Genomic DNA, 140,632 nt, shown 5'->3' on the forward strand with positions numbered 1-140,632 from the left:
ATTAAATGTTAATTCTTGGAAAAGTCGGACAGACATTTTTTGCTGCTTACTTTGCAAATTATATCTAGAAGTGGCTTAGCTAAATATAGTGATTGCCTCCATTAATTAAGATGAGTGTGGTTTTTAAAGTAACATGTACTGCTATATATTCTGATTTTATTGCTACATTTGAGCGCACTTCATCTTGTATAATGTGTGGTTTCTCAATCCAGAAGTGATAAATGGAGATGTTGAAAATAACAGCAATATGTTTGTTTCCCAGGCAAGTGCAATGAGTGTGTGTGAAATGCAGGTCAGATGAGTCATCTCCTCTTTTTTGACGGGGCTGCATGCTTCTTTTTCCTCACAAATGGAAAAATACACCAGTGTGTGTATGGGGGGAGAGAGTGAGATGGTACAAAACCTTCTTGCAAGGCCCAAGGACATGCATGAGTGCACATGCAAGAAAGCATACCCTGTATGACTAGGCACATGCACAAGCACATACTGTACATGTCTGTCTTTCATTCACAAAGTTGCCCAAAATCACACACTTCAAACACACAAATCGCATACCCTGCAGCAGAATTACTTGCGCAAGAAAATGACAGCAGCGTTTAACCTGTCCTTGAAAATGTTTGAAACTCAAATGGTGGCCAAAGACACAGACATACGCAAACACGGTGTCACTACTCAGTTCCTAGTCTATATTACAGCCTTCACATGGGTCAGAGATAAGTTTAGAAATTGAAACATTCTCGGATCCATCCCTTGTTCGGTTATGTGCCAGGATGGCGACTATAAATCATAGTGTGTAAATGTCGGTAGGTAGACGTGCGTGTTGGTGTTGCTGTATGACAGACAGACAGAAAGACAGAAATGACGCAGGCAAAAATGGACACATGGACTGATAGTATGAAAGTTATTTAAACCCCATCCATTTATATATGGACATGATCTTTTACTCTAATGTCCTTATATCCAAAGCCTTTCCTTGTTAATGCATAAATGTATAAATAAATGAAGTAGCTTGGCCTAGATGTGCTCTACATTAAGTGGTAATTGGACCTAAGTTATTATCAGGCCATGCATAAATAGAAATGACTTCACACCATCATTGCTAAAAGTTGCATTCACGTGTGTGTGTCCATACTATCTTATACTATCTGGGCTAAAGTTAAACCTTCTTAAATGTCCATCCGCAGATCATTCACCAAGTCTCAACCTACCGTGGCTCTCTGCTGTGTGTGTGTGTGTGTGTGTGTGTGTGTGTGTGTGTGTGTGTGTGTGTGTGTGTATGTGTGTGTGTGTGCGTGCGTGTGTGCGTGCGTGTGTGCGTGCGTGTGTTGTGTTGGTGCACCTGGGTTTGGTTCTTTTAGGACTACTATTTTTAGGGCAAAGTTTCATTTTTACTCACGTTTTTCCTCTCACTGCCATTCAGTCAGATGTGTCCTTATCCGTCAATGTTCATCATTTTCCATTGCGAGCACTGTATCTTTCCTTTTTTTTCATTCACTCCTTCAGCATCACCCTCTTTTCTTCCTAAGAAATGAATATGAATAAATGGATATACACACACTGTATGCACTACACCAGGGTTGGGCAAACTTTTCGGCCCGGGGGGGGCACATTGACTTTTAAAATTTGACAGGCGGGCCGGGTCATCACGAGATACGATACATATAAAAACTGCATCCGTTAACAGTACATATGAAACATAAACAGAAAAAAGGACTAAAATATGAACATACTCATCTGGGATTTATGGTGTATTTTGACCGCATAAAAAAAAATATATATATAATAATTTGGACAACGTCGGCGGGCCGGATTAAAAGGCCTAACGGGCCGTATATGGCCCGCGGGCCGTAGTTTGCCCATGTCTGCACTACACACAAAAAGAACAATGGCTGAAATCCTAACAAATGACAACAAATTCCGTCAAGTTTTCCCCTTCAAGTGAGACACGGAAATGAAAGTGCATTTTTTCTTGTGTTGATCTATTTTCTTAACTCTACCTGTTATTCTCATCTTCCTTCTCTATGGTTCAACTCTTACCCCTTTCCATTGCTTTTATAACCCTTGACCTGCTACTGAACCAAACTCGTTTTACTGGTAAAATTCCTGCTGGAGAGACTGGTATCTAATGTGTAGATGGCCAATATTGAAGCAAGATTGCTAACCTTATTGTAGTTGGTTCAGAATGTCCCTGAAGAGTTTTTTTCAAGAGAAAATAATACCCAGGATTACTTGCATTTCCAAAAACTATTTTTCTTCTCAAGTAGTTTGTTGTTATTATTGTTAATAAATTAATAAAAATAAATTAATTCTTATTGTTAGCATAAGTAATCATTTTGAATCTCACTCCATTGTATAGAGTTTTGTTTGTATTTTTTTTATTACCTGCACAACTCAATTTAATTGAAAACTTGGACATTATTATCAAACATGGTTACAGTAAAAAAAAAAATTAAAAAGACAAAAATGTCTTAGTGTGGCCTTTGTTTACCTGAAAGGAGGAATCACACATTAAACTTTCTGTAAATGATCAAACAGTGTCCTTGAGATTAAACAGTCTGCCCATTGTGCATCTCTTTTCATTGCCTAGGCACTCAACTGTAAATGATATCCTACATAATTGCGTTCCGTCAGGGAGTGTCTGAGTATGTTTGCCACCAGGGACAGTTGACATAGACCAACGTGTTGCTGCAATGGACTGTATGTTCTCATTTATGCAAACTTTAACAGCATCTTAAAAGTGTTTGTTACTTGAGATGATTTACTTCTTGTGGCCGTGCAGTTTATGTTGTATTAAAAGCAATTGTAAGACTATACAAAGAAACCGATTGCTCCTTTTCCTTCAGTGTTTTTCTGATGCTGATTCTGTCCATTTGGTGGTACGTATTTGTTTTTTCTACTCAAATTCAAGTCTCCCAAATAAAAAAAAAGTCAGAGGAATCCTCCTGTTAGAAAAAAATACATTCTTGATTCTAGTGAGTAAGCGAATGTTAGCCAAAACAACACTTTTTCCTTTTTAGTCACATGCTTTTTTCTTTTTAACATTCTGTTGAGGTATTATGGCAGAAATAGAGTGAGGTCATCTCAGGAGACAGATTGCACAAAGAAATCTCATCTTCCTGTGTGTTTGAATATGATATTGTTAGGAATGTGAGTAATAGATTCTTTTGGGTCGTAGATCATTTGCAAATATTGCAGTCAATCTTCAATCCAGATGGCTGCATAAATTAAAGTTCTAAACATAGGAAAAACATGTGCATTTGTTTGAGTTACTATTTTACAGCCAGGTGAAGCCTCATTTATTGTTAACAATTTGGGCTTCTTTTTCTTAAAGCAATAATTTTGCAGGCTTGTAGGAACTTTGCTGATAGAAGCTCTCTTGCAATATTGATATTTTGTCACACCCCTAATTCAAGCATACATATTTTTTCCTCATACGCCTGTGTTAATCCCCCTAGAAAGCTAAACGTAAAATATGACTCATTTGAAGATGTTGATGATGGTTGTATATTTGACTGACATCTGCCAAAATGAAGACCAGGTGGGTGCAGGTGGGAGTGTTTCCCCACCTTTAGCCCCCTTCGGCAAGACCATGAAACAACACAAGACTGTCAACGCATTCAACTCTCCACACAACACCGAGGACAGGGCTGTCAGCATGATGTTGTACTTTTTGCACTTACACCCATATTCACATGGCTCTTCCAAAAGCACACACACTCAGGTAGATAACTGAGGCTAGAATTGACTTGTCACACATACATACACACCAGCTCTCCAGTGTTTACTTAGTCTGTTTGTACTTGTCACTCAGCTCCTTTGCACCGTCTTATACGACACTGGAAATCACCATGTCTTGGAAAGGAAAAGGCCAGGAAAATATTTCCAATGTGTCAATGTGCGTCACAAACCCTTCAGGTTAGACTCGTTATATAAATTTATCTTTTTTTCCGAGTAGAGTTGAAGTCATCCTTGTTTGAAAATAATAATAATGCCATTCTTAAATTATAAATGTTCAATCATGTGGCTCTTTCCTTCCTCCTGCTGTATATTTAAATGAGTTTATCAGTAGTAGCCGTCCAATCTGTATGAACTGCAGGGCGGCAGTGATTGAATAGAAATGAGCTGAGCAATGGTAGCTGTCTAATCCATTTGAAGTAGGAACGTGGCAATCAATGAGCGAATCTTCATTCACTGCCAGCCCTCCCACTTTAAATTGGACATCTTTGACGACATTGGGAGCCAATAAGATGAACAAAAACAAAACCTATCCCTGGTTTAAACCCAAATATTGGCCACCTGTCCTTGGAGCTCACATGGCCAGTAGTCATCTCACCCATATGTACTACTGTGTGCTCTGACTACAGCGGAAGACCACAGATGGCAATGAATGCTGTATGTGCTTTTGGTGCATCATGGAGAGCTGCTGGCTGGGATTTTATCAGTCTGATCTTGTTGACCCTACTCAGAAGTCCTGTCCCTGTTTGTCACCATGTTTGGGATTTAAAAGAGCAAGGCCTCTCTTAGTCTGATTGTTGATTGTGGTCATTTAAAGCAGGAATGCTTCAGTTCATATACAGTATGACAGAACTTGTGAGTGGTTTTACAACCCGGTAATGATGGGTTTTGCACACACAAACAGGTTCAAACAAGAAAAACTTCACACCAGTTGTGCACTTTAACTTAGTTTTACAGGTCTGTACCTGTGTTTACATGGCTACACATAAACATCAGGTCCACCATGACCCTGGCTCTTTGTCTCGCTCCCAATTCATCATGAGTACGGACTTGCAAGGGGCTTTGGATGGGAAGGTGCTCAAATTTAAAGAGTAGCATATAGCAGAAGGCTGAAAGGCCTGAAGGCTTATGTTCGGTACTGCAGGCTTTGTCATACACTTCCGAGACTTCATTTTGTAAGATGGAAGGTTGAGCCTCAGTGACTGACAATGTTAAATTCGAAGTAAAAAGATGAAAAGAGACACATGATTGCATGTGTATTATCATCAATGTCACTGGGAGATTTTTATTGCTTTGGTCTCATCTCAACTTACACATACGATGTGTTGAATGTGAGCTGTAGCATTCAGTAGCTCATTAAAACCAACATTCATACTTTGAAAAAAGTGTTAACTGAATAATTAGCTTAAATAAATAAAATATGGAAAGCACATCTAAGTGCTGTGAACATTTGGATCAGCTGACCAGTTGTCAGACTTTAGTTAGAATTAGACAGATGTAGAGCCAAATTCATAACTTGCCAGACAAGAGTTTATTGTTGTTGTTTTTTTCTTCCATACATGGCCCCATTAGACATTAAAAAATAGTTATTTGGAGCCTTGAAGTCTTCATAATATAACAGAAAATATTATTTCCAGTCACATTAGAAACATACGGTATTCACTTGGTGTACACAAAAACAACACCATAAAAAACATTTACTGCAGTTACTCGATCTTAGCACGTTGCAAAATTAGATTTAAAAAAAAAATCACATCTTTTCAATACCTCTTTGATCTCTTTAAAATCTATCATATTATATAGATAACAGAGAACAGGTGATCAATAGACCAATGTCCTCTCAATGTTCCCTAGAGCAACATGGCTTCATTCCAGGGTTGAGTGCCCTGGTTTGTGTGACTCCACCTCTGCTTTCTACACATGTGAAGACAAATACGACACTTTGCAAACACTCACTGACCCACTTCCGCACTGCAATAATGTGTGACAAAGTCCTATGTCATTTGACTGCACTGCTACTTTCCCCACCGACAGCCCGACGCAGTTTGTGTGTGTGTGTGTGTGCGTGTGTTCACTGAGGTAAACTAATTACCATGTGCTATGATCAGCTGTGGGTCTTGAGGCTTGCAAGGAGAATTGCTCCGTGGTCAGACAACCCGGGTTGTCCCGTCAATCTCTACCTCCTCACTTCCCTGCTTTTTTTGGTCTCTCTTTTCTTCTGGTTCACTCACTTACATGCATACGCAAGCACACAATGTGAACTCAATCACCCAGTCCCACTGACGAGGCTTGTCATGTGGCGTCCAAGCAACAGAGAGCCTGTGGGGAGAGAAACAAGCTGTAATTAAGGTTTTGTGCTGAACATGCACAAAAAAGGACATCAAATTAAGTACTTCACAGCGGTGTGGAGGAAAAAAAAATCAATCTACGACCAGCTTGGCGATGAATTTGAATGACGATCAGTTTAATTCAGATATTAAGACTTATGTATCACTAGAGGCGTTTAGTCTAGACTGAATGTTGATGTTAAGATTGGATGAATATTACTTCAAGTTTGCTGAAACAAATACAGAACACTCAAAAACCTTTTATAGAGAAATTGACTATTTTTTTCAACCTAATTAAAAATCTGGTGGACACCCCAGATGTCATGACCACCAGGTCTCAACTATAATTATACAGTGTCAGGACTGAAGTCAAGGCAAGACTTAGATGCATTGAATTTGTTGTGGGGTAAAAAAGAAAAAAAGCCCATTATTTTCAAGCACCTCATTCTAAAGAGGGGAAGCCTGAATGATCCAATAAAGAAAAAAAAACAATCAAACAATAACTTACTCCTATCAGGGAGGACAAAAACTACAATGAAATTAAATTAGGAAACAAGTTTCTTACAATAAAGGCTCGTAGACCAGTAGTTTCCTTCAGCAGATGAAGACACACTGACAAATTGTATGCAAAGGGTAATAGGATCCAGGTGGAAAACATGGGTAATCAGGGCTGACATGTGGAGAGGCAAGTGCTCTGAATGGAAAGTCATGATTTCAAAATAAAACAGGTAGTGAAGAAACAACAATCTCACCATGATGTGACACTCACTTGACGAGTTTTACACGAACCGATCAACGTCACAAGAGAAAACTAATGAATGAAAAATGACAGAAATGCAGTAGTTCTGCTCCCCAATTAGAATGACTCGTGTGTGTTTATTATTATTATTATTAATAAGCGGCTCAGAAAATGAATGCATGAATAGTAACTAACATCTTTCACTGCCATCGACGGCAATAGGCGCCCAATCCATTTTGACCAGGAGGCATGGCAGTGATTATTTGCTTTCCTATTCAAAATGCATTAGATGTCTAGTGCTGTCAATGGAAGGCTATAAGTTAAATGAGTACCCTATCGAGGGCTAAAAGGTTGATGGGTTTCATCAACCTTTGCCCTAAAAGCTCACCCCACTCCAGGCTAAAGCCTATATGCGTACTGGAGAAGACTTTGTTGCACCATGTTACACAGTTAAAGCTAAAGAATGTTGGTTAGAAGTAGTAAATTTCACATGTGCACACATGCAATTGCGCAAACACCTCTATTTCCAGCCAGACAGCTCGTCAGAAGACCAAGAGATTAGCAGCTGTCATGGTTAAGAACACAGGCTCTGCAGCAGCAAGGCTAAATACCAGTAAAGAGGAATCCCAGCAACCGACCACTGATCCCTGCACACCCACATGGGCACGCGGTACATATGTGAAAACACACACACTTTGCCACCTGCCGAGAGTGACTCTGTGTCACCTCAGTAACCCTAAACCCGTTCAGGCCTTCCTCTCACTCTCCTTCTTGTTATTTCACCTGACACTGAAGGCGTATTCACACCTGCCCTGTTTGGTCCGGATCTAACCTAAAAAGTCTGTGGTGCGTACTTTGTAAACTGGCATGAATACAAACCAGCAAACTCTGGTGCAGACCTTTAACGATGGGGTCGAAGGGTGAGAGATGTCCGAGACAGTCCGTGGAAAACCACACAAAGCAAACACATCATAACCAACAATAACGGTCATTTGAATGTCTTGCGATATGAAAAGAATAGAAGCACACACACATACTCACACCCGAATGCATACACATAAAAAATAATAGAAGGCTCTCAAATAGCAAGCTCTCAACTATAGTTAAGTTATACTGGAAATATCCATGTATTCTTTAGGCTTTGCCTGATCAGATTTGACAGTGACCAGCTGTAAACTGAAAAAAATGTTAAATCATAAACTAAAAAAAGAGTTTTACTTAAATTTTAGTCATACCTCTTGACAAGTATAAACCTTTGAGGGTTATTACCACGAGGCCAGAAAATAATACAACACAGTCTACAAAAAAAACAGTACAACCATGTGTGCTCTTGTTGTTGATGAGCTGATAAGGATGAATGGACATGGACACAGTGTTATTTTAAAATAAATAGACGACTAACAATAATGATGGTTTAAAAGGGGTTATTTGTCATTAAAATAATTCTATCACATGAAGACTGATTTGTGGTAAGAGAAAATTAACTCTGAAGAATGCTAAAAAAAATGGGTGGAAAAGTACAAAGATATGAGAACATTAGCGGAGCTGTTGTAACAGGTTCCCGACTGTGTGTCGCCTCTAGTCAACCTACAACTAATTGATGATTGAAAGACCTCTGTTGTATCAATTTACTGATCTGTAAGGTAAAAGGTCAAAGTTTAGGTTCAATGGGTGCACTTATATGAGGAATAAGTCGTTTCTTTGGAGAAAAAAAACGATTTGAAATTCTCACAGTCAAGATAAGAGACTCAATTAAATGTGCAACTGATTCCTTCACTAGCTTAATCCTGCCCCTGCAGGCGTGGAGCTTTTCATTTAAAGAAATATCCCATTACTAGTAAAAACAAGTGTTTCAGTGATACTCCTTAAATACCGTTTTTTTTTCTTTTTTAATATATATTTAAAAAAATAATACTAAATTACTGTATGCTCACTTGACAGTAAAGTAATAACTATCAGGGCTTGGTCAGACACTGCTTTACTCATTGTTTGCCATTGACTGTGTTAAATGTCCAATCCATTTGAAATGGGAAGGTAGCAGCGACTAAATGTTGTCTGTCCTTTTCAGTGGGTGTCAGATGACTTGCTATAGTAATAGAGAACGATATAACCAGTTCCATATAAATATCATGTATAGAGGATTCACCTTAAATCCATGTGCAACTGCACCAAATGAGGTAATTTTTCGTAGCAATAACTGTTTCCTTTCCTGGTTGATATTCTTCTGATGTAAACCTTCAACAGACTGGTGTATGGACTTATTCCCTGGAGAAGTCAATCACTCGGGCAGATAACAGTATCACAGACTGAGAGCAGATATAGTTTTAACCCCAAGACCTCAGCTGCTCTTGCACTTGTGAGGAATGACTAGGTTGGGGGATGGAAGCACTGTCTGAGATTAACACTCAGGTCATACTGATGGGTGTGTAAACAGTCATGCACCTCCTCTGGGCACACACACATGCACATGACACTGCCCCATTTTACCCTCAGGGCAAAGTTGGAGCAATAGTAGGTCCAGAAGTATATAAGTAGACTGAGCTGAAGTGTTTTGGGCATTTTTAGAAATTATTTGCGTTCAAATTTCCTTTTAGTATGCATGTTTTACATCTGTTGTCAAAACAATGTAAAGATCTGTGTGTCTATTCACATGTGCATGCAATATAAACATGTCGGCATGCACATAAAATATAAACATTTGTCTGTCTGTTAATGGAAAGCAATAATATAAACAGCAGTCTTGTGTATTTGCATGCAAAAAAAAATGTAAATGTTTGTCTGTGAAAATACATGGAAATCAGAAACATGCCTGTTTGCGTACATACACGAACTATGTACGTACATCTGTCTGACATATCAAGATATAAATGTTTATTGCTTCATCACCTATCCATCCATTTTAAATGATTTAGTCTATTTGTGGTCATAGGTAGCAGCAAGAACCTATCCAATCTAACATTGAGCAGAGGGCAGACCCTTGATTGGTCACCAGTCAATCACATTGAACTTTCATAGACAGACAACCATTCAGATTCACAATCTGTCCCGAAATGATCATCAAGAAACACACAAAGACAACAAACGTGTGAACGTACAAGCAAGCAAGGCGACATGATAGTGGCTTCTCTTCTCCACAGATGATGAGCAAAGTTTTTCTATTGCAGGTGTGATGTGACAAACCAGCTGCTACCTTCCTGACAGCATAGATCAACTGGGCGGGTTAATTTCACACACACACAATCATTAGAACAGAAAAAACACAGTTATCCCTTCAACCGTGACACAACAGGTTGTGTGCCTTGCGCCTGCAGTTGCATACATAGCAGCCTTTACTGCAGGGACCTGTTTACCATTTGGAGGAATGTACAGTATTTGGTAATGTGAAAAGCAGTCCTCAGTGGTCAGCATTCATACAATCGCACTGTGTTTTATTAGATGGGCCTGAGATTGCTCTGCATACACCCTGGAGTGGGAGCAAGTAAGTCAAACATTTTGACTCCCCTGATCTAATACTATGCCGTGTGTATGTATGCATTTATCCTTGACTGCACAGTATTTCATTTTTCACCCAATGGGTACAAAGTTTAAATTAAAGCCAAGACACCATGACAACACAATAAGCTATAAACAGGAACAGTTCGTTTCAGACAAATTCAAAAGTTGATAGTGTAGTATGTGTAATATTAACAAATCTTGACTTATGAATAACATCATCACTGAAGTAAACATCAGGATCCATTTAGAACATGATGTTTTTACAAGTCTGCTTACAATTTTAAACATTAACATTGTTAGCGTTAACAGAAAGAGGGCTCCACCAATATAGACCACAGAAGTAGGTCAACCTGGGTCACTATGAATGTTGTAAATGAGAACCTGAAAAGGGGCCTAAATGTCATGTTTTCTTTGATTTCATTTGATTGTTTGTCCATCAGGCCTTTAGTAGGGTTTTATGACTCACGCACACGTGAAGTAAAGCTGCTGTCTAATTCTTGACAACCGTTAGAGCCTTGGTTTTGATATGTTCCATATGTACTAGAGGTAGATTTCAAACACGCATCTCTGTTTGTTGAAGACAATCTCATGGTATTAGCGAGTCCTGAAGATTGTGCCATTGAGTTTGTGAGGCCCGTTGTAGAGAAGATAAAGTGATTGCTTAGCCTGTGGTTTTATTGAACCTGAGTACCAAAGATAAGCACCTCTTATCATGTTACATATGTGCTACACGCTAGCAGGTAATGTTTAAGGGAGAATGTAGGTCAATGCTGTATGCGGAAATACAAATAGGGAGCCACAGCTTCATATGAACAAATAAAACATATTCAGTTGATTCTCCAATTACAGTCCCACGCTATTCGTGATTTTCTTTTTCATATTTATACATTTGTCTTGACATTTACGATTGAACTCTTGATAATCTACTCATATTTTGCTTAAGATGTATTAAATTTCACTTATTTTCTCTAAATTAATGAATGTGAATATCAGAGGTAGCATGTATAAATATGTTACAAGGGTTTGTATTTAATTAGAGAGGCCTCGAAGCTGAAGACATATGCCCTATTTTGAATGAAAGAATCTCTTTATGTAGTTTGTGTGTCTTTATCACACACTTAGAGAGGGAAAACAGTCATTGTTCCTCTCTTGTGTAGTTGCTTTGATGAGACACTTGTGACTTGGGATGACCTCTTTTTAACTGAGCGAATATACACAAAAAGCAGTCTCTTTCGGTAATGAAAGTTACATAAAGTCTGAGTGAATTGGAGTAGAATGTGTTACGGTTGTGACTCGTATAAATGGGACAATTCGCTTGAGGTTTATTGACTCACCCTTTTTCTGGATATTTATCAGCGTTTCAACATGGAGGATTAGTTGTTGTCCCTGCTGCCAGGGACTTCACTATTATACAGTTTGAAGCATATTCAAGATAAAAACAAATATTTGCTCTTCGTATATAGGCATCTACAATTTTAACTTTTCTTTAAACCAAATCTTAACATGATTGATTGCAAACATTTTGGAAAATGGGAGCAACAAAAAACAAAAAACATTGCAGGCAAGGAGTCTACATTAGGGCCAGTGCCAATGTTCAACCCAAGGACATCTCAAGTAACCACTACTCCATCATGCTACCTAAGATTATAATATCTTGCCGTGTTTACTAGAAACACTGCAATTGGTGAGCGTGTATACTGTAATAGAGGATGCAAAACTTACTCAAGACACAGATGCACACAGTGTGCAAATGAGTGCTGGAGGTGTATTTTCTCACTCCTCGGTAGTATTTGAGTAAGTGTACATGCACACATAGGCACACACATACTGCAGTTCGCCTTCCCTAGAGCATGAATGAGTGTCCTGAGTTCAGGATAAAGGTAGTCTGTACTGTGCTTTTACTCAACCATCCCTTAAAGGGGTCATTGATGGATGACTATACCTGTATTGGTTGAAGAGAGTCTGAGCAGGCCTTGGTTCTGTATTGTAAAAAAGGGAAAAGATATTAAGATTAGATTAGTTAGGTGAGAAGCAACCTGAGAGCTAAGACCTCCACCAATCAAACAACTAGAGGATAAATGGAAGTGACCATGGCTTTTTGAGGATTCTTACCTCTTTCAGTGCCATTATTGATGATAGATGCCCAATCGTGGCCTTTTTCATCTTTCTCTCTGTGTGAATGTAAATTAATTTGCCATCCGCTGTCCAATTCATTTGTACTGAGAGCGCAGGCAGCAAACAAATGAATGTTCATTCTCTATTTGTTCATTCGCTGCCACAAATCCCTGTTCCAATGGATTGGGCATCGGTCACCGTCAATGGCGGCCAACGAATGAAAAGAATTAACAAGTTAATTTTCGTTGGCAACAGGTGACAGTATTGTGATTTACCCATATAGTAGACCCCCACATTTTTCCGAGGGTTAGGGATGTTAAGCAGAAACAAATGGAACCCTCCTGTTGAATGGCAGGTCATGAATCAAATTCTTCTTGAACAAATAGATGTGTGGATATGTTAAGAAATGAAGCAGGACACTTTAATGAGCTTAATGGAAAAACAGGATCACACCAAAAGAAAAACAGAAACACCGTTTGTGAGCATACAAACACTCATTTCCTCCGACTGGCCGGCAGATTATATCAACATAGCCTTTTGTTTGAAAGCTGTAGATATGAAATATGGACGTGAGTAAGAACACTGCAACTAGACCTAGCAGAACTAACAACAGCCCTCTTCCTCTGTTGGAGCACCCACACTCACACACATACAATACATCCGGGAATAGGACCTTAAACCCTCTACCAGATGCAGGTCAAACCTCAAAGGTGACCTGAACTTTTTACCTCTTGGAGAGAGAGGGGTCTCCATAAATCTTTGTCTTTATTTTATATGTGGCGCTGGAATCAGACTAACATTTTTCTTTCTGACCCCACGAGGGCAGCTGTTCCCAACCTTTATGCAGCATGGACCAGTTTCTAATTAAACAATAAATGGCCTCATGTGGAAACAAATAACAGATCGACAATACATTGAATGTACGTGTATGAATGTACAAATTATCCGCCTTGTCTGAGTCTATGTTTACCTCACAAACCATGATGCTCTTCTCAATTTTTTTGTTGAGGTAGTCGCATGACAAAATCACATGCGACTCAAAAGTTAACACAATGACATGCATGCACACAAAACAAAACAGTTACACACCACTAGCCATTAAGTGTGGTGAATAGCATCAGAGATCTTTCAGTTTTGCTGCATGACAATCAGATCTCGCCTTCTGGCCCAGTGAATCACAAAACATCTGGCCTCGTTCACAGTTGCAGCAACACGCAGCCTCTCAACATAGTTACGAAGTTTTATACAACATAAACATTTGGATGATTATATGTAATTATTCTGCCTTGCTCTGGTGCTTGGGCATCCTCTCACGAAAATCTGCACACTCTAATCTCACGGGTTGTCTTGTTACAAAAACACCCAAATGAGAGAAATCAATAGTGATATATTTACCAAATAAACACCACAAAACGATGCCATACTCCTCATTCTTAGTTCTCTGTCTGCTCAGCAGTACTGACCATAAAGCTTCATTCACCACAGCCTTCTTTGTCTCGCGTGAGGCTATTGACCTTCTGAGTGCGTTTAGGTAAAAGAAATCGAAGTAAGCCAGAGACTTCTCTTTTTAGATTTGATTTGAATATTTTGTGTGCAGAAATTAAGGTACGTAAGTACAATGAAAAATCAAAAAAGATTGTAACACTGCCACGCACAAACATCCATACACTCTCATTACATTCACTACTCTCTCTCACCGATAGTTCCTTATCACCTTCTGAGCTGGGTTGCCAATCACATGTTTGGAAGCCACGCCTGGACTAAGTAAAGCTCCTTTAGTCAACTAGATGGGACATGTTACATTTTACAGCTGCATCTCTCAAACGACACAGCCCGAGGCATGCTTGCGTTTTGACAGACTTCCATGTGCTTGCTCGGTCTCTTCACCCTCTCACCTGAAGAAATTTCCCAACCTTCATGTTATCCCGATCGACTCCTGCTGACAAATAACTGATTCCCATTTTAGTGGTGATATGACACTGACCAGCTCTACGTTTCCCTCTGCTTATTCAGGGTCGGTCTTTGTGAGGAATAACAGACCGAGTCACGTCAATTGCCGTTAAAATGTTGTGTTTGAAAAATGAGCGTTGACATAACATTGCTAAATTTTGATTTACCCCAGTGTTAATTAAGAGGCTTTGCTCCGTGAAGTTTATCACGATCTCTAAAACTTCAATCAAGCTTATCATGACCTTGAAAAATATGAAAACCGGCCCACGTACGCAGTAATTAACTACAGCAGAGTGAAACGATTGCCCACGCACCACAGCCTAAAGTCCAAGAATTTAATCAAATCTGGGGCGGGTTTTTTGCATGAACCCAATATATTTGCCAAAGAACACAGAAAATTGTCTCTCCTAAAATGTTCTGCCTGCAAAAACATGATGTCAGTGCTTTTATATAGAGTGTGGCAACTCAAACAAGCACTTCCTGCATGCCTCTGTTATTTGAGGGGGTCACAGGAGGTAGCCAGCCAAGGCCCTGTGTTAGTAAACAGTAGAGACCAAGGGAAGTACCTCATCTGACACATTTATTTAAGGTTTACACAGTGCAGCAAGCAAAACGCATCCCTTTTGCACAGGATTCATACACACGCGCGCACACAGAGACACTTGCTGAGGAGCCACAAACATCAGCAGTAAACACTCATGCCCCTCACAAGATACTTGGTAAATATTTACAAACTGGCAGGCATCAAGGGGAGAAAACAAGCAGCAACGGTTGAACTGGGTCGGCATCGGCCAACTCCCAACATGGCTGCAAACAACATGACCTTTCTCGGTATCCATTCGCCGCTGCTCACCTTGGCTCACCTTGAAGCGTTTATTTGCGGATGGAGTTTTACCACAAATCACAGTGGAGGTTAGAAGGGAGGACACCATTTTGAGGAAATATAAGTTCAGGCCCCGCCTGCTACCTGTGGTTGGCTGGGCTCCAGCACTTCCTGCAACCCTGTGTGGATAAGCGGTACAGAAGACGAATGAATGAATATACATTCACACACAGTAGTCAGTAGCCCTATTAGGGGGTTTAAGATCTTAAAGTGAGAAACATTCCCTGAGAAGTTTAATTTATACGTAGTTGGCAATCCTCCACGCATCTGGGGTACAAGGAGACCAAAACAACGTCGGGAAAGTAGGCGCAATTATTGTCTGACCTCAGGTCAGACCTGTGCATGACCAAAACAATACCAGGACGAGCTGAATTTCCTAACACGGCAGTCGAACACAAATAGTAACTTCTCCAAGCTGCTGGCTACCACTACAGAGAAAAAGGAAACTGATGAAGGAAAAACAGCAAGACAGAGAAGAGGTGGAAATGGGTGGTGGCCAGGAACCAGGGTTCTTCCTGCCCTAATCACAAGTCAGAGAATTTCCTCTCATTGTCGCAACTCTAGACTCATTAACCAGTAAGACCCCAGCGTGCATACAAACATTGCTACATGTGGAGCAATAGATTATCTTTTACAGAGCTCACACACATGAAACAATCATATATAACTTGTCGGTTTAGTGATTGACATCCTGGTCCCATTGGTACAATTTATCACACTTATATGCACACACATTAAAGCCGCAGGTCTCCTACTTGGCACAGCCTAAAACATTGTGCAGCCCCCTAGCTCTGCTCTGATAAACACACATCATTATGAAATACTGAGGACACGGTAAATATTTGCAAGGGCCTTTATCAGGCCCCTTATCTTGGCGTGAACTCCGGGCACTGCATGACTGCTGGGCTTCTTATTTTCTTAATGCCTATGCTACCACTGATAACTTTACAGTTTGAAGAAAACACTTGCAGTATTCTTTTAGAAGTTCCTGATAAACTAGCACAGGCATTGTAATCCTACTCATAGTAGGCCAGGAATTAGAATGTGGTCTAGACATTAGAATAGTCCATTTCGAGCTGGTGAACAAATAGTTAAGTATTTATCTAATGCTAGTAGAGTACAATACAGCTTTCCAGTTTGTGGGATATTGTTGGCAAGCCTTGCTTGAGTTTGCAGGCCACCTCCAGATTCGGGTCCTTTGGTTTGTGAACAAAGTTGTGTCTCATAATGACAAGTGCATGCTTGTTGAACTTAATGTGTTCTCAGAAGAAGGAGGAAGAGCAATGAGGACCTCAGGCTAGAAGTGACGCAGGCCATACAAGGCTCTATCGTGACCTGGATTTGGAATTCTCAAGGCTGTTTTTCTTTTTTAACTGAGGTGTCATTGTTATAATACTCCGTATGTCTTTAAGGAAACAACAGATTAAGTCAAAATGACCTGAATTGTCAAATGACTAGAAGAACAAGATGTTTCCAAAAGATGTTTTTTCTTTTATTGGGAGAACTAAAAAAAATGTACAGTACAAAGTCAACAGTCTCACACTCAATTTGTAGTGAACTGACTCCCCGAAAACAACTCTAGTTGTCTTTTTGTCCATTTTGTTACATTCAAAAAGCTTTACTTCTGATAAAGTAGTCAAAAGTACATAGTGCGCATCCCCCCTGTACCTACTATGTACAAACCAGGCATGTTCAACCACTTCCCTCTGCAGCAAACTCAACACTCAGACTAGATTTTGATATCAACAGAAAGCAGGGCAAACGAGAGAATTAAATGAAGAGGAATGGGGACTAAGAGAGATTACGGTTGTTGGTGTCGTCAGAGTCTCCAAGTGGTAACAACCTTTAGTAAAAATATAATCCAAAACTACATTCATTTCAACCTGCGTATAAAAGATGCAATGTAAGAAAATACTTTATTTGGTTAATTTTAAAGGCATGTCATGCTGGTGAGCCCCATAGGCACTACACAATAATACTGGGGCACATGGGATTGCTACATTCTTAAGCACGTGGCTAGAATCACAGTGTGACCTCGTACAACCAGAAGAGAGGGAGGGAAAAAAATACTTTTTTGGTTAATTTATTGACTTGGATTCTTTGTCGCTGATCTCAAAAATAACAAAAAAAAAAACCTAAAGATTTGGACGGTCTATAAAACCACATTGTGTTGACATTCTACAGAATCATCTAAATCTCAGAAGAAAAAAAGCCTTCTACAGCATTGACACAAGCTCAGAAGCAAACAGCAATTATGCAAACTTTAATAAACGTAAACAAGGAAACAAAATTAATGAAATAAATATCACATAGGTTTTCTTAAATTAAGATTTTTTTTGTACTCATTTACAATAAAAAATAACCAAGTGAAGTTACAAAAAAAGGAGAAAACAATATATATTACTGTGAAAAGAACATACACTCCACTTTATGTAGATTAATAATGGCGATCATAATTTAAACATAAAAGAATATAGATCTATTGCTTCATCATACTTGATAAATATAGTATGGTCACAAATTACCAATGTAGCCTATACTTGTTTCACAAGATAATAAATAAGTTAAATAGTCCATAGCCAGTTATGCACCGCTATGCAAATCACTCAAAACAGCTAAAAAAATATATATTCAACCATCAGCAGTGATTTCCCCAAACAAACCCAACTCAAGAGTGCTTTCAACCAAGCAACAACCTACACTAACCAACCTAACCACTGGGTGGCGCTGTGTGAAGACAGACATGGAATGGAAGTTGAAGTGTTCAGAGGAAGAAAAAAAAAACAAGATGCAGTTTGGGAGAAAAAAAGTTACTTTGAGTCGAGGCATATTCTTGGCAGGATGGGAGGAAATCGACTGGCTTCTATAGTCTATTTTTGTCAAGTCATCTAATCCCAGGAAAAGTGTGACTCGCCTGATAGAGCAAAAAAAACAATAGGGAACATGGGCTGCCATGAGCCCTTGGGCAAGGCACTGATGGAATGCCTTCTGTTTGCTATCTAAACTTTTAATACAGCTATATTACAGAAAATGAAAAAAAAAGATCATAGTAATCTAATGCCAGTTCAAGGACAATTATTGATCCCCGTGGGTGAAACTTTCCTCACTTTCCCCCCACCAGGGAGGTCGGGAACAGGACCACCACCCCTTCAGGCTGGTAGAGATTCAAATGTCCGGCTGCTCAAAGGCAGGCTTGGAAGCTGCTGACATAATCCTCCTCTACATTAAACAAACAAACAAAAAAACCCACTCAGTCATCTGAAATCGACAGCCTGCTGAAGATTGGCAAACGTCTCCCAGCGTCCAGACTGGGGGACTCGGAGCCACTGAGGCTCCCGGAGGAGCTGATGGACCCACTGGCGTAGCTCTCCCGGTCTGAGAGCGAGTCTGGCGGGCTTGGGGGAGGCTCGAACACCGGCGACTCACTCAGGCGGCGGAGCGCCTGCAAGTGGCTCATGTTGTAGGTGGGCGTGGGCGGGGATGGGGGGCAAATGCCGCCCTGCACGCCTCCGTAGTGGGCGCCGCCGGCCAAGTGGTTGTTGGAGTAGCCGCCGGAGGTGTGCACGGCTAGCGGGGCCAGTAAAGTCTTTAAATCTTGCCCGGGGAAGTTGAAGGCACCGTGGATGCAAGACATCGAGTTAGGCGACAACACGTCGTCGTAAAAGCTGGAGGAGGACGACATGCAGGACGAAGCGGGCGGGGGCGGGGTCCGCGACGTGGGGCTTTCCAGCAACGGGGACTCCAGACCGTGGTGGCTGGAGAAGCCGGAGAAGCTAAGGCTGTGGTGAAGCTTTGGTCTGTCTCTCTGGGTGTAGCAGAGCTGCTGGTGCTGGTTCTGGTGCTGGTGCTGCTGATGATGCTGGTGCTGCTGCGGGGGGAGGAGGATGTCCCTTTGGCCGTAGCCGCGGGGCCCTTCCCCCGCCTGCACGTTGGCGTTGGAAGCCGGAGCGGGCCGGCGCTCGTCGGCGTTGTGGATAAAGTGACACCGGGGACCGTAGGGGCAGAAGCCGATGGTGTGGAACGTGCGACAAGGCTCCGTCTTGTACTTGGGGTGGCGGGACAAGCTCCGGAGCTCGTGGTAACCGTGGGCGAACTGGCATTTCTCGCCGTATTTGCACGAGCCGTTCTCCTCGAAGGGCCGACACAGCTCAGTCTTGTAGCGGGTCGAGTTGATCTGAGAGCCGGCCTTCTGCTGCAGAACGGAGCGGTCTCCGCTCTCGCTACTGTACGCGCGATCGCGGAACTTGTTTTCCTTGTTCATGAGCGTGGTCGTCCCGCTCGGCGTGTTCTCCTTCAGGCTGCTGTAACACGAGCTCATGGGGTACTTGTTGCCGTTGGTTGTCGCCTCCATGTTGCTGCTGGAGTTTCGGCGGAAAAATCCCGGCGTGAAGGGTCCACCGGAGCCCGCGGAAGTGACCGGGGCTCCGACAGCCTTCTTGTCCAGCATGCTGTTGATGTGGAGGGCGTTCATGTTCGTGCTTTTATCCTGCTGAGGGGGTAAAAAATAATAATTTAAACAAAATTAAAGATTTTTTTTTGAGCGGACATGTTAGCAAATGCGCCTCGGTCACATGGCATCGATCGCGATCAGAGTACAAGTTGAAGCAGGAAAACAGACGTACCTTGTAAAGCATGTCCATGTCGTAGAAAGCGGATAAGACGCTTGCAGACATGTCGTTTCCCCAAATTTGCTGGTGCACTCCTTCTTTCATGGAGGAACGAGTTGGCTGCACTGCGACGAGCGCTGCTTTGTGCCACGACTGCTATTTTAAGTTGGAGGGGAACTCTTTAAAAGTCGCTTGCAAAAGAGCAGGCGAACTTTGGGACCGACGAAGGAAGGCAAAAGACAGGGGAGAGTTTGGGATGTTGAGGAGTAGTAGATGAGTGGGATTCCTCCCCCGGAGAAGCGATGAGCCAAAAGTGCTTCACTACGGGCTCGAGTCCTTTTTTGCGGGCTATAAATGCCTGTCGGTGGCCGGGGAGGGGCGAAGTGAACTAAGTCGTAGAAAACTTTTGCTACAGCCAACTCCTCCTCCCCCTTTTTTTTCCTCATTTAAAAAAAACATCCATTCACCGGTTGGTCGCCTATTCTTTAACACCACGCCTTGAAATTCAAGCCCAAAGTCCTCCCCCCTCATCGTTCATCACATCCCAAAGTTTTTTTTTCCTTTTTGTTTTTAAATCACACATAAACATGAGTGGAACTTTGTCAGGGAAAAAACGGACTGTCATTTTGAAGCCACTGCAAAATTGCTCGGTAATTCTGGCAATGGTGTCAAATCGGCGGCCCGGGGGCCAGATCTGGCCCATCACTTCATTTTGTATGGCCCACCAAAGTGCATCATGTGCATTTACTGCTTGGCTCAAATATAATTCATGCAAAAATTATAGAATATGCATCTCCATTTTAACAAAAAAATTAAAGGGGAATAGAATATTTCCTGTTTTCTTTTGGTTTATTAAATTAAATAGAAAAAAAGAAAACAATTCTTACTAATTCTCCTCTTTGAAAATTGTAAATAAATAACAGATAAACAAATCATAAAAAGATCATTTAAATGTTCCTATATTGTTTAAATTTACAAATAAAGCGGAGAATATTTACTGTTTCCCCACTTATTTTTTTAATAACGTGAAACATGTCCAATCCCTCAAAGTCCAAATGGATAGACGTCTCGCCCCTTCAATGACAGCCAAATAAATGAAATATTTCTATAGGTGAGCGACATAATGGCCCCCTGAAGGAAAGCATTGTGTCCCGCAGCAAAAATGAGTTTGACACCCCTGTTCTAAGGGCTCCGAATGTGTAATAGGAAATGGGTCCTCACACTGTGACTTCCTACAAACCTGTGGGGTTTGAAAAAGCACAAATGTACCCCTCCCAATTTGTCTCACTTGGAAGCATGTGCATGTATTTGTAATGGAAGGAAACTGCCTCACCCTCGCTCACTCTCCCTGTGGATCGGGTGAGACCACAAGTATGAGCAAAGAGGAGTCCAGGCAGAGTGCAGGACAATTTTTAGCATTTACCAGTTGCATAATGTACCAAGCAGGGTAACAACAGCCTAGTGAGCAACAGGGAAATCAAAACTGCCCAACTACTGATCCGACATTTTGATTTTCCAGAAAATGTGTTAGAATAGTTAAGGCAAGTGATGCCTGTGATTCTTACAGCTCAATAATCAAACAAAACCTCAATATGCCAAGAACTTTTTTTAAGAGGACTTCTTCACAAGTATCCCCTCCTACTTGTTTTTCACTTTGAGCCCAAGAGTGAAGGAATGTGGTTTCTATATTAAATAACAGAGTAATGCTGACCCCTGGAGATCACATTAGTAACTGACACAAAACAGGAGAGCACGCCCCCTGGTGTAAGATAAAAATATCCTGCCACATTGGCAGAGTTCCTACTTTTAACACTTTAAGGAACAGTGGTCACTACAGTGGACAGTCATTTTAATATATTTTCTAATATAATTAATAGTAGTTAAAAGAAAAACATTATTTTTGATAATTCAGTGCTTCAACTTAAATATTAGCAAAGTGTATATATATATATATATATATATATATATATATATATATATATATATATATATATATATATATATATATATATATATATATAGTGCTACAGAGTATTCTCATGAGACTGTTTTGCAAAGCGCAGTCAATGGATGGGATTGGGAGTAAAATGCAGTGTGCTAGTAGAAATTACCAGTTTCTCCCACACCAGAAACCATTACAGCCTTTTAATTTAGAATCATAATTGCAAAAGAGAATCTAAAAATATATCAAGTTGATTTTTCAGTTCTTGACATGATTTAATATTCTCTCAAGAGTTGCTGAAGGGTGAGAAGTAAAGGAAACAGAATGTGTGTGTGTGGTGGGGGGTGCATTAAGAGTTTGGAATCTACTACTACCACCCTAAAAATAGGCTCAAAGCTGCTCAACAACAATTTGCCCCATTTGTTCTGAGTAGTTGGGATAAACACTATGATGAGAAGGGTAGACATGGCCACTCCACTTTTATTGTTACAAGGAACATGAGCACAACGGAGGGATGAAGTTAAAAAAAATCAATTTCTCAAAATGTTCAATCTAAAACATCAACAGACGATGGTAAAAAAAAAATCCAATCACAGAGTACAATTATGATAATAAAAAATCCTTTCTTTAGGTGTCACATTCATGAGCACTCAAGAAAAAAGTATCTAAGTGTTTTTCCAACATTCCAATATTACTCAAGTTCTCCTCTCATGTTGTCCAGCACATCCAGAGCTAACGTCGCCCTCTGCTCCTGCAGTACTCGTCGGGCATATGCCATCGGGCACGAGAATTGGGGCAGGGCTGGGAGGGTGTCTAAGGCTTGTTTGGATCTCAACAGTTTGGCTTTGGCACTAGACGCCAGTGCATTAATTTGCCGAGCCTGCTCCAGATCAATACATCCTGATTCTTTGGTCTGTTTGTAGATAAGAATGAGGGAAATGAGGTGCCTGTGAAGCATCTTCACCCACTGGACAGGCTCAGCCCACAGGTTAAGGTCACCTTTTTCAAACAATGAATCCTCTTCATCCTAAATAACCAAATTTATTTATTAATAGTATTATGTAAGCAACCCCCACTTAAAAAAAACTCATGCAGAGCGTAGGGACAAACATTTGCACGCACATTTGGACCCCTGGCCACAAGGACAAATGTGTAGAAGTAGTGAAAAGGCAGGAAAGGGGCAAACGAGGTAGCCATTAAAAATCAAAGGCGGGGGGACAGGAAGCTGCTGACTTATTTATTCATTGGCCTTTTTATAAAGATCATTGGACTAGTCGTCAGCAGTAACTTCTTTTCCATTATAACTATTCAGTGGACATTAGTGAGTCTACTAATAAATAGTTACAAGACTAAAAGGCAAGAAAAGCTTCTAAATAGTAAGCCTTACGTCTAATATATATGTGTGAATTTTGTAGTGAACAAGTCGGACCAGTAAAGCACATGGTAGCATGATACAGTGCAATACTTTACCAGAATGGAGACATCATTTGCGCCTTTCTCATCATTGCCTTCTTCCTCTCCTAGCAACCACTCTGTCACAGCAATGACACCCGCTGGTACCAGCTTCCAATGTACGAAAAGGTGGCACAAGAGCTTCACACCGACATCGAGGGCTACAGGAGGACATACCGTCACACCTTCCACATCTGTTGAACCATAATTCAAGAAGTTAAAAAAAAAAGAGTCAGATAAGGTTCCAGGTACATACTACATCCATAATTCTCTTGGTCAGGAAACAAACAAACAAATGTGCTTGGTCAAGTTTGACATTTGACCTTTACCTTTGTGTCAAGGAGATTCTACTTAATAAGAAAGCTGAAAAGACTAACGTTGCACATAAGCTCATTGTATGGTAAATAGACTCAAAGACACAACAAGAGTATGAAAAGTAAGCAAAAGGGCCAAAAGCAAGGTGAATATATCATAGACAATAGTCACATTAAGTCTTGGCCTCTCTATTAATATTAGCTTTGTCAGTTATCACTTGATAATAAAGACAATAAATATGAAGTTAAATCTGAATACATTTTTCCTTACCTTGAATTGGATAATTACATGATACAACATGGAGTGCATCTGGATAATATTCCAAATGTTTCCCTTTTTACAGCTTCCTTCCAAAATGGAATAATATAATCTCTTCTCTTTTATTGCAATTTATTTTAAAAGAAAAACTAAAAAGGGTTTTCACAGCCTTTGTCCCAGACTCACAAACCTCACCACAGTAACACACCAAACAAAAATATCATAAAAGTATGCATACCGAAACAAGGATCTGGTTTAGTGTGTGTATTCTTATTCCATGTGAAATGTACTGCATTGTTAAGGCCTAACCGTGTTAGCGCATGCTGTTGTTTTTGTTTTCCCACCTTGACCATTGTCACTGCAGCTTACACTCAGATAACACTACTGGCATCAAAGGGTTTGCAGAGTCACAAATCCAAACACCACCACCACTATAGTAAAAAGAAGACGGGGTGGGGTGTAGAGTTTTATAGCACCCCATCAGCACACATACAGTAGAACACACCCACATAGTGATGGGAACCCATATTGATTTTCCTCTAGAGAACAGAGGCGTAAAATCGGAGTCTGAAGTCTGAGCAGGCAGTCTCTGAACATTACATGCTGCTAAATGTACAGTATTAAAGGAGATTTAGCAGTTTAAGAGCTTGAGTGACAAATTCTTTTCTTTACCAAGAAGCCACCTCTTCTCAGCCTTGATGTAAAGGTCCATTAACTGCACCGCCTCTAAACAAAGGGTCAGAAGAGCTGCATGCATTTTTTTCCACATCTTGTAATGTGATTTCCTTCCTTAAGCTTTTGGTATTAAATCCTTGTTTCTCAAGGAGATTGTCTTTCCATGGCCAGCATGAGTGTTAGGTGACTGTACCAGTGTGTCGTTGTGCGCATATGGCCGTGTGCATGCAAGTATATGAGCTGGTTAATTTGCACTGAGACATTTTTTTGACTTTATTTTGCAATTACATATATAGTCTTTGGTTTCCTTGTAGGAAACTTTTGTCTGTTGTTATTTAAATGGTTTGTGGACTTTATACACCGAACAAGGTCAGTGAGCGTATAAGAGGTAGTAGGAGTACCGACTTGGTGGAAGACAACAAAAACTGCTGGTGTTAGACAACAATTTTCTTCCAATATTAAATCTTTTTTTCCCCAACACTATGGTAATCTTGTAATGTGAGGACATACTTATTTCTGCATTTTTCTCTTTGGTGTGATTCGTTTGGGAATGGCTGCTGAAGATCGGAAGTGACATACCAGAGATCTCACCAGTACAACAAAGACAATACCAACAGACAAACCAACAACAATGATCTTCACACGAGAAACTTGTTTTATCTCACACAAGGCACTTTGGAACCGAGAGACCAGGAAGCTTAAGTGTGAGATACAGTGAGGTGTGAAACAAAAACAGTCTTTACAGCTCTGACTTCCTTCGCTTATTGTTGGTCAATAGTAAGCAGACCAAATGCAACAATCTTGACACCGACAGGAAACATTAGCTGAAGAGGAGTGAAAATCAACATGACAATAAGGGTTTCGGGTTACGGTGATCGTCTAAGCTCGCTGTAGCGGATTCATAAGTCACTACCAAAAGTGAAAACAGATTTATGCATAATCCATAAGAGGAACCCCACAAAGACTCTTGAAAAAACATTTTTTTTAAATGCATGTACTCCTCTAAGAGTTCATCCTCAAATATATTACCCAAACATGCTATAAAGGTTGCTGGTATATTTTCTTAAACATAAATAAATGAATGGTCAAAGCAGTTACTAAATATAGCAAAGTTAGCACTTTAAATTCATGGTTCGGCTCTTTTTCTGTGTAACTGCTGATGCGTTTGTATCTAAAAGTTGCCCGTACTTTGAGTTTTATTTTTTCCTTTATATTCTGATGTAGTTCCAGAGATGTAACAGCGACCAAACAATACCAGCTGTCTATAACAATGTTAAAGTTTAAAGCCCCAGCCACACTAATTGAAATTCCGTCTCGTACAAGTAAACACACTGCCAGCAATCTCTTTGGTGGATGTCTGAATGTTTTGTGCATTGTATTTACAAAAACCATTGCAAATAACTCAATTAAAACGGTCCTGTATTTTAAAAATGTTGAGGATGAGAACTGTGTTATGCAAATGTTAAGAAAGATATTTTCAAACATCATGAATGAATAAAGATGAATGTTTTGCACAAAAAGACACTGGAAGAACATGTCTAATAAATGTTAAGAGCAGTTACTGGTCTTCGTGTACGTAATCATTTCTGTTGGATTTACCCTACTAGTGTACTGGTTGGGTGAGCAAGGTCTGTTTAATGAATGTCTTGATTCTTTGGTTCTTTCACTATCATTCAGCTGCATCACCTGCTGTTAATGAATTAGCTAAGGGAAAGGACATGTGAAAGTCAGATGACACAAAACCACTTGTGCCTTTACAGTCAGCAAAGTGGGTTATGTTATGACCTGTCTTATAATTCACTGGGTCAGAATGGCCTGGTAAATGTGCGCTTGCCAGCAGTGTGTCCTCAAAACATTGGGTGAGAAATTCCCAGACTGTTCATATAGGTATTCCTGTGCAATTAAGTATAATTACTTTGTATTTAATTTGTGCTTTTTATTTGTTATTCTGTCACAGCAACATCTCAATGTTGTGACAGTAAACAAACGGGAATTTATTTTTTTTATTAAGTGGAAGCTCTAAAATAAGGTCCAGTCTATTGTCACTTTGCCATCTTGTGTTTCTAATCGCTTTTCAATGTAATGGCATCTCAGTTGGTGCCAATTTGTAATTCCTTTGTAATATATATGAACAAGGTTGTCCCTTTGTTTCCACCCTCATACTGGTACTGCTGGAGGTTCAGTGAGGCTGAGCAGTGTTTGATTTCAGGCCTTGTTAGCCTAAAGGTATTTGGCCAGCAGTGGTTACACGGGTATTTGTGTTGGTGTAGGAATATGTTCAAATGGAGATTAATAAGTGTTCAAGTCATTGACAATAGATCCTTTGTTGTCCCTTTTAATAAGTGTGTGAATTTGTCTCTGTAGTACATATCAAAGAAGTCGAAGCATTGTATCCTACTGAAACAACTCACACCTCAGACTTGATGAGGTAATAAAATACAAATGCCTAAACACCAAACAAACACGCATCATCACGGTAAACTGACAGAACATGAGAAGGACGTGCAAACAAGTAACAAATATTTAGCACGCAAGCACAGAATCAATAAATTGGGCTTTGCACTAAACTAAATCTCACCATTGAACAAACGTATCCATTCAAACAAGAATAGTGACTCAATTTGTAACCTAAGACACACCATTATTCTTGAATGGTATTTTGTTGTTTTTAAAAATATGATATCTCGACATCTGTTGAGATAGAAATGATTGCAATCTAAAACCTTACCAATATATACAGCTTTGTCACACCCCTACCTGTATTTAGCACGCTTAACCTATTGAGCTACATAGAGTCCGTATAAATATGTATTCTGTTTTATAACTGAGGAAAAGGTTAGCTCCATTGCACAAATATACTGTAATAACCTTTGGATGGAGTGCCATGCTATATTATGGAATTTATATGAGAGCCTTATCTTCTGTTGAATAAAAAATATTCTTCAAAGGATATGCACAGGCTTGAGAGTATGTTTAGAGGCTGTAGTAAAGATACCAGTCGGCTAATACATTTAAAGGAACAGCGCAATAGTTGACTGAGTCATCTGACGATATTTATTTTAAAAAAAAAATCATACTCCCCAGACTAGACCAGAGAACATAAACTAACCTAGAACTTTTAGATCCAGTATGGCGTATTTTTATTTTTAAGTCTTATTTGTACACATCTAATTTCAGAATGTCAAACAAGTTTAGGCTTTGAAAGTGGAGAGACAATATATATATTTTAATCCAATTCAAGGTTTCTGTGGGTTTTCATTTTAGAGAGAGCGGAATGGGATTTCTTTTGGGTTTTTTTGTGCTTTCTCATTTACTGGAAGAATGTGTCTTTCCTGGCCTGGTCATACATTCAATTAAGAAGACCGCATTACAGTGCTACATTCCTTTTGTTTGTATCACAAAGGGTTGGAATGTGATTCAGAATTTCTGGAGAAATTGAAGTAATGTAGCACTTCATCATGCTGTTTCTTTTTTCATCTGTCATGCGACATCATAAATAAATCTAAGTGAACCTGTTCCAACGGATATAAATACAATAAAAGTTAAATATGGGCAAGTTCATATAAAACCCCTCTCAAAAAAACCACTGCTAAGTCACGCTTACTTAAGTTACTAGTTAGCTTTCATTAATCATTTTAAGTGGTTTTGCTATTTCAACAGTGAATACGTACCTGCACTAATCAGATGGGTTGGGACATTAGCAATGAAGTCAGAGGCACAACTGCGAACTTCCTGGTCATCGTCCTGCAATAGCATAAACAGACTCCTCCACAGAGACAATGTGCTGACCAGCCCTGAACAAGAAAATACGTACACAAACAAATACACAACAGGAAGTTTATTTTTCTTGGCCAATGTTTTACACCCCTCAAGTTAGTTTACGGTTCAGAACTCACCAAGTTGTAGCTCAGAGCTGGTCAATAGTGTGCCTGTTGCATTGACCAAAACCTTTGCAATGGTGAGTTTTACATCCACAGGCTGATCCTCACTGCAGGATGAGCACACTAGTTCACTCCACTGACGTAAGCAAGCTATTAGACTTGCACCCTGCAAGATAGGGATAGCAGTGATTTAAAACATTTAAAATGTATTGTCATTCAACAGACTGAAGACAGGTGAAACAAAATGTTACTACTTGGTTAATAGTTCTTTGGCTGTCATTGACGGTGATAAACATCACTCTATTTTGTCTGGGAGGGCTGGCGGTGATCGCTCAATCCCTGCCACATCCCCAGTCAAAGAGAAGTAGACGTCTATCATCGTCAATGGCAGTGAAACATGATCTTTCAATGTCGGCCATCGGAGTTGAAATTGATTTGATATGTATCACTGTCAATGCACTGAATGAGTAGTTCAATGAATTTATTCTTTTTAAATGAGATGTTTTACCTTTGGATCAGAGTTCACAACCTGGGTTACCAGTTGGGATAACAATGTCATAGCTGCACAATACAGCTTCACACTAAAACACACAAATACATGGCAGTCGGTTGATATCAACTTACATGAGGTTACTCAACAAACAGCAGCGTTTTCTCCTTTAAATGTAGGAAAACTCAATCTTTTTTTTCCATGATATTATTTTCGGTGGGAACATTTAAAGGGGTTTCCACACTCTTTTGTTTAAGGAGGTAAAAACTACATGAATTGCATAGAGTACGTACTTTTTAGTACTTCATAAAAATGATAACGAGATTCAATGCAGAAGCAAATCCCAGAGACATCAATTAGGCGAACAACAAGACCGTATTAGCTTACTTTCTACAAAAGACGTGTGCTGGTACTCACCGACACATGAAGCACAAAAGCCAGACACACATTCAATTGCATGGAAGATGAGGGCAACTAGCAACCCAATATCATCCTGCCTTGCATCTAATCATAACCTTGAGGCAACTAGAAGGGAAAGTGGATCCCAGGGTCTGGGATTGTGGTCAGAAAAAGGCTTTATAGGTCTTATATTCTTTGTAACCTGATCTGAGCTCAGGCCTGTACTTTCTTGAAATGGTGAGAAAAGTGCAGCAGTGGCTTGTCATGGAGGTGTTTGTCTGTCAACGGATGTCAAAGGGATTACACTCTCTGCATTTGCGCAAATACTACCAATGCCACATCTGCTTGTAAGGAGAGGCTGTCTGACTCGTGAACTTATAAAAACAAATTGTCAATGACAGTTGGAAAAACCTCAAACAGAAAAATCAAGTGTCAAAGAGCTTTTTGAACATATGTATACACAAGCAAGGGGCCCCGGCTTCGCCGGTCCTCCCTGCTTGTTTAGAACCAAAAGACAGTTGTTGGGTATGGGTGTGAGTGTATGGTTGTCCGTCTCCCTGTGCCCTGTTATCGGCTGGCCACCGATTCAGGGTGTCCCCCGCCTTTGGCCCGGAGTCAGCTTGTGTGTCAACTTATGTTTGCTACTGGCACTTCAATTAAATATACACCAACGCTCCAAACTAACCCATTTCACTGGGAGAAGTGCAGCCTTTCATGTAAAATTTCAGGGGGAAGGAGTTAAGAGGGGAAAACTGTAAATTGATTTGGAAAATATTCATATTTTGTCTTACCACTCCTGTTCATAAAGTCTTCTTACCTGCGAGCAGTTCTCTGAGCCAGAGCAAGTAGATACAGTAGAAAATTATTCTGACACAAATGCTGCACACCATTTGTCCAATGGAGATCACCATCACAGCTCAACACACTCAATACTTGGAGCACCTGAGGGGAAGCAGAAGATAAATTAGGAGATATTAATGTTGTCTCTTTTTTGTTGCTTGTCTCAAACAACCACTCAAAGCTATGTAAGGCACAGTTATTTTTCACTCTTCTACATTCATAGACTGTGAAATCTTTGCTTCTATTTAGTTCCACTTGCAATTTTATTTGTATTTTTTGAATCCGCCGCTTTTACCCCTCCCTCAGCCTCTATTTCTTTATGCAGTGTTTTCTTTGTTCAGTGGAGGAAAGACTGCTTTCCTTTCCTCCACATGAGCCCCCCACTACAAAACAAAAAAACCTGCAAAAACTATTGTTGACATTTCTCCAGCATAGATCAGGGGTTATTTTCTTTTAGAGGCCCCTATGTGCAATTTGGGCTTTAAAATAAATATTACTTTGTAGGGTTTGCATGGGTGGAGCTTAGGGTGAGAGGGTGAACGCAACATGTGTAAACATTTGTGTATGAGCTCGAGTATGCACTCGCACAGTTGCACATGTCTAAGAAGGAACCGTTAAAAAAACAACGGACATTTTCTGGTATTCTGAAATGAGATGGTTTATGCCCAACGCAATTTATGTAATAGACATGGATGAATGAGTCTAAATCCAGATCTTATCATTCATTAAGTTTTAGTCCCATCCAGCAAAACAATTGGCAAATGACCCTGAGGTGTGTTACAACACTGGCCCAAGTAAGAGTCCAATAAACACAACTGACACTTGAAAAATTAAGTGTTGGGCAGGAAAAAAGTACCAAAAAACGTAGATTCGCGGACAAAATACACACTAAAAGGCTTTAACAAAATAGGAGGGGGAAAACTAATCCCGGCAGTGGTGTGCTGTGTCGTTGACAGACAGAAGCCACCTAGCAGGACACAGCAGATCTGCTGGCAAGCCGTCCCATGTTTATGAACACATTGCAATATGACCTAGTCGTGAAATAGTAAAAAGGCCACAGTTTCCTTTCTAAAAGCTGTTAGAGTGGAAGCCTGGCAAACCTTTCTTGAGTATGTGAGTGAGGTAAAGACCAAATGAGTCAATTCCCTGCCAGTGCGCTTGACGCATGCTCCTGTGGCCGATTAGTGTTGCACGCAAGGCCCGGGGGGATGGATTTGAAAATCAATGAATTTGCAAATAATGTCATTGTGTTTTTCACTCATTTGTCTGTGTGTCCTCACCTTGGCCAGACACTGGGTGTGTCTCTCATGGAGAGCTAGGCTTGTCAGGTTCAATTGAATGGTCTCATTTAACCACACTGGTGTCCTCTTCTGATCTTTCGCCTTTTTCAGTCTCATCAAGACTTTCTCCAGAACCAACTCCCTCACCTCATACTGTGAGCACTTGAACAGACACGGTAGGAGCTGAGTTGTGAGGTGAGGCCTCCCCCACAGCTCAGGAATCTCCACGCTGGCACTGACTGCTACCCTGGTCAAGCTGAGCATGTACTGGATGTTGCCAGGTTTCAGATTCTCAGTGGGGTTATTGTTGGTCACCAAGGTTGAGGTCATCAGGATGGACAATGTCTCTTGACGGAGTTTGCTGACCTCCAAATCTGAAATATACAAGCGCTGACATGACTCTACTACTCAAGTCCATACAATCAATCAACAAAATACATGTTTTAGTTTTGCGAACTGCTTCCTAATTCTTTGCTGTTCCTTTCCTTTTCAGTCACCTCAAAATGCTCCAAAATAAACAGGAAGTGATCCACCGTCACCGCAAAGCTACTACTGCAATTTCCACAAGTTGAGATTCAGATTCAAGTCTGTATTTTGACTAAACTAAGGAACTTAAAGTTGCACCATAATCATTACTTTACTGAATTCCATAGATTGGACTCTGCTACGCCACACAACCCATAGTCCTTTTCTTTGTAAACTACACCAAAAAGGCACAAACAAACAATTTTATCCCATTTTGCTGGTATCCAGAAAGCCAGAATTGCTACAGAGTAACGTCACCGGCCTTTTTGTGCACTGTGTCCTCCATTGCCAGCGTTTTAGTTTTTATTTATTTAGAAATTATATAGTTTTATCGAAAAATTGTTAATACGCGCTATATTGGAAAATGATAGAACATGAACAGATGAGGTCTCAAATTGATTGCCAACATTCCCCTTCAGGAATTTTAGCTAAAAATCATTTGAGAAGCATCCAAACATTTTTTACAGCACTGTCCATAACTAGATCAGTTATGAAGACATTTATATGATGAATATTCTTAGAATGTACTGCAATAACTTTAATAGCAAAAGAAACTCATACATCACTTTATGAAGCCGACACCAGACAAGCCGCATTGATGGGTATCTGGCTATTTCACTTTTAACTTTTATATGAAACAGTGTTTCGAAATGGACATGTTTATGCCAAATCAGCCATCTGTGAATGTACAAACCTTTTGGGATTGATGCACACACAAAGAAACATATACATTAACACACACAAACCCTTTGCAATTAAATAGAAGTTGAATTTTGAGGCACTGCAGCATTATAGTAACTTGACTCTATTCAAAAGGTGAACTCCTGCTTACAGTAATGCTCCACACTCCACACAGATCCTGCTTTGGCAGCATAGTTTGTCTCATGTCGACACACACACTCAACCCAATGCAACTCAATCCAACTCGGCAGTACAAGTCAAAATGCAACCTGACAAAAGAGCGGGAAATACAGCATTCCTGCAAAGATGGGCTACTTTACCAAGGAGACGGGCCAAGTTACTATGGAACCTGATCCTCAAAGGGAGGTCCATGGCCAAACAGGCATAGTCTAATGGATATAATGGTGGGCAGAAACACAGTAATGACACCAATGATTATTGGAGGTGAGAGGGCAGGGTGACTGAGATAGGCCAGGTCATATGTACCATAAATGCTTACTTGCCTGTCATGCAGTGCGGGGAAAAAAACTCTCATATCATGACTTTAAACAAAATTCAAAAGTCATGACAAGTTTGTAAAAGATTTCACGGTTGAGGGAAGTAAAAATAGAAAAATGCTCATTTTACAAATAAGGTGGAGTAAATTTCATTTGACAGTTCATTTTTATTTTATGACGAATTACATACAATTATACCCCTAAATCACACCAAGATAATGTGTTGTATTCTTTTTGTGTGTGTGTACTGTTAACTACATGCCCATTCTGCATAACTCTAATTTATTATAGTTGCTGGTTGTGTATAAATACTATCATTGTAACTTATTTGGTAATGGTTAAAAAAAGAGGGGGGAAAGTGTTAAATTACCTGTACAACATGACTTTTAATCATGTCATTTTTGAGTTGCAAGTAGACATTAGTGCCAAATGTAATGAAATTCTTTCGTAGAATTCGTGAGATATCATGATCATACGAATAGACCCAATGGATAGGCAACCTGAGAATGTATTGGCTCCCAATACATTCTCAGGTAGAAATATTTTACAAGCTTTAGTGTTTTTTAACAGTGTATCAGCGTGAGTGCCAACATCGTATAGCATGAGTGTGGATATGTGTGACCCATATAAAGATGAATAATATGGTCTGTAAAAGGGTCATTTAAAAAATAGGAAAATGTTGAGTGTGTGTATGTTGTAGTTTTGCATGTGTGCCAGTGTTAGTAACGTTTTTGGCTATCTATAATAGAGGCCACAGCGCTGTAAAAACTGGCATGTGGTCGAAAAATGCTGGCAAACAGCTGGAATTCACATCAAACTCTACCATCATTAGTCAAACTGTGAAAAACAAAACCCAGCCACTATATTTTGTATACATTTGCATATGCTTAGTGACTGACAAAAGAGTTTGCTAGGTTGTTAAAATAATAAAAACCAGTGGAACAAAAAATACGGAAATGCGGAGGTACTGTTTTGTAAATTCAGATTTTCTTTGTCTTTTTAATGAATGAGAGGGCAAATTTCTCATCTCATAAACTTAGATAAGAGAGAATGTTTGCACCAAGTAAATTACTTACTCATCACACAGGCTGGCGGCATTTGTTTTTAAAACAGAGAGTGGTGATTTACGTAAGATGGCAAGATTGAGGGCAATAAAAATGCATCTCAAAGTACAACGATGAGGGGAAAGTAGTCAGTTATAGGGTAAAATAGGATTAAGAAACCCATCAACAATGATTATCAATCAAGTGTGCTGTGGTTGATAAAGATCTAATTATGGGAAGATGTTTTATGGGTGTTTTGCAACTGTCAAACGGGTGTCCAGTAAGGATATCTCTCAAATAACAAAATATCTACTGATTCCATTACACATAATTAGTTTAGAATACTATTCTGCACTATTTTCTTCATAAAAACCAAGAAGAAAATTGAGATTCCAATGCAATCTAAGGAATACATTGAGTGGTAGTTTGCTTTACCTTTCAACATTAACAATTGTTACCAGTATTCAGAAAGTGAACATATTACACTTGGCTACTTTGTGTGCTTGAGCACCTTTTTAAAACAGCAACATTTTTAAAAACTCCAATCTAGCAGAAGAAGGAATATACGAGGAAATGAGCAAAAAAAGAAAAAAAAACACTAATAATAGAGGTATTTAAAAGCTGTGTACTTAAGAAGAAAAGGCGCTTATTTTGTTATGTAAGGGGGCACAACGGAATAAGCCTGAATCTACTAGCTTGTTTTGAGAAATCCTCGGTATTTCCACTGTCAAATGCAAACATGTGTTCAGCACATGGCCAACCAAAAACACAAGTTCCTCACTCTCCTCTCTTTTTCCATCGCACTCAATAAACTGGGTCAAAGGCACAAACCCACCATCTGTCAAAGATTGCGTGCCTTTGGTTTCACATTCCTCCTGAGGAGCCCCCCACTGAGATGGATCGCCACACGTCCACACAGATACACACAATTACAAATCGACAAAGACACAGCAGGGCGCTTGACTGAATGGTTTTTAGGTATGACTTCTGTTAACAGTGTGTCGAGAGGGAGAGTGCTGTGCACAGCCTTGCCAGCAAACTTTCCAGGGTCATCTGTTTTGAGTCCCAGCAAATGGATGGGAACACAGTCGTTGCTTATTGAGCTCATATATATCCCTATGACAAGATGACATCAGCAAAACTAGTCTAGTCCACCAAGTATGAGGTATGGGAGTTAATGTGTAGACTTTTTATCTTTTCCATGCGTGGGTTCTCTAAGAGGGCTTCCCCCTACATTGCATAAATATGTTCCTTAGCATTTCTGGTCGGTGACGTTTGTCCAACCCAAACCCCGAATTGACAATCTTGTCGCTGAGATCACAGTGTATACATTTATTTAAATTGATTTTCTTGCTTGTTTTTATGTTTCTGTATACCAGTGTCTGTGGGTGACTATTGTTTCTGTGAAAATGCAATTTCCCTCACGTAATGAATTAATGGCACAGCTCAATCCCGTGCAAAAACTTATGTTTTTGCATCAAACTATGACTGAATCTATAATTGGTATAATGTCTGACTTAAAAGTAAACATATTTCTATTTTAAAGATGTTGAAAATATAAGCATGCAAGACCATTATAGAAACATCTAGGCCTGGATTAAGCAAGACCACTTTAGTTTGTTGTAACCTGTTACTCTACTTCCATACAAACCAAACCCCCCAAAACCAATAACCAAAATCAAATAATTGGGGCAAAAGCATGATTTTAAAAAAGTTCTGCGCTAACACTATTATACACAATATAGCAATATGTAACTGTAACTGTTTGGAAACAACAGTATTTGCTGAAAAAAATAATAGTGGATAGATCATGCATCTTGTCTAGATTTACTCACCACAAAGAAGACTAATCTTTGGCCCACATAGACAGACCAAAACATCCAGAAAGGCTCCTCTAGTGACCACACAACCGTTTTCTCTAAAATAAAAGGACAAAAAAAGGAAAATCAGTCGTTTAAAAAACATAGTCCTTGTGATTTGTATGACTACACTATGAGTACAAATTAATACATTTAAAGTTCAGGCATTTGTTTGAATTGAGCATACAATTAAAGTTCATGTCAGGATCTGACAGAAATTAGAACATAAAGTTAAATCCTATTACGTCTTTTTGTACAGAAAACAGAGTGCATCTCCTCAAATACAAAACATAAAAGCTAAAACATAACTAAAGATAAACAAAGCATCACTGCTGTTAATGGGTCATAAGGCAGTAGCTTGTTAGTCACATGAGATGTGCCTGGGCGGCACAATCTCATATTTGAGAATTGAGTGACATATAATAATACAGAAATATTACAGCTGCTTCATATCAGTGCTTAGGACTTGTAGCGTATGTGGGAAGTGCACAGTTTGTTCAGTTTATACTATGCAGCTTCAATTAAGACTATGCCCAAGGTGCTATGAAAGCCCACAATTGTGCATGAACAAGGGAGACAGTGTCTGAGCTTAACATCATTTTTTCATCAAATAGTTATTAAAGACACACGCATGCATGTACAGACAATAGATAGTGCTGGAGAATGGAAAGACTACTATGTACAGTTGTGGCGGAAAAAAAAAGATTAGGAACAGATTTTAAGGTCAATTAAAACAAACTGGTCTTCTGGCTGGAGTCAAAATAAAATGTAGAAATTGATTGATGCTTCAGAGAATTCAGAGGGTTTAAAGACAAAAAAAGACTACTCTATGGTTGACATGTGCTCCACCACACTTTACTGGCAGTGTCGTTTCTGTTTAATCCTACTAACTTGATAACTAACTCAAACTAATTAATCATCAACCAGCAAAAACAAATCCAAACATAACCCGACTCACTTGGTAGAGGTAAAGGAGTGAGGTCAAAATATGCTGGAGACACAAAAACAATAAGCCATTCACAGACTTATTTTTAGTTAAAGAAGACATGCGCCTTTACTGGCTTTCCAAAAACATACTAGTATATGTCTTCAGGATTTAAGATAGTAGTGAATATAAAAAGCTAAGCTGAAATGTGGCAGAGGGTTCCCTTCTTTGTTTGTGTTTGCCTTCAAATCAGTGGTGTACTAGTGAAGACTGCATGAACACATAAAAAGAAGCCAGCAGCTCTGCTAAGCAAGAATTCACTTTGTCATCCTAATTAAGACTCATCAGTGTAACCATGCGAAGCTAGCAGGGCTACAGTTGCTAAACTAACAACCTTGTGTTCTCTGAACAGACAAGAATCGAGACCCTGGACTGACCCCAGCTAGGAAATAAAAAGAGAAGGGGAGGGCTTGTGGCCCAGCAGTAATCTGTGCCCCATCTCAAGACTTTAATTTTGGGTAAGAGGTCCAGAGGTAGAGCGGTGTCCAAGTAGGACAGAAGGCAGTCTCTTTGAAATTGAAGCCTCAGCAGGACATGAAGCGGACATGGCCAGGGAGGGGATGACTGGAGGGACAACGAACTATTCTTCTGCTGGGGCAGTTGGGAGGGTCTGAGGGATGCTTATCTGTACGTGCATGTGTCTAAGATTACCGAGAGGCAAGCCACATGCGCTGAAGGACAGCTTCAGCGATTCCATTTCCTGCTGGCAGGGGTCTGTTAGACTCACTCTGGTAAGACTGAAGCAGAAACAACACCTGAAAAAAATGACATGTAAACAAACTTCATTATGTAACACTCATTTTGCCCATCCTCAACAAGTGATGGTATGGTGCTAAACACGTGAATTGATTTTTTTTTAGGTTTTAAATTTTGTGTAGGCCAGCACCTCACCAAGAAAGTACTGCTACACACACAGAAGTGTGATTTTTTTTAGCTGTCAATCAGATCAGTGTATAAAAAAACAAACCAATGAGCACAGTGTTGCGCCACAGTTGCTGACAAGACCTATAAATAATTCAAACTTTTTTCCTGGGCATTTGCTCATTTAAAATTACTACTAAAAGTTCTATTTTCCAAAACACTGCACATTTTATCAATTTTAAATATTGATGAGGATTTATTTTTACCAATGCATGCATTTCTAACAATTTATGTTCCCGATAAAACACCCATTGGCACAGCTTGGACGAAAGGTTCGTCATATGTCATCATCTATCTATAAGTTTCTAACAATATTCATTTATGAATATACCAATATTTATCCTATGACAAAACATTGTAATTGTGCTTGAATATATTTAAAACTAAATAGAATGCTCAAGTTACGTGACAGTGTAATGCCCTGATGGTTGGGAATGTTCAAAGGCCAGAAGACTGGCTAACTAGCTGACTGACTGGGTGGCTGGCTGGCTGGGGTGTATATTCTGGGCTTGGTAAGTATACTCTTTAGGTCTGGGCCATGGCCACAGACCAATAGGAAGCCATTCATTACACTATGCAAGGAAGGCAACGTGGGGAAAAACCAGGCTGACCACGTAGCACTCAGCCTGTCCTGCCTCTTCTGTTCCCCTGCAGTCTCCACACCCAGGCAACACCCACTGGCTCACAAAAACAGTCTGCATAGTCCTTGGACCCTCATTTTATAGGGCTTTTCCATTACAAGAAGTCAGTGACAAACGGAATCCCAAACCAAATATGGAACCATTCAAATGCTTTTCAATTGTGAAACTGGAGTACAATAAAATGGCTAATCTTGCAACTATAATGGATCTGATAAAATCAGCAACATCCATGTTTATAATTCAGAGGAATTTAGGTCAACATTGCTGATTTAAGATCATTAATAGCAATGATGATGCTTTCTTTGCATGTTGAAAAAGTATTGCATGTCATCAGACATCATGGGAAGCCATGTCATTGTCTTCCAGATTATTCAATTAGCCAAGCTCAATTACTTGACCACACTGGAAAGTCCCTGTATGGAGTTTTAACCAGCTTAATCCAGCCCAGAAAAAAGAAAGAATGGAATATTTATAGAAAATGAAGCCTCCCGGTTCCTCCTTACAAATAAAATACAGAACATGACTGCAACCAAAGGGAGGAGACAGACAGGATATTAAATTTATTCACTCCAAGACACAGTTCATTGAAAAACATGTGTCTTTTTTTTCCTCTAACAGAAAAGAAAGACACTGTTTTCAGTTAAAACACTACATAATACTCCATTGAAAATGGTGTAGCAAACTGAGGGTCCAAAAAAGGGAAAATTGCAGTTGATACAACTGGGTTAATCTAATAAAAGTACTAATACGTTGTGTGTTTCACAAATTCTGTGAAACCTATGTGTCTTGCAAAACAAAGACAAGCCTATCCAGTTACTTTTTTCTCTCCATGAAGTTTAGTACCCACGTGTGTGTATTTTTGTATGAGAATCTGTGTTGCAAAGAGCCTTAATCCCTATTTTGGCCCAGTAAAAATAGTGGTGGATGTGAGCTCCATTAAGACTCTGTTATCAACCTGCACTGTTGCTGTTTTCTCTTCATGAAGTTTAGTACTCATATATGTGTGTGTATTTCTGTATGAGAATCTGTGTTGCAAGGAGCCTTAATCCGTATTTTGGCCCGGTAAAAATAGTGGTGGTGGATGTGAGCTCCATTCAGACTCTGTTATCAGCCTGCCCTGCTGTCCCTCCTACTGCCGCAACCACAGACTGACCACATGATGCAGCGAGCGTGGATGCACATGCACACACACAAGCATATTTGTGCTAGAGCAAATAATTGTATGTCCATGCATGGCTTGGTCCAGTAAAATACAAGACACATGAATTGGCATTCCCATAAAACTTAAGAAATATTTGGGAAAATGTGGACGTTGCCAATTAAGAAAAAAAAACTAAAAAATTAAAGTATAAAATATAAAAAGCCTAAATGTGAATTTTTTTTTTTGTAAATCAAATTATAACAAGGCCCCAAAAAATAAAATGTGATTTTCATGGAGAATAGTAATGTAAAAGATGAATTATAGCCATGTTTTTAGTCTCTCAAGTTGTCAATTAGATTCATTTGAAGAAAAGTTTTGTGGGACTTGCTAAGAAAAAAAAACAAAGGATAGCATGAAAAATATTGAAATAAGATAAGTCTGCTGTCTACTGCTTGTTTTATGACTCGCAACCATTCTTCCTTTAAGCTTTAAAATCTGACGCCATATTAAATTTACTCGATGACAGGTCTACAGCATGGATTTGCTCTTATAAAGTTGCAGTGTAATAATATTCTAACTTGGTAGTCCGAAAACAGTGCAAGAATCTTGTCTTTTTTATGTGTATGTAAGCCAGAAGTGTGGTATATAGCTTGCTTCGGTAGCCGTGATGGTTCCCAGCTCAACACTTGCTCCACTAACAGTTGACAATAACAGAGGAAGTCATTGCTCCCTTAAGCAAAAACATCTGCTGTCCGTTATACACACACCAAAACATGCGCACATCCATCAGCCACTCGCAAAGGCTACACTGTAAATGGTAAATGGCTAATCTATGGAAATGCAGGGTTCCTTGTGTCTTGCCCTACACTTAGTAAAAGTGAAAGGTTTACTTAGACGCCTGGGAATATAAACAAAGGTGACGGAGAAATGTGTAGCTAAAGGTCATGCTGCAAATCGCAAGACAGAAGACAGGACAAAGAGGATGACTTATGCAGTAACAATTAACACATAAATCCCTTAATTACAAGGGAATAAATATGCTCTCATTCACCTGTAAGAAATTAAAAAGTGGTGTATGGATAATGTTGGACCTGATCCCAACAGAAATATTCTAAAATTGAGATTAAAAATAAAAACAACTGCAGAGAAACAATCCAAGCCACATGGGTGAAATGAAAGGTGATGTAACTAAACACCACAATGTTTCTCCCTTTCATGAACAAATTTCCAACTATCATTGTGAAAGCTTTAGTGGAATAATTGCACCATCAAGGACGTTAGAAAGTTGTCATTCTTTGTGCAGACTGTTAACGCATTGGCTTGCTCGCAAACGCCTTACATTCACAGTTCCCTCGTCAACCATATCAGTGGTGTTTAATTAAAGGCTTGGGGAAATCCCATGAACCTTATCATCTGCATGTGTTGATATTACTAGTAGGGTTGGGTTGGGTATGCCAGAAGTGATGATGGCACTATTTATACAGCGACAACGGTCCTTTTTTAAGAGGCAAGCTAAATACAATGCTCAAAACGGGAAGTTGACTCATCACATTTGGAGAAATATTAATGATTTAACTAAGAACTTAAGAAATGTACCTAAGAATTTCTTTCAGTTAAATAATATACTAAAGAAAAATGATAGAACACACTAAATACATGTATGTTTGTTTGTGTGTTTAAGTAAGCAGACCTGTAGTAGGGTCCCATGAATGTAGTTGTGCTGGATTTTGGGTCCTGGGTCCACTGGAAGTGCTTGAAGTAAAGAGTGTACAGTGGATGGAACACGGGTGACGAGTACGAAAGGAACTAAGGCTAGTGCTGCCATTTCTCTGGTCCGATACACTGCAGAACGGCCACATCTGTAGGACACACAAAGATAGCAGTTAGGGGTATTACAATTTGGAAAAATGGGCATGAACACGTGGAAGTTTTTTGTGTTGAATACTAGCCTGCTTTCGCAAGGTTAGGTTGGCTTCACAGGGTTGTTCAGTTATATTTATATACTAACTAACCATCAACTACTCAGAGAAGGTTAAGTTTTAGTGCCCTCAGTTTGTTATTCTGTATCTTTGCCTCAATGAAGGGTAACACAAATTGTCTTAGGTCAGTTATGATATTTAGCAGAGGGAGGTTGAATGGTGTCTGGAAGATGTTGGGACTAATCTAATGAAAACACACAACATGTTTAATGTCAGGCTGGCGTTGGTGGGTTTTTTGTTTCAAAAAGTACTGCTATCCATTTGAACTCCAGTATTTACTGTCAGACATACATTTTCCAGTTTGGAAACATAAGTTACACTTTATTTCATTAGGGTATATGGCCACAATTTCTTCAAGAAATGTATATAACATATTTTTATGTTCCAACTTTCTAACTCACTTTTTTCACCCTTCATAAAGTAAATATCAAGAGCAAAAGAAACTCCAGTGTGGGGAAATAAACCCCCAGAAAAATGTCAAAACCCTGCAGTTCTTGAGATTCGCACTAAAACTGTACTTTTAAGTCAGTGAAAAAAAGATTTGATTTCACAATTAGATTAAACTGTTTAAAGCCAGAAACAAAATTTGAATTTGACACCAAAGCTTCATAACAATTTTATGATTTTTGTAGTCCCAACTAGAAATGATGTGGTTGGAACGTTCTTTGACTTGTATGTGAAAATAATTTAGATTTGAATTGTTTAAAATGTTGTGCAAAATTAGTTTTTCTTAAAAAAAATCATGGCTTATACCAACACATTAATATAAAAATAATAGAGGTTAAAATGTTTTTGAAGGTTTGACAGAGGTTTCAGTTACTCAGGCAGTCCCTTTAAAAAAATTACCTTTCCCCGTACATATATAAAAGAGCACAAAACAATGGACAGACATAACAATGTTGATCATTCCTTATTGTGCCTCCGACTCATTGCCATGTGAGGCTCACGTGTTAACTATCTTTTGTAAGTTTTCCTGATGCAACACTTGTGAAAGGAAATGACCGTTTGGAACTGTGTAATTTTCGCAACGGAGCTGTGCCCACTGGGGTCAGTAAGTAGGTTGTTGACTGGCATGGGTAAGTCTCTTCTAGGGCTTCATTTGAAAAAAAAAACTAGTCAAAGGGTTTCCTGTGCTAAAACTTCAGCATGTTGTTGGATAAACAAGCTCAAGCACCCAAATGTGTCACTGGGGAATGAACACAAGTTAGGAAGTGGAGTGGTGACTCATTTCAAATTAAAGGGCTCCATTTGGCCATACGGACAAAATGTAGATCCCTGAAAATGATACTATTACACAAAAACAAAAACAGCCTGCGTGTTTACTTAGAAACAAATTCTTTAGTGTTCACAAACTAATATAGTATATAACTAATACGTGTCTTATAAAAATAGCTACTTAGCAGGATAACAGAAAAATAAAGATTAGATTTTTTTGTCATATCAATTAAGGATTGCAACATTAATCCATAGTAAGTGGAAACATTAACGGGAACAAAATAGAAAATACTAACTAACAAACATAAATATTAGTTTGTTTTTCTTCAACCTTGCTAAAGGCAAATAAAAGTTTTTGTAAAATGATGTGCCATTATTTACTATCAGATGGCATGCAAACAGTTCAAGCTCCAAGAATTGTGAAAGGCTGGGGGCATTATATTTGCTTAGAATATGTTTAGATTGCTCAACATTGTTTGAACTTCGAGGTTGCACTTTAATTTCAGTTCAACTAGCAATGAGTTTTGACACAAACCAGGATTTCATTAAAATGTGTGCGACAAAGAAAAATTGATGATTTTCATCTTTTACAACAGGAAATTGTAAGGGCACTACAGAGACATCTGAACAGAAATGAGAAATGGCAGGGGAGTATAGTAAAAGCAAGAAAGGAGGTGAGATGTCTGGACTGGTAATATAAATTTTGGAACTCTATGGCTTCACTATTAAAATGAGGGAGATAGAAAAACAAATAGTTGAAGATAAAACATTTGTCATCAGTCTTTCAGTATTGAAAAAAAAGAGACCTTCAGGTTAAAAAGTACCCAAAACTGCGTGTTATACGTTTCTATGTAACCATTATGATTCAACATGTAGACATGTTACGTAGGGATGTCCCAATTCCAACCAAGTGATCTGAAATCGGCAGCAAAAACACAAAACAATCTGAAACAGATTTGCCAAAGTTAGCAAAAAGTTATTTTGGTAATATTATAGGTATGTCTTATGAGCAAGGCTCATAATTATGTTTATTCTAACAGATACACACAGGAAGAAACACTACGATGTAGTGAAGCAGTCAATTAATTTAAAAAAAATGAACTGAAAGTTGCATTTGGGATGACGCGGTAGCACTTGCTCACCAGAATGGTTTAGAAATCTGGTGACATTTCTATATACAGTATTGCCAAACAGATGGAGGGGGGTGAGTTCCAGGTCAAATCTGATTTGCAGGTGCAGTAGATGAACATGTCTGAATAATATTTGCAGACCTCTCCATCTCAGGAATGTCAAAAATGAAGGTTACAACCACAGTTTCCCATTCGCCTGAAAGCTTGACTCCCCGGTAAACAAAGTGCAGTTCAGATAAAACCAGTCCCAATCTAATCGCCAGGTCTGACATTAGACAGCACAAACAACAAAACCTTTAAAAAACAAAAAACTTACAAGTACAGCCAAGTCCACACGTACAAGGATAGTTTAAAACATAAACAGTCGCAAAATCTACTCCAACAGTATTGGGACTGCAAGTTCCTTTGGTTTTTTTTTCTACAGACTGACAAATATCGGGTTTGACGTCAAGGTGAGACAATAAAAGCCTTTAAACACCTATATTTAATATAAAACTTAAAGAATGTTATTTGCAATGCCACGCTTATCACAATAAAACGCATTTCCTAAAAATGTTTGTGTCAATTATGAAATAGCCTTTGACTGTCACAATATTTATATAATGAAAAATAAATGTTTAACTTTTAGCATCATCAGTATTTTGTGGGGGAATACAAACAAGTGATATCTCATGGGAATAAAACTTTGTGTATAATTTGCAGAAGACCCAGAGCAAAGCAAAGGAAAGTAAATAATCTGACATTGAGCGTTTAGACTACGTGTGTTTTGTCTTTATGATTGTATGTTTCCATACTTAGAAAGGCAGTGCAACTCCGAAAAAACTTTGTTTGAGAAGTTTATCGTGATCGGCTGAGCAGGTGTGTGACCCTCTTGATGTGATAGAGCATTCCAGTTGCCATGTAAGCTACATTCTCATTGATAGCGATGGCAATAGGGACACGCGGCAGATGGAACATAATGCTGCCCACACAAATCTCAGGCTTGCTCTAGGGCACTCCAACACAGACAGAGAATCCACATACAGACAATAACAACAGTTCAGAGATTTCAGCTTTGTCCTTAAATGAAATATATGAAACACTTTTGCAAGAAAACTGGCATTTGCCAGTGATTTGTTTTTATTTAATTTATTCTTAGTAGGCATTGGCTGCAAAATGTTGCAACATTTTCCTGATGCGCAAAACTTAATAAAAATTTGAATACTAAATCCTAACGAAATGTACTTATAGAGGGGAGTAGAATTGTTTTGCCATTGTGATTTATTTCCTTTATGCCCTTCTGTTTTACACATTAAACATCCACCCTGGCATCCAAAATGTGCTTATGTGTCATTCACTTGTTGCCTACGCAGTAAAGTGCCATGCTTGACGCTTAAACTGGAAAACGTAAGACTGTGGCCACTGGGCAAACAATAATTTTGGCTTTAAAAAAATGTGTATTTTGTTGGAATTTTCTAAAAGATTTAAATGACATGTGATATGCTGTCCAAGCGGAAACAACAAAAGAAAGGGAGTCACTCAACTCAGCTACTTTGCAAAAAAAGAAATAAAACATATATATTATAATGCTTACATTTCAGTCACAGATTTTACAATGAGAATTTTGGACTAGGCACCGCGTCAATATGATCAAGGACTCTATCTAAGAATCTTCAACAGGAGTAAATTTGTGGAAAGCATTTCAAATATTATGGGGGGGAAATGTTCTTCTATTCTTCTAGTTTGTTGGAGGTAACATTTTTGATTTTGTTATCTCTGATATAGTAGGCCTTATAATACTTGTTTTTTTTTGAATGTCCAAGAAAACCATCTTCTAAAATAGAATTATTGCTTGGCTACTTCTTACCTGATGATAAACGGCATGAATGGTGCAAGTCCCAGAGGAGAAGGGGAGCCATCCATTGGCGATGGGTAAAGTCGGCTGAGAACCAGCAGCAGCAAAAAGAGGCTGGGATGCAGCTTCACTTGACCACTGTCACTATACGTACATACATTACATACATAGTTAACTACTGTGGATCACGTCTCGTCATGCAGTAGAATTTTAGTCAACATGGCCCATTAAAGAGGGATGACAAAAATAAGATAACATTTTGGATGTTTGAAAAAAAATAATGTGATTTCTTTTAGAATGAAGACATTTTATTTATTTTATTTTTTTTAAATCACAGAGCTGTGAATTGGTGAGTGTGCTTAAAAAATGTACTAAGCTAATGCTCCCTCCCAAGAAAAAACAATCTCTACACAGTAACCAGTGTTGCTCATGTAAATTTGCAAGCAGAAATAGGCAATGGCTAAAATTGGAAGACTCCTATTCTATAATTAAGTAGACATAAACATGACATAAACCTGGTATTCAGAAAAATAACAAGAAAATGTCAAGTTGTCAACAAAAGACATCCATCCATTATCTCTACTGCTTATATTAACCTATATATATATATACCCTACAGACACTTGTCAAAATAGACATGATAAAACGCTTGAACTTAGAAATGACAATAAATGTGACTAAGAGCAGTTACTTATGTCTTGTTTGTTTCTTCTTAGTGAAGTCTAGGATTTCTTCATATAGATGTAGTAAAGTCAAAAAGTTGAGATTTGGTTCCGTGGGAAATCCATGAATGTTTAAACAAGCAGCCAAGGGAGTGGGGGGATTGTGAAAGGGTCCTCAATTAATTGGATCCATAGTCAGATAAGGCTGTCTAGAAAGCCGTTATATGATTCAGATGCTTTTAAAAGGAGAGTTTTGTGAGAGGAGGCAAAGATAAGGCAGATAAATCTCAGTGGACTCAACTTTGCACTGCAGAAAACACCAGCAAATTTGTAAGCACATTTGGTGGAATACAAATTCTTCAATCTTAAATTAGCTGAACTTTTTATCTCACCACAATGATTTTAAGGTGTTGACTTTTTTCCAAACACGTTTGTTTTAAAGATAATTTTAAAGTGTGGAGTGTCTTCAGGTGCCAACAGAACTGGTGCATTAACTAGATGGAAAAATACCTTCCGGTACAAAATCATAAATGAAAATGTCAATATGGATTTTGCAATCCACTCACCTTTCCACTGAGACAGCTGCCTCTTTGAGTTGATTCAAAAGGAATGGATACAAGGCTGGGAAACGAGTGAAAAATTCACGACCAGTCATTCTAAAGCGAGAAACAGATGCACAAAAGGGAAAAATGGCTGCATTAATACATACAATATACTACATTTTGCCATTTTGGGCTAAACTTTAATTCAACATTTCCCTTTAGACATTTTTTTTTCATCACAAAATTCTGGCATTTGAGCAGGGGGTGTATAGACTTTTCATATCTACAAGCAGGGAAGATGGCCAGTTTCCCCAAATTGTGATAAGGCTAGATGTTTGAGATGGAACTCAGTAAGCAATCTTTCTGTGTCAGCTGGTTGTATTTATGTTAAAGATGATATCAGAGCGCTATCAATGCAAGGTCACGTAGCAGAGAGGCCTTAGTCTGGGCTCAGTTAATGGAGCAACGATCCACATGCATTACATCTGGAGTCAAGTAAAACACATGGGTGGAAATTCCTGTAAACAGAAGAAGCAAAGTCTTATAAAAACCCCGACATGGGTAAGAAATAATGTGAGGTCCGATTAAAGCTGTAGGAAAATTCACTCCATTATCTACCCAAACAAAACAATGAGAAACTGTCATCATGGAGCATTTCATCACTGGTATTGAACTGAGAATTGATGAATCGTCTCTTGAAGCAGTTTTAAAAAATTGAGTGCACAATTTGGTAGCCAGAAAATGCAATTTGATTGACAACTTTGTGGTAGAGTAAAAAAAGAGGTGACAGGCCTGACCTTAACAAAACCGTCTACTATATGGATAGTCCAAATGGCACAATTAATTGGCTCAGCTTTTAACACAATGACCCTTAAAAGGGAGTTCACAGGTGTTTACAGTTCTTTTTTTTATTTTGCTCTAATTTATATTAAATACTATTCTCATAGCATGTAACTTCCTTTAAAATTTGGCTGAAAAAAGGATTGCTAGTTGGCCAAAAGAATTACGCAATATAGTATTACAATACTGTCCCCTGGTGGTGTTTGACAACCATTGCGGAATCAATGTTTAGATTGCCTTACTGCAAATGTTTTTCTTGTCTCTAAATGGTTCGAAGTTGAAACAAAAATAAAAAAGATTCTGTTATTTTTAATCATGTGATGACATTTACACAATTTGTTTGTAAACAACTGCTGCTTTACACAAAGTGCCAGTCAAAATGAACGTCTCATTTTATGCCGGGAAGAGAAAAAAAGCAGACCTGTTTTTTTTCGAATGTTCATCCCTCCCTTTCTTCACTCCAAAGATTCTTGTAATCAGTGTGCTGAAGAGAAGAGTTGAGGAATTCCTTACCTGAAATAAAACAGGAGTAAGAAATGGAAGGAATATATGGCATGGGAAACAAAGCAATATTTTTAATTATTTTACAATTAAATTTGTAGAAAAAAAATCATGAAGGGACAATGAATATCTGTTTCTGAAAAATGTAAAAGGTAGAAAATTAAACCCATACTATAAAAGGTGAGAGTCATTTCCTTCTAAGAATTATGCATTAAAAAAATCACAGCAGTGAAGTTACAATATTTCACCAGTTTTCAGATTTGATGCCAAATTCGCTGGTTTAATCAAGATCTACATTTGCAAGTCAAAACCTTTTAGTTCTGTTTTGTTTTATGGGGCCTTCTTTTTAGCTAAAATTAAAGTGGCCATGATATATTTCAGCTGTCGAGGAGGGGCGAAATTCATGGAACTCACTGCCCAGACAGGAGAGGTGAAGCCAAGTACAGCAGCCTGCATTCCATCGGACACAAAACAAATAATGTTTTCTCCCAGACGAGTGTCCCTGTAAAGAGCTCTCAGGATGTTCAGAGCATGGACCTGTAATGAAAGCATTTAAGCATTAAGCTGAGCCAACCAAGCACATGGCTGGGTATTAGGTCACAAATTTGTTAATGCAACCATACACCAGTTCAGTAAAATGTGACTAATGGCTTGGGCCCTTGTGTGGCTAACAAGCTTATTCGCTTTAATCAAAATTCAGCTCCATGAAAAAGAAATACTAATGCGAGCAACACAAATCAACAGTATGGAAAGCAGTCAATCGATGTAATGACAAGATCGAAAAGCCTTTCAAACCTGAGGAACAGTGGAACTATCTGTATTTATGTCAGGAGTAGGCATGGCGAGGGTAATCAGCTCTCTCATTGTCATTTTCAACAGACTACATGTTGAAGATTTTGGCTCAGATGAGAGAAGAGCCTGCAGAAAAGAAAATACAAGAGCTCTTAATAATAATTTACCACTGTATTTTCAACAATGCACTGCATATGAAAAAATTTGAAGTCATACAAAATGTCTATCAAAAACTTACTCAAGTGAATAAATTATGGGAATAATTTAGTACCGTTCAGGTCCCTGATTGGGGTACCAGTTACATTCAGGACTGTTCTTCACACCAAGATGGACTGTGCAAACAGTATACAAATACAAGATGGATGACGACATACCAAAAGCTTTACTGGAGGACATAATTTGTAAGTGTGGAGAGGAGGTAATGTTGGGGCAAGGTTGGTGTGTGTTAGTTATCTTGAGAAGGGAGTTGATGGGAAACATCTGGCCTCAGTTGTGGTTAAGAATTAGGCCTGAGAAGTATGGAGAGTTGGAGATAGGGGGGGAGAAGAAGGAAACAAGGTTTGGCCCTAACAAATCCTATGGGATTGAGAGGAGGTGGAAGGAAAACATAGTCTGGTTCCTGTGAAGTGTTTGTTGGGTTGGTCCAGGCCAGTGAGAAGAGAGCGCAAGAGGCAGCCTTCCCGGATCTGACTCTGTCATTCCGAGACTACAGCGTGAAGGCCAAACCTCTGCCAAGGTGCCGGTTTCATCTTCTCCTCAGACTATTTCCATTGCGCTTGTATATTCTTCAGCTGACATCTTCAACCCTAACCCCTTTTCCCATCCTTTTGCTATGGTGACCACTACTATTAACCATATGCTGTCTGTGTCATTTAAGGATTTCTACGAGCTGTGATGATTTTAAAAATACATCTGAAGTTAGGCATAGTCTATCTATATTTTGAATGTTGCAGCTGTTGTTTTGATGCCAGAGTTGGATATAAAAACTGCCATTAAAATAGTCAAACTAGATGGAATATTTAAATATACTTGTGATTTCAAAATCGAGTTGTGTTTACCAAATGAAACAAAAATCCTAAAATAGCAGGAACAAACTTCATGTGGAGTATTTCAAAGGTACGATTTTCTATTTATACAAGAATAAATAGGGCAGTATCTGGCATGCAAGTCGTAAGTATTTAGAAGGTACTGTACTGTCGCTGAATGCCAAGAACATCTGATTGCATGCAACAACATTTAAGAGTAAACATGACCATGCACAAGGTGACAAAGACCACTAAAAATTAAACTATCATGTGCATTTGTTCTTGCATCTACGCGTCCCACTTGAACTATCTGTCAACTAATAATATTAATTTCAAGCAAATTGAGCATTCAACACAATTACCTGTATATAGAAGGGTATTCCAGCACTGCGTCTTGTGGCACACAGTTTTGACGATGGGTCACTTGCTTTGACCTCTTCCAAAACTTCGGACAGCCAGCAAGCAGGAAGCTGTTGCAGGACTTTACTGCTGCTCCTTACACATACAAAAACATACTGTGTATAATCGTGAGCCTGTGGACTTTTTGCATGATAGTAATTAAAGAGAGGTATCAACTCCTCAGTATATATACTGTAGTCAGTCCACATGGTGTACTGTATGCTTTATAGATTACAATATTAACGAAAAGTGAGAATGACTGTCGTTTCATATCGCTCAAGCACCAGTTTGAAATAAATCGTTCGTGACAGGGTCTTTTGGAACATATCTTAGATGAGAGTAAAAGTAATGGAAAAAATAACTACATAGAAAATCTATGATAAGATGGGGGAGCGAAAGAAAAAGGAAAGATCACATCAGAGATACCGTCTAAGATTGAAAACATAATGGAGCACACCAATGCCAGATCCCATGACAGATCATCAAAAGGCAGTGGCTAAGCACCCTGCAATCAACACTCCATAACCCAGCACACAGCCTGCATACCATCCACATACTGCCTTTCTTTTCTTGAATCCCAGACCAGAACACACACACACACCACATACCACTACAATTTCACCATCATTTTATGAGACACTATCCTTCATACGATAGACTTTTACAAGAACAAAAGAAGATATATATTACAACAGTAGGCTGATGTGAAAACTGCTTCACCAATCATTGTTTATGGTAACCTTCCATGGGTTTAAAGTTGACTGAATATGCCTAGTGAGTAATTACTGCAGTTATCTCTAATGCACAGGGTTATGTCCGCAGCCTTTCAGGCCCTCAACACCGTATGTTAACAAATACCTGCATAGCATGTCAGTGAGGCGGACAAAGCCCACATAAGCCAGTTCAAAGGCGCCACGATGACGGGATTGCAGGAGCTGCTGACGGAAATACAAGCCAATACAAGTCACCTGTAAGAGAGAGAAGAGAATACATGATGAAATAAGACATTTTGTAATGCATGCAGCAGGTAGGTCAGTCACTATGGTAGACTGAGTTGCACTCCCAGTCAGAAGTCTATTTGTTTTGAAATGCAGCTTGATAATACCTTTGACTTACATGTTCATTTAAATTTCAGATAACTTTTCCACAACAATTGCAAAATGAGTCCTGCTGGTGGGTGTATAATCAAAAGCTGTGAGCAAGATAACCAGATATTTTCCAGATGTCCACTTAAAACAAAAAGGAAGTCATTAAATTCTTTATGAAAAACCACCCCTATAAACATTGTCCTTCATGTTTGTTTGAGTGACTTTGCAACAAAACAAATTAATAGCAAAACCATTGTTCCAAAACCGTCTGACTCCCCAATAGTGATGTAATCCCTCAAGCAAATGCTGACACAGCAGTATATCAATTTTAAAACGGGCACGGATAATTAAAGGCAAACAATAAAATGGTCAAAAGAACTATAGCTACACTTTACCCTTTCCTCCACTTGGCATTGAAACTAACGCTCTAACAGTGGCAGCAGGCTTGTTTTAGAGACACCACTTATTTTTTGACCAGTGAGCAGCGACTACGTCCAGCATAAGAGCATGGCAGTAGCGTGACAAGTGTGTTCAAATAAGGATGCTGAGACATCCGCATAATAACCAGTCTAAGTAAAACCATCCAGTTAGTAATAGTGTTAGCAACATTATTCTAACTATACACATGCATACACACACTAGTGCCATTTCTGCGGCAGTATGTAAACTGGTGAGTGTGTAGCAGGTGAGGCAGCAGGGCGAGGCGGACGCGGAGCTCCAGTGCCCTGTCATTAAAGCTGTGGTGTCACCACTACCACTAAGGCCGCCAACTCTTGGCTTAGTCTGGGGTGGCACAGAGGGCACACAGAGGAATGGCAAGGTTAGAGTGTAAAAGCAAACAAATAAACAAAACTCCAAAACGACCCCTTTCTGGGATGTGGCTTTGACACAGCATCTTAACTAAAACAAACTGAAACCACCGAGGGGGAAAAAGAAATTACATGAGTGACTGAGGCTTTGCCAATTAACCCTTGATAAACAACCGTCAATAAACAACAAGCCCTAACAATGTGAGAGCAAGGGTTTATTTCAGAATAACTGGCATGAGCTCAAACTAAAAACAAAATGATTTGAACATTTTTTTTTCATTGAGTAATTTGTTGTATCTGTCCAGGTATGTCACCATCACATATATTTGCATGTGAGTCACCTGATTTTGAGGATCTGCCAATAGTCTCGATCCAATACCGCCGAAATGTATTAAAGAGGGAAAAGAAAACCCACATAATTTAATTCTATTTGTTCTGCAAAGTTTGTTCCAGTGCAACAATATGATTTATGTATATTTTTTTGGATCTCCTTATCCTTATTTTGTTGTCTGCAGCACTTAACACATTCACAACTAATGAAAGTGGTATACATTAATCCCATTTGATGGCGATAGACGTCCAATCCAACTCGGCTGATTCAACAATGACTACCAGTCTTCCCAGGCAAAATGGATTGGATGTCTATTTCCATCATTGGCAGAGTTAAGCTTAAGATAAAAATAAATTGTAAAAACCCAATCATTTTTTAACCCGATTGTGATCCTCTGAAAATGACAAAATCGGGCCCTATTTCCATTCATGTGAACACATCGTACTCATACTCTGTGACCAATAAACGGACGGATGGCTAAAAAAAACAACGTTTTGGGGGAATGTAGAAAAAAAATGAAGAGCTGAGACAGCCCATTCATTTAGCAAAATCACAGTTTAGTAAACTTCCCTGACCCTAGAGGCATAAAAAACACCACTAAAACACCAAAGCAGAGAATGACTAAACCGCAACTGCACCAAGCACAATGACTTATCACATATAGGTTTGAGAATGGACTCCCAAGACAGATCTGACCTCACGCGAGTAAAAACAGCAGTCATGTTAGATGCCCAAGGTTGCCGGGCCCAGACCACTGCGGTACTGAGTGAGGCCAAGTCGGGCTGTTGTTCCTCGTATTTAAAGCTTTCTTCCTGAAGGTTCCCGTCTGTGTAACATTTTAAAAAGGCCAAGCAAGCAAGGGCGGGGGAAGGGATTTATTTAGACATCAACTTCCTGTTTGCATGCGTGCCTGTTTCCCTGAAAAACTTCCCTGTGGGGAGAGAGAAGTTTCCCAAGTCTAATTACATGTATGGATCAACCCGTGACACTGGACCAAATGGGTTAGACAGCGCTCTGACCATGTTTGTTGTTCTTTCTACTTGAACTTCATTCTATGGGTGGAATCATGATTTTAAAGTTTAAATACAGCACAAATATTAGCAAGTTGTAATGCAAACAATCTCATTTGGAGATTAATATTTTCATAAAGATTTTTTTCTATAGCATACACCTCTTTTGCAATCAAATATTATATCGGTATACAGCATTTCAGCATACATTCGGCAAATATTTTCATTATTTTTGACCTAACACAGTGTCTGTGATTGTTGAATTTTACATTGGAATTTTACAGGTAAAGAAAGACCTTTTTCAGTATTAGTAATACCCTGAGTAGCAGTAGCTACATCAGCAGTGGTAGTACGAATAATACAACAAGGTCTCATTTTGAATGGTCAACATTAAGGTAAATTAAATGGACCTTAACTACAGCAGATAATATCTCAAACTCCGTTGATCATACTGCAATAATAGGTGTCGTTGTCATAGCGCCACCCAAGGATAGAAACATCTCCACTGTTACTGGGCCAACGAAGATGAAACACATAATGCTGGCTGACAGAGACATGCTATAGTTCCAAATAGCCACTCACACACTACATGCATGTCATCACTCCGGTAGGGCTGAATGAATCTGCACTCCACTTTCCAAAAACAGACCGAGATTGCCACGTATAAATGACACCCTTGCGCATATTGTCGACATGATAAATACATAAACAAAGCATTGGATGAGAATATGAAAGAGAGGCTATTATTTTCCTCGTATGTAATAACGTATAGAACTAAAGACATGGTCTTCAGCGCCGTTTAGTGTTTTAAAGTAATACTTTCACCTACTATGTTGTTGATACGATTGGAATAATAGGCACCTGAAAAGGTGGTTAAAAAGTTGCTCTGCAAACATAGTGAATTGGTTTTGTCCCACCAAAAATACCACCCAAATATGAAGTGTATTATCACACCGGTGTTCAAACAACACCTAGCACAAAGACACACATCCCGCACATAACACTCCCCACTTACTTACACAGTTTGAATGCAAAGTCAACAGGTAAAAACAACCAGACACACACGTAAACACACCCTTTACTGTCTACAAAGGCAAACACAGCCTTTGTCTGGTACTCTTATTAACATGCTGAACCACTCAGACAACTGTTCCTGGGCACGTTTGTCTCTCTCTCGCTCTCTCTCTGTAGACAATCGTATTGCCCAGTGTTTTCATGCTGGTGGTGGAAGTGATTTGGAAAGAATGCAGTAAAAAGGGAGGGGAATCAGGGTCGTTAAAGCAGCAGGGTCGTGCCTAAATGAAAGTCTGACGCTAACAAGGGAAGATGCTAATTGTACAGGGCACAGCATGACACAGACAAACTCCCACCAACTGTCTGTTTCGCTGCAACTAGTGTATAAAGATACATGTTTCGATGGTAATGCAGACTTATTCTTTACATATTTAATCATTAAAGGCGACCTTGCATGGAATTGCATCCCATACTTTTGACAGATGGAGTGGATTCCAAATGTAAATGTATAAAAGCCATTTGTAGGTTTGCATCAATTGGATTTTTGTGTAATTACTTTGGCTTGGGCAAGGCATTCCTAAGTAAATCTTTCTGATCTAACGAGACTTATAAATCTATTTTTCATCAGTTGTTGTCTTGTTTTTTTTATCATTATACATTTTTGATTTTGTTTTTAGGACCCAGTCACGACTAAGTGGGTCTCGCAGGGGAATTAGGAAAGCATTTTTCTCTTTAGTACAACCAATCCCATTAACCACGACATCCAATTAAAGCGCAATCAACTGAGGAGATCATTCTTTTTCTTTAAAGGTGAATTAAACTATCTGTTTAGTATTAGCAGATCCAACATTCATAGTTAGACAAACGCAGGGGTGGGCGATTCTATCTGCTTTAGTATATTCTTTGAAGTTTTGTGTCAGAATTGCAGTCTCAGTTGATTTGCTCCATGCAAGATGACACAGCTTCTGTCAAAAATAGACTTGCCATTTCTTGAAAACAGAGCAGAGGGCCCCTGGGAGGCACTGCGGTGGTTTTGGTAAAAGCACAATCAATGTCTAGACTTGCTATTACACGTCCACAATGGCAGTCGAGGTTGGTCAGATTCGCATATTTTTGTTATCAAGTCACATCTCTGTCCAACTTTGGAAACAAGCCTTAGATGTTAGGAACCAAAAAAACTCACGGTTCAAAGCACAATTGATACACAATACCCTAAGTTATAAATGTATGCTTACTTGGGGGTCTGTATTGACTGTCCGATTTATTTAGAAGTGATAAGCACTCTTTTCTCGAAGATCTGAGCACAACTGAACACCCTGACATATTTGTTGACTCTAAATAGTAACACTTTGCATTAAATTCTTTGAACGATCGATTTTAATTCACCTAGTTCCTTGTGAAATGCAACATGGGGCAATAGCAGGAGGAAAAATAACTGTGAAATATCAGTGTGTTACCTGTGCCTCTGTGATGAGCCCTGGACGTGTGTGTGCGTTGTCACTGGTGTAGTGCAGTGGCAGGCTCTGACACAGCTGCCCCAGCAGCATGGCCACTTCCTTCATGCTCCGCCAGCAACACACCAGCACCATCTGGGCTGTCACCCTGTAGCCCTCACCATCTGCAGCATGCCCACACACATGCACGTGCACAAACAAGCAGAGGAAAAAGGGAAGTTTCATCACTTTTCCAGGACACAAAAGTGGCAGATGAGTGGAAAAAAAGAAGACAACCACTGCCCCCACCAGGAGATCACTAACATAGCCGCTAGAAATAACACATCGAAATGAGTCATATGACACTCAAAATATAAAATTGTGGTTGTTCAAGTCATGCCAACGTTATAAACAATGTGCACTACCCCCACTGTACAAGTTATAAAGAAAGGGACACCCACATTAACAGAGCTACAGTAACTTACATAATATTGGGTCAAACTAATGCATTTCTGTTGTGTTACCTTGTCTAGCTCTAACAGATTGGAGTGTAAATTTTCAAAACAAGTGGAACTTACCAGTGTCTAGTGCTACTTGGGTTTTTGTATGAGTTTCTTCCTGTTCCTCTTCATCATGAGTATCCAGCTCTCTGGCACTGTTAAAGAAATCATTGGTGTCCCTTGGCTGAATTTCCTGCAGAACCCTGTGTAGTCCATCTGATGTGTCTGCTATATACATAGATACCATTTGGGGAGTAACGGTAAAACAAAATAAGTGGTGAATGACTGTACATTATTTTTTGTCAGACAATTTTTTCTTCAATCATGACACTGCCATTGAAATTGTATTCATCACACCACCTTTTTTTCCAATACCCAGCAGTCCAAATACTACACCTTTAGTGTATGTCTCATGATCAGGGCATATTATCAAAAATTATGTTTCGCTAAGTTGTAATCAGTCAGCATATAAAGAGAAATTACCTGCACCAGCATCCATGGGTATGAGCCCCTCAGGAGAAGAGCTCTGGACAACAGGAGAGACCACGTCTGACAATCTGTAACAGACGGCGATAAGCTCCGACACTAGTCGTCTCCACTCCTCTGTGTTATGCAAACACCTACAAGCAAGCATACTATAAGTGAGAGGGCAAAGGGTCAAAAGATGATTAGCCTAAATAAGAGAGATAAATTTTAGCTCTAACTCTGTGTTAAGATTCTGAAGGACTGCTGTGATACAATGGGCTCGGCCGTAGAGTGGATAGGAGGCAGCGGCCTGTAGGAGGCAATGCTCGGCTTTGGAGACCTCTAACTGTAGACAGCACAGCAAGAACTGAATCACTGTAAAAATACAACATAAAAAATACAACATTATAGCAATGGTGGATTAAATAATATGCCCCGCTTGAACTCCAAAATACAATCTTACCAGAAAACGTGTTTAACTCTTGAACGTCAGGTGCAAGTGTCAATGTGGAAGGAAGCTGAAAGTCAAGTTTCTGCTTCTGGGCAGAGTGTTGTAGTGCATGGCTTAAATTGGGCTCGTCAAGCAGTAGGTTGAGCAGATGGGCAGCTGTTACACTGTCAAAGGGATTGGTACTGGTGCTCAAATCCAGCGCAGCTTGAAGAATACCACACATCATGTCTGGATCCTAAACCCCACAGAGACATAAGAAGGCTTACTTCACTTACTTCATTATGACCTAACAACAACTCTACATGGGTAAACATTTCAATTACTTTACAAAATAATGACAAAATTCAATTGTCTCCTATTACTGGTGCATATTATGTAAATAGAGAGACAAGCCTTATATTAACCTCTAGTCCCACTGTTGACATGGGAAGTTTCCGAAGCAATGTTGTAGCCAGTAGTTTGACTTCTAAGAAGTTGTTTGCTACACAGTAAAGGACATTCTGAGCATAAGTAGGGGTTACAACGTCACCAAGAGCAAACCCATCAGGCCCTGAGGAGAAGACAGTGGCAGAAAGATGTTGACATTGGGTTACCATAGTAAGAGAGCTTGTGAGGTTTTAGTTTAAGCATCATGTTTTATGTGTATTGCCTATTAAAATATAGGTGTACAAAATTGAGTATGTACTACATACCAGTACCAAAAGTGAAGAGTTCAGACATCAAACCAAGCAAGTGGAGCGACATGAGGCATTTCGAGAAAGAAGAACCCGGAATCAAAACATTGAACAACTTTGTAGATAACTCGTGCAGGAATTCCTAGCACACAAATATAGACAAATTAATATTGATTCTGCTAATGTAGGAAAAATGTAGTATGTAATGTACCTTATAAAGACATAGAATATTTTGGTCTCTGGCTCTTTGTTCGGGCTCTTGTAATTGGCTCTGTCTCTTCAGCAACATCTGTGTGCTATCTTTTACTCTGCAAAGCATCTGTGTAACAGTAGTAAGTAAATGATCAATACAGGCTGAGTACTATTACCAATACCTAAATTATACCCCCAAAAATATGGGTGATGCTGAGTGCAAGGATAAAAATGTGACAATTTTCTGACCTTCTTAAAAAGACTGATTGCCTGCTGCCTGACACTTGGTGACTGGCTGTTGAGGTTGGGAAGTAAGAAATGGTGAACGAGGGCCATTTCTTGCAAGGTCAAAACCTCGGTACTGCGGTGGCTTTCACACACCAGACCTAAAGCATCCATCCTTACCTAGGAGACAAGATATGAATATATATAGAGAAGATATATATCAGAAATGATATCATAAAAAATAACTACCCATAATTTTAAAGCATATAAAGTCCCAAATTGTTTGTTTGTATGTGTTTGCACTTACCTGATCATGTTTATGTATTAGCGCTTGCCGAACTGGACCGAGTGCCAGTTGCCCCCATAGAGCGTCACCTTGGGATTGCATCACTCCTTGAGATCTGGCTGCCCGCAGGCATGTCATCAGGGCACCAAGTGCACCCCTGCTGCCAGTTGAACCTATTGAGGGTCCCAAGAAAATTGTCATAAGAAATCAATATTTACTATTAGGAATCTCCAAAAAATACCATTTGGACAAGTTGATTAGTTCAGTAGTAGGTCCTAAGAGATATTTAAGTTTGTTCTTTTCACCTTTGCAGTGGGGCAATCTGTCTTGTAAGGCCTGCACCATGTATGTTAGACTGGCTGGGCTGCAGCGCAGCAATTTGGGTAGAAAATAATCCAGAATGTAAGTAGTCTCATCCACTCCTGCACTACACAGCACCAGTAACAGGGGCGAAACCCACATTCGATGCCAACATTCCATCCAGTCTTCTGTAGCGTGCAGTTTATCTCCTGAGGCATCTGCAGTAAGCTGTTCCTTATGGCTAATAAATAGCCTCTCCAGTAGGTCACTGGCATATGGAGCTAATGTCTGGTCACTCATCATTTTTAGGAGGCATGAGGGAAGCTGTGGCTGTATTTCAAGCAGGTACGCAGCACCATAGAGCTCCACAAGGCAGCCTAAAGCTCCATATTTTCCCCGCATGTGCCACTCGAGCTGAAGTAGTCTTTCTGTTAATTCTATGACACAACTGTCTGGCTTTGCCTCAGAGGTCGGGAATTTTGAAAATTGATGAAGGAGGAGGAGGTTGCGAAACAGGGAACATGTATGGTGGCGGACTCCATCCAGAGGATGTTCCCAGTGGGAGTAGATATGCTCCAGGAGACGTTGGTGTAAATTAGACCCTCCACTGAATGATTGCTGGAGACTGAGGGTACAGAGATGCCTCCTTTCCTGCAGGTATTCCAAGGCAATACTGCCCCATAGCATCAGAACACGAACTACTACCATTACAGCACTAGACTCTTTAATGCTGCAGACAGAAGAATACACAAAAAGGAAACATAAATATTTGGAACTACAAGGAATCTATGCTGAGATCCAGAGAAACCTATAGTGCATGTACTGCATTAAAAAAATGGCACAATAGCAGTTTATCCCGAACATATTTTTGGAAAACTTGTTTACATACTTGACATCTAGATCCAACAGAATGTTTGGGATCAACAGTAGCAGAGACTCCCAGTGTGGACCAGTGGAAGAGCCCTTCCAATTCAGCATGGCAAGCGCACCATGGCATAGATAGATCGACACAGCTGACGGACGGGCACTTGTACACAACCTCTCACACCTCTGCTTAATCCACATTGGTGCCAAGTCCAAGCCATGCGACGAGCAACGGAGCAAACTGCACACCTGAAATCACAAAGGATATTAATACAATACTCACTTGTGTTAATGAAGAACTGTTACATCATGTACTACTACCACAACAAAACAAGAAATACAATGCATTCAATTATTCCTAATTCTTTGATTTACATATATTGACTTCACGGAAGAACAAAAAGTATGTATCAGTGTATCACATTTTTTTTTTATTTTTTTTTTATTTTTTTTGTGTTCAGGTAATGCGGATCAATTCAATTCAAATGTGTGTTTTAAAAACTTACCACTGATCCAACTCCATCTCCAGGCTCCATTACCGTGCGGATTAATAGGATTATTGCCATGCCCGATGTGCTCTGTATTGCTTGCAAAAAGTCCTCTGGGTTCAACGGAAAGAGAGAAAGACGTGCAAAGTCAGTTATGTAAAATGTTTGACAGTTATTTTTTCTCTTTATTTTTGAGTATTTTTGTCATACCATCAGTGATGATATGTATGTAGCAATCCAGCAGGCTGCTAAGTGTGTCCTTTAGCGTCGGGTGGTTCATCAAGGTAGAAGTAATAGAACCTTGGCATTTCTGGACGACCTGGATTGATGTTTTCACAGCAGCCAGGCATGAATGCATCAACTGGGCTTGAGCAATGTGACTGCCTGCTACAACCCTTAAACAAAACAGCAGAGGGCGATATGCACGCGGATTTTAATAAAAATGCATGAAGTGAACATGTTTTTTGTGCAGTCCAGTGGTCTAAATGCACACCTGTTTTGATCAAGATATTCATGTAATCCATTGAGAAGAAACTGCAAAACTACACAGAAGACAACAAGGTTAATACTGAATCACTCACAAAATATAAGATGTCAACCTTTGTAGAAAAACAAACCTTCTGGAAGGAGTTTATTGATGCATTTCTCCCCTGAAAACAGTGTTAGATCAGACGGTCGTTATTGTCTCAATGGAATAAAATATATCAAGAACTTTGACACTTACCTAAAGGGAAGCCATCCAAACAGCCAGCAATGGTGTTTATAAAATGTGGGTATTGATCACGTTTTGAAACAGATATAAAGTCTGATAGGCACATGGAGAGACAAGCTGTGGTTCGTTCCTGAAGCCAGGTTGGAACTGAACTGAGGGCACTGAATAAAGGCACACAGACAAACATGCTGCATGAAGAAAAAATATATCTGGTACCTGTGTTTAAGTAAACTGCTGTTAAGTCTATGTCAGTTAATTATTTTTAAATTATTATCATATACTCATATCATTGTGTTTCAGGGATATAATATGATTCCGGTTTTCAAATCTTTAAAAAGCACAAGTGCCTACATGTCAGTCATAAGTGTTATTTTGCACCTGGATATGGCGCGTCGCAATGGGTTCTTGGCCTGCAGAAAAGTGTAACCCAAGGACAATGTCTGTAGACAAGACCCTAAAATTTCTCCATCCGTTGGCTCTTCACTCAGCGCCTCTAGCAGCAAACCAGCCTAATGAAGAATAAAAACATCCAAGATATGACGTCACCTGCCGTTGAAATCACAACAATGCATTGTCTTAGTTAGTTGTGATCACCTTTTTGACCAGCTGGATCTGCTGTACTGGATCATTGAGCTCCAAACAAGTGTGCAAAGTCTTGGCGAGCTGCCTGACGCTATCGTCCCCTCCATCCACAGAAAGAGAGGCTATAGGCAAGGATGCAGAACTGTTTACATTATCCGTCCATCAATGATTAAAATGATTTTCCCCACATTACCTAACAGCTCGTGCAGTTTTTCTTCCTCCAAAACCAAAGCTTCAACTTTAGGGGTTCTCTTTTTTACCATGATGCCACCGCCGCATTCAACTCAACCAGGACAAGTGCGCAAATGTGATAAGCAACATCAATCGTAATAAAACTCCAAATGTAATACAAACGGACATGCGCGTTTTGCTAGCTATACAGCGGTAACTCTGCGTGTACAATATCAAATAGCCCAGAGATTCAGTAAACTTTTTTACACAGATGACTTGGATTGTCAAGATATTTTAAAAAAATGTAAATACTGTACAACGTGTGTAAAAGTATACTGCGTCCCCTCCTCTTGCGCATGTGGCACCAACTTCCGAAACACCATACGAGCTTCCGACTGCGTCCTTTCCGGTGGGGATAGTTTCAGAATAAAATAAACGTGTTAAAGCAGTGCATCTCTTCTTTTTTTGACGCGTCGTCAGGGGTCGCCCTCGGCCTTACTATGATCCTAAAGTGTTTGAACCGTAGACTGTAAATATGTTGAACAGTAAGTCCATGTGTTGAACATTATTTGCTACTTCCAGTTTTTCAAAGGATTCTCACACTGTTTTATTATCATTATCATTATTATTATTAATAATATCTTCGGATTGTTAGAGACTTAACCATATTTGATTGCGTCCCTGTGGTAACAGGGAAATGGATTTGAAAGCTGTAAGAAGTGGGTCCCATCCTTAAATAGCGCTCAGTGTTCTGATTGGTCGAAATGATCCATCAATCCAACAGACGTCGCTTTTCTCCCACGCAGTGAAACTCCCACAATTTGTGTGATTGGATCTGTTGACAAAACCACATCGAATCGCCAACCCATTCCTAACTTTCCTCCAGAAACTCAAAGGGAAAACAAAAGTCGTTTTTTTAAACACAGTTCACGGGAATTTTAAAATATATGGACCTGGAAATGGCATGAAACGCCGCGTGTAGCGGTCCTCCATCACATCTTTTCACTGGTAAGTCGGGAAACTCTTAAAATCTGATGTTAGAAATCAATAAATAAAGATCTGAATTAAATCAAAAAGAAAAAAATCTTCTTTCTAGTGTCCGCGTCACAGTTTTCGAGGACAATCGCGTAGTGGACTGGTGGTACCAGTTGGTGATGTACTTTTTTGTGAACAGTCATGAGTCATTGTTTTTTTTTATTTAAAAGCAGATACGTACTAAACTATGAAAATGTGAGATGTTATATACTAGCTGTTGCCTTAAAAGCCACCCTAATCAACTATCATATTCAATAGTCTGCTTATGTTATTCAAGTAATCCTTTTTCAACATCGAGTTTAAGTTCGGTTACCAATTCAAGACATGAAATAACCTCGACGTAAATTCTCTCTATGCTAAGAAATTATTGTTATAAGAGACCAAAGCATCATTAACTCTTTCGGGGACAGTGGTGGTCCCTACTGTTGGTCGCTTTTCAAAAGTTGACACCACCTTTAAAGTTGTATACAGCAAGTCACTATTTCTGGTCATTAAAAAAAGACATCCAATTACTTTAAATTGGGAAAACTAGCAATGAATAATTATGCTTCAGTGCCATTGACCATAGATATTTGACTGGGAATGGCTTCCTTCGCCCCTCCCAGTGAAACTGAATGGGACGTCTAGCGCTGACAATGGCAGCCGATACGTTAAATAAGTGCACTGTAATAGTTTAAAGAAAAATCATGATTGGTGCATGCAAAGGTTTAAGTGTCTCTTATTAGAGAACATTATGACTCATCAACCAGACCTTCTCAGCAGGGGTTACATCAGTTTTAATTCTCCCAACAGCATACAACATAATAGTAAGCAATATTGTGAATCTACTGTTTGAAAATGCAAACACTACCTCACGCTTAAGATGTTGATGTGATCGGGACGTAATTAGCTTGCATTCAAAAACAGGTTTCAAATTTTAAAGACGATAAACATTCATATAAATTTGGCTTTTCGCTTGCCCATCACCCGTCTTTACCACAGCAAAAAGCGACAAAAATAACCCTGTGGAAGCCAGAATAACTCCGTGGAAGCCAACGTACAGTCGTCCTCAGCATGTTTGTAGTTTCGTTGCTCAGACGCCAGCTGTGTAATGAGAGGTTATTATATAAAGCAGAAATCCAGGCTTATAGTTGTGTTCACCCGCCATTAAAAATCACCATCCGTCATTCTCTTTTATCTGTTTTCCAATGAGAGCAGTGGAAAATTATACTGATGATTTTCTATACATGGACGAACAAAATGATATGCCCACTACCCTACATTGGACTAGCTCACCTAAGCGTTGGAACATTTCAGGTGCTGGCTAACGGCAAAACATCTGGGCTTCTGGATTTCTAAAATAAATATACGTCAAAACGGATTATGCCATTGCACTGGTAGAAAGAAGTTCATTGTGAAAGTATGTGTTTATGTGTGTGTGTTCCAGAAAACAAGCATAATGGCAGAAGGTGAGGAGTGCATGAGTCGGGAGGACTGGAAGGACAAGTGTATGGTCCTCGAAGCTCTGCTCATGAAGTTCAGGGTTCAGATTATCAAAATTCGAGAGCTAACTGCCGACAAGGTTGGTTGAAGCTCTTTTTTTTTACTTTAAATGGTAACCACACTTTCAATCACTTATAATTACTATTATAGATTGTATTTTACATGGTCCCTTAATTACATTGGAACCGGTTCACTAGTGCTGCTGTAGAGGTGATCAAAGTTAATTGAAGTAATAGGAGTTAAAAAGAAAAAGTCATACCCAAGTGATAATAAATTGTATGCTGGGTTAGGGTTTTCCATGCTGCTTATCCTTGCTGGAGCGTATCTCTGCTAACTATCGGCGGTATGTGGGGCACACCTTCAATTGGTTTGTATGTTGTTATGTAGACTTTAAAAATAAAGACTTTAGTCATGTGACATGAATCAGGAAGGACAGTTTGAGCCGTCCTTCTGAGCTAATGGGTACTGGGCTGGCAGCAGTTTCACCATGAACACTAATCTCTTTTTATTTCTATATTTTAGTATCACCAGGCATTCTCAGAAAGAAAATAGTTATATTATTACATACATAGTCAGTCCCTCCCTCACTGTCTAGGCCAAATTGCTGATGCCATGAGGTAATGGATAACAGTCCCCTGCTTATGTTTGGGCTATGCTACCGCACTGCCAGCCCTGCGAACAAAACATGTTATTTTAAAGCTGTGTGGTGATACACAAAGGCCTCTGCAACCCCCTTTTCCATCGCTGAAGATGAGTTAGGAAATTGCAGATCTTTTGTACACTGCCTTTTGCAGTGTATTTGTCAAACTTTGTTTCTTTCTGTTGTGCACCGAATCCATGCTGACTAGTCCATTAGACACTGTTGATTTCCAGACTTGGCGATGTAATGAAATCCTAGAAAGCATGAGACGCATTGAGAATGAGGGCATGAAAATAAAGTAGAAAGAGGAGGGGAGAGGCCTATAAAGACTGAGCTCCCCAAGGGAGGAAATAGCTAGTTTGGTTAACTGGATGCATTTTTATACCCGTTTGTTGGAGAATGGGGTCATTTTGAGTTTGTTGCACGTGTCTGTATTTTACCTCAGTCAAATGTAACTTCCTTGATTTGTCTCTTCAAACAATTACTCTTGCTACTTGTTTTTTTTTCAGCCTGCAAATACCAAGTAATAGCTACACAAAGAAACAAAGTATTTTTCATGGAATAATCTACTGTATAACCATTTGATAGAGTAAAAAAAAACAACACAAACTTCAGAATGTTGAAACACATTCTTACTACTGTGCCATGTTGCTCTTTTATAGATTCAGTTTTAGAAACACCAGTTCCAATCACGACAGACTCAATAAAAAAAATGTATAGGGTAAAACCGCTGATAATGTAAGGAAAGATTACTCTTGATCAGGTGTACCCCCCTGTTCTGACAAATGATTGAATGTGTTTCGGTAAAATGTCCTATTCCTTTACTTTAAATTGTTATGTGAGCCTTTAAGGAAAATATGTTCCAGCTGAACAGCATCCTTTTGGTCCTTTGCATGTATATATGTATCTATGGCTAATTTATTTCTGGGCTGACAAATCATAGCTGCAGAGAAAGACGCTTTGTGAGCTGGCTGCTGACGGGGGAGGGATGGTTAGAATTCAGGGGAGGTTGGACACAGAGAGCCAGTTGTGGAATTCTAGGAATGAAACTCAAAGGAGAATTTGGATCTGAACACGGAGCGGCCTGCAAAGGTGACATGGTGCGAAAGTGATATTTGTGTCTAGACAACACTAGCCATGGGTACTCATATTAGAAGTGAATAATATTAGTTTTAATCAAACCAACACTCTCCATTAATCCCATTTGAGCTGCACAGGATGTGACAAAGTGCACACCTTGAACTGATTTCGCTTGCATATAATCGTGTTAATAAACACCAGTTTTTTTTTACTTTTTTGTCTTTGCGTGCATGGGGTTTTGTGTGTGTGTGTGTGTGTGTGTGTGTGTGTGTGTGTGTGTGTGTGTGTGTGTGTGTGTGTGAAATGCAGCTATAGCGTGCTGCGTTGATGCCTTGTAATTAACATGCTTTTCTTTGCCAGATGCTATACTTGCAACTTGGTGACGTGCGGCTTGTGGTACTGTGAGGAGAAGACGAGTGTGTATTGAAAAATCTGAGTTAGACTCACTATTTAAATGTTTGTTCACAACAAACTGAATTATTGTTTAAACTTTCATTATTCCACCTAATTATGATAGATAAATAAAAGTATCATCAAATGAATTAAGTACATTGACTCTGACTTGCTAAATAGAACCTTAAATAAGGCCTAGCGGTACATACATTCTTAGTAGCAACTTGCAAACCCAACTGTGGGTTTATTCAGTGGCATAATCTCCTAAACCCAGGTTTGAAGAAACTCTTTCTCTAGCTGCATACTGACACAGAATGAGGGTCAAGCTGCAGAAACGGCCGTGTGTCCAGAGGCAGTCTGGTTTGTGGAAACTATGAATGGCTTTGGCAGGGTGTGGCTGCTTCCGAGAACAAGGAGTTTAGTTTGTTGGTGTGAGCAGAAGCAGAGTGAAAGTGGGAGCACCGCCATGGCAGCCTTAGCCGTCCACAATACGCCTGAATGCAGTATAGTGTCCCTCTGCAGTAAAAACAAAAAAAGGGTTGTATTAAAATACTATATCCATACTAAACCACTGGAATTACATTTCAAAACATCCAAAATAAGTGGAATTTTCTCCTGTTAATGTTTGCGTGAAGAAATGTATAATACCTATAATTGTCAAGTGAAATCTATTCCGCTACTGTATTTTCTGTAGCTTGCCTCTCATTTTCCTCATTTTAGTCTTAATATGAGTGCCTTTTTTTCAGTAAATATCTGTTTTTATGAGTTACTTGCAAAGAGATTGTTTCAGCTTCATTAGGATCACTGGAAACTTTAAGGAGGCTCTTGGTCTTTGTACTTTCATATGAGCAGATATAGCTACATATTTGGGGATTACTGTCTATGAACACATTATGATTTTCCATTGACACATAATCCTCCATCCAGCATTTGAGTCAAAAAAGTTTTCCCAGTGAATTTCATAACTGTAAGCAGAAGATTTCAGGGTCATTCCTTTACTCACTCTATAATAGGGTGTGTGCACTTATGTCATGCAGGCTTAGATGTGTGCTATGGATTCTCTTCAAACCTGATGGCCTTTTACTGGGGCTTCCATTGACAGACATGCACAGTTTTGCATGGTGAAGTAACATACAGTGCTCTGTTTGTACCTGGAGAAAGGTGACACCTCATAATCCTTATGTAACTGGTCAAAGAGGCTGAATACAAAACTGTACTTGTTCAATAGGTCCTTGGTTCTCTTATGCAACACGTTTGAAAACAACAATCTAGCACAAGTGGTCAATTTGCTCTTCTGTTACAGATTCAGCAACTCGAGACTCAAGTGATTGATGCGGAAAAACGAGCTTTTACTGCTCAGCAGCAGGTAACACATCAAACAGATCATTGCTGAACTACAGATTCAGTTGAGCATACCTGTGTACAACTTCAGGTACAATGGATGGAGGAGAAGCTGAGAGCTCCGGACATTCAACCTGAAGACAAAGAGAAGCTCTGGTTTGAGCGATGCCAAGAGCTTCAGGCCTTGGTGCAGGAGAAGGAAGATGTGATCAGCCAGTTAGAGCAGCAGCTGGAAGAGCAGGTAAAACACTCAAGACATCAATTGATACATTTTCCTAACTGTAAAAATAATGCCTCCAACCAAGTATTGTTAATCCCAAACAAATTGCTCCAAAAAAGTATTGTTTTTATTGGTTATTGCCTGTGTTATTTATTTCCAAAAGAAACAGTCAAGAATTCAAGATGCCAAGACTGTGGAGGAGAAAGCAGCAAAGATCAAGGAATGGGTGATGCTCAAATTGTCAGAGGTAGCGAAAAATCAAGAAACATATCACACAAATTTAATTGTTTTCAAGCCTATGAAGCCTACGTTCCATCCATCACCATTAAATTCATGTTTCTTCTTAGTTTGAGGAAAAGAATGCTGCACTAATAGAAACCAATAAACAGCAGGAAGCACAGATTAGTGAGCTAAAGAAAAAAATGGAAGGTCTGTATGACATGGAAGGGTATATCTTGGGTTTGTTACCATGCTAAATCATGCATTGATTATTTTTTCAGAATGTGAACGGAAATGTTCCGGTAGACGGGCAGTTTCCTGCAAGCCAGGTGAAGCCCAACGTGTTAGCAGCCTGACATTTGGCTGCTTCCACGTGAACGGAAAAAGCGCACAGGTTTTGAAAGGACCCATTCCCTCCCAAAGGAGCCTCAGTACTGAGAGTGGCGACACTGTAGACAATGGTAAGAATGCTTTAAGTAAGGAAACAACAGCTGGGGTAGGTGTTAGTAGTATGTAATTCTGAGTACAGAGCCTAAACTACAAGCCTTGATGTCTAGAATTTTAGCTCATTCAATGAAGGCCTATCAAATGGATGTCCCGTGAATTTAGTACATGTAAGGTACCGTTAGACATACCCTCCTTTTTATTCTAACAGATAACACAACAAATCAGACAACCTCCTCAACGGCAGGTGCAGAAGTACATTGGCCAGATCAAACCAGACTGCTGGATACGCAAGTGGAGGAGAATGACGATGTTAATCCATTGGATTATGGAGTAAACCGGCCAGAGTCTTGTAGTGTTTCCTCAGTGCTCTCAAGAGATGGAGGTGGTTGTGAAGTTAGAGAAGGTCTGGAGTTAAGTCCCGTTGACAGTGAAGCCTACCTGACAGCCTCGGATGACAGCAGCTCTCTTTTTGACGACGACATGCAACGAACAGAGCGGCCTATCTTCCTGGAGGTGTCAGGTGGGGGGCACGGGGATTGTAAAATGAAGGAGGACTGCTCCTCTGAAGAGCTCAACAAACGATTCCAGTCACAGCGACTAGATTCGTCATCCTCATCCAGCGAGGTGAATACCCCCAGCCCCATTGTCACACCAGCTCTCATTCCCAAGCGGCCTAACCCACCTCAAGACCCGAGAGATACCCCTGCTTCACCCAAGCAACCCAGGCTGAGGAACCCAGCAGGGTTGGGGTTGATGCACGCTATGGCCAAGAAGCACCTAAGCCAGCCACCAATAAGCAGTGAGGCAGCGCAAGGCCAAATACGGAATGCTCTCAGCATGCTGCGCTCCTCTCGGCCACAAGAAACTGACCTTGACCAAGTGCAGGAGGTCAACATGGAAACAGGAAAGGAACCACCCGTTCAGATTGGCCTCGGCTGTCGTACCAAACCCGCAAAGCTTTCCGTCCACGTCACACCGGTTCCTACTGATGGATGTCTAGAAATAAACCTGGACAGTCACAGCCCACCTCCTACGCCCCCTTTACACAGACTCCCCTCCTGGGTAAGAAAGTGAAGACTCTTGTTTATTTTATTCCATTTTAAATGTATTTCTGTAGAGTTTCATTGTGGGGGTGAAAATGGTACTTAATGTATTTTTGTTAGCAATATACAACTAACTTCCAACTGGGTCCATTGTCAGACTGCGTTTCTAAATTAAGTTAATATAGTTTATTTTACAAATTGTCTAGCACAAGATTATTAAATGACAGCCATCTCAGTTCAAATACATTTGACGTCACTTTCAGTGGTAGGCAATAAGTTAACATAAGGAACATCTTTACCTTAAAAAAAACTAAATTACATCATAGTTGTTCGGTTGTGTAGAACTTACATGGTACAGAGTTGAACAAACTTGTTTTTACATGATTCAAATGCAATACTATTTGTAAAATTTTATGTCTAGGTTCATAAAATTATTTTCTCGTCAACTTAAATACGTTTTGTATTCATGTCTCTAAAGGAGAGTCGCATCTACGCAGTGGCTAAATCTGGAATAAGATTGTCTGAGACATCCTGCACAGACTCAACTAGCAAAGGTGTGTTAGTAAACATAACTGTCCTTATGACAAAGTCAAGCCGTGCCTGATTTGTTTATTTAACTCTGTTATGTATAGACCCCTCTCAGCAATCATCCTGTCCTGCCTATGTCATATACACATCACTCATTTATAAAAACATGACAACACCAGTTTATACAACTCTGAAGGGGGTAAGTGCATCCAACACTCTCATATGGTGTGTGTTGTGCCTGCGGGTGTTCAAAAGTGTCTGTCTGTCTTTAATGTTTTGCTTGTCTTTGTGAACACCTGAAGAAAGCCACTCTGCTGAGCAACAATCCGTTCTTAGATGAGTCATCCAGCTCTGAGGAATCATCTAGTTCTGGGGAGGAAGATGGTTCCTTATGCAGCTCTAACACATCTTCCACCTCTCTCAAGGGCAGCAACCCAGGAAGCCCGCGCTCTCTCAAAAGAGGTGCTTGTCTTCTATAATGGGCTAAAATGACCGCAGCAGCAGAAAAATGTTTATAGAAATAACTGAAACTTAGGTATTTGGGATATACATTCAGAAAACTATACAGTGTATTTATGATGGCGATTCGTATCGCTCTATTGCTGGGATAGGCTTCTGCTCAACCCAAATGAGGATAAATGAAAATTCTCCCATTTGCAGCTGTGTCCATGTCTTCAATGACGTCAGAGAGCGACTATGCCATCCCACCTGATGCCTACCCTACCGATATTGAGTGTTTTGAACCGGAGCAAAAACTCCCCAAAACTTGTTCCTCATCTGGGGAAAACAGCAAGAGTGTGCGTATTCATATTGCTCATGGATGGATGGCAAATAGTGTCATTCTCATTGTCAGTATTGCATGTTCTAGGAATCAATGGAGAAATCAGGGTACTTGCTGAAAATGGTGAAGACATGGAAGAAAACATGGAAACGACGCTGGTTTGTCTTGAAAGATGGAGAGCTGCTATATTATAAATCCCCGGTGAGTACACATCTACCAGTTCCACTTGTTTGCATAGCTGTCATTTTAAAATGGTTAGATACTGTGGTTGTGATTCTTAGTCGGCCATCTAAAATCACTGGAGAATTCATTTCAACATGATTTTTCTTTTAATTTTCCCTTGATGCAGCAGTATTCTTCCATAAAGCTGTGTTTCATCTCCTTGGGTTACTGTTGTCACGTTCTGAGGATTGAGATTCTCTTTCAATATTTTGTTTATGAGTTGTAACTAATAGTTGTCCCATATTTAAAGTACACATCCCTTACAGTTTTTAGTCATGTTTCCGCAGAGCGATGTGATCAGGAAACCCCAAGGTCAAATTGAAGTCAATACCACCAGCAGCATTGCACGAGGGGAAGGAAAACAAGTGCTCCAGGTATTCAGACATTCATTGTTTCCCAGGCAGACTGTGTACCAGACTATTAACTGTTTAAGATCATTCCAAATCCCTTAGCTTGGAATCCATATATAAGATGCTGAAACACCATTTTTGCTTGATTTAACACCACTTTTATCATTGTTTTGTGTAGATAGTCACAGGGAAGCGAGTGTATTACCTGAAAGCGGACTCCCCTAACCTGCTAGAAGAGTGGCTTATGGTGCTGCAAAGCGTGTTGAGACTTAAAGCTGCAAGTCCACTTTTCACTCGGCCAGATTTTCGGCCCTGTGCGAAGGGACACCTTATCAAGGTTTACGTCATTACAGTACAACTTTGACCAAATGGAAATATGTCCGATTACTATACATTTTGCTCCCAAGTTTTTTTTCATTTTGCTCTTCACACTATTTTTGATTACATTATCCATACAGTATATTTCTTCTGTCCATGGCAGGTAAAGCATGGGTACTCGAAGCGGGTTTGGTGTGCTCTGATTGGCAAAACTCTGTACTACTTTCGCAGCCAAGAAGACAAGGTACAATTTGTAAAACACATTAATATTTATTTACATTTTAATTGATTATCATTGAGTTGGTTGCACTTTTTCATCCGTAAAATCCAATTGATTTATTACTTCTGAAATGTTTGTCTCATTATTTACAACTCAAAATTGAAAGTGCAGGTCAAAATGTTCTTATTCTACAATGAAATGATGTTGACCATGATTATTTAGCATAACAAAACAGACTTCATATACCTGAGAGGCTTAAAAGTATAATTTCATCCACAAATGCCAAGAGTATTGTTAAAAAAAAACAAATATAGTCCCTCCTGCTTTGATCATTTTATTTTTGTGTGTTTTCTAGTTTCCTCTTGGTCAGATTAAGCTTTGGGAGGCCCAAGTAGAAGAAGTGGACAGGTCTCGGGACACAGAAGATGGCCTGAAAGCATGCGGAGGCTCCTTGCAGGTAGCGTCCTTTACTATCGCTATCCATTCACAAGATCAAGAACCTACGTACCTGCTCATCGAGTCTCACCATGAGAAGGTCAGCCTTTTTACTCTACATCTATACAAGAGACAAAACATTATGCAAGTATTTTTGATGTTCAAATCACAAAATCCATTGTATTGTTCAGGATTCGTGGTTGTACCACCTCTGTGTCGCAGCAGGAACCATGATGGGCAAAGTAGGCACTGAGTTTGAAAAACTAGTGGGCAAACTCTTCCAAGTGGATGGAGATCCAAGTAAGGCTTTTTCAAGTTATATATATATATATATATATATATATATATATATATATATATATATATATATATATATATATATATATATATATATAAATATAGTGAATTAGTGCCGATTGTTTTTCAAACAATTTGCTGCTTTGATTTGTTTTTTAAATGTTCTCTTCATCTGTTTAATGCATGCTTGACTTGCAGACTCTCAAATGTGGAGTCATCCAACATTATGTTTCAGTAAGGAGGGTCTATTGTCACCTCTGACCACACTGCCTTCCCAAGCACTTCAAACAGAGGCCGTCAAACTCTTTAAGGTGTGTTAAACGAATGCGCTTTCCGTACTGTGGTAATTTGTTGCTACATAATCACTGTGTTTTTTATTGTTGTTGATTTTTTTTGCACAAAGAAGCCTCCAATAGAAAGTGTATAGGATGCTCCCAAGCATCTCTTGAACAACTAGATGTGTGTACTGGGTTTCAGACTTGTCAGTTGTTCATCAATGTGGCCATCGACGCCCCGGCCATCGACTATCATGTCTCTCTGGCTCAAAGCGCCCTGCAGGTGTGTCTGGCCCACCCCGAGCTTCAGAATGAATTCTTCTGCCAGCTCATCAAGCAGACCCGAAAGAGGCAGACCCATAGCCACCCTGGACCTCTGCAGGTGCGTATTCTCACCACCTGATGGCAACAGTACCTTGATCCCCAAATTTAAAGACTGAGCAGACGGGAGAGGGCGACACATTGTTGTCCAGCTTGCAGATGCTCGATGGCCAAAATTGAACAAGGGTCAGTAAAAGGTGCTCCAGGTGAGGTTCGAACTCACAACCTCAGCATTGCTCTACAAAGTACTGCTGTATAAGTACTGCGCGCTGACCGATTGCGCCACTGGAGCTGATATAATACACTTCAGTTGATTCACTATAATAGATCAAACCACCCTTTCTTGTTTTGTACTGTGTTCAGTTATTCTTTCATACACATTTGCATTCTGAATGTGTTTTCAGATGTTCATTTTCCACTGTTAGAAACAATAGAAATCGGAAAAGATGTTCGATGGCCAAAATTGAACAAGGGTCAGCAAAAGGTGCTCCAGGTGAGGTTCGAACTCACAACCTCAGCATTGCTCTACAAAGTACTGCTGTATAAGTACTGCGCGCTGACCGATTGCGCCACTGGAGCTGATATCAGAAGGTTGATTCACTATAATATTGTTTTGTACTGTGTTCAGTTATTCTTTCATACACATTTGCATTCTGAATAGTGTTTTCAGATGTTTATTTTCCACTGTTAGAAACAATAGAAATCTGAACAGTAAATGACAGTGCAAATGAGATCTTCCAAAAAATAAGGGGTACCATTGCACCTTCTTGGGGATCTAGTGGTGCAATTGGCTAGCATGCAGTACTTATAGAACAGTGAGTTGTAGAGCAATGGCAAGGTTGTGAGTTCAAATCTCACCTGGAGCATGGGTAAGAGCTGGTGTTTTAAGAATGTCTCTAACTGGTGAGAAATCAACGAGTCACTTGTTGAGATAAAATTTTGTCAATACAAATATTTTGATCTAAAATGTATTGTTTATGTGTGCACTGCTTTTATTGCTATTGTTATATGAAGTGTACTAAATTTGGATTTCATGAACCCAATTTGTCAATCTTCAGGGCTGGCAGTTTTTAGCCTTGTGTGTTGGACTTTTTCTGCCTCAGCATCTTTACCTCTGGCTTCTCCAATTTCATCTCAACAGACATGCAGACTCAAGGTGATAGAATAGCATTAAATTGATTAACCCCTTGTCTATGGCATCTCTTGGGAAAAGAATGCATTTGTAGTATCATTGGATTGTGCAAAATTTTACAATAGACTTTTACTCCCATATAAATGATCAAATACCTCCAATTTTTGCCCAGGACTGAGGTGGGTAAATATGCCATCTACTGCCAGCGTTCTATGGAGCGCACCCAGCAGAAGGGCGAAAGGCAAGCCAGACCATCCCGCATGGAGATCCTATCTATTCTGCTAAGGAATCCCTATCACCATTCCCTGCCCTTTAGTGTGCCAGTTCACTTTCTGAACAACACCTATCAGGTAAAAAAAAAAGATCATATTGATTTAGGCAGACCTGTTACAAAGCTATTTGAAAATCGTGTGGTAATTCTGAAACGGCTTGATCGGATAAATCTTGCTAAAACTGATTGCCTTTTCATAGGTGGTAAGTTTTGATGGGTCAACCACAGTGGATGAGTTCCAGTGTCGCCTCAACCAGGACACCGGCATGAGGAAAACTGGACTGTCAGGTTTCAGTCTGTACACTGATGACCCAACTGGACGAGAGCTGGAACACTGCTTGCATCAAAGGAGCATCAAGGTGAATTTCTAATCATCCGAACTATTGTGTTTGCTTGGTGGATATTTTTACTAGGAAAGTGTGTGTGGTGTTTCTGAATTACATGTCTGTGGCAGATTTGTGATATTATATCCAAATGGGAACAAGCATCCAAAGAGCAAAACACTGGCAAGTCAGAAAACACCAGAACCGTCCGCCTCACCTACAAGAACAGGTATTCCACAAAATATACTGCAGTTTTTGTCCCCATGTCTACTAAAAATATAATATTTTTGACTGGGGATGTCCAATTTTTTTATTATCCATTGTGATAGCCAGATCAAGATAGAAGCTCTGGTTTGAACCCAAAAATTTATTTAGTATATAACAAAGGTATTTGATATATAGCAGCCAATGAGTTATTAGAGACATCTTATCTCAAAAATGTTATTTTCGACAACATTTATCAAAATGCTCCCACTTTTGCTTCATGCACAAATCACGTTCATGGATTTGCAACTGACCTTTGACCTCTTCACTTTTCCAGTCTATACTTCTCCAGTCAGGTGAGGGGAGAGTCAGAGAGAGAAAGGTTATTGTTGGCCTATCAGATCAATGAAGCCATTATAGCAGGACATTTCCCTGTCAACAAGGAGTTGGCCCTGGAAATGGCTGCCTTACTAGCCCAGGTCTGAAAGTTCTTTAGAAATCAAAACATTTAAAAATATCAGTTGTATTTTCATTGTCTATTTTTATGTACCTATCAGGTGGAGTTCGCAGATTTTGAACGTCCTTTCTCAACTCCTGGACCAGTTCAAATTAAATCCAACCAAACTTTGAAACAGGTCCTGGACAGATTCTACCCCAAACACTACCGTCGGACCGCATCTGAGGAACAACTTAGGTAGTACAATACACTAATTTGCAAAGTATCTTCAAAGATAGGTCAAATTTACACTGTACCTTCCTAAGAATGGGACTTGTTTACATCTTTTTTAGGTGTTAGTTGAAATAACAGCCCTTCAATTCACCTAAAATGTCTGTTTTCAAACTCTATGGATATATAAAGACACATCAATACATATTTAATAGTATACATGAAGGGAATGAGCAGTCGAAATGGATTGGACATCTACTGCCGTCAATGTCAATAAAACATGAGCAGTTACCTCCAATAGTTCCAGTTCAAACGATCCACGGCGGGTATTAAGTTACTAAAGGTTAAGTTGTGTGCAAAAACTACCTTTTAGGACAATTTATGACCGTGATGGTTTTTCTTTTAGACAATTACTCCAGCGTCTTTCTGCCCGCTGGTCGTCACTCAAGGGTCGAAGTTCATCTGAGTGTGTGAGGATATACCTGACTGTTGCTAAAAAGTGGCCTTTATTTGGTGCCAAACTATTTGAAGCTGAGGTGAGTGTCTGTATCAACTGAAATATAAACTAGGCGTTAAATGTGTTTGCATTAAGCATGAGTCTGTGTGTCCGCAGTGGCCCAAACCTATAGTCAATAATATTGCCTAATATTTAGATTGTCCACATATCTGTGTTTGATTTGAGTAATGTTAATCTTAAGTAGCACTTATAGACCATATTTAAAAAAATCTATATGTTTAAATAGTTTTATTTTCATATTAACGGCAAGTATTTTTTTTGCATGTTAAATTATGTTGTTCTTTTATACTACACTTGCATTAGCATCATTGCAATTCATGAGATAATTGTGATAACTTTGCACTTTATATAACTGTTAATATATCCATAACAGCAATAGACGACGGAGCCAACTTGTACACGTGTGCAGCTCTTTATTGCAACACTCAGACCAACACAAACATGTCAATATCCGGGTCACGCTGTATTACACAATGGCCACTAGGTGGCGGTGGTTAAACACACTTGTATAACCTGAGGCAACTAACAGTTCTAGTATCAATATACTACAATAATTATCAACAAATTTATGATTTTAATGTGTTTTCAGTCAATCACTCCCTCACCAGACCTAGCAACACGTGTTTGGCTGGCAGTCCACGAAGAGGGTATCAGTGTTCTGGAGTACAACTCTATTGTAAGCTTCTTTCCCATCACCTCCACATATGTTTATTATAGCATCTGCTGAGCTGCTCTGTTCCGCTGATTAAACGTTTATAAAAACCTGCATTATTTAGTCTGTTGCATAAGTGGGGGTCAAAAGTGCCATTTTGCTTACACAGAGTTCATTGAGAGGATAGTAGTAACCTCAATTAAAATGCGTTAAATTGCTGGTATATCCCTGTTCATTCAGAAACCACTGGTGTCCCATCCTTACAAAAATTTGATGACATTTGGCGGCTGCAAACAGGACTTCCTGCTGGTGATGGCAAAGAGCAGCATTAACAAAACAACCAAAGACAGACCCTCAGAAACCCATACGTTTGCAATGGATGAGTCCAAGGTTAGTGGAAAGCTGTGCATGAGACTTCTGAAAAATTAATTATGAGAATCGTTCATTCATTTGCTGCCAGCCTCTTACTTCAGATGAATTGGACATATAAAATGTGTCAGCCAGTGTCTGACCAAGCCATGAAAACTATTACTTTATAGTCGAGTGAGTAAGCAGTAATGTAGTCTTTTTTTCTCACAAAACATGAAATTAATCAAGATCTCATAAAAAAGCTAAATATCAAACTAATGTTGATTTTATGGCTGTTGTTTCATCACCAGATCAGAGAGATCACCCTCCTCATCTCTAGCTACATCAACAGTGCACATCAGCAGAAGGCCGCAGCACACCACCTATCTGCCCCTGCTCTCATGGTGGCCCAACCAATCAGCCTGAAGAGCAAAGAACTCAGAAGCAAGTCTCCACCAGCACTGGGCCGTCCCAGTAAGACCCCAACCTTATTGTAAAAGCAAAGTCCTACTCTCAGGTTCGAGAAACAGTCCCATCCGTGTCTGCCCTCTGCAGGGAGCACTTGAGAATTTCCCTTCCGGTAATGTCTGGGAGTTGACGTACAGCTTAAAAGGGATCCCGCTAGCTTTATGGGTACAAAGGTGAAGACTAAACTTGAAGCACTCTCGGTCTAAGTTTTGCCGTTGAGTTTAGTGGCTGAAGAATCAACAATGTTTACTGATTAACTACTCTAATGTTCACATCGTTAATCTCCAGCATCTGTTGCATTTTATGTACTTACATTGTAGTTTAAGGAGGAGGAAACAGGGATGTATAAACTACAAATGATCTAAATGATACACATTTAGACTTGTTTTGGGTAGAACTGTGCCAAGATTAGCGCATATTATTCTTTAATGAAGATAATGCTATTTAATAATCAAAGGTCATGAAAGTGGAAAGGTAAGGGAAAGGTATTTTGAATAGTCTAACAAGTCAGTAGTGAGCCAAAACTGTGTTTCGACAAATCTAAATACTTTTGGAAGTGGCAAAGGGGCTTGCAGGAAGGTCATTCTAAACGAGAAACAGGCATTTGTGGTTACTGAATAACCAAGAGGGGAAACTAGTGCCCGTACGAATTGTTAAAAGTTGTAGAATGATGCTCTGTGTCGTTTTGTTGTTTTGTATTTGTACAATACTTACCACACACGTCATTCAATTAAAAACTGGAAATAAAAGTTATTTAATATAAGGTTACTTTAATACAATACTCCCACTGTTGCTTGTTTATAAGAGGTTTGTCAGAATACATTTTATTTAATTGATTTGGGAAAGTGTGTAAGTGATGAAACTATGACAAATAAAATACAAATCTATAAAAACTTTGTGATTGGTCTTCAATTGCCTTGCGAATAAACACTCAGGCCCTCGTCAAAATTCAGAACACCAACCGCTCCTCACCCCGAGTTGCTATTCCCAATAAAATTCTCCCTGCTGCCTTTTTGGGGTGAATGGGAGTGGCGTATTGATACTGTCAACCGCCACCTGACTGCAAGTGACACTCCCTCATTCCAGCACTCCTTCAACCAAGGTAGGGGGAGGATATACGATACCTAAGCTGCCTGAACAAGTTTGAGACTTGCTTTTGTTCAGTTGCCATGGTGATAAAAAGAGGGAAGGCCAAAGGGGAAGTCGTAATTTGGTGGGGGGGAAAGGAAATAAATGGCCATAAGCAACGATGAATATTATATTACTGCCCTGTTTGCTTATAGTGTGATTCATGCATGTGGTAAAATAAAATTTAAAAAAAAGTGTTCTTTCATAAGATTTTAAAATCTGCAATACTAAATATTAGGGTTGTTGAGGTATTTACCAACTATTGTTCGCTATAAAAAATAAATACTTATAACTCAGCAATTTGTTTTTTGCGAGAGGAAACAACAATGGATTGTTCACCACACCATAGGCCACAAAAAAAGATCATACACTGACAACTACTGCTAGTCATGAGCTGCTTATTATTTGCAGCTCCGAATGACATGTCAAAAGACAATTTTACTTAAGTTGGAGGAAGCAACACAATAACTTTATGCATGATTTGCTTGCCTTGACCACTTTGGAGTTTGGATTTTACCAGCATTATCAAGTCCTTTGCACGTGTCTTGTTGTGGTCATTTGTTCCATGAACACAGTGGTTTCGACAAGCGAGGCAAAACCTGACTGTCAGGTTGAACACAACCCTGAACAGAATTACCAAGACTACATGCACGGTACACACCTCCCACTCAACACTACCATGGCTTGTTGCCAAGCAAGCTGGATTCATAATCAGCATTGCCAGTAAATTCAGCAGAACTGCTGTATACTTGACACAAATGACAGTAACACCTAAACATCCATACAAACTGAGTAAAATGTATGATTTTAGCCAGAATTATAGCATTTGAGGGACACATTTTGACTACAGGACAAGATCATTTAATCCACGGACACCAAATCAGCCAGAAGCCCATTTGCAGTCAACATTCACGAGCACAAAACAATTAACTGTATAATCAATTGGAAATCCCAATTAAATAATTAAACAAGCCAAATGCTGATTGACTTGTATGAAAGGTTTTCATAGCCACCTCAAAATCAGTTTTAGAAGCAATTCAAAAGGAACACATTGAGTGTCAAACAGACAACAGAAGTCGTGATAACCCATTTATTGAAAGTACAAAAAGGATGTTCATATTTTCTGCCAATGAACGTGCAAGATATTCAATTGGATTGGACGTCTTGTTATGAACTCATTTAGATTCACTAAAGAATGACAATTGCTAGCATTCTAAATCATAGAGGCATCTCCGATTAGTCTATTAAAATGTATAGCAATAACCTACAACCACTGCCTTTAAAACAATTTTATTAAAAACAATCCAACACAACACACATTTGTAAGAAACTGTACAAGCTAACAGAATTTAAACCGTTCAGTGTCGAAAACACAGCTATTTAACTGGAGATATTAACGCATGTATAGTAGGGGTAGAGTGCTGAAAACTTTACACAAGATTTATAAATAGAAGGCAGTATGAATAAAGCCAATAACAAGAATGCAGATTTGTTCCTTTACAAAAATTAGAACAGTAAAAGGGCACACTGAAAGTATGCGCACATGATGACTCTGGCCTCCTATAGCGATGAAAATTTACATGGGGTCCATTTCTCTTTGCTACAAAAAAAAAAAAAAAAAGAACAACTATGAAACGATTTGAAGGCAAAAACAAAGTATATCAAGCATTTTGATGGTTTACTGACCTGAGCTTTGTTGTACTTCTGACTCTGGCGCCTTCTGAGGAAGAACTACAGAACATAACACATAAAATTGTGAGTGGCACAGATTAAACATGAAGATTTTTTTTTTAACTTACCAAGAGTAGCAGGCCAGCTACCACAGCGAGAACAACCACCACAATAACTGCGATGATTCCACCAGTAAGATTCTTCATGGTAAATGTTGGGGCCTCCTCATCTACGTAGTACACCAAGATGTTCTCCATCTCCAGCTTCTTGCCTCCCACCATAGGTTCAAACTTCTCCTGATCCTTGAATAGTGGGAGCACTTTGATCTGAGTAGAAGAGTCATGACATTATTACAAAGAACAAAACTATTTGGAAAAATGGTGAGAAACTACATATGACTGTACATCTTTCTCCATGTAGTAAGCCAGTTTTGTCAGATCACTCTTACGCTCTCCCTTAGGCTTCTTCACATCCACTACGATCATGCGGGAATCGGCGTCATACTGCAGTGGGGGAAAAAAGTTACCTTTAGAACATCGGGTGTTCAAATACACATCAAATTAAAAACTACAAGCTCAAGCATCCACTTACCGCAATCTCTTTCAACATTTCCTTGTCAAAATTGCTATAACGCTTGTTGATGGCATCACCAATAGCACTGTAAGAGAAAGTTTATTCATTTCCAAAAATGTTTTCATATTCACAAGATAAACAGATCTTTTACTCTATTCTGACCTTTTGATCAAAATTTTGCATGTACTTACGTCTTCAGTTGTTTAGGGTCCACAGGACTTGACACTGGTTTGTGCTTCAGCTGAAGACGGACCCAGCTACAAGACATGACATTTTAGGAATGAACAAAGAAATGACAGGTTGCCCCTGGGCTTCCCCACTGCTAAAGGAGGCGGAAACAACTTACTAGGTTTCAACCAGCTTCTCACACTTGAGGTTCTTGTCTCCTTTGTCCGTTCGGCGAACACCAGCGCTGTTGACGCACCAGCACTCCTCTGTGTTGTTGCACTGCTTGGCCTTGAATTTGCCATCATTTTCACATTCAGGATCATAGATTCCGTCATTGTCCACAAAGGCCGTCTCCACGGGCTTTCCTCCAATGCCAGTACGGGTGCTCAGGCCTTTTTTGGCTCTGTACATCTCAGCTTTCATCAAGAAGCACTTGGGGATCACTGAAAATGGAGGTGTAAAAATCACACGTCAAGCAAATCAACCACTGGCGATCCTTCAACAAAAAATAAAAAATCTTACACGTATTGCAGTCGAGCTTTTGTTTCATCATATCACCAACCAGGAGAGTACACTGGCAAGGATTTTCCTCACAACTGGCCCACTTCATAGTATTACATGAACCTGTAGAGCAAAATAAAAGATGGGAAGGGGCATTAATAAGGTTAAAATAACTAATAGGAGATCTAAGTTAAATTACCAAATGATCTTTTTCATGATTTTATGGTTTATTTAAAAAAAAAAACTATTGGCAAGGCCCAAACTGAATTCCTAAAACAATGGATTAGGTCATAAAGGTTTTTTGTACAGCAGTGTATAAATTTTTTATACATTTTGTTAAAATATTATCAATCAACCAGCCAAAGCAAACATGGTCCCCTCCGATCAGCACAAGACGATTCCAGTAATGGGCGTTGGTTTCTCCCAACAGACAAATCCCGGGGGACAGTGAGTACAAACAATTCCCAACCCCCACTCAGCACAGAAACCAAATGCATTTTATAAGTGGCACGTATTAAATCAAACTTCTCACGGCGTATTAAATAAAAACACATCCAGTGCTTTCAAACAACAAGTTGATTTATCATTACTGAAACAAACAGGTGAGCGAGTTAATTAAACTGGTAAAGAAAAACGGATTCTACTTTTGTATAAATCATCTTAATCTTGAAGGTCGAAAGTCTTCGTTTTCAAATGTAAGGACCACTTAAGCATTGATTGTCTTTTTTTTCAAAGGAAGCTTGATTATGAAAGCGATGTTTCAAGTAAACGGTGAAAAACATGACTTACAACTTTGCGCTGAAGCTCCGACCGCAAACGCGGCCAGGACGAGAGCAATCCACATCTTCATTGTTGATATAAAACGAGAAAAATTACAAGAAAAAAAGGTTTCCCCCAATTTGCTGTCGGAGCGTCGTCCACAGAGGTCAAAAAATGGAGCTGAGAAACAAAGCTTCCTATTCTTACTTCCTACAGGTGTGTCCTCGTCAAACCGGTTTAGACAGAAAGACGCGCGCGCGCAGTCAGGTAAAGGCTCACTCAGCAACAGGCGTGTCTTTTAAGAAAACTCTCTTGGTTGACTTGACTCAATCCGCCTTTTTTGTCTTTAACATGACAAACAGTCATGAAGTGAATTTATAACCCAAGTTGCTCCCAACGTCACGCAATTTACCTAGGTGTTGAGGTGGGCGGGTTTAAAAAAAAATGACGCGCTTTTTCCGGAGTGACCATATTTGGTAACCGAAAACTGGTTTTAAGTAGTATTCCACTTTCGGCTTGTGCCACAAATGTTTACTATTACCTACATTTTGTGACAATATTGAGAGTGAAAAGACTCCAGTTAAAACATTACAGAAGCAACTTTTTTTAAGGGGTAGTGCCAATTAAAACTTCTATGTTTAAATTGGGTGGAAAAAGTCATAAGTTTAAGATACTCAAATCAAATTGCCTTCTTCAAACTGTGCCGTATAATGGCTTCTCATCAGAAGAAACTCTTGTACAATAAGACTAAGACACAGTCTTCATATAGTGTTGTTAATATCCACTTGATTTTATATTCTATATAAAATCAATTAGGTATTAACAATCCTATATAATATATAGGATTGTTTTATATCTATTAAACACCTTTGGATCTCAAAACTGTCACGTAATGACGTGTTAGACCTGCGCCGTCAATTGAGTCAATATGTTTCAAGTCTGAAACCAGTTTCAAGAAACTTCTGATGAGCTGTTGTGAGTCACAGTTCATGCAGATGACTCAGTCTCAGTTTCAGTCATTACTTACATGGGAAATATTCTTCACAATAAAGTGGTTGTTGTGTCCATAACGATCAAAAGTCCAATTACAGCAATGTAAGACATTTAATTGATAACATTTGTTTCATTGAAAAACCATGATTTTCTTGCATTTCCATCGATTTGATTGGATATAATGTTTAACAGGCCTATTTAAAAAAAACAATGAGTGTGAGCGTCTAAAGATCATTTTGATGTCCTCCATTCTTGATTGTAGTAGCAAAGACAAACAAATGCCCGATGGTACTGATGCATGTACAGTATAGTGTACAAAAGCTTACACACAACCAGGGTAATATGGGTGTTCCTCTTCCCAGAGGTTTAAGATATCAGGGCAGTACACATTATTGTCCTAATTCCCTGGGGTGGAGGAATAAACACGATGGAAGAGGAGGAGGAGATGGAAGATGAAGCCAACACTCGAAGAGTAAAGTGATGTTTTTGGGGAGTGCGTGTAGGCAGAGTGTAATCCAAAGGTGGGGAATACACACTTTTTCCCAAACTACGGATCATCTGGAGAAGGGGAATTATGCGGTGAGTACATCCATTCAATTCAATGATGCATAATTTTTATTTCACCTATTGCAGTAAATTCAGTCCACGGAAAATGAATTCCCCCAAAGGACAAATGTGTTGTGACTTTTCCTTAATAAATTAAATATAAATAAAATTGTGGTGTATATGAGGTGCAACATAATATTATTTTTCTTGTTGAGTGAAAGATGGACACGACACAGCCAGACATCAGTAGCTGTAAAGTATGGATAATTAAAAATATTTATTTAGAGTTACTACTCATCTTGTACTTTATATCTTTTCTGCTTTCTAGTTAAAAAATGAAAATAAGTATTTAAAATTAGATCATACTGTATGTGAATAAATACAGCCAGAGTAAACTTGAGCTTTAACAAAATATTGCACCCTAATGTTGAGAAAACGTGGCCTTCCCCACTTGTTCTCGATAGTAAACCCTTTTTGTCTGTGATTGGGATTAATTTAGAAATTGTTGCAATATTTTAGAACAATGTTAAGTTCTAGGTAAAATTATTGTTGACTGTATTTGAGTTTTGATTTTGAGTTCATAATTGTAATTGGAGTCAGCACCAGTATTATCATTGTTCACCCATTTAGTACTCCTCCTTGGATGCAAACAATAGTCGTACATGCCCCAAAGGGAAAATCGACATCTAGATTGTAACACAATCAGAACCAGCATACAGACCTATTATTTGATATGTTCTATAATGGACTAGTCTCCCCGGTCAGACATTTACCTACACACAATGGATTTGTTTTACAAAATGATCCCCTCGGGGTAAGTTAACTCATTGACGGGCATTGACGGAGATAGATGTCTAATCATGTGGTTCTTATTATTCTTCTGCTCTGGATTTAAATTAGTTTGTCATTGGTAGGCCATCTATCGCCATTAATAGAAGCAAATGAATTAAAATATAACTAAAATCTGAAAATGTCACAGCAGACGAATGAGAACGTGGCTATTCAGGACATTGCAACTTCCTCATTCATAGTGAATAAACAGCTCTCAACCAATATATTAGAAGTTACACGTTAAATCTGGAAACCCATTAGTAGTTAATATATTTTGTCATTGCACAAACCCAGACTAACATTTGTAATATATAACAGAATAACACTAGTAAGTGGAATGTTAATAATGTAGGAAAAACAAATGAGGAATATTCTCTAATCCATTTTCTTCATGCTTACAGGTTCCCACTCTTTTGTCTCATAATTCTCTTGGCAATGCTAAAATATGCCTCTGCAGGTAAATAAAAGTTCCTCAGTAACACATGACACACTGAATTATAAAATCACAAAATTCCTGCGTCATTATAAGATTCTGTCTCTCTTATTTTAATCAGTTGCTGACCTGGAACAATGTGAAGCTGCAGGCAGCAAGTGTCATCAACAAGCGGAATGTCTTAAAGTCCAAAACAATTTCACTTGTGCGTGTGGCATGGGCTACCAGGGTGATGGTCTTCAGTGCAGTGACATCGACGAATGCCTTAGCGGCCTGCACAATTGTCACGCAAAAGCTCGCTGCAACAACACGTTCGGCAGCTACAGTTGTTTTTGTCTCAATGGATTCATCGGAGACGGCACTAACTGCCAGGATATTAATGAGTGTCAAAAAGAAAACGGGGGCTGTCACTCCAACGCAACCTGCAGCAATTTCGAAGGTGGACGTCGGTGCCGATGTAAAGTCGGCTTTGAGGGAAACGGCTTCAAGTGCACTGATAAAAATGAATGCGCCAACCAAAATATTTGCCATTGGAATGCAACGTGCACCAATAACCCTGGATCTTACGTGTGTACCTGTAATGCTGGCTACAAGGGCAACGGGAACTACCTGTGCCTGGATATCGATGAATGTTCAGAGACTCCGCAGGTGTGCTCGTCCTCGCTTGGTTACAAAGGCTGTAAAAATCTGCCCGGAACTTATCGTTGCATATGCAGCAATGGCTTTGAGAGTAACGGCGAGAGCTGCGTGGACATTGATGAATGTGCAGGCAACATCTGTAGTCTCTATGCGGACTGCTTGAACACCATAGGGTCGTACCAGTGTACTTGCAATGGCGGTTTTGTCGGAAATGGCCTGACATGCGTTGATATAAATGAATGCAATCAGGACAACGAATGCGATCCTGATTCTGTGTGTATTAACAGGCTTGGGACTTATGAATGCTCCTGTCTGGAGGGGTTTGTTGGAGATGGCAGATTCTGTGAAGATATTAATGAGTGCGATGCAACAAACATCTGCCCTTCTACTACTACGTGTGTCAACACCGGTGGGTCATATTTCTGCGACTGTGGCAGTGGCTTCATATTCAATAAGTCGGAGTGTCAAGACCTGGATGAATGCGCAGCAGGTCGGTGCAGCCCCTACTCTATCTGCACTAATTCATTCGGTTCCTTCACGTGCCAGTGCGCAGCAGGTTACAGAGGGGATGGCTTTACCTGTGAAGATGTGGACGAATGTTCAGTTCCGACTCAGTGCCACCCCAATGCTCTTTGCGCCAACCTCCCTGGTAGCTACAATTGCAGCTGCCTGGTGGGTTACACTGGAGATGGTGTAAACCAGTGCAGTGATCTCAACGAGTGTCTGGTAGATAACGGAGGATGTAGAAATAAGGCCACTTGCGTGAACAACTTGGGCTCTTTTACTTGCCTGTGCCAGAACGGATTTGTCCTGGTTAACCAGACTCTTTGCCAGGATGTAAATGAATGCGAGGAACAAGACAATCTATGTCGTGTGAATGAAGAATGCAAGAACATTGATGGCTCCTATGAATGCCCCTGCCAGAGTGGATATTACCGCCCTGCTGCTACCATGGACTGTGTTGATTTTAATGAGTGTACAGAGAATCCTTGCCATGTTAATGCGTCATGCCTCAACACCATTGGCTCTCACACTTGCACTTGTAAGCGTGGCTTTGCAGGGAATGGAACACAGTGTAATGATATTGATGAGTGTTCTGTGGTGGACACGTGCCATCCACGGGCTGTATGCGCCAACTTTATCGGGGGCTTCTTTTGCTCCTGCAGGCAGGGGTTCGAAGGGGACGGCTTCTTCTGCCGGGATGTGGACGAGTGTATCCTTTTTGATACACTTTGTCCAGATTTCTCGACGTGTGTCAACTCCCCCGGAGCGCATGTTTGCTCATGTTTGAATGGTACAGTGGTCCGGAATGACACTTGTGTGCCACCCAGTCCTCTCTGTCGCCCTGGATGCCACATTAATGGCCTGTGCCACCAAACACCTGCTGGATACCAATGTGTTTGTGACCTGGGTTATATTGGCGACGGGCTAGGTTGCTTTGATGTTGATGAGTGCCAGAAGGAAGACATTTGTCCAAATAACAATACAGAATGTGTAAATGTCCCTGGTTCATATTCCTGTGATTGCAAGAAAGGCTACACTCTCAGTGGAACTCAGTGTACGGGTAAGAATAAACATGTTCTTATTATTAGTAGTAGTATTTTTGCTATGTTTTTCATACCATTATTATCATCAATATCCAAAGCAATACTAGTTGAAAGACAGTCAGTTTCTCATAAAAATGCAATTCTGGTACCCTAATATTCCACAACAATTGTGTTAGGTTTGCCTGTCCTTATGTAAAATAGATGGAGATCTTAACAGTTAGACTTATCTTAGGTTTTTTTGATCCATTGACGTGACAAAAGTCCATACAATTGTATATTGCTTAAGCCACCTGGGGTTTTCATATTGAGCTAACAACTTTTTTTCATCCATTTTCTATCAGATGTCAATGAGTGTGAAACGGGGACACATAAATGCAGTGATTTTTCACAGTGTAACAATACAGTGGGAAGCCATGTCTGCATTTGTCTTAGCGGCTTCACAGGAGATGGGAAGAACTGCGTTGGTAAGTGTCCATGCTACGTAACCATTTATTGCACAATTTTACTATTTTGCTCCATTAGAGTTACTATCCTGACAGCTTTATTCATCTCTATTTGGCACTGCTTCGCTGACGATATCCCGTTTTGGATGAATTATAGACTTTGATGAATGCCAAGTCCAAAATGGAGGATGCCATAAGGTTGCCAGCTGCACGAATGTCCCCGGATCTTTCATTTGTGAATGCCCCATCGGAATGGAGGGAAACGGTTTTCATTGCCGAGATGTGAACGAATGCCAGCAGAATTCCACTTTACCGCACAACTGCAGCGCTCAGGCTTTATGCCTCAACACATATGGGGCCTACCAATGTCAATGCCTGGATGGATTCCACGGAAATGGCTTTCATTGTGAAGATGTGGATGAATGCCAAGATAACACAACTTGTAGCACGAATATGACATGCATCAACATCATCGGCTCCTACACTTGTCGGTGTAATGTTGGTCTGGTGTATGATGAAGGAACATGTGTGACTCAAGACACCTGCCAGAACACCAACTCCATTTGTCATCCCCTCTCTGAGTGCCACCACTTTCAGGGTTCCTTTTACTGCCAGTGCAAAGATGGCTATCAAGGCAATGGTTTGGAATGCTCGGATATGGACGAATGTGACCAATTCCAAGTTGAAATATGCCCGGCATATTCTTCCTGTTTCAACACGCATGGTTCCTATTTATGTGAATGCTGGAAAGGTTTTCTCAAGAATGGGACATACTGTCAGGACATGGACGAGTGTACAATGGGGAATTTCACCTGCCCGGTCAACAGCACTTGCAGCAATGTCAACGGCAGCTATGAATGTATTTGTGATTTGGGCTTCTCCGACAATGCGTCCATGTGTTTGGATGTGGATGAATGCTCTCTGGACTATACTCAGTGTCCTAATTCCTCCACCTGCCTGAACTCGGTGGGGTCTTTTTCTTGTGAGTGCTGGGGAGGTTACCAAAACAACGGTAGTGAGTGTAAGGATGTTAATGAGTGCCAGAACAACTTCACTTGCCCTGATTACAGCACATGCTTGAACACCAATGGCAGTTTCCATTGTATATGTGACACTGGATTTTACCATGTTAAAAACGTATGCATGGACATCAATGAGTGCAATGATGCAGATCTTGAGGGCATATGCAGCAATGGAACATGCGTTAATGTAATCGGATCCTATTATTGTGAATGCTTTAGTGGTTATTGGAGCAATGGAACAAATTGTGTTGATGTAGATGAATGCTCAGACACTCACAACTTAACAGTGTGCCCACCTCAGTCCACATGTGTCAACACCCTCGGTTCTTACCGTTGTCCTTGCAATCAAGGTTTTATTCTTAATGGCACCCAATGTCTAGATGTCGATGAATGTCAAGAGCCAGTTGTTAGCCTTTGCCCGGAGAACTCATTCTGTAATAACACAGCAGGATCCTTCAATTGTGAATGTTTTTCTGGGTTCAGTTCAGTATCCGTTCAGTTTCTGTTGACTTGTAAAGATATCGATGAATGCCAACACAATACATCTTGTCGCTTGGATCAGGTGTGCACCAATGCACCTGGGACGTACAACTGCACTTGTCCTTTGGGATACCATGAGGAGGGAGGCAAGTGTGTTGATACCAATGAATGTGAAGATTTACCTTGCAATTCTTTGGCACGGTGTTGGAACACCCCTGGCTCCTTTTCGTGTCATTGCCCACAGGGCTTTGCAGGAAATGGCTCATGGTGCAAAGATGTAGATGAGTGTGTAGCATTCACCAACCCATGCCATCTCAGAGCTCAATGTCACAACACCCCTGGGTCATTTGAATGTTTATGCATGAAGGGCTTTGTGAGTATCGGGCACCTGTGTGTAGACCTTGATGAATGCCAACAGGGCAATGGGCAGTGCCACTTTGCTGCCACCTGCTCTAATCATGTAGGCAATTTCAAATGCAGCTGCAACCAAGGCTGGAGTAGAAGCAAAGACAATGGTCATGGGAAAAGAGGATGTGTGGACGTTGATGAATGCGTCTCACCTGCGATATGTCCAGGGCAAACTTCTTGTAAAAATCTGCCAGGGTCTTATGCCTGTTCCTGTCCAGAAGATAATGTAGTGTGCAACATGACTCAGAATGGTTGGCTATTATATATTATTTTATTTTTTGTTTGCTTGACAGTCAGAGTGATCAAATCTTTCCTCTGCACCAACAGAAAGCCGCCTGTACCCATTTGGAGCAGATGTTGGTGATAGACAAATACACATGGACACAAAAGATGGAAATTCTCCATATATTCTACCACCTATAGGATTTCCATTCATGGGGAAATTATGTGACAGACTTTATGTAAGTTTTTTTCCGCAAGCAAAGGGATGTGAAACATTTGGAATAACCTAGTTTACAGCAAATTGTATGGTCATATAATTGTATTTTCAGAAAATTCACAATAGACGAACAGGGTGTGGTATAACAAACACAGCAAAATATTTTCCCCCGTGTATTAACTCTGCTTGAAAAGGGGTGTGTAGACATGGCATAGTTTACAAAATGTTTGAAAATAGTCATAGTTGAGGGAATGCTGCTTTTTCTCACATTTGATTGGGAATTGTGTATATTTTTCTTCTCTTTTCAGTTTTCTGATAATGGCCTTGTCCAGTTTCAGTGCATTGCTGAAAATGAGCAGTATCTGTTTCCAGCTCCATTAGGTGATGGCTTTCCCACTGATATGAATGTGTCTCTTTTGGCGGTCTTCTGGGATGATGTTGACCTCACCCAGGCTGAGGGACGTTTATTTTACAAGGTTAGTTTCCGTACTAAAGAGGTGATTTGAGAACAATAATTGTTTCCATTCTGCCTCTCCCCTTTATTTAAAATTCTAATATTTATTTATTTATATCTCTCCAAAGGAATATCATGAGTCAGATCCGTCAGATGTATACTTCCACATAGTTTTCAATCGTACAGCCAATGATATTTCACAATTCGAGGGGCTGAAAGGAAAGGTCCCTTTCACACCTTCTTGGATCCTAAAAATAACTTGGGACAATGTAATGGCTGTGTCTTTCCAGAACGTCAATCAGTCAGAGGTAATGAGAACCTTTTTTTTAATGTATTTATTTATTTTAGTTGCACTTGGAATTTGTCATTTGTATGCACACTAAAACCAGAACTGAGCTGTGACCTTGGGTTGAGTGATTAATAAATTGGATGTAAGCGTCCTCTTGTGGCGGTTTAATGAAGTGCACCACAGTGGTATTGTATGTATTGTATGTATTTGCTCTTGTACAGCCCAACAAAATCTATATATTTACTGACACCATGTGTGTTCATTACAGACAAACACCTTTCAGTGTATTCTGGCCACCGATGGAGTCCAGTCCTTTGCCCTCCTAAATTATGGAGAGATGAAATGGGGGCCGGGCCAGAGAGAACATCATGATGCAGTTATCGGCTATATGGATGGAAAAAACATCCACAAGGAGCCCAGTAGTACCTCTGATAATATTTTTGGCTCAGGGGGAAGATACAGACCACAACATGTTAAAGGGCCCTTGGGGAAGTTTGGACAGTTGGTGTATGATCTAAGTGGAATTAGCGGGTCTGAGTTGGACCCTGGACTCAAGTGCCAAGCATGGGCAATGAAGGAGCCTGATCCTACTGACTGGACTTATGGCTTGCCCTCGTGTCATTGTACCCGGACCCAAGCTCTGGAAGATTTGTCCTTCTTGCAAGATACTGCTGACCAAGGATCACAGCTGAGGACTTTGGCAGCACAGAGATGGGGTGGTGCAAGGGGTCATGTCTTTCGATCAGTTTTGGCCAACAAATATGGATCAGGAAAAAGATGCGTGTATGACCCCGAGGGACCACTGCTGGCTGGTTACAATGAGCGCTACTTCTCAGGACATAGTGCCCAGAAACATATTGGTAATAGTACCTGCAATTGCACATTTGTGGGTCAAAGTTAATGAAGTTGTTGAATTGTCAAACACATTTTACGATTTTTATATACAATGGCATTACACTCAACAAATTCCTTTTTAATCTCCAGATGAAGATCTTCTGCCCTTCCAGTGGTGTTGCATTGAGTCTCCTCTTTGCCACCTCTACCTCAAAAAGCGTCCCATTGACCGCTGCAAAGGTTACACTTCGGTCAATTTAGATGGCTCCAAGTTATCCAATGTGGCAACACAGGGTCTCGGTAATGAGCTCGCTTCTTTGCAAAAAAAAGAAACAGAAAATATAATAACAATAAATAATATAAAATGTAACTCTCAAAGACTTGCATACACATTACAATTCCATTTAAATACAGTAACATACTTAGCCGTTATGTTAAACTCGTTTCAATTCAATTTATGAATTTTGTCCCAACTCAGCGATGGTGTACGGCAGCCTCCATTTCATCACCTTCGATGGGATAGAGTACTCCTTCAAAGCATTGGGAGATTTTGTTATAGTGCGGTTGTCTTCCAACACTGGATCTAATATCTTCACCCTGCAAGGGCAGACTGAGCGGCTGCACACACACAAAAAAGGGAGCATTAACTTCCCAGCGGTGGTGCGCATGGCTGCTTTCCACCAGGGCATCGGCAAGGTCAGTCTTCTTGTGTGTGTATGGAAAAAATAACACCAGAAAGTGAGTGCGGATGTGTATTCATGAGTTCAGCGCAGGGTTTCTGAGTTTTGCATTCCTTAAGCAGACTTCCTTTTAGAAGTTACAGTATCAAAGACATAGAAACTAGAAAAAAACCTGTTAAATTTGGACTTCTTTCTGAAAAATGATCACAACACCAAGGAAAAAAAACAAATATTTACTTCACCAACATTTGGTTGATTTTTACAGATTGAATGGAGATGTGCTGAGAAAGGAGAAGGACTGCAGTTGTTTGTAGATAATGCTGAAGTTTTTGTCACTGTCGGTAACAGCTACACTCATATGATGCAACATTTTAATTCTGGACAGTTGTGTGAAATTGAAACCGATAATGTTTTTGTGAAACAAATTATTTTTATCAGGGGTTGTGCACATAGGAGAAAAAGACTTTGCAGTACGCTGCATTTCAGCGGATCGCTGTGCAGCTTTGTATGCTGGTGGTCTGCATGTGCTGGTGTGGCGTGTGGAAGGCCTCAACCAACTAGCAGCCCTTGTGGAAGTTCCCCAGACATTTTACAACCGAACAATTGGTCTCATGGGCCTCTGGAGTACTAACCGCTCAGATGACTTCCTCATGTCTGACGGTCGTCTTCTGTCTTCAACTGACCGTAACCCACCCTCAGAAGACGCACTGCATCTCTTTGGCTTGTCCTGTGAGAAAATTGCTGAAAAACAAAGATGCGAAAAAATGACATGCCTTACATTCTGAGCATTCATAGTTTCATACAATACAACTGTAATTTCTGTAACTAACTAACTAAAAGTTAAATTAATGAATTTAAAACAACTCAATGCAGATGTATTCTTATTATTTAACTTAATAGACACTCATTCATCTCTCCAAGTCAAAATGGAGAGGACATCCACTGCTGTCAATGGCAGCCAATAATAATAATAAATGAGTGCCCTATAGGGGGGAAAAACAAATCATAATTTGTGCATGCAAGACTTTTGTATTCCTAACTTCATATACTTATTACAGTCATTGTGTCAATAGGGGCAGTCCCACCACCAGAGAGCCTGCTACTTTCCTCCCCTCCATTGAATCCACTTGAACCAGTCTCTCTCAAAGAACTGCTGGAGGGTGTTAGTCCTGATGTAGTTGAGCAGTTAAGGAGAACCTGTCAAGACAGTATGCAGTGTGTCCATGACAGTCTTGCATCCAACAACCCTAGCCTGGGGCTTCAAGCACTGAATGCAGAGAAACAATACCAACATTTAGCCCAAATCTATGGTAAGACGTCTGTTAGTAATTCAAGAATATCAGATGTGCCCTTGACTAAATTCGATGGGGTGTTGTGTACGTGTGTGTTGTGTGTGTTTATGTGTGTTCTGGTAGGCAATACACCTCCCATTGTGACAGAACCTACACTAATCCATGCTCAGGTCAACTCTCCACTCAACATACGGATCATTGCTCAGGATCCTAATGGAGATTCCATCTTTTATTCACTACTCTCACCAAGACCCCGACAGGCCTCCATTGGCAGTGGTGAGACCCAAATCCACACATATCAACATGTTTCTTATCCTTGCTGAGGGATGAGCCAGGCGGATAAGCTCTGGTTGAGATCATTTGTCATTATTCAACTGCATTATAATGATTGAAGTGCAATCAGACTACTCGTATTTTTCCAATCTAGTTGATGGCTACTTAAGCTGGACGCCCCTTAACATCCAGCCGGTCAAGTTTACTATTAAGGTCTCCGACATGCACTCCAGCTCCCTGTTTACACCCATTCTGCGTATCTGCAACTGCCTCAATGGAGGGACGTGCTTGTCTAACAGCATCATTGAAAATCACTTGCAGGGAAAGTTCCAGGTGAACGTTTGACAAAAGCTAAAGTCTTTCTTTTACTATTCACACTGTATTTTCACCTCCAAAAGTATTACATTGGTAAGGCTGCTTCCTCCATTTAGTATTTTGTCTTCATTTTCTGCTTTATCATTCATGTCTCAGGTGTTAGGGTGTTTATGCCCAAAAGGGTTCAGTGGCAAGTTTTGTGGGAACATTGCAGACCAATGTAAAGGCAAGCCGTGTTTCCGAGGCGTGCGGTGCCAATCAGATTTACCAAATGGAAACTTCAGATGTGGGAACTGCCCTGAAAATACGGTGTCTCATGGAAAAGAGGGATACAAGTGCTTTAAACATGGTCAGTCGTGAATATATGGCTTCCATTAGGTCCTAACAAGCAGTTTCACAACTCACTGTTGTTTCCTAGACATGTGCATGCCTCCGTATACCTTCCCTTGCCACAAAGATGCGACTTGCTCCAGCACCAAACAAAACTACACTTGCACATGTAAACCAGGGTTTTGGGGAAATGGATTAAATTGTACAGGTATGGCACACCTTCGAGGGGAATAATCTTGCCTTTAGCAAAAATTGATCCAATATTGCCTCTGTCTGTACATGTACTGAAGATATAGACGAGTGTGCTGAGATGTCAACTTGTCCCAATGCTAAGTTTGAGTGTAAGAACATTCCAGGTTCTGTCGAGTGCTTCTGCAGATACCAGAATGATATGGACACTGACGAATGTGGTATGCCTATTTCATGTTCATTCTTGTGAATTATTTTGATAACCTTCTTTTATGTGCAGACACTCTTGTAATACCATACCACCTGATTTCCACAATATATCGCATTACATTATATTCCATACATACTGCATTTAAAAAGTATGTTTAACACCATAAAAAATACTGTAGTCCAAGATCCGAGCGCATCATTATTATCAAAGGGTAATGTTGTATAATGGACCCAATTTGTGTAGGTTTAATACCTAATTCCAGGAATTATAATACTTGTTATCTTAAACTCCACAGGTGACTCTGCCAACCCCCCAGGTAATTATTTATTCAAATTTCTTGTAACATCTTATTTAGTTGTGAGAGGCAAATCAGACTGAGGTCAAAACTTTAATGTGTCGCCAGGGGAAAATGTGTTCATTGTTTCTGTGGATTGGAAGAGGAACGGGCCAGATGGACTCAAGCAGGTCGGTTAATATGTCTGGGGGAATGACTATCATTTCTGGCAGTGAATCGCAAGTGGCTATTCAATTTAAACAGGAACATAGACATGTATTTTTCTTTCAGATGGTAAACATCCTTTCTCAAGGCTTCCAGAACAAATTCTATCATGCCAGAAAGAAGGATACAGGACAGAGTTCAAGTCCACGACTGGTGGAGTATCGAATTAATGTGTCTAGTGACACACCTCACTGGTACATAAGAGACTACCTAGCCAGAGTCAGCAGCCACTATGACATCGACGCCATTGAAGTTGCTGGTAAACCTGCACATCCCTAATCCAACTATATTTCCCAATTGCCAATGTATTATCCTGTTAGAGTAGAAAATTGACATGTTAAACAATTTAGTCCCTTATTAAAAGCCTATCCACCCACAGATCTGGATGAGTGTCAGGCCAAGGAGGTGGCATGTGTGTACCCTGCACTATGCACCAACACTTATGGAGGTTATAGGTGTGTGTGCAATGGCACAACGGATGTAGATGAATCACAATCTTGTGTATTAAGTGAGTATCAATGCATTTTTGGCATAGAAATCTGAACTACTTGGAAAATACTGAAGTTTGAGATATGTCACATGCAGTCACAGTAAATGAGCAACAAAACATTCAAAACAATGCTAATAGAAATGTCTAAAGTGTCACTGTGTTGACAATTGCATTTCAAATTTAGCGGAAAGAGACAACGTTAACAACAACAAGAACCTAGATCTTATACTGGGCCTGGTTCTGGGCATTGGCATCCCACTGCTTCTCCTTCTGGCTGCACTGGCCTGTTTTTGCTGCTGCAAGAAGGCAGTGACTGGAGAGTAAGTAAACCAAGCTACATCTAAAATATATGAGTAGATCTTACAAAAAAAGGACATTCTGGCAATCATTATATTTTGGTCTTTATTTGAACTTCGAATGTGTTGTCCATGACTCCAGCATTTGTATACAGATACTGCCGATATGCTTGACCCATCATAAGTTCAAATGTGCTTTATGTCTTTTCCTTCCCTTGCAGTTTGCCTCACCTGTTAACGGACCGAATTCAGGAATCTCAACATTCTCAACCCATCAACTACTCTGACCCAACTTTACATTACATGACTCACTGCAGTCCCCGCATTATAGACAATATCACACCCCGGCAACGCAACAGATAACACATGTTGAATTTACTATTATACATACTTGCATGCTTGGGACATAGGCAAAAATACATAATACATCCAGACATGCAAAACAAATCTCAAGCTCAAGCAAGATTCTGAAGCTGATGTTTTATAATGAAAATGAAAGATTTATTTATATGGCCAAAAACAAGTAAACCTGAATGACTTTGAAAGGTTCTTTTTGTCATTTATTCGATTGAATAATGATCAAGTTTGATGTGGTGTTTTGACTTTTGCTCCTGTAAACATTTTTTTTCAATTAAAGTCAGCAGCAGAAAAAGAAAATCTCTTGGCAATATGAAAGTAATCCACTGTGGTGCTTTTGGCATGCAGTTGAAATACATCCACCAGGCACCAATTTAGGGTGTCCCCCGTCTTATGCCAATTGGGATAGGCCCCAGCAGACCCCGCGACCCTTGTGAGGATAAGCGGTTCAGAAAATGAATGAATGAATTTCATGAGTATAAAAAAGGCTCCAATTTGAACTCTATAAAATGACACAAGTTTGCATATTAACAATCTTCTAGTCCATCTTTCGCCTGAAGTCAGGTGGGATAGGCTCCAGCACCCCGCGACCCTGGCAAGGATAAGCTATAGTATGTAGTATTTATGTTGAACATGAATGAATGAAATTCAGAAGCAATTAACGCGCTTCCCACGAGATGTCACTGCTGAGTCTTCCAAGCAGACCAGATCCATCACATCTGTGACCAGTCTAAACCAAATTTCAGAAAACACACACGCAGGAGGCATGTCACCTGCTTTACACACTTCCTCTGGTAGTTGCCAGAACATGTTCAATGAAGAAATTTACTTATTATTTATTATTATTATTAATACTGCTACCACTACTAGGTCACATTAAATAATTCTGGAAAGAGAGGAGAGATCCGTGAGATTGACAAGGACTCATGTGACAAAAGAAAAAGAAACCAGTGTGGGAGAAATAAATCACCCTTGCAAGAAAGAGTTGACTCACTTCTGGAAGGGCCGGGTAGCATTTTTATGAACACCAGTTCCACACAGATACTGCAGCAGAGGAGCTTGGAGGCCAGCCAACCAGGGAGGAGTGCGTGAGAGAGCCAGATTGACAGAGGACGGAAGACTTGTAATGAAAAGAGAGAGCGGAAGAATAAGACACTGGCATTCGATTTGTCAGCCATACAGACCCACTAAAGAGATTTGTCTCGGAATACATCATAGTAAATGTTTGAAGTTGATTGCTGAAAACAAGTGTGGAGACTCAGAACTAGTGTCCCATACACAAATGATGAGGGAATACCAGGATGTCTATTTCTAGCTAGTTTTTCTCCTATTTGGGGATTTTTTTTATTTAACTGATGGTTATGCAGGTGTCATGTGTGTCAAATACTAATATTGCACCAATACTACCCTTGTCTGGCTCCTGATACCTGGCTAGTAGTGATTAACTCATTTAAATTCACAGCAGAAGGATGATGGTACCCCACACAATTGGAAATCAAGAATCACCATGAGAAGGTGACAAGCGTTCTTTTTTTTCCTTCACTTTTTGAATTGACTATATCTCATTTAAGGGGATAATAGCTAATATATGAAGTGTTTATATTTTTAGTAGTTCAGTTGGTGATGATTTGAAAACCAAATTGATTCCAAGAGTTGAGTCTACTTGTATAATTCGTCACATCACCAGTTAGAAATTAATCCATGGCCAGTTTGATGGTTGGATTAAGTGACCTATGGCCTTCAACGCATATGACATGAGGTGTAAGCAGCTGGTAAAAGAACCTTTTATTTTTACTATTCCAGGTATGTCTTATTTGCTGAACTTTATTTTAACTTCAATTGACTAATAGAGAAAGTGAGTATTTTCCCCACTCCTGCCACTCCAGATTGTATTGTTGAAGTAAAAGGTATTCATTTTCACTTTCTAGGACTTAGAACTGCTGGATATGTCCTCTGATCACCTCAAATAAGACAATTACAAGAAACCTTCACAAAAAAGAATATGCCGACTGAGATGGAAAACCAAGGACATGTTTTATGCTATATCCATTTCCTCACAACATGATTGAAACAGGCTGGCCCGAATAAATCCTCTTATCCGATTTGAGGCCATTAATCATTCCTGACTTGTGATGTAATTTTGGAAAACAAATCATCTCTCAGTAACAGGTAAGCCAGCGTTCTTGATGGGATTGGTTTATATACAGCAAACCCGTTGTTGGACTTTACACGCCTAATACTGTTATTGCACAGCTGTAAAACCAACCGTGCTTACGTGAAGTGCTTTGCTTTGGGCTCATCTACATCTTCCACTGACAGAGTCATAGCTTGAGCTGATTGGGGCAGCACGACGTTTCAGATCTTGCTGAATTGCCCATCAGTCATAAAAAATTTATCGATCACACTCATTCAATATTGGTTTACCCTCAGTGCACACGTATTGAAAGCTACACAAACAAGCATTTAGCTCGCATTTCAGTTCAAACATGGAAATAAGACAAAAGCAGCTAGTAGAATCAAACACATTACGTAATGATCTTTTCATTGAAAGACACCTGACATTCTCTCCCATGAAAGGTGATCCACCCATTTGGCATTGCACCAACAGGTGCATTACACAGCCTCATTTATTCGTAATGTCGTCTTTCGGTTTCAGAGGTAAACATAGCCTTATTATTGTCATTCACCTCACATGCTATATATCTATTAAAAAAACAACAACACCTTTTGTATTATCTCATGGGGCAATAATGGTGAATTCAGTTGTGTCTGCTAAACTACAGTGAACTTTAAACCCTCTTGGTTGGAAGGAAATGAAAGAAGCCTCTTCATTAAAAAAATGTTCTGGGTCAGGCAATGACCGATAAGGACATTTATGGTTATGAATAGAAGTTACATATTCACAGAAGTGATGGAAAGACAAGAGCATGTTAAGTATGTGTAAACTCTTGCCTTTCATGTTTTTCTGTTTTTCTGCAAAATGCGATGCAACACATTTTATTGTTCAAGTCTTGCTTTGTTTACTTCACAGAGATTTGTTTTCGGTTTTATGGAACAGCAAGGCATGTCTCCCGAACTTTAATATGGGCTCCTCATATTAACCTTTAACCTTTAATCACCAGTGTTCTTCACCAAGTCCTCTGGGAGCAATTCATAGATGAAAAAACAGCTGATTGTGCACACCGGATAAGTATGCCAGGTGACTTACTTTTATATTTTCATGTTCACTAGTTCATCCTACTACAGATTTTCCATGCAGTCATTTATTTATTTTCCAGCTTATCTGGTTCTTGTGACAGAGCTAGGCTTTTATGTCGTCACCGCTTGGCATTTCCTAATCTTGAATGACAAAAAGACCCCTGTATGAAAACAAATCCAATGCGCTCAAGATTATACAGGTTGCAAAAAAGCCTGGCAGATTGTGAGGCCGCACAGTTGGTCACATGACCTGGCATTACCACCGACGGAAGTGGGGAAACACTGTGTATCCTCTACGAATAGACACCGGAGAGTTCTTGGAGTAAAAGGGGCGTTACAAGTGCACATCTACAATTTCTCCACCACCTCCTGCGTCTCCCTTCAGAGGAGGCCTGAGACAGGTGGCTGCTGGGAGACAGGTGTGCAGTCAAGCATCAGCCATCATGGTATTAGATTCTTCTTCACAGTAACTGCATAATTAGTTCTGAAAAGGCACTATCAAAAGTAGTGTAGCACCGATACGATACTAATATCAGTATCCATTTGGCATTAAAATGACACTAGTGTAAACACTAAAAAAATAACGGGGTGATGCTGCGGAACATGTACTCCGTAATTTAGTATTGAAAGGGGAACAGTTGTATAATTTATTTGAAAAGAAACAAACAAAAATGTAGTATTAGCATTGGCCAATATCATACAGCCAGGTGTTGGAATTGGGTGTCAAAAAAAATCTAAGGATGAAACACTAATGGACACCAAACATGCAACAAAGTTATCTCTAAGTACATGAGATGTAGACATTTTGAAGGCATTTTAGAAACATCACATACACGTCCATTTCATTATGCACGCCTATTAAATTTACCCTAGGAGTTCCAAATTAGGATTGCACTGCCATTAATTTTAACATCCAGATGAAAATGTAATTTGAGACTTGGAATCTGTGTCGACAAGCAAATGATTTTTTTTCTTGATCTCTAATTCCATTTATTAGTAGCTAAACTGTCTGGGAGTTCCCTTTGGATGACGCCCATGTGAAGATAATGCACATAGTTGCTGGCCTGCTGGAGATGTAGCACCACCACCGCCGCCGACAGACAGGATGTCTATGGCTACTGGCTAAGATGCAGCGAAACGCAGAAAATGGGGAGTGACGCATTGCAGGTACAAACAAACCAATCACAGAGCGCCATTTCTTTCAGCAAGGGCGTGTGCCCCATCACAGAGAAGCACACTGTATCCATACGCTGTAAACTAGACTCTCCTCAGTTCAAGTATATAATTCCCTCTATCAAACCACAAACTGATACAGAAAACAAACTCAAGTAAAGTGTAGTAGTAGCTTTCAATGGGTGCTGGTGGACTAAATAAAATCTCAGATGGATCATTTATATTCTTGTGAAAAAAATGTCAGTTGAGCGGAGGGATATTGAAAGGAGGAGGGGTTTAGGACAACCGTTAAAGGCGAACCCGGTTGCAGTCAGCGGCGTTGCGTCCATTATTCAGGCTGGCAGTGTGGCGAGGTAAAGTGTTAGCTTAGGCGTGCTAAGGATTTTGGTCGCGAACAAGCAGCTCTATCTACATCGCAATGGTAAGTAAAAATAACATTTTTTAGCCTAACATCTGCTACATCATCACGGCAGATCGTAGTTATTGTTCGATGTAACGGGAATTTGGAATAACGGGAAGCGACACCGCCTTTGAAGTTGCGTCCATAATGTAGCATATTTGGTTTATTGATGCCTTAACCTGCTTGTTTTACGCTTTTTATGCATTATTACTGAACTGCTGCCTCTGCTAGAAGATGAAAGTAGACAAATTTTTCCGCGTGGGGGTGTTCCTTTACAATTGGCGCTCTTGCTGATAATCTAATGATGACAATATCTCGTTAGGTGCGATCGCGATAGTGTTTTGAATAAAACTATTAGTCTATTACATTCATTAACCATTAAAATGCGCGACGTTTTTGCGTGCTCCCGGGGGACGATTTGTCTTGTTTCACTGAAACGAGAATATATGGAGACGTTTGGCTCGCAATTTTGGCGGAAACCAAACAGTTTGGTTGCCGCCAAAATTGCGAGCCAAACGTCTCCATATATTCTCGTGCCAAAAAGGCCATTTGAAATGGCTGCAATGTGGAGAAGTGGACACTAGGTGGAAGCTATCTTTGGGCTCTGCCATTACCATTTGGATCGCCTTAATGACTAAAAATCTCCTTTTATTTAGATTTTAATTGTAAGTGTTTGCACTGTTATCATCGACAATGGAATGTTGCCGATAAGTCATTTATGAGGCGAATTTGATTATCATATTTTGAATTTATGTATTTTTCTTTGCAGGCTGATCAGCTTACAGAAGAGCAGATTGCTGGTAAGCCATCTCTGCATATCGCTTGAGCTGCGTTTTCCACATTCTCCAAAGACCTTAATAATTGATCTTGCATCCATTGAGTCTTGCCTTCAATCTAGTCTCTTGGGTTTCAAATTGGGCCAATAATGCATTTCTTGATGGAAAATGTGTGCATGCCATCTAACAAAATGATATCTGCTGTGAGCCCAATATGTCCTTTGCCCAGGGTGTGTCCTTGCATGGAACGAGTGCTTAATTTGAGTGGTTTCATTTGAAATATAAATGTTTGTACTGTTGTATAATGTTGCTTGCTTGGCCCAGTTAGTGCTACTGTTATATTTTTGTTAATGTGACAATTTGGAATGGTAGAATGTGTATTGTTTTGAGTTGGACTCTAGGTCTTGGTCTTTAGAAATTGTCACGTTTAGTTAATTTTTGTATTTAAATTTATTTATATGTATTTTGCAAATAACTGGCACAGTGGGTGGTTCTGTCTCACTTAAGTACAGCTTTGCAGTGTTCTCACAGGAGCCATTGGAAAATTCTTTTTACCTAAATGTTGGCCTTAGCTGTGTTGATCCTGTAAATAGTTGGCTTGGGTGTTGTATGGCATAACAGAGGGCTCATTGTTCTTTATTGTCATCAATCCCGTTTCCTCGTGATGCCCCAAAGTAACACAAGTCATTAGCCCCCTAGCCAGGTGGCTTGTGTTTGGTGTCATTGTCTTTGTTGAACTAGAAACCATTGCCTTTGGAGAATCTAAATTGTGTGTTGATATTGGAAACACAAGTGACCTAATTCCTCTCATGGCGTCACTTCCTCCTCAGAGTTCAAGGAAGCGTTTTCACTTTTTGACAAGGATGGAGATGGCACTATTACCACCAAAGAGTTGGGCACAGTCATGCGCTCTCTTGGACAGAATCCCACAGAGGCAGAGTTGCAGGACATGATTAATGAAGTTGATGCAGATGGTGAGTGGCTTAACAACATTTGGGGTGCCTCCAAACTCATGACCTTCAATTGAAACCTTTTGCTTTTCAGGAAACGGCACGATAGATTTCCCTGAATTCTTGACCATGATGGCCAGAAAGATGAAGGACACGGACAGTGAAGAGGAGATCAGAGAAGCGTTCCGTGTCTTTGATAAGGTAAAGGCTTTGTTAAACTCAAGACTGGCTAATACTTGAAAGCTAATTTTTTTTTAAATGGAATATTCAGGATGGCAATGGGTACATCAGTGCTGCTGAGCTCCGTCACGTGATGACAAACCTCGGGGAGAAGTTAACTGACGAAGAAGTTGACGAGATGATTAGAGAAGCAGACATTGATGGAGATGGGCAGGTCAACTATGAAGGTTTGTACCATCCTTGTTCAGAATTTTTTATTTTTTAATCTCGGAGCTCCTAGCGTGATATTTTTTCCCCCCTCCCTTCTACAGAGTTCGTACAAATGATGACAGCAAAGTGAAGGCCTTGTACAGATTTCGTATATAAATAATTTGCCTTTTTTTTCTCTATGTAATTTATCTGTAAAATCTTATTAACCCCTGCTTCCCTGCCCCTACTGCTGTCCAAAGGAACTGCATGTAAACTGCATAGGCTCTTGTCCCCATGTCCCATTCTTTTGCTGTCATGGTGTTTGAGTGACAAACGGTCATCCAACCAGATGCCTGCGAGGCCCTTGGGAGCCGGACGACCGACTCCTCTGTATTGTGCTCAGGGCCTTTTTGGGGCAAGGCAACATTGGAAACCTGTCAGCTGGTTGTCACTTGGCAACACTGTTGGCATGGAAACAATGTAGAGGAGTTGAAACTCTGCATGGACTATGGACAAAGTATATATGGGAAATCTCAGCATTGCACTACTGCAAAAAAAAAATGACACGGGTGTATCTCCTAGGTACTCGTACAAACTCTTTTTGTATCTGCTGTTCTATATATCAGAAAATTACTAATCTTACCATGCTTTTTAAATGTTTTACTCATTTTCTTTTTTTAAATGGCCTCTGGCCATGCCTCAAATAATCCATTCCAAGTTGTATATTTTTGTTTTCCAATAAAATTTACAATCTACCCAGATTGGATAATTGGTCTTATTTTTCAATTTTGATTGAGTTATTAGCGACCATTTTTGTATTGAGCCGCATGCCTTTTTTTAATGGAAATATCCCCTGCATTTGTTTTCACTAATTGTGAACACGATTTCCAATTCTCATCTGTCATGTACCAAAAGCACTGGGAGCATTAGCCAATGCCTCTTAATGTAAGAAACTCTGAGGAAATCTTCCCCATTTTAAAATCGGAGTGGGATTAAAGGCTTTTACTCTGGAAGTGTGCACAACAGTACTTAACATTTAAATTGGGCATGAGCTGTCACTGACCACAGGCTGTGTTGTCTGCTCCTGTTGGCAGAGCATGTCAAAGCTAAAGGCCACATGTCTTATTTAGCTCAATCTCAAGGTGTTGAGGATGAAGCATAGATCAGAAGCTAATGTTTTTGTTTTTTTAACAAAGGATTTATAGTTGAGTTTGTTACAGTAGCTTGCAGAGATACTAAGTTTGTTACTTTGACAAAATAAAGCTCTATTGTGAACCCCTGCCTCGTCTGAATTTTGTTTCTATTGCTCAATGTCCCCATTTATGGAACTCGGTGTAAGCTGTTAAAGTATTTAAATTTGTAAAGGAATTGGATAATCCTGGCATGATCACAGTTTTGTGGTGTTAACAGTTGACGACATTTCATAGTGTCAATTAAGGTCATTACACACTGCTGTGATCAAAATGTATAAAATATTTACATGCATGGACAAATACAAGACTTACTAAACCCTTTTATTCATACATTTTACAAGTATAATCTGGGATTTGATATGTCTTTCTAAAATGTATTTCTACTTCCCAATATACCTGTTAAACATATCAGTCTTATAAGAAGCAAACTTCCAGCTCTAGATTTTCCCCTTGTCTCTAACTTGCATTTGTCTTTACCTCATCATCCAGCTGCTAAATCTAAATGAAGTGCCCTGCCAACTGAGCACGATGTTGAAAAATTGATAGTGGAGTCGCTTCTATAGTAACAGTCACCATTTTAATGTTGCCAAGGTGTTGGTGGACTTCTGGTCAGTCACATAGTGAACTATGCACAAATGAGCACAGTGCTGAATAGAGACTAGTGGAAAAACAGATGTCTCAATGGCGGTTGACATTTACCGAGGAAGTAAGAGAGCAGATAAGGTAAGATTGTTATTAGTACTTCATTGATTTTCAGTAAGTAAATGTGTTTTTGCAAGTTACCACAGCAAAGACAATGATGCTTTTTGGGATTAAGTACACTTTATTTATGGGTAAGAGATGACCAAGAGGTTCTCAATGGTCATGTTAACTGGCCGACTTGCCACAGTTACTTAAAAAAAAAAAGAACCCCATTCTTTTAACTCACTGGCTGTCATTAACAACAATAAATTGCCACACTTGAAATAGATTTGATCTGCATCAGGGACAATGCCAGTGAATGAGTAAATGACTGCATTTAAAAAGTTATTTAGATTTAGAAGTTACTTTGTAAGTTGATTTTCACTGCTCTGTTCATGAGCATTTTTTTTTGTATTAAAGACAAACATTTGTAAAAATATGCAATCAATATACCCTCGATTCTAAATTGCACCGTTTCTTCATATATGACAATAATACTCAAATAGTGAATCGTGTTTGAGTGCTGTTGACATTTGCTGGCCCCTTCTGGTTTAAATGAATTGGACATCTGACCCCATCAATGGCAGGCAAAGAGTTAATCCATAGCAAGTTAACCAGGAATATATATGATAGTGAAATCTTTCCATACGTTTTGTTTAGGACAGTCCATATCCAGGCCAGTATGACGTTCGAGACTTTATTGAAGAAGCCGACTTGAACCCCGTCAGGAAGACTTACGGATTTAAAGGCACTGGCCGCGAACGCCCGCCCATGGGTTTGCAAAAAGGAGACATGTTGCTACCTGGAGCATACAACCTTACTGACCCCACCCAGGAAGTATTGAAGCGCCAGGCGTTGTGCTCTTTCAAAAACTGTCCACGGCCTGATGTTGTCACTCTAGGAATTAGGGACAAGGTTGTGTATTTATTTCAAATGGCCTCGTTAGATGTTTTCTTTAAGTTCACTGAAGGTACTTACGTGTCTTTTTCTATCATGTCAAGCATATAAATACTTCACCTTGTGATTACAATGTGATGGTGAAACCGGTGGAGAAGACGCCATGCATGTAAGTGTTTCAGAGTGCTGCAATTATGAATCATGTTTTCGACACCAATGTCCCTTCCTTCTCTCATTTCCTTCTCAAAGACAGAAGGGCGATCACCACTCTGTTCTATCATTTTCTCTTCAATTTTTCATTTTTTTTTTGACAGCCCGCTCCCTCATTGTCTTCTCTGCAGGCATGGGGTGTTTCGCTCAAGCGTGCAAAGGATCACCTTTCCTCCAGTAAGTATCTCATCGTTCAGCCTCGGTATCCAGCCCATCAGTCTTTCCGTTGCCCACAGAAAGGCTTTGTTACCAAACTTTCAATAGGTTTTGGTTACCAGTTGTGGCTTACTGTAATGCATATCTGGTATATGTCACGCACGAGTAAGTTATGACAACCCAAGGAGCCAAAGAAAAATGATTCCCCCAATCGAAGGAGCATTAGGGTCAGCTGAGGCTCAAATTGCAGGGTGTTGCAACCTTACAGTGTCTCCATTCTGATGGCTGATGGATATTTGAGACCGGTTGGCAGCTGCAGAGTGTTGACACAGAAGGAAAGGTGCTAAGAAACCCCGAGGGTGTTATTACTGCAGAGTTGAGAGCAGTTTTGTGCTGTTAGTGGTGTCACGGCGATTCCGAGACATGTAATTGTCAAAGGTTAAGCTCATCATACAAATCCTAATCGCATGGACATACAGAATTAGGGTCTTTCTCCTTGTGTTGAATCAGAAATTGTCATTGAAACCTCATAAATGGTAGCACTCCTTTTTATAAGAGCTACTTTTATCACTTTTTACCTGTTTGGAGTGTATCAACACTGACGTCATGTTTGTCACACAATGTGAGTGGTGTCATTTTTTGTGTGTAAACATTACTCTCTCCATTATCAAACTTCTAAGAAATGCACAATTTGCATGCATAAATACTTTTTGCAATTGTCTTTCACATGCGTTGTCTATTGCTTTAATTGAATTGGGATATATCCTATTGCCAATGGCAGGCAATGGGTTAATATTGCTGGAATTACTGTTCTTAAATGTTATTCAAACTTTTTATTAAAGTTAAGTGTTTTTTTTTTTTCTTTTTAAAGTAATTTTAAGTTAAACTTTTGTTGTGACTGCCTCAGAAGGAAGGCCCTGCTCCAGGTGTCTACAATCTTTCAAACAAGCCTGCAACTAGCATTACTTCCTCTTTTAAATCGAAAGTACCGAGACTCCACAGTGTACAGTCAGTGAGTAAATTATCGTTGTTCTTCCCAGTCATTAAAAATAAAAACAGCCAAGATAAGCTGTTGTTTTAGAAATCAATAGGACCTTGGCATGTTTTAACATATGTTTGGATTTTTCTGTTCCATAATCCAGGGAACACCAGGCCCAGGCACATACGAACCCTACTGGAGGTTTAGTGACCGCTTGAGCACCAAGACAACATCGGATCCATCATTCAGCTTCCTCTTCCGTGATACCCCCTAATTTGAGTAGACCCCATGCAAAATGCTGTCCTCATCCAGTTAATAAATGTTAACTGAATTTACCAAACCTGCAGTCTCTTAATGCTTGGACTAATGTTTACCTCCATGGATTTTCTGGTCTGCCAACAGCATAATAGGCTGCATTTGTTGCTGAAATCGTTTTAGTGATGATAGCCAGGAAAGCAGAATGATCTTATCTGCTGCAAAGGGTACTTTATTCCACTTAACTAAATGTTCCCGGTGTTGCTCTCAGCCTTCATTTCTCCACTGCACTTCTCTCACTCCTTTCTCTTCCTCACTGTTGTTGGCATTCAGGCAGCTATCCCTTCCTACTATCTGTGCCCCGCGATGCACTCAGGAGGAGGAATGCTGCTCATCCATGCATCACATGCACATAGCTTAGTGTGGCATGCTGCTCCCTCAGATAACACAGTCACTATTATGAGCCAAGGCAGTGGTACACAATAAAACAGCTATTCTTATCGCGGACTACTGTGCATTCTCTCCTTTCTTTTTTCTTTTTTGCCAAACCCGACATTGCCAATAATGTTGAGACAAAGAATGCAGCAATGATAGGAAGTAATAGTAGCGTTCATTACTGGGCAACAGGGAGCAATAACAGACTGATCCGGGACAACATGCTTGGCATACTCATACGGCTAGCGTTTGTTTTCGCATTCAATTCATTCATTAGTGCTCATGCCAGCACATCAACAGTAGTACAAATCTCCACGAGAGTAGATTATCAGATGAGTCTATGTGAGTTTCAAGAAAAACAGGCCAGCACTTTCTGAGATTTTTCTCATTAGAGAGCTTAGAAAACATCTAAGGTCATTTTAAAGGACAGAAAATAGCAAAATAAAAAAATGGTATAGTCACATGAGCATATTTGCATAACCGGGTTGTTGCTAAAAACGACATTACTTGCTATTTGCTGTAAACATAACTAATGCTATTATACTTGCACTGGATTGTAATGCGAGTAAGGATAAAAAAAGGTATACTAGTTATGCCAAATTTAAGGCATAATTTAAAGCAAAAAAAATGAATACTTGATATACTTATATACAAAAAAACAGATCAAAACAATTCATGGCCCAGTCATGAGCTCTGTGAGAGGATTTAGCATGAGGATGGGACACTGGCATCGCTAAAGTGTTTTATTTGAGATGACTGTCACGCGATCAGTGCTTTCACATTACCACATCCATGTGGAGGCTGGCATTTGAATCCCTGCCACTGCCTTTTACCCTTGTGAACATAGGAGAGGACAGGGCATGTGTATGGAGTTGGCGACCCGCATGCGGCCATTCTTTCTGTTGGGGCCAAGTCTCAGTAATCTCCCCCTCTCAACATTTGGAGTCCTTCTCTCCTTCTTATCTCAGTCATCTCTTCAGCCCACATCTGATCTCCGACATGTGCCTCATAGTGACGACTTAACACCCTCCATCTCTTGCTGGAGCGGCCACCCACCTGCTTCGTCTTTGTCAATCAGGATCGCTTCTTCATAAACACATATTGTACAATGACATGAATTCAGGGCGATAGGGCGACGGAGTAAGCGAATGGTCGCTACTACCCCTTCCAGTCAAAATCAACTAGGGCAGCCAATAAGTTAAACCAACAGCCTATAAATGGTTTTTGCTGGGCCATTTATTTTCTTTTTGGTTCACGTCAAATTCTTTTGCTTTCATTGTGTTGATGAGTCAGCTGACGACTGGGGCGGACAGGACCGTAACAAATGACACTTTAATCAGCCTCTGTTGGTGACTTTTACCAAACAAAGAGCTTCATTGTTTAGATGGTGTTAGTGTGGGTCCAAGGATAATCAAGCGGGAATGAAGTCACTGGCACTGTTTGACTACTGCATCAACAATAAACACCCCCTTTATAGAAGAAGTATAGATTTTAGAGGCACACCTAACAGATTATGATATATGTATAGTTTTTTATTGTTAATCTACCATGAAGAGGCCCCCCTGAAGTTTGAATATTTTTTTTCTCTTTTTCAATTTGCACATGCACAGCGCTGCCTAACAAGTGCATAAGGGTTGGCAAAACATCCACATAAACACAACAGTGACCTAAATACCAGACCACATATACAGCGCAATTTAGCCATGACTTTTATTGCAGTCGATTGTTCTTTAATCCCGTGTAGTTACCTTCATTTTTATAACCATTGACTTCGATCATACACTATATACAGTATATAATGGATGCCAGCATGTACTGTTGTCATTATATACCGTGGTTTCTATTTCACAAGCAAGGAAGGAAATAATGCTTTGATGTGAACTGGGAAACTTCAAACAGTGGTGCATACAACAAGGCAAAAACAAAATTAATTACCTTAACCAGGCGAATGATCTTAATTAGCTTCTTAGGGGTTATCCCATTTCAGCATAGCCTTTCTGAGTTACACTTCACATAATTTTCACATGTGTGAAATAAACACACAAAAAAGAGTTTTATTATTGTGGTTTCTAGGTGGCATAAATCAGCTAAACAATAATTGAATGATAATTTGCTTTAAAAAACACCCTATCAAGAACTGTGCCTTGAGGAATCCCCAAATGACAATGACAGAGTGTTAAACAAGCATATTCAATGCAATAATGAGATTCTCTCTGTGTAAGTGGGAGTGTAACTCAAACTTGATGGTGGCAGTTCTATTAAAGTGGTCCAAGCAAGATTTTACAAAAGTGCCTTTGTACTTACCCTCACATTATGTTAATCATAGGAGGGATGCATAGAAGTGTGAAATAAAATCCCAAAATAAAATTTCACAATGTAGGAGGTGATACAGTAGCACTCGCAGACTTTCCCAACATAAACGTTTTTCCTCACTCAATATAAAATCCAATAATGGTGGGCATCTATTTATTATCTACCGTTCTTTGCTTGGTACATATAATAATTTAAAAATTAACCTTAGTTTCTTTTTATAATTTTACTATGTTATTACATTATTTAATGTAGTATTTACCAACATGAGTGTGTTGAGGACATAACGACAGTATATTCCTGTTTTCATTCATTATAATTTTCTTCATAATTGAGGCATCTACATATGTGGGCACCCCATTTTGGATCATGTAGACAACAATATTAATATTCATGACCCAAGTGTGATGTCTCCCCAACGTATTTTTGCCTTAAAAACTGATAAAGTGCTTTAATTGTTTGGGGGGAAAAAACATCATGTTAAGTGTGTTTTACTTCTGTATTTGTCAGTTGTTAGGATTTGCCCGTTGTTATTCTGAGAATTTTAACAGTGGGCCACTTTCTCCCTGAATCTGTCTCCTCTTACAAGGGCTGTCAAGACAGTGTGTGAGCATAACCTTTATAACTCGTGCGTGCTGCCTGCATGTGCATGTCCGTTCTGCGAGCCCACAACTTGTAATATTTCATTCTTTTACCCACAGGGTTAGACCATTCATCTCCCAAAGCCTCAGTGTGGGTGTCACACATTGCTAATGAGTAGGAGATTGGAAACAAGGGAGAACAGCCTGGCGAGCAATGAAGGGAAAAGTCAAAATAGATTTTTTTCCAGACACTAGAAAAAGAAAAAAAAGACAGGGACAATGATTGATAAGGTTTGCACAAGTATTTTGTATTGTTTGTGCGTGGAGGTCACGCTGGGAATGTGGGTGGTTATAAAGAGTTATTTTTAAAAAAAAGCATATACTACATAAAAATCAAACAGGAATCCTCATGTTTTTAGGAAATGGATGCGTATGCAGAACAAAGACAGGTTCTCTGCCCCTCAAGACAAATCAATTGACACCAGGTGAAGTCATTGATTGCCGCCACATCATACCTCACACGCTAACAGCAGGCGGAGAAATCAAAGACACACTCACAAGCCTGCAAACTCAAAATGTAGTCATCAAATGCTTCTTGCTGTTTGGATGATATGCGTGTGAGTGTGTTGTTAAGAAGAGCAGAAATCTCTCTCGCTTTCCCCAGTAACTCAAACAAGGGGGTGGCTGCTAGGCAACCAAGCCACATCACATCAGGCTAGCCTGGAGAGAGCACAAGAGAGGAAGAGAGGGAGGTGGGGGACGTTCAGAAGCAGAGAAGTGTGCTGGCAGTGTTACATAAGCCAGTAGGCAAGTCCCAGTGTTCATATTAATACGGTTAGACACTCGGAGGGGAAGTGATGCCCATTAGTCACAACTGACAAGGCAGGTGAAGACGGAGCATCCGGCAGTGATTTTAAAAGCTGTTATTATTTATAATGGGAAGGAATAAGATCGAATGCGACCCCTCGTCCTATAAAAAATGTGAAACTACACCACAGCCACGTTGTGGGCCTTCTTATTTGGAGGGCAGGACGACTAAAATGCGTGTATGGCACTTTATACATATATGCACACATTGATGACATAATAACTGAAAAACACATGCAGATGATTTTGTGTGTGTATGAAATTGACACCAATCAACAATCTCATAATAATGTAATTTAATCTAATACTCTGTTTACATAACAGAAGAGCAACAAACACGCTGCAAGCTTCTCCCTGTCAAATGAAGTATAGACGCCTCAAGCTATTGACAATGGAAGCCGATGAGTTAAATAAGTGCTTTATAAAAGGGTCACGCTGAAATAATTCAGAATTTAAACAGTTTGAAGCCAAACCTCCATGAACATCTAAAATAAACATGATTTAGATTTATAATACAATTATTCAGGATCACTCTGAGTAACTTGAAAAAACATTGTGTTTTGGTCTTTCAATATAAAAGTCCCCACTTGTACAACTTTGTTTGAACTGGGGTTGAATCAGCCAATCACAGGTTCATCAGAGCTCCCTGGGAATGATGGTGAAGGGTCGAACTGGACAAGAAGCTTCGAGCTCCAGAGCTGTGAGGAAGCAGTCCGGGGCCTGGCAGGATCCCAGAGACTGCAGCGCCTCCCCAAGTCCGCTCCATGCTTTATGTGACGTGCTATGGACCTGAACTGCATCGCGAAGGACCTTCTCGCCAAGGCTCGCGCGCCCTGTTTTGATCAGCAGGCCACCCTGCAAAAAAAATAGGTTTCAGCCATTAAACCAGGGTTTAAAATTTGGGCCGCAGATTTTTGTGGTGTATAAAACAGTTTCCTGGCTCAACATATTTTGCAGGTTTAAATGCGTTTCTAAGATAAAGACTAGAATTCATAATTAGTGTCTGTCTGTTTAAATGTTTTTTTTCTTGGAATGGATTCATGGCAAAATCCATTGACCAGAATCTAATTTAGACTAATTAATGTATTCACTTTAGTGGTTTCTAACACTAACATTAACAAGAGAGTCGCGGCGAATAGGCTGTGCGTTCGCAGCCGTTCGACTTCTCCCCATCCTGTAGTCTGGTAATAAACGTATCTCCTTGAAATTGTTCTCCCTCGTTCTTAACCTGCTCCTGAAGTTGTTTTACAGATCTATCAATTAACACTTATGTAACCCTATTAAAAGGTATTAACAGAACATTTAAGACTGAATGGGGGAACTGTAAATATACATTTTTTAATTTAATTTAAAAAACAACAACTTTTAATTCTATTTATTTTTATTTAGTGACAAAACGTGAATGGTTGACTTTCACGAGCTACACAAAATGACGTGTTGGTTCAGATTTAGCCCCTGAGCCTCGAGTTTGACACTTGTGCTCCAGAGATTGATGAGCAGAACACATGTCAGTGAAAAAAAAAGAAACCTTAATAACTAAATTTGGACATCACATTGACAAGATTGGAATTTCAACAAATGTGAGATGAAGAACATTGGAACTGCTTTTTTTTCTGGCGTCAAGGAAACTAAAAGTGTCAGTTGGTGTTGCTTGAAGTGCTCCAAGCCATCTGTCACCAGTATTACCTCAGCCGATTGCTTCGAGCTAAGCAGCGCAGGTTTGTATCTCATTAAAGCACAAGTGTAGTACGCTGAGCTAAATTGAGTGGCAAGTTGTCTTTCTAACCCTATTTTAGATTATGTTTGGGGAAAACAGCATTTGATTAAGTAAATTTCTATTCTCCAGGAAAAACACCAAGAAATCAACATTTTACTACAAACCTAGGAATTTATTTTTATTCCTAGGATGGAACTTGATAGCTTCCAAAATGAAAATGAGCCACATGGACATGCAGATGGTTATCAAGTAATTCCTTATTAAATATAGATTTAAAAGTGAAATCTTGGCCCTAAGCAAATTTGTAGCTTCCCGTATAGTTTCACTTTGCATTCACTGATTATAATCTACTTGGTTTGACAGAATACATTCATTTAGGGTTTCTGGAGAGGAGAGTCCATCAGGAAATCAAAACTTAAGCACAAGTGTAGTACGCTGAGCTAAATTGAGTGGCAAGTTGTCTTTCTAACCCTATTTTAGATTATGTTTGGGGAAAACAGCATTTGATTAAGTAAATTTCTATTCTCCAGGAAAAACACCAAGAAATCAACATTTTACTACAAACCTAGGAATTTATTTTTATTCCTAGGATGGAACTTGATAGCTTCCAAAATGAAAATGAGCCACATGGACATGCAGATGGTTATCAAGTAATTCCTTATTAAATATAGATTTAAAAGTGAAATCTTGGCCCTAAGCAAATTTGTAGCTTCCCGTATAGTTTCACTTTGCATTCACTGATTATAATCTACTTGGTTTGACAGAATACATTCATTTAGGGTTTCTGGAGAGGAGAGTCCATCAGGAAATCAAAACTTAAGCCCCGTATGTACTCACATTGAACTTAACTGATACACAATGTCCACTAAATGCTGTTGTGGTCGCTAGTATAGTGTGTTGTAAGATAAGCAATTGTTGCCAGGCTAAAAAAAAAAGGGATTTCTTCCCTGGGTACACGTGAAACAGAACATGAAGAAGAATAAGTTTGGGAATTCATCTGACCCACTAGTTAAGCAATCCCATTTAGGTCCTTGGTTCAAATTTTAACAATTTTCCTGCATCAGAGCTGACTGTTCCATTTACCTTTCTGTCATATCTGTACAGCCAATACAAATAAAATGTTCATAAGGACCACATAAATATATACTTCAAGAAAAAGCATGTTTACAGATCATTACAACAAAGAGACGAAGTTTACATAAGTAAAGAATTACTGTAAACTAAAAGATGTAAACCAATCTAAAACTAATGTGAATGCTCATCTTTCAGTGCCATTGATGGTGCGAGACGTCCAATCCATGTTAGGTTAGGTAAGGTTAGAACTTTATTGACAGCAAGGTGCGAATAAACATTCGGACCGATCATTCCTTCATATACATGAGTAGTGTAAATTACTGTCTTTGGAGTACCAGCATGTGTTTTTCTGTTTTCACAATTGACTCTGGATTACAAAGCACATCAGAAGGTGAAGAAAAAAACGGAAAGGTAAATCCCTGAGGAAAGTGGAAGAAACACAGGAAAGAGGGCTGAGTTAGGAGGTGCATGTAAACAAAGAAGGAAAGGCAAGCAAGGAATCTCTAAAGTTAGCTGAATAATGAAAAGGGCAGACAGATGCCCAACAACTGCGTGAGCTGTACGTAGCAACCAAGGAAACAGCAGCTCCCAATTGCCCGAATGTTTGTGGCCCTGATTCATTTTTTCCTTTGAATCTCTTCCACTGCCTCCCCTGTGCTTATCGCAGGTCTTACTCAATAGAATATATTTCCCGGGTTGCTAGGCAATCCCATAAAATGGAAAGAAGTGTTATAAATAATGTATTCGCATGATCCAATCAGCTAACAACCACCCCCAAGCGCAGGGAGAGGAGAAGAGAGAATGATGGGAGCATTTGATAATTGGGAAAAAATTAATTCAATGAGCACAAGTCCCCGTCCTTGAGATTTTGCATGCATGTGTATGAATATGCTTCAGCAGGAGAAGAGGCAAAGTAGAGCATGTGCGGCTGACTCAGAGCAGGTGCCACTATGCGCGCAGGGAAATGAAATGTGGAGGATGTTGGGAGTGGGTCGGATTCATTTCAGAACACATGTTAGGCCTGAGATCTGTATTGGGATCAGCTTCACCATCTGAACATACAAAAACGTGCCACATTCCACAGACGTCAGACAAACAGTAGCCCTAAAACAGAGGTAGGGAACCTATGGCTCGGGAGCTGCATGTGGCTCTTTTGATGGGTGCATATGGCTCTCCGCTAACCTGTGAGGTAAACTATGGAAACTGCTGGTGAGAAAGCGCAGGAATAGGAGCGTTATGTTGGTATTATGGCACACACCCTCATAGAACCAAAAATACCAGCAGCTGACCATAGCTTGGGATGCAATGATAATTGCTTATGCATGTGGTCATAGTTGGTGCTATTACTGTCCGTAGACATAAAATAGGGGTCTCAAACCAAACTGTAGCCGTGCATAGATTGGAAATATTTCACTGTGGTAGCTAATGTAAAAAGAAAGATAATGTACTTAAAAAGTCCAATTGCACTGTACAAGATGAGTAAATCTGTCAAACCAAACCAGATAGGACATTTTATTTTTGCTAAATTAAGAGAAAAAATCCAAATGCAAAAACCCCAAAGCTCACATACCTCAAATCATGCCAGTTTAATTGTGCAAGCAACAGTCAGAATTTATCTTGCTTTATTTCTACCCCAGAGGAAGAAATTCAAGGAAAGTACAGAACAGAATGTACTTTTGCAGAAAAATAGCTCAAGAACATCAACCAAGAATAATCAGAGTTCCCCTAAAGGCCGAACAGAGTAAATGGGCCACTGGCACATAAAGTGTCAGCGGCACATACAGTATAAAAATACATGCAGGGAGCCTGAGCCACTGAGGGTTGTATTCTCGCTGGCTGATGCAAGCCAGTATTATGGGAAGATGTCCAAGTAAAATGTCCCACACATTGTCCCACTTAGCAGCCACAAACCAACGATGCCTCCATTCGGCACGCTGATCCATTAGTATGTCTAGGATCTAATCCAAATTATGAGGGGATACATTGTAAGTAGTAGTAGCTCTTTAGTTTCATTTCTGCCCACTACAATAGAAGACTAAATCCACACACATACACACACAGATGCTTATAAAGAGCACATCTGCCCTATGAGAGCTACAGAGTGGGACACTGCCAGCTGGCTTTGTTTCAATGTTTCACCTCAAGGGATTGGCTCTAGCACAGGCCAAATATGGAAGAGACTCGACTACACAACTGCACGTTTGTCCGTCACACACACCAAAGTGCATAACCAAAGCAAACGCGCTAGCCTTATGTGGTCACGAGAAAGCCAGCGGTATCAGCCAACACATCTATGGTGACCATGGAGACGGATGGCATGCGTGTGTTGGTGAACATGTTGAGTGGGCATGCATCTTTGGATTTGAGGAACAGCCCTCGCCGGTCCCGGCGGCACGAAAACGGAGAGAGTTCAAAGGTTACAGGCTTAGCGGTTAATTCATCTGGAAGGCAGGCGAGGAGAGAGACCCATGTTGTGTGGGCCAGAGAGGGTCTATATAATGTGGAGCGGAAGTGTGAGTAAGAGTGAGTGAGAGAGGGTTGTCCAAAATCAGAAAAATCAGAAAAGACACTAACACATCATAAAGCTGTCATTTGTTGCAATGTGCTTTTGAGGAATGGGGGAGGGAAAATCACCACTCCACGGTGTGGTAATTAGTACTAATGTGACCCATATTCTATCTAAAGTTGGAGGACTCAAAATGAACCGACTCATTTCAAGTGATTGAGGTGTACACTAGACAAAAAGATGTAGAATGTATTGGTTGTATACTATTAATCAATAGTGTGCACAGTAAAAACAACCCTTTCAAGTTTTTGTCATATTGCTATGGAACATCTTGTTATGCAGCACAGCACTACTGGCCTAATTGTAAGGTTCCATTTTTTTTGTCAGATGCCTTGTTTGTCTTTACATTTGGATAAATCTGTGAAGACACATCTTAACGCATGTAAAATATTTAAGGATAACTGTTAGTGTGTTTAGTTCCATGAACACAATGAACTTTGCGACAAGCTTCCTCATTTGCTTACCATGTGCACCAATATATTTTCCCCAGTCGGGTGGATGGCCAAGGCTTCATCATAGAGACTTTTGGCCTCCTCCATTTGACCCCGGAGTTCAGCGAGGTGGCCCCTCTGTAGCAACACCGAGTGGGAGTTGGGGAAGAGTGAGCTGGCCTCGGTCAAGCAAAAGTGGGCTTCTTTCAGTCGCCCATCTTCCATGAACAGTTCTCCTACAGAGAAATGTTGTGACATATTCAGCATGTTTAAATCTAAACAAGTTGATATAAAAATGCTCATAAATATCTAGGGATGGCAGCCAATATAAAAAAAAACCCACCAATAAATACATCTTTAAAACGTGATTGTTCTTACTGTATTCCGATCTGTTGAAAATTACGATCTGCCTCGATTTCTGATCATGTGATCGAATTGGGGACTTCCCTATAAACCCACTCATGAACCCTAACTTAAGGAGCAACAGAGTGCCTGGGAACATATGGAACTGTTGTCTAAATAAGGAAATCACATACTGAAGCAGCCTTGGTCTGGGAGGATGGTAGTTTGCCCCACACAAGATTGCACAAATAAATGAGAAAATGAAGTAGGTCATGTACAACAAATTGCATACTGTCCAACGGATCCTTCCGTGACAGTGCATCTCTGCACACGAACAGCCAAGGAAGCCTTGAGGAATGAACTTTTCAACTCTCAAAGCTCACCACTCTGCATGTGGTGGAGAGAGAACTGAGATGAACTTTGTTGTGCAAATATCACGCATGCCTTTGGCTCCCAAATGCTGTGTAAAATCATTCATGCAGTTGGCAGGAAGAAGTATATTGTTTTCACAAATCTTGGTAAGGATGTATACTGCTAAAAAAGTAATTATTAGGATATTTACCATAACTGGTGAAATGTCTTATGGTGAATCCTGTGGAATATGGAATGTATTCTTATATCCTATATAAATTCACATGTTTATTTCTCAAATTCATGTGATTGTATATCTCTGTGTGTTGTTTTTCCCTAAGTGGCCAATCAGGAAGTGAAATTGAGACCGGAAGTGACCGATGAGAGCAAAAATGCTGGGAAGAGTAGAGAAATGAAGTTTCTTCTGCTTGGTCCCATTACACGGTAGGACACACATTGTGAGAGTTGAGTGCAAGTACGGCATGCTTTTTTTTCTCAGCACATGTAAAGTCGGTTATAAAAAATAACTTTTGAATTGCTGTGAACCTCAAGGGATGTGACCCCGACATACTTCCATCCGCCTTACCCATTCGAACCCCCTAGGGTACTGGATACACATTGGTGGGCTGGTTGTTGGATCTGCTCCTATAACTATTGTACTTTGTACACATATACAAAGTAGAGTAGACAAAAATGACTTGCGTGTATTTAAAAGGGATATTTCGAATGTTTCAAGGCATGACTATTGGCTGTAATGTGAATATTTTCTGCATGTACATGTCACGTTTTTAGCAAACATAACTTGGAAACTTGAGATAAATTTGTGAGACCAGATAAAATAATACATTTGAGACTTGCTTAGTTCTTGGCCAAATCTTGTAAAGTTCATTTGTGAATGACTTGAACGTTTAGTGCCGTCAATAGCACAATCAAGCAGTGTCTGACCAACCCATAACGGCAATTACTTTACATTCCAATGAGTATACAGCAGTTTAGTAATAAAATATATATTTTTCATGGTTTTTCAAAACACGTGGTCTTGATACACTGTCAATGCATTGGCCAATATACCACACAGAATTGGTATCACAGCCAAAAGATAGTATTGTGCCGTACCAGCTTGCAGCCAAATACGTTCTAGGGTGGTCCAGATGTAGGTGGGTCCTTGACGATGCGTGGAACTTATGTCTGACACTTCTGAGAGTGCCGCCTCGAGACGAGAAGCCGCAACTGATGAGGGACTCTTTGAGCCTGAAAGTCAAAACTGAGCTATGAATGAGCATGAATAAAATAGTGTATGAATTTGACAAATGGCTCGAAATAAGAGCTACAACATACTGTTGTGAAATCAGCAACAATAGAATGTTTTCCAGCTATTGTAACCCTGACATATTCGTATTAGTGTTACACATGCCAGGCTTCCTTGGATTTTAGATCTCCCACTGTGGGTGATTTGAATCATAGCAATCTGAACCAAATTCATTTGGCATCCACCTACTCCCGGGCCAAAGTGAGTGGGGGGTGGAGGCCACACGTGGCCGGTGGGCCACCAGTTTTTACCAAATGATTCGAGTTGTGTGTCGTACTAAAGGCTAAAATATTTGATTTAGGAAGTCAGAAGGCAGACCAGTAGAGGTATCTTGGAAGTCAGGAAGAGTGAGGTGGATCGATGTTTTACTGACTCTAGGGCTTGCATCCACCCTCTCCACTGCTGGTATACTGCTACTATCATCTGTCTCACTGAAAAATACAAATGCAAATAAACATGTGTATTTATAAGTTGTATTATACCTAGCCAAATTTTACAGAACATATGTGTCGTGAGCCACAGGATGAATGATACATAGTTCAAAAGTTATTCGCGGTATATCCCCACATAATAAAATACCGGAAATATTCTCTATGTAAATATGAGTACTGTAAACTCACTTACATGGAGCGGTTGACAGCATAACGACTTTGCCAGATTTGTAACATTTCCTGGCAGGTCTGTAAGGCCACAGCTGGCCCGTCCAGGACTTCTTTAAGCTTGACCTTGGTGAAGAGTAAACTAGAGCAAAACAAAAATCATGTATGTTATAAGTGTGCATGGTATAAGTGATGTTTCAATGTCAGATATGACCTGTGTGTATGCATTAATTGCCAGAGGGGTTTTCTAATTGAAAGCAGGCTGGCACGGGCATCATAATGCAAGGCGGGATTGTGCACTACAGTACAATCCAAAACACCATGGTGATCTAGCTGTCAACTGCATCATCCTTGCTGAATGATCCTCCAAATATTTTATGCTCCATCAGAGAGGGAAGTTTGTGTGGACAGCAGATGGAGAAAACCAAGTGGGTGAGGGCTACGAGAGAGGATCAATAGCTGAGTGAGAAGACCTTGTGCCAAGGGAGAAAACTATCTGTGTAATGCACCTTATTACCAGCTCAGAGGCCAGTAGACTACTGGGGAGGAGGGAAAATGATGTAAATGTTGAGGGTGAAGTTGGGAAGAGTTGAAAGCTTGAGTGTGTGGGCGGAAGGGACTGACTATATGAAGCGTGCACCTGCTGTGTGTGTCTCCAGGCTCCCTATTACTACTGTGGCAAAACGTTTAGAGGCATTACGGTGGTGTAAACCCATCCTAGTGTTGAAATGTGACATGGTGTGTTGGTGTGTATCATGTGAGCTGACTCTCTCTGTGGACTAAATGCAAGGTGTTGATTGTCATGTTAAACCACTTTAACTGAGTTTCATACAAATTAGCTCCTTAAAAAGGGTTTTCAATGTGCTCATAGGAGAAGTAACTGGGAGGTGTCATGTATATTTGTGCCTTCTTTTAGGAATAAAATGAACACCATTTCATGTAAGTTTTAAACGCAGGGCAGTGAAGCAAACACTTAGGCCATCAGAGAAGGCTCAGAAGGCCTTCCACCCTCACCACAGTAGATTTTAATATTACACAATGAACTTCAATTCCAATTGTCATTTTTGGCCTAGTGGGAATACACCCAGTGTACACAGATTACAGTGCTGGTGAGTGGATGGCACCAAGCAGAGCTCCTCAGTATAAATGCTTAGTGGTGTCCTGCTTACAGGAACGAGTGCCAGCATCAACTGCCTTTAAAAATAGCCAGCTTGCAATGTTCCCTTGAAAAAAGTGGTCCATCTACAGTACAGTATTACTCATCCCGCACTCCTACGAATCAGTGTTTGTTTTCACTGCATCATGAGCAGGTGTAACACATGCACTAAACACAAGATTACATTAGTAAACCCTGTGCAGATATACGTCCTTTGGAGCAATAAGCAAGTATATGTACATGCCAAATACACACGCATGCATGCATGTTGCCTTAAAAATCAAACCCTTATTCAACAAGTTCAATATCAAAGGCTATTTTGTTTAGAGCAGGAGTATCGTACAGTTAAGACGCACATCCTCCTACTCTCTATCACCTCATATTGACATACTAATATAAGTACATCGACTCTTTATAGGTCATGTGACTATTTTTGGTCATTTAAAAAAAATTAACCTTTGGAAGCTGACCCCAAAATGTGATGTTATAATTAGGAACAAACTGTGTATATGCCTGTGTGTGTTTAACCAGAAGATAAAAAATGTGAAAATTAACATTTAAAAATAAAAATGATAAAGTGATATTCATCGATAAATAAGGCTAAAGAAACAAGAGATGGAACTCAGAAGCTGGGAGAATAGTATTTTTGGTATTGTACAGCCAGCTGACAGTTAGCTATGGTGCAGAGAGGCCAATGCTGACAGGTATCGTGCACATGCATGCACACACAAAAATACAGTGACACAGATCATTATCAATGTGTAAGACTAAAATCCTAGACACAAGTACATCACCCCTCCTCACACCCACACACACAAATTTCCTCTCTCCAGCACAGGACAGACTACAGTTGTGCAATACCTAGCAGCCTTCTGGCTGGGAAATGGGACACTCAATGAACACAAATGATATTCAAGAGGCTTTTCACGAACAATACAACTCCAATGAAGGCCAATCACAATGACTTGGCACAACTGATTAAAATACAAGTTAATGATTGTTTTCCTTTCTATCGTGCCTTCTATGCCACAGCAACTAGCAGTTGCAGATGCCCATATCTAATCTTGAATTAAATTAGCATCCATATACCATTAAAAAAATCCTTTCAAATTTCCCATAAGAGGGCCTTAACTGAGATTATGTTATAGCAACAGTGCCGGTGGTAGCAACTTGTGCTCTAATTGCCAAATAAACATAATCCCTCATTCAATCACAACAAATTCCCTAGGGAATAGATGTGAAAACCACTTTTATCAATACAGCAATCTCATAATAAGTCAATGCAGCAAATTTGTTTCATCAGTCTCTCTCTCTCTCCCCAATTCAGGTTCTTAGCATAGCCCAATAACACACAATTTTGGAATGACAGCTGATGCTGCAGGCACATGTGAACTCATATTTACAGAAGTGATGGGAGTTCCTGACTAAAGGACCAAAGGTGATTCACTCCAGCAACTAAAGAGCACTTAAACAGGTCAAAGTAGTCAAGTGTCTCTACAAAAGAGAGTGTGTCTCTCTAACTACAGTAAAGGGTGCAAAGGTTTCATTTTAACATTTCATAGGGCAAGTAAATATAATATACGTATAAACATACCATAAAAACAAACCAAGAACATTACTAATTGATACCGTATAATTAATGGCCCTACACATCCAATGTATCTTTACTGAACGGGCTAACAGCAGTTATTTGCTGCCAGCCTTGCCAAGTCATAAAAAATTGGACGTTTAGCTCTGTCAATGGCAGCCAATGAGTTCAATGAGTGCCATATTGGGTTAAATGGGGGGCAAATGAGTGAAGTTTCATGATAGAACCATTCCTCAATTCTGCAAAGCTATTTTCCTTCTTTATAGCTTCTGTTATTTCCTCCCCCGTGTTGTTGCATTTATTTTCTTGTATTACTGCAATATCACTCTCTTCCAGTCCTTCCTAATGTAGTGTTGTAGTACGTATACACTTGTTGGTATTGGGACCAGGGTGGTCAACACTGACCCCAAACGGTTGTATTAAGAAATGCATTTGCAAGCAATAGTGCAATAAAAAAAATGATAAAATATCTCGAGATGATGCAACATTTTTTTCATAATATAATTTGCGTGAAGACACTCACCTGGACTGATTACTGATATCATAATCGTACTTATTCTAGGTACAAAAACTGATGTTTTAGTAATTTCCTGGCAATTTCTTGACAATCTTTCCAAGAAATTATTGGGTTTTGTTTTATTTGAATGTATTTTTTTTAAATTAAATACTCTAAAACATTGAGCAAGTTGAGAGCCTGCGTGATGTTTTGGTTTAGCGCTACAGAGTGTTAAAAGGCAAAAGGGTGTATAAGGGGAAATAGGTACCGCAATGCAGGCCTTCACTCTGGCACTTCTAAATAAGGCATTGCGAGTGTGTGTGCGTGCGCGTGTGTGTATGCGTGTGTGTGTGTGTGTGTCTGGCCTCCAACGCGGTGGAGCTGAGACACCCTATCCCTGCAAGATGACAAGTGTTGGTGCTGCATGTCTCTTGCTCTCTCTCTCTTTCTGTCTCTCGCTCTCCGCATTTTTACTTTTAGTAGTTCCAATTCCCAGTTGACCGCCAAATTCATCAGTATTTTTGTGGCTTGAGCAGTGTTATGGTGTTGCGGCTGTCTTTACTTGAAATTGTCAGGGTGTTGGCTCAGAGCCAGTCCCAAGGTGTCCAGGGCATGGCGGTGGTGCTTCTGAGCACTGAGGAGAAGTGTCAGTAGATGGAGGGAGTGCAAGTCATCCCCTTGCAGAGATAAAGCCACCTGCAAAGGCTCCATGGCCGCAGATACCTGTGGATGCATAATCGTTATTGTGGGTGAATTAAGACATGTTTCCTTGGTTTTAATGAGTATAGTTTGGTAAAATTGGGACAGTAAATTTCACAGCAGGGTGAAGATTAGGAACACTTTTAGTTCCATTTTTGAAGTGTAAATTTTAGAACGATTTGTTTGTCACATGGTAAACAGAACAGCAATAGAGGAGATCTGGGATCTTGAAGGGTTTTTTTGTGTGTGAAATTTGTTCACGCTAGAGAGAAACATTTTAGGGACAGTGGTCACTACATTGGAAAACTTGTAAAGCTGACACTTTTCATGGGTTGGTGTCTGTAACTGTAATAAATTTACAGATTACAGTAATTTCAACCTGTAATTAGATCACAGTAACCTGTAACTGTAGTCAGATTACAGTACTCTGTAACTGTAATCAGGTTACAGCGATTACAGTCATTTGCCAAAAAAGGTAAATTTTTTGTCCAGTTGTTTTTCCCACCCAGTTTTAGTCTAAAGTGATCTTTATTATACAATATTTCAAATCTTGTGTCCACGGGTCGCTGTCTGTTGACATGACAACACATTATTTGCTGAAATACAGATAATTACAAAAGAGTTACTATTCTGAATCCTTCATAAGAACATTTGAAATGAAGACAGTGTGCTTTGTGTTTGTAATGCATTTGCTTTCACCTGCCGTACAAGAGCCAACTGGAGAGCCATGCACATGGCAATGTGAGCATCCTGTGGGTCTAATGAATGAGCCCTGCAAAGACAGAGACAAAACAGACAAGAGTTCAGTTATTATACAGTATATTACATTTTGCATTCAATTAAATGTGCAGTCTACATCTATTAGAGACAATAAAGTCAAAAATATTGTTGATAGCAAGTCAGCAATTTATGTGAAAATGATAACTACAGGAGCTAGCCAAATAAATAAAACTCCTGTCTTTTTTTTATAGATAAATTAAGAATTGGTTAGCAATAGAGCACATGTGCCGCATTTCATGACTATAAAAAAAACATGTCAGATTTAACACTGTTATGAATGGATTACCTGGAACTTACTTTTTCAGAATTCTTAGCGCTTTTTTGTTGTATTCATTTCGATCTTCTTTCAAAGAGGCTGCCAGAAAAATACAAAATTGACGGGTCAGGGTAGATGGGTACTCGAGACTAATGTCATTTTTTGTGATTGATACATAGTACATATTTAATTTTCATGTGTTAAGTAAGTTTTGCATTATTACCATCAGAAGCCTGCAAACTGTAAGAGAGTCCTAGAGCCAGGTAGGCCCTAGGAAGAGATTCCCCAGCACCCTCTCCCATCGATACCACACTTTGAGAAAGAGACTCTGCTTCTGAGAACTGAAACACACAAATACCATCTGTTAACTTTTGTGTGAATAGCGTGATGAGAATATTGAGCTTCCTTTCCTGTTAGATCATTTTGTCTTCATTTTCAATGTTTTATTTTTTTTAAAGCCTCTATTAGGAAATGACCATTCTAATGATGCTAGTGGTGGATTTTTCCCAGCACCGGTAATACATCAAGGACACTCACGTTTCCAGTCTTTGATGTTGGTGGGATATGTAAAGATGAGGAATATAGTATTCAGGAGTGAACTCATGAATCAACTGTTCAATCTTGAGGTAGGAAAACAACAACAAAATCTTCTTTCCAGGAATTTAGAAATGTAGTTATGCAGTGATAATGCTGATGGGGGAACATTAGATTTTAAAGTCCTGTGGCGATCCCCAAAATACCACCAGAGAAGAAAGTCGTTTGCGATTGTACAGTATGTTGAAGACTCTGGCCCATCTGATGGCAGATAATGGTGGCCCATTTATGTAATGCCCCACTGTGCTATGGCCACAGAGTCCCATTGTGATTAAGACCATAAGCTCCTTACTGTCTCTGGCCTAGCGTGAGCTCCAGCGACTGACAGATGTGCTCTCCATACTCGACCCTGTAAACTCCTCTTTTCTAATCAGGCCCTTTTCTCTTTTCTGCCTCATTCTTGCCCATTCTTTCTCTCCCCCCGAAAATATGTGGCAGTTGGTGCGGCTTTGCCATTCTTGCTGGGGTCATGAACAGCAGGGCGGTCTGACCTGTGCTTGATCCTGGTCATGTGTCTGCCTGAGTGACTTGAATGCCACTCCAATAATATGAGCAACACAAATGATGGAGTATGATAGTTTTGATGTGTACCTACATACAGTGCATACAATGAACTTTACATACACTGCAACTTGAGCATGCTTTATCCTCTATCTGGTGATAATGGCATTTATATGAAACAAACCTCAATTGCATTCCTTAAATGTACCTAATCAGAAATGACATGATACAGTATTTGATGTATTTAAAAAAGAATAAAACAGTAATTTCCACTGAGTAAAATTGAATAAGGTCAACTTTCTATAGTGCAACATAAGTGTGTGAATTATCATGTGCTTTTACATGAAATTGCATTGTGTGTTGTATTCACCCAATGCAGCTGACCGATGCAGATTTTAGCAGCCATCAGGGGCAACAAGGGGTCATCTGGTTTCATCCTGGCACATTCTTTAAACACAGACACAGCACCAACCGCCTAAAAAAATACTAAATATGAGTCAGGAATTTGTTTACATTTATCAACTGTGAAAGTTAGACGGAATCTTAATGGCATTTAATTCAATGGCTGCTATTGACATTGCTAGACGTCCAATCCATATGAACGGTGAGTGCTACAGTGAATGAAGGAGTTTATTTGCTGCTAGCGCTCCGTGTCCAAATATATTGCACGTGTGCTCATGATAAAGTCATTTCACCTCACAGCAGAAGGGTATAAAAAAAGTCATATTAATGAACGTCTATCATTGTGAATGACACAGATAAACTTAGGGGGAAAGAACCTTACCTTCCCAGACGCCATGAGTGACAGGCCTAGCTGGTACCAGAGATGGAACTCATTAAAAGAAAACTTCATTGCTCTTTCCAAACACTGCAAAAATAAGGCAAACTATTGACAAACATCCTCATTATGGATTGTAAAGACCAAGAGGTCCACAATAAAAGAAAATGATAGGGGATAAAATGACTGGTGGCCTACTAACTGTAATAAGTCAAAGTTGATCACATCAACAAAAATAAAATTGAATTAAATGCACTTAGTGAAAATATGAGTTGAAACTTAACTAACACATTGTGAGAAGTCTTTCATAAAATGACAATTGTTATTTAAGCCCCGCTTCTTACGCATGCACAATTTGGGGGTGAATGAGCTTAAGAGAATATCGAATTCAAAACTGAGGAGAAGGAAAAGTATATATCCAGTAACTCGGTGGAATTGCATATAATGTGCGTGAGTAAAAAGAACAAAGGCAATAAAGAGAAGGAGCTCTTTAGCTCAGGTTGTTAGGGGCATTCCTAAAAAAAAAGTTGGCAGAAGACCAGCCTGTCCCTTACATATATATCAATTACTATACAGTGTAAATGCACATTAGGGGTGTCAGCAGACCTCAGACAACATAGTGTACTGCCCCCTCCTAACCATGCCGATAGACAGCATGTCATAGACGGAGACGGAATCCCGAAGGGTGGCCTGTCGAGCCTCGGCCTGATCCGGCAATCGACTAATGACGGCATCACCACTAGCCTGGATAAAGTGATAATAACAAAACAGTTTTCTTTTACACTCCATACGTAAACAATATCCATGCACTGTGTGCGCGCCTTTATGTCTCACCATGGACTCTGTAACTAGAAGCAGCAACACAGCCTCTTCTACCACGTCCTGGGGACAGAAGCAACTGCGGTAACAAAAGGAACACACATAGAGAATGTATTACTTGTTGAAAAACATGCAAATGCATAGATATCATTAACCGCAGCCTTTGGAGTCGCCATCGGGGTCTGGTTTCGGACTCACCTGGTGTGTAACCTAACACGGGCCACCCTAGCAGTAACCCCGGCATGTTCTCAGATGTAAAGTAGCTCACATCCATTCCTATTGCGCAAACGTGTATTATTGATTAATTTCTAGTGCAATAGCTAATAGTGGGCTTGTTCAGAAAGCTTCTCCGTCAATGGCAGACATTTTTTTAAATACCATGAATGAATACTGCAGCTGCGCCTAACTCGGCCCTCTTGAAAACTCAATAAAACCATGAACAGATAAAAACATTTTATGGTACAGCACCCCCTCACCCCCACTTTGGTCCATGCATCTTGTCTACTTATATTTATTCATTTTCTAATGAGGCTTACTACAAGTTATTTCGACCATAATCAGAATATTCCAATTAATGAAATTCCAAAGCGAGACGTTCCAAACCTGTCAGTTGTGTAACGTTGCGGTGGTTTGACAGTAGGGTAGAGCGCATCTTTGGAGGTGGCGGCTCCCTCTCTTCGGAGCCAAGATGAGGGTGGGGGCCCCAGAGGAGGCCAGTAACTGTCCTCCGACACCGAACTTAGCAGGACTGCTGCCAGCTTCCTTGCTGCAGCCTATAAAAGTATTCAATGTGTTTTGAAGTACTCCCTCGGTGACAGTATGTTGGCAACATGATGTTGACTTATACATTTAAGTTTTCGAATTGTGGACAAGGCCACTTAACTCACCTTCCTAAATCCCTGAGACCCTCGTGACTCTACCACCCTCATAACACGACGCAGTTGGTGAGCGCCTTGCGCCAGATGACTAAAAAACAGAGTATTTCAGTGATTTATATATATATATATATATATATATATATATATATATATATATATATATATATATACATACACACATACATAAAACATTTACACTCCTGCTATTTTCTTACAGTTCCATTGTGACAGACTAAAGTTCTTTTTTGAGTCAAGAAGCAATACTGACATCTATTGGCGAAACAATTTAATACATCTCGTCTATTGTTAAACAATACTGCTGCGCTTGTGCGTGCTGAACTCACCCTCTCTGCAGCAAACACAGGTAAGCACTCTGTAGGGCTGCTTGAAGAAAAAAACCCAGGTCAAAGTCCACAGGTGAAGAAAGCAGACTGAGTTTGGCTGTCTTGGTGTGGGGTGTTATAACGGTCTGAAATAAATGTTTAGTTCAAACAAAATGTATGATAAAAATGTCAAATGTGCCTTAATTTTTTTCCCACTTTGCTTGACACTGTATTCCAATCTTTCACAATATGGTCATTTCATTGTGATATAACATTGATATGATATAACTAATAATATAATATATTACATTTAGAAATTTTAAGTGAGAAAAATATTTGGAGGAATACCTTATCAAGCTCTTGCAGGTACGATAAGGCTGCATCACAAGCTTTAAGGTAACAGGAGAGACTCTCCTCCTCCCTCTCCAACAGACGGATACGAGATACTGTCGAAAGAGCCTGGTGGTCCAAAGACAGACCTGGAATGCGTACAGATACCACAGTCAGGAACCGAAAAGGAAAAAAAAAACGACCTAAAACGGAAACATTGTCCTTTGTTTATCATTCCATTGGCGACCAAGGCAATAAGGTACTATGTGCCTCATAGCTAAGCTGTCAAAGTGATAAGGTTAAGAAGAAGACCAACTTGGATGGTTTCAAGTATTCAAATGCAGAACAGTATCTTTTCATCACATCGATGTAGTAAAACACTCTGGTTTGCAGTAATTTAGGAGGAAAGACATGGACTAGACCCAGCGACAGACCACAAAAGGAGAGATCGTCAACAGTGAGAGTTGATGACACTAGGTTTAGCTCAGTTACTCAGGAGTTATTTGTTGTACTTGTTATTATAATAAATTAATTATGAAGCAAGTTAGCATGAATGCTATTTTCACCATTTAAATGAATGGTTTCATGTCACATTGCATGCAGAACTTTGATTTTCTAAGGATTATTTAGTATTTTTACCTTAACCAGTCTATCGGTCGGGTTAAAATAAATCCAATGGAGCTCCTTAAAAGGAAAACTCGCCTGCGACTGGGATTGACTTTTTGTCACTATTTAACAAAATATGAAATTTCTGGTTTCATCCCTGGTCAGGTGCAAACTTCTGAGGTAGAATGAGACTTGATAAGGTCAATAGCTCCAGGCAGGACGCCGAGCCTAATCAAATAAGCAGAGTGCTACAAATAGACATCCATTGCCAAAATATTCCAAGCAGACACACAGTAAGTCTCTCAACAGCATGCATGACTCCAGGATCTACAGTAAGAGAGGCAAGCCCCAGAGGAATGGGTTGACTTTCCCATGCAACCTTTAACATCATCTATATTAGTCCACCTTAGAAGAATTTAGGGAGCATTCTCAAGACAACGAGCTGGAATTAAAATATGCCAGGGACTGTAAATTTAATTGTATTTCGTCTAGCAGGAAGCCTCAACGGCTCATCAGGAAATATTGGATGTAATGAGATGATGGTGAAAATAATGTGATTATCCATGAATATATTGCCCCATCACGTGGATTTTGACTTTTGAAAATGTCCAATGTATCTTTAAGTACATATGAAGTATTTAGGCAAATGAAAATCAGATCCGATGAATTAATATTAATTAATGAATCAATCTTCATACTATTGTTACTGATATGGCACTAAAATGCCTAAAACGGGCCTTTATCACCATCAATGGCAGATGATGAGCTAAAAAAAATCAATATTGTCCTTCCTCTGGCCATGATGCACCCTCCCACTAATTGGTCCATCACCATTAGACGACCAATCCATTTGAAGTAGGAGGGTAGCAGCGGATGAACATTCACTGCCGACCCTCCCACTTCAAATGGATTGGACGTCTATCCTATCAATGGAAGATGATGAGCTAAAAAAATGTCCTTCTTCTAGCCACATTGCACCCTCCCACCGTCCCCACGTCCAATCCATTTGAAGAAGGAGGGAAATGAACTTTCTTTGATGACCTGCATTAAATGTGATGACGTCTCCCCCCAGTTAGTTCATCAATATTAGACGTCCAAGCCATTTGAAGTGGGAGGGCTAACAGCAAATGAAGTTTCTAGTACCTTTAATGACAAAGGCCTCAGCTAGAAGGCGCAGGTGGTAGGTGGGTTGATCGTCCTGCGTTAGCTCCTCCAGTCCCACCCTTGCACACATTCCCTGGGCGTCACGGTGGCAACCCTGCACATAGTGTACTTTGGCCATCAACAGCAGAGCCTCGTTTAAATATCGGGGCTGGAGGAACAAAAAGAGATGTGTCAAGTTGTTTTCCCATTATTTGAATTCACAAGGCTAAAACAATGTAAGATTTGATGAGCAATTGATAACTCCGAAAAGGAAACTATCCGGCCCATTTGACTCACAGTCAGACGTCCCCGGCTCAAGATGAGGTTCAGGTAGTTTTTGGTCTGCCATAGTTGGGGTTGCATCTTATCAATTAAAGGTGTAGAGATCCTTAGCAAATCCATATTTTCCAGCAGGCACTCTTCCAGCAGTGCTTCTGCCAATAGTAGTGTCCCATAGTCATCTGGAAGCAAGATTAAAAAATAAAAAATAAACATCATGGTGAACACAGTATCTTCAAGGACAGGAAAGCAACTCACACGTGTTTTTGGAACATAAATATTTTAAAACTCAGAAGCAAACAGTCCGGGAGTTAAAACCAGATTCACTAACAATGTTCTAGTTTGTACCATCTATTTTCTTTATATAGTATGTTATTATTTATTGATTCTTTATTTGTCTGTTTGTTTGTTCTTGTTATTTTTGCACTTTGTGGGGAAGCTTTAAATCTCATTATCCTTGTATAATAACAATCAAAGCATCCAATTCAATTCATTTAAGATTCATTCATTCATTTTCACTAGGGGCCTATCCCAGCTGACTGACTTCGGGCATGAGACGGGGGACAACACCCTGAATTAGTGGGCAACCAATCGCAGGGCTTCATTTAAGATGTTTGTTATGAATTGACTAAGATTGATCATATCGATGAACAACTGCTGTAAACTAAGCAAAAATGAGGGCCCCTTCATTTTGACCTGCCATCCACCAGCTGGAACTGCAAGTTGTCAACAGTACAAAGTTCAACTTCTCATGCCACTCACTGACACAAATTCAAGTCATACTATGTATAATCATTTACTAAAAAAAGTGTGATAAAGACTGCTTTCACAATAATCAGCATGCAAAGTATTAAAGCCCAACTTTATTTGACGTGAGCTCACCCTCTTCGTGCATGTGCGCTGCCTGCATGTGTTCGACGATCGGGGGGATCCGGTCCCACTGGCACTCGGCCCGGTACCGATCCACGTCCGCTTCCAACCGCAGTTGGGTGAACGAAATCCGCGAGGCCATAGCGGCTCGGTCCCGGTGCTGACTGTACTCCCCGGATACGATGGGAGTGACCGCTGACTTTCAGGAGAAATAAATATGTCATCTTTAACGCGCAGACGCGCGCGCCTGTATGTGGGTGGGTGGGTTTGCCACCACTGTATATCCAGAAATAATGTATTTTAAAAAGTCATATTAACCAAACTATATGGAAGGATTTTCACCAAGTCACGTGACTAAGGAGTCAGGAGTGAAGGCATGCCTGCTGTTAATCTTTTAGTTAAAACTTTAAGTGGATCAGGTAGGGCAGAAAAAAACAGCAGTGTAATGATTTCTGTTTGTTATTACACGGTTATAAAATATAGATGAGGCTGTAAATCAGGTATTGAAAACGTAGTTCAGTTGCTCCTTGGTGTATCAATAGAACTATCGATAGAACCACCTGTTTAACATTGACGGCGATTGATGTCCAATGCAATTTGACTGGGGGGCTGAAATGGACGTCTATTGCCGTCAATGTTAGTGAAACATTATGATGATGTAGTTCAAATGGATTTGATGTCTATCGCCGTGAATGGCAGTGAATATCAAAATTAAGGACCGAACTACCGAAAAGGGAGATTACATTTATAATTACAGGTATATAAATAGAGATAGAGATTGTTTACATGAATTGGGTTCGTCCTAAATCACGGCACTGGTATACAGACAGGAATAGTTAAGAAGGCAATGAAAGCAACATTATGACAAATAAATAAATAAAATGAAACCTCAAGTCTTCTGAATAAGGATTTAGCGGGATCATTTTCTCTCTGGAAACTTGACATTTGCTTCTAGAAGAGCGCGTCTTTTTTATCAGTGAAGTCGCTCCAAGTAGCAGTCTCAAAATTGGATTCAGGTTCTGGTCGTGGAAGCTTCTTTGCGCCCCTTCTGTCGAAAAGGGAATAGCACATCCTTAAGAAAATAATGTTTTTGGGAAGAATAAAACGACCTCAAGCAAAAATTGCAAACTGTGTTTTTTTCCATGCCTCGGTCTTAAAGTTTAAGCTGTTGTAAAAAGTAGTTTGTGTTTTTTGACCGAATAGAGTAACAGGTAGAGAATATGACTTTGATTTTTTTATTGGTAATGTTATCGAATAAACTGTTCATCTTATTTTTCATCCTATACAGTATTATACGGTATTTATTTCGTAAATTGTGATAACCGTGCATGTGATGCGCTCAAAAGGATTGTAACTGCCTATAATTGCCACGCGAGAGCAGCAAAGTACCTTTTCAATTTTTCCACGCTATGATATGAATTTACAAAAAAAAAAACTCAATTATGCACAGTTGTTTGGGGGCCAGATCAATACTTTAGTACCAAAACCCAAATCATCAAATGAAAAAATAAATTAAACATCTGGAACCAAAATTAGTCATGCAAGCTCTTTTTATTTTCTCTCATTTGCTAAACCTAAGCTATTTTGCAATTCATATTCAAATCATTTTTCCAATATTGAAATGAGGACTTTCACACAGGAAGAAAGCAACTTTCCCAAGCCAATCCATTTTAATATCTATCTCACATCTAGTCTCTGACAGTTTTATAACTTAACGGTTATTGACTCTGATACAGTGGCCGATTCTTTCACATGTATGTTTACTGAGTCCATGGACTCTGATCTGGAGGTCTACTATTCATCAAACTGCTTTTCGGTGGTCACGTTAAATGAATATTCTAAATTGGCACTCCTATGCTTTCATGGTAACGTTAAATGTCATGGATGCTATGAAATATACTGCTGTAACTAACACTTATTTTTTTTGTTTCAAGAATAATATCTTTAGTTTCACGATGTAGTTTGATGTTAATTTGCAATGATTAGGCTTTCATTTGGACCAATGGATGAAGCATATTACCTGCATAGTACTCAATAGTATGAACACTGTGACATTGCTTTTTCTGTCCCATCTGCTTTCATTAACTTTACTGACTAGCCCATCTTCTATTGCTCTATTATTCATGGTGAAACTGACCCAGTAATGACTCATCCGTGTATTAGAAGAAGCTTCTGCACAATACAAAGCACAAGACTCTATGTTTGGTTTAGCTCAATACAAAGAGGAACACATTTACTGAAAATGTAAAGGATACATTCACAAGGGAACTTATGCGATCAATATTGGCACTCATACCGCACCATTTTTATCAGGTAGGCCAAGTTTGCATGAGGGGTCCAATGCTCTGGGATGGGCACTTATCAGTCTAACATGGATCAGCTTAATGTTTAGCCCAAGATACACACACGCACATACACAAAGGATTGAAAAGCCGTACGGAAACACATATGCTGCCTGAGGATGGAGGCGAGAATACTACATGAGAGGAGAACACAAGGTGGTGGCCACTCAGGTGAGTTATGGCTGTTAACTGCAGGTTAACTCATGCATTTAATGACTGCTCACGTTTTCACTTGGTGACTTAATATAGCATTTATTGGCACCGGCAAAAAATCATGGATGGAGCTTGGCAATTTTTTTTTTAATTTAACTGTGTGCCCGGAAAACACAATCGTCAACAAGGAAATAATCTGCCTTGGTATCGGAAGATCTTGTTGAGTCCTAAATGTAGTAAGGCTTATTCTAAGTCTTATATTCGACAAACTGACCAACTGTCTTTTTAATCCCCCGAGAAGGTGCACTAGAATGTCAATCCTTGAATGCCCATGTACAGTAAAGAAATGCAATAATAAAGTTTTGGATTGACATTTTCCCACCAACAAACAAAAAATACGTTTTTTTACTTTTTAAGTTCACAATAACAATGCAGAATAGTACTTGGTGACTGCCATAAGTATCACTTTTATCTTGGTTTACCTCTGTATGCAATCATGTCCAGCCAGTACATAGGAGAATTATATATTTTTTCTTTTATTGCCTACTTCAGCACCTCACATTTCACTGACAAAATATTCTTGGCAGCAGGACATGTTGAAGACCATGACCCAGCAGAGATTTGTGAGAAGGTCTCCACTTGCTCCCTCCCCGTTCTGGCTCGTCTTTATGTGTACGCATTGCACGGCTGCTTCTGTGAAGTGGCTTTCACAGCTGTTTTGGACTGGTGCAGCATCCAGGACCAGAGGATGATGGGATACAGCAGTCTTTGGGCGCTGCCTATGTACGCCACTGCAATTTACCTCATGGAGAGACTGAGAGGTTGGCTGCTGACTCGTCATCAACCGCTGTCTGTGCGTCTGATAACTTATATACTGTTCATCTATTTATGGGAGTTCGGCTGGGGGAGTGTGCTCGGGCTGTTTGGGGCTTGTCCCTGGGACTACTCGCATTATAAATACAATCTGAGAGGGCTGGTGACTCTGGAATATGCGCTACCTTGGGGTTTTGCGGCTTTCATAGCAGAGCAACACGTGATCAAAAACACTCTGAGGATAAGAATGTGCAAGTGAACAGCTATTGCTATGTTCTGAAAAAAAAATGAGCTTCCTGCAGGTGCTACCAACCAATTAACTCACAGCAATTTGGAACAGTCAACAAAAAGAATAATATTTTTTTTCTCTCTCTCTCTCTTTAGTCCCAGTTCCACTTGATATTTGATGCTCACAAATACACTTTAGGGCAAAGTTTTGCAGAAATACAGTAATTCCAAAGGGCCCTCCATGCATTTATTTATTTTTGCAGTTGTGTTTTCTGTTGTTTTCACTAAAAAAATAATTCCAAGTCCAGAAAGGTGTATGTTGTGTGTTTTATTGGGAGGTATTATCAGGGTCTTTTACGTTCAGGGTTCTGAACCACAACAAGTGCAACAGTCGTCTCATTTCTCTTCCACTGGTACCTACAAGTGAAACAAATTATGCATTAAAAAACTTCTGTTATGCTCTATTTGAAATTCATAAATGGTTAAAAAAAATTGTGTCTCATTGATATCGCGAATAATATGGTGGACTTACTGGTTGTGCTCAGGAATGAGTAAACTGTCTCCAGCAGAGAGAAGAAACTCTTTTTCATTTATGGTCACCTGTGATGATCCTTCCTAATCAAAAAGGTGAGAATAAGAAGAAATGTCAAGTTTGACTGAATTTCTATTCTGCAATCTATTGTTTTAAATCTGGAAATGACAAAAAAGCTTAATTAAAGCATACCAGTTGCCAAATCCATATATCACTCTGAAACAGGGATGCTTTAGACAAACCGGGTCCATACATAGTTGCCTGTCAGCACAATGAGTTCATATTTGTGACATGAAATCTGTTTTATATATTCCAGTGTAGGGTCTCATTCCTAGCTGACAAGATTGCAACGGTGTACCTCTGTCTCAAACTGAGCCCCGAACATGTTAATAGGGTTGCTACCACTGGCAAGGAATGGCTTTTGTTTTTCCAGCCAGGACTTGAAGCAGAATGGGGACATCACATTCATGTTATTCATCTGGAATGGAGGATCCATGAAGACTTGACCTGATGTAAAAAAAAATTAATAATAATAATTGCAATGGTAATGAAATCCAGAAAATGGCAAAAAGCACAATTTCCAATAAGTCTTACTTGGATCAGGTTTTCCCGTCTTGTACTGCATTGATGACATAAACCTGGTAGTAAGAGGAAATTTACTTCAAAAAGAATGTGTAGCGTGACTTATCATGAGATATGGCTTTTCTCACTCTTGGATAATTGGGACCAGTTGGGTTCCAAGATTTTCGCAGTAGAACCATTTCTCAAACAGGATGTCAGTTGTGTTGTCAACATAGTACCTGAAGACACCAGCACATTCTCATGTCTATATGGTGACTTGGAAACAGGTAAAAATAAATTCACATTGACCAATGACAAATTAAGATCATATAAAATGCATGGATTTTTAAATCTCATCTGTTGAATGCATCACCTGAGGCAATCTGTCTCAGTCTGTAGGCGTTTCCTCTCTACCACTAGTCCTACAGTATAGGCTTGTCTCTGAGGAGAGTGGGGAATCCGAGCAGGCAGCAGAAACATCTGAAAATGGATCATTTGAAGATAAGCAGTATGAAAAAAGAGATTTTAATGCGACTAAGTTCTCCATTTCATGTCTTGTGTTTGTTTGAAGGAAGTGTATGGAAGCTCACCTCTCCTTCCTTGATGTGCACATCTTTTCTCTTGCCGTTTTCAATCACCTTCAAACACATGTCACCCTTCACCTGGTAGAAGAGCTTTTGGAAATGGAAATAAATCATTCACAACAAACCCTATGTTACCACACAATCACTACTGAGAAAATGCCGATAGGAAACGAACACATACTTCCTCCCCTTCTTCAATATGGTAATCCTTCCTGGTATTTGGTCCGCCAACAAACATAATGTTTAACTGGGAAAAGTGCCTGAATGGAGTGAAAACAATCCCCATATTAATATAACAGTTATATACTAAATAATTATAAAATAATAACAATGAACTGATGGGATTGTGCCAAATTTCTCAATTATTTTGGCTCTGAAATCTCCTTAGTAGTTGCAGAATATTTTAAAAAAAAATCAAATTTACTCACATGAGCTTGTTGCACACTGGTGGCAGGAAAGCATTCTGGTTCTCTGCCAACCACTTCTCCACATTAACAAGAAGATGATTTTTATTCATTATTTGTATTAAAAAATTTGGCCCTGCTCCTGGCCTCTTTTCTTTAACTGCATCAAACTGTCACTGAAAGTCCAAAATGCAAAAGTAGGAGTGGGCAACAAGGAGGAGTTTTGTAATGGTGAAAGGTCAACTGCAATCATTAAATCATTGTTTCTAACATGGATCAGTAAAAAAAAAGTGAAAAAAATATGTATATAATAATGAAAAATAAAAGTGTTAATTTACGGATGAGTGAGAAAACCTGTTGACATCCATCAACTTCATAACATTGACGACTATAGACGTCCAATCCGTTTTAATTGGGAGGGCCTAACGCAAAATAAAACACACGGCAGAACAAACACGCATCACGTGATCAAGATTTTATGCTGTTAAAAAAAGTAAAAGTCATCTTTTTCCCCTATTTTTAATCCAAGTGTATATTTTGTTCTAACTGGTCACACTTTTAACCACTTTGTTTTCGCATGCTTTCATTATAAAAACCAAAGATGATATTGAGACATATCTAGACCTAACAACTATACAGCAGTTCGTGCCCACATTATGCAAAAGAAAACAAACATTAAATATGCGGTCTATTTTTATACTTATATTATTCTGTTCATACACTAGTTTCTAATATAGATCAGAGCTGGAAACTATTGAAAAAACGTGTCCGCAAAAAGGATGTGAGGTATTCATCTTGTTTCAGTTGCGCTTTCCTTGGTTCTGTCAACCAATAGGAATACGATGTCGTGTCCAAATGAAACTACGGCAAGCGGGCGGCTCCAATTGCCAGTTGAAAGTGAGATTGCTCACTGTTAACAGGCGCCTTTGCAAGAAAGCCCAAAAGTCAACACGAATCAAGGTACGTCTCATAAGAATATAAGAAGCGGTCTAATATTGGAAGTCTGAAACCCATTTTACTGTTTATATTCGTGTGGCACTACAGTCGTCTATTAGGAAACGCCATTGAATGTATATTCCTAAAATCCTTTGGTTAATTTCCTAATCATTCACAGCTTCTGATCACATTGTGCTATAAGTAAGTTTAGTTGTGCTGTCCATCCAGTGTTTCCCAAATTACATTGATTTAGATGTTTACATGGAGTAAATGACACATCCGTAAAGTAACTATTCTAAAATCATTAAGAGCTTCTCTCTAAGTACACAGAAATTGAATTTACTCAGTGCAAAATCTGGTCCTATTTTAATTCTGATGAATGAATAGCAACAGGTGTCTAGACAACATGTACCATACCATCCAAGGGCATTTTACTCGATGAATTGAAGTGACAGGGTGTCTAGAGTAATTTACACCGGCTGCCATTGACGGCCATTGACGTCCAATTCATTTGAACTGTCAACGAATGAACATATCTATTCCCCCCACACACTTCAAGTAGATTGGATGTCTATTCATGACAAACTCATTTAAATTCACAGTAGAAGGGCGATAAGAACCACATGATTGCAAAATGTTTTTTTTTTGTCAGAGC

At 39.7% G+C, this 140,632-nt stretch overlaps 11 protein-coding genes, 1 long non-coding RNA gene and 2 other non-coding genes across 23 annotated transcripts in view; 6 read left to right on the forward strand and 8 right to left on the reverse strand.

The window, feature by feature from the left end:
• The window catches only part of LOC144085170 (uncharacterized), a 111,209-nt gene extending 104,442 nt beyond the window's left edge, over nucleotides 1–6,767 (reverse strand). For all 4 annotated transcript variants that reach the window (XR_013304041.1, XR_013304042.1, XR_013304040.1 and 1 more), the window contains exons 1-3: nucleotides 6,628–6,767; nucleotides 5,828–6,054; nucleotides 1,397–1,521 (exon numbers count right to left, since the gene is read on the reverse strand). This is a non-coding gene — a long non-coding RNA (uncharacterized LOC144085170). The remainder of the gene's footprint in view (nucleotides 1–1,396; nucleotides 1,522–5,827; nucleotides 6,055–6,627) is intronic.
• Nucleotides 6,768–16,714: 9,947 nt separating this feature from the next.
• On the reverse strand, nucleotides 16,715–20,267 carry zfp36l2 (zinc finger protein 36, C3H type-like 2). Of its 2 annotated transcripts, none has more exons than XM_077613501.1 (2): nucleotides 19,867–20,267; nucleotides 16,715–19,730 (listed from the first exon to the last, which is right to left on the reverse strand). In XM_077613501.1, exons 1-2 carry the CDS (start codon nucleotides 19,954–19,956, stop codon nucleotides 18,495–18,497), a joined length of 1,326 nt encoding a protein of 441 aa, XP_077469627.1. In that variant the 5' UTR covers nucleotides 19,957–20,267; the 3' UTR covers nucleotides 16,715–18,494. The 2 variants fall into 2 exon arrangements, with proteins under 2 accessions (XP_077469627.1, XP_077469625.1); XM_077613499.1 differs by having other exon boundaries at nucleotides 16,715–19,733; nucleotides 19,867–20,265.
• Nucleotides 20,268–22,255: 1,988 nt separating this feature from the next.
• On the reverse strand, nucleotides 22,256–62,583 carry thada (THADA armadillo repeat containing). 2 transcript variants are annotated; one of them, XM_077612654.1, is made up of 37 exons: nucleotides 62,213–62,583; nucleotides 62,032–62,141; nucleotides 61,816–61,946; nucleotides 61,450–61,598; nucleotides 61,343–61,375; nucleotides 61,219–61,267; nucleotides 60,936–61,120; nucleotides 60,744–60,838; nucleotides 60,263–60,486; nucleotides 59,379–60,103; nucleotides 59,095–59,246; nucleotides 58,812–58,967; nucleotides 58,582–58,689; nucleotides 58,389–58,512; nucleotides 58,101–58,246; nucleotides 57,709–57,931; nucleotides 57,485–57,620; nucleotides 57,264–57,400; nucleotides 56,859–57,005; nucleotides 56,305–56,465; nucleotides 51,454–51,563; nucleotides 50,559–50,691; nucleotides 49,175–49,297; nucleotides 48,794–48,916; nucleotides 48,300–48,391; nucleotides 47,063–47,152; nucleotides 45,847–45,978; nucleotides 41,367–41,535; nucleotides 37,625–37,728; nucleotides 35,965–36,047; nucleotides 31,384–31,757; nucleotides 30,081–30,205; nucleotides 28,883–28,955; nucleotides 28,390–28,540; nucleotides 28,165–28,287; nucleotides 23,264–23,439; nucleotides 22,256–22,820 (listed from the first exon to the last, which is right to left on the reverse strand). In XM_077612654.1, the coding sequence occupies exons 1-37, from the start codon at nucleotides 62,280–62,282 to the stop codon at nucleotides 22,485–22,487; spliced, it is 5,778 nt and encodes a 1,925-aa protein (XP_077468780.1). In that variant the 5' UTR covers nucleotides 62,283–62,583; the 3' UTR covers nucleotides 22,256–22,484. The 2 variants fall into 2 exon arrangements, with proteins under 2 accessions (XP_077468780.1, XP_077468779.1); XM_077612653.1 differs by having other exon boundaries at nucleotides 56,859–57,008.
• A 453-nt stretch (nucleotides 62,584–63,036) lies between these two features.
• plekhh2 (pleckstrin homology domain containing, family H (with MyTH4 domain) member 2) lies at nucleotides 63,037–79,306 on the forward strand. The gene is made up of 30 exons (XM_077614009.1): nucleotides 63,037–63,198; nucleotides 64,652–64,786; nucleotides 68,124–68,186; nucleotides 68,253–68,402; nucleotides 68,545–68,628; nucleotides 68,729–68,810; nucleotides 68,882–69,061; nucleotides 69,256–70,109; nucleotides 70,569–70,644; nucleotides 70,723–70,817; nucleotides 70,921–71,080; nucleotides 71,279–71,415; nucleotides 71,487–71,600; nucleotides 71,909–71,995; nucleotides 72,150–72,308; nucleotides 72,453–72,533; nucleotides 72,865–73,044; nucleotides 73,136–73,244; nucleotides 73,440–73,552; nucleotides 73,719–73,898; nucleotides 74,896–74,993; nucleotides 75,142–75,319; nucleotides 75,441–75,599; nucleotides 75,695–75,792; nucleotides 76,105–76,246; nucleotides 76,325–76,461; nucleotides 76,841–76,970; nucleotides 77,541–77,627; nucleotides 77,844–77,993; nucleotides 78,263–79,306. Exons 2-30 carry the CDS (start codon nucleotides 64,664–64,666, stop codon nucleotides 78,446–78,448), a joined length of 4,392 nt encoding a protein of 1,463 aa, XP_077470135.1. The 5' UTR covers nucleotides 63,037–63,198; nucleotides 64,652–64,663; the 3' UTR covers nucleotides 78,449–79,306.
• trnai-uau (transfer RNA isoleucine (anticodon UAU)) lies at nucleotides 74,036–74,129 on the reverse strand. The gene is made up of 2 exons: nucleotides 74,092–74,129; nucleotides 74,036–74,071 (listed from the first exon to the last, which is right to left on the reverse strand). It is a non-coding gene; the product is annotated as a tRNA-Ile (tRNA).
• trnai-uau (transfer RNA isoleucine (anticodon UAU)) lies at nucleotides 74,323–74,416 on the reverse strand. The gene is made up of 2 exons: nucleotides 74,379–74,416; nucleotides 74,323–74,358 (listed from the first exon to the last, which is right to left on the reverse strand). It is a non-coding gene; the product is annotated as a tRNA-Ile (tRNA).
• A 1,515-nt stretch (nucleotides 79,307–80,821) lies between the features above and the next one.
• epcam (epithelial cell adhesion molecule) lies at nucleotides 80,822–83,618 on the reverse strand. 2 transcript variants are annotated; one of them, XM_077614071.1, is made up of 10 exons: nucleotides 83,427–83,618; nucleotides 83,250–83,304; nucleotides 82,482–82,583; nucleotides 82,138–82,402; nucleotides 81,983–82,048; nucleotides 81,810–81,876; nucleotides 81,623–81,721; nucleotides 81,347–81,544; nucleotides 81,234–81,278; nucleotides 80,822–81,147 (listed from the first exon to the last, which is right to left on the reverse strand). In XM_077614071.1, the coding sequence occupies exons 2-10, from the start codon at nucleotides 83,302–83,304 to the stop codon at nucleotides 81,124–81,126; spliced, it is 921 nt and encodes a 306-aa protein (XP_077470197.1). In that variant the 5' UTR covers nucleotides 83,427–83,618; the 3' UTR covers nucleotides 80,822–81,123. The 2 variants fall into 2 exon arrangements, with proteins under 2 accessions (XP_077470197.1, XP_077470196.1); XM_077614070.1 differs by having other exon boundaries at nucleotides 83,250–83,616.
• A 9,474-nt stretch (nucleotides 83,619–93,092) lies between these two features.
• On the forward strand, nucleotides 93,093–97,638 carry LOC144085001 (mucin-like protein). The gene is made up of 15 exons (XM_077613910.1): nucleotides 93,093–93,273; nucleotides 93,523–93,598; nucleotides 93,696–93,986; nucleotides 94,331–94,567; nucleotides 94,673–94,825; nucleotides 94,977–95,155; nucleotides 95,294–95,486; nucleotides 95,556–95,675; nucleotides 95,758–95,877; nucleotides 96,163–96,183; nucleotides 96,271–96,332; nucleotides 96,433–96,625; nucleotides 96,746–96,874; nucleotides 97,041–97,176; nucleotides 97,374–97,638. The coding sequence occupies exons 1-15, from the start codon at nucleotides 93,244–93,246 to the stop codon at nucleotides 97,513–97,515; spliced, it is 2,082 nt and encodes a 693-aa protein (XP_077470036.1). The 5' UTR covers nucleotides 93,093–93,243; the 3' UTR covers nucleotides 97,516–97,638.
• Nucleotides 97,639–102,154: 4,516 nt separating this feature from the next.
• calm2a (calmodulin 2a (phosphorylase kinase, delta)) lies at nucleotides 102,155–105,650 on the forward strand. The gene is made up of 6 exons (XM_077613217.1): nucleotides 102,155–102,301; nucleotides 103,050–103,080; nucleotides 103,887–104,030; nucleotides 104,101–104,207; nucleotides 104,278–104,413; nucleotides 104,498–105,650. The coding sequence occupies exons 1-6, from the start codon at nucleotides 102,299–102,301 to the stop codon at nucleotides 104,524–104,526; spliced, it is 450 nt and encodes a 149-aa protein (XP_077469343.1). The 5' UTR covers nucleotides 102,155–102,298; the 3' UTR covers nucleotides 104,527–105,650.
• A 537-nt stretch (nucleotides 105,651–106,187) lies between these two features.
• On the forward strand, nucleotides 106,188–108,831 carry stpg4 (sperm-tail PG-rich repeat containing 4). The gene is made up of 6 exons (XM_077614104.1): nucleotides 106,188–106,291; nucleotides 106,910–107,164; nucleotides 107,251–107,315; nucleotides 107,488–107,533; nucleotides 108,420–108,524; nucleotides 108,655–108,831. The coding sequence occupies exons 1-6, from the start codon at nucleotides 106,250–106,252 to the stop codon at nucleotides 108,763–108,765; spliced, it is 624 nt and encodes a 207-aa protein (XP_077470230.1). The 5' UTR covers nucleotides 106,188–106,249; the 3' UTR covers nucleotides 108,766–108,831.
• Nucleotides 108,832–112,359: 3,528 nt separating this feature from the next.
• ttc7a (tetratricopeptide repeat domain 7A) lies at nucleotides 112,360–134,461 on the reverse strand. 3 transcript variants are annotated; one of them, XM_077612655.1, is made up of 21 exons: nucleotides 134,313–134,461; nucleotides 133,437–133,623; nucleotides 132,573–132,736; nucleotides 132,276–132,444; nucleotides 130,545–130,675; nucleotides 130,218–130,342; nucleotides 129,883–129,961; nucleotides 129,599–129,768; nucleotides 129,011–129,074; nucleotides 128,783–128,920; nucleotides 128,183–128,266; nucleotides 127,769–127,873; nucleotides 126,527–126,644; nucleotides 126,345–126,402; nucleotides 125,967–126,039; nucleotides 125,131–125,291; nucleotides 121,354–121,470; nucleotides 121,048–121,160; nucleotides 120,537–120,671; nucleotides 118,761–118,963; nucleotides 112,360–113,794 (listed from the first exon to the last, which is right to left on the reverse strand). In XM_077612655.1, exons 1-21 carry the CDS (start codon nucleotides 134,367–134,369, stop codon nucleotides 113,576–113,578), a joined length of 2,670 nt encoding a protein of 889 aa, XP_077468781.1. In that variant the 5' UTR covers nucleotides 134,370–134,461; the 3' UTR covers nucleotides 112,360–113,575. The 3 variants fall into 3 exon arrangements, 2 of the variants coding, with proteins under 2 accessions (XP_077468781.1, XP_077468782.1); XR_013303778.1 differs by having other exon boundaries at nucleotides 113,646–113,794; nucleotides 120,537–120,684; XM_077612656.1 differs by lacking the exons at nucleotides 129,599–129,768; nucleotides 129,883–129,961.
• A 1,377-nt stretch (nucleotides 134,462–135,838) lies between these two features.
• On the forward strand, nucleotides 135,839–137,420 carry LOC144084334 (transmembrane protein 229B-like). The gene is made up of 2 exons (XM_077612657.1): nucleotides 135,839–135,937; nucleotides 136,507–137,420. Exons 1-2 carry the CDS (start codon nucleotides 135,886–135,888, stop codon nucleotides 136,989–136,991), a joined length of 537 nt encoding a protein of 178 aa, XP_077468783.1. The 5' UTR covers nucleotides 135,839–135,885; the 3' UTR covers nucleotides 136,992–137,420.
• haao (3-hydroxyanthranilate 3,4-dioxygenase) lies at nucleotides 137,274–139,206 on the reverse strand. Its single transcript, XM_077612661.1, has 10 exons — nucleotides 139,066–139,206; nucleotides 138,819–138,897; nucleotides 138,644–138,727; nucleotides 138,427–138,533; nucleotides 138,203–138,292; nucleotides 138,087–138,130; nucleotides 137,851–137,999; nucleotides 137,685–137,753; nucleotides 137,493–137,575; nucleotides 137,274–137,377 (listed from the first exon to the last, which is right to left on the reverse strand). The coding sequence occupies exons 1-10, from the start codon at nucleotides 139,152–139,154 to the stop codon at nucleotides 137,305–137,307; spliced, it is 867 nt and encodes a 288-aa protein (XP_077468787.1). The 5' UTR covers nucleotides 139,155–139,206; the 3' UTR covers nucleotides 137,274–137,304.
• A 629-nt stretch (nucleotides 139,207–139,835) lies between these two features.
• The window catches only part of mcfd2 (multiple coagulation factor deficiency 2, ER cargo receptor complex subunit), a 2,142-nt gene continuing 1,345 nt past the window's right edge, over nucleotides 139,836–140,632 (forward strand). The window contains exon 1 of one of the 2 annotated variants that reach the window (XM_077612658.1): nucleotides 139,836–140,001. The gene's annotated coding sequence lies outside the window, so the exon portion shown is untranslated. The remainder of the gene's footprint in view (nucleotides 140,002–140,632) is intronic. The other variant, XM_077612660.1, reaches the window with a different exon arrangement.

The sequence above is a fragment of the Stigmatopora argus genome, chromosome 11 (assembly GCF_051989625.1).
Source record: "Stigmatopora argus isolate UIUO_Sarg chromosome 11, RoL_Sarg_1.0, whole genome shotgun sequence".
NCBI classification, from domain to species: domain Eukaryota; kingdom Metazoa; phylum Chordata; class Actinopteri; order Syngnathiformes; family Syngnathidae; genus Stigmatopora; species Stigmatopora argus.

Excerpts from the sequence above, each read along its gene's own strand:
- ttc7a (XM_077612655.1), bottom strand. The coding sequence starts at position 134,369 with ATGTCAAGTTTCCAGAGAGAAAATGATCCCGCTAAATCCTTATTCAGA. Across the intron at positions 133,624-134,312 it reads CCTTATTCAGAAGACTTGAG|TCAGCGGTCACTCCCATCGT; the intron begins GTTTCATTTTAT and ends TTCTCCTGAAAG. Across the intron at positions 132,737-133,436 it reads AGCGCACATGCACGAAGAGG|ATGACTATGGGACACTACTA; the intron begins GTGAGCTCACGT and ends TCTTGCTTCCAG.
- plekhh2 (XM_077614009.1), top strand. The coding sequence starts at position 64,664 with ATGGCAGAAGGTGAGGAGTGCATGAGTCGGGAGGACTGGAAGGACAAG. Across the intron at positions 68,629-68,728 it reads TGATGCTCAAATTGTCAGAG|TTTGAGGAAAAGAATGCTGC; the intron begins GTAGCGAAAAAT and ends GTTTCTTCTTAG. Across the intron at positions 73,899-74,895 it reads GCCACCCTGGACCTCTGCAG|GGCTGGCAGTTTTTAGCCTT; the intron begins GTGCGTATTCTC and ends GTCAATCTTCAG.
- zfp36l2 (XM_077613499.1), bottom strand. The coding sequence starts at position 19,956 with ATGAAAGAAGGAGTGCACCAGCAAATTTGGGGAAACGACATGTCTGCA. Across the intron at positions 19,734-19,866 it reads ACATGGACATGCTTTACAAG|CAGGATAAAAGCACGAACAT; the intron begins GTACGTCTGTTT and ends TTACCCCCTCAG.
- LOC144085001 (XM_077613910.1), top strand. The coding sequence starts at position 93,244 with ATGGCTGCTTTCCACCAGGGCATCGGCAAG. Across the intron at positions 93,599-93,695 it reads TGAAGTTTTTGTCACTGTCG|GGGTTGTGCACATAGGAGAA; the intron begins GTAACAGCTACA and ends TATTTTTATCAG. Across the intron at positions 96,184-96,270 it reads TGACTCTGCCAACCCCCCAG|GGGAAAATGTGTTCATTGTT; the intron begins GTAATTATTTAT and ends ATGTGTCGCCAG.
- epcam (XM_077614070.1), bottom strand. The coding sequence starts at position 83,310 with ATGAAGATGTGGATTGCTCTCGTCCTGGCCGCGTTTGCGGTCGGAGCT. Across the intron at positions 82,584-83,249 it reads CGGAGCTTCAGCGCAAAGTT|GTTCATGTAATACTATGAAG; the intron begins GTAAGTCATGTT and ends TTTGCTCTACAG. Across the intron at positions 81,877-81,982 it reads GACCCTAAACAACTGAAGAC|TGCTATTGGTGATGCCATCA; the intron begins GTAAGTACATGC and ends TTTCTCTTACAG.
- LOC144084334 (XM_077612657.1), top strand. The coding sequence starts at position 135,886 with ATGGAGGCGAGAATACTACATGAGAGGAGAACACAAGGTGGTGGCCAC. Across the intron at positions 135,938-136,506 it reads ACAAGGTGGTGGCCACTCAG|CAGGACATGTTGAAGACCAT; the intron begins GTGAGTTATGGC and ends TATTCTTGGCAG.
- haao (XM_077612661.1), bottom strand. The coding sequence starts at position 139,154 with ATGAATAAAAATCATCTTCTTGTTAATGTGGAGAAGTGGTTGGCAGAG. Across the intron at positions 138,898-139,065 it reads CCAGTGTGCAACAAGCTCAT|GCACTTTTCCCAGTTAAACA; the intron begins GTGAGTAAATTT and ends CACTCCATTCAG. Across the intron at positions 138,534-138,643 it reads TGCACATCAAGGAAGGAGAG|ATGTTTCTGCTGCCTGCTCG; the intron begins GTGAGCTTCCAT and ends ATCCATTTTCAG.
- thada (XM_077612653.1), bottom strand. The coding sequence starts at position 62,282 with ATGGTAAAAAAGAGAACCCCTAAAGTTGAAGCTTTGGTTTTGGAGGAA. Across the intron at positions 62,142-62,212 it reads AAAACTGCACGAGCTGTTAG|CCTCTCTTTCTGTGGATGGA; the intron begins GTAATGTGGGGA and ends CCTTGCCTATAG. Across the intron at positions 61,121-61,218 it reads GAATATCTTGATCAAAACAG|GGTTGTAGCAGGCAGTCACA; the intron begins GTGTGCATTTAG and ends GTTTTGTTTAAG.
- calm2a (XM_077613217.1), top strand. Across the intron at positions 103,081-103,886 it reads TACAGAAGAGCAGATTGCTG|AGTTCAAGGAAGCGTTTTCA; the intron begins GTAAGCCATCTC and ends CTTCCTCCTCAG. Across the intron at positions 104,208-104,277 it reads CGTTCCGTGTCTTTGATAAG|GATGGCAATGGGTACATCAG; the intron begins GTAAAGGCTTTG and ends TGGAATATTCAG.
- stpg4 (XM_077614104.1), top strand. The coding sequence starts at position 106,250 with ATGGCGGTTGACATTTACCGAGGAAGTAAGAGAGCAGATAAG. Across the intron at positions 106,292-106,909 it reads GAAGTAAGAGAGCAGATAAG|GACAGTCCATATCCAGGCCA; the intron begins GTAAGATTGTTA and ends CGTTTTGTTTAG. Across the intron at positions 108,525-108,654 it reads GACTCCACAGTGTACAGTCA|GGAACACCAGGCCCAGGCAC; the intron begins GTGAGTAAATTA and ends TCCATAATCCAG.